General features: G+C 36.5%; 1 protein-coding gene across 1 annotated transcript; it reads right to left on the bottom strand.

The window, feature by feature from the left end:
- Positions 1 to 43,812: 43,812 nt before the first annotated feature.
- Positions 43,813 to 109,282, bottom strand: LOC149551638 (la-related protein 6C-like). Its single transcript, XM_089789718.1, has 11 exons — positions 108,286 to 109,282; positions 107,700 to 108,118; positions 93,083 to 93,164; positions 45,699 to 45,793; positions 45,507 to 45,578; positions 45,329 to 45,408; positions 45,127 to 45,223; positions 44,891 to 44,938; positions 44,721 to 44,789; positions 44,444 to 44,581; positions 43,813 to 44,347 (listed from the first exon to the last, which is right to left on the bottom strand). Exons 1-11 carry the CDS (start codon positions 108,611 to 108,613, stop codon positions 44,105 to 44,107), a joined length of 1,671 nt encoding a protein of 556 aa, XP_089645844.1. The 5' UTR covers positions 108,614 to 109,282; the 3' UTR covers positions 43,813 to 44,104.
- Positions 109,283 to 144,179: the final 34,897 nt, after the last annotated feature.

The raw sequence follows: 144,179 nt of genomic DNA, 5'->3' as shown, positions 1-144,179 counted from the left end.
GCGAAGAAAGTGACGGTAGTCAAGCCTCAACTGAAAGGAAGAGGAAGAAGTAGTGGATGGATCAGAGCGAAGCATGCAATGAAAGGATTTGCAATCCTCATCAAACCACTAGTTCATGGGGCAAGACCTGCGACTAGAGTGAGGGGTGAGCGAGGAGGTGCAATGGGGAATGGAGAGAAGGGTAGACCCTCACAAGGTGGATACAAGTAAGTGGAACATGGCAGTGACATCCCCAGAGTCGGGGAAGGGGTCTTGGAGGAGAAGTCATCTAAGGTGATGGATGAAGAGCTCTGCGTCACCATCGAAGAAGTGAAAAGAAGTGCGAGCATGGGAGGGAAGAGCAGGGAAAGAAGCAGATGGACAAGGGGGAGAAGATGTCAGGGGTCCCCAAAGGGTGATGCTAAGGAGGGCATGGTCAACCAGAGGAAGGCAAGATATGGTAAAGTGGAAAATGAAAGGGATGAAGGAGGCACTAGAGAGAACATAGTCAACAATGCTAGCACCACCACCATGTGACCAACAAGTGAAGAGTTCGGATCCAGTAAAATAAGAGAGCTCATTCAAGATCACTAAGTCAAAAGACTCAAAAAGCTGTAACAAATTACGACCATACTTGGTGAAGGGCCCCTGACAATCTTCGGAGAGTCAAAGTAGACCTACAGAGTTAGGATTAGAAGCAGTCGTACACATGGGAGAAGACCTTCAATCATGGAGAGGAGGCTATAGGTCTCTGGTCCACACGTTCAAGTCTCCCAAAATAATGATGTCCCCCAGGGCAGAGAATCTGGTAATGTGCTCAAGAAGGTCCTCATAGGGGTCCCCAACCTCAGTATTGTGAACTACATAGTATGAAGATGCTGGCAGGAAGTAAGAGACAACAATATAAGTATCTCTATAATCAAGGTTCCTCAATCAATGCGAATCCACAAGAATTTGGCATTGTTGTCGAAGTGAACCAAGGAAATTTTACTGAAAAGGTGGTCCCGAATAAGATAGGTGACCCCAACAGAACCTCTAACCCCACCAGAGCACTTGACTTCGTCTCTAAAAGATGAGAGCCACTAATAGCCAAAAATATCGAGAAGAGAATGCATGGGGCTCTCATGTGTCTTTGTAATAAAAAGGTCAGCAGAACCAATAACATCATTAAGTAAGCCAGACATAGATTAGAGAATGCCATTATCGTTCTAGCAGTTGAGACACAAAGAGCCTATGCTCAACTACCGTTGAGCCAATCATTTTTCCTTAGAGACTGTCCTCGAAAGCCAACTTGTAGGAAAGGTGTCGCGGATTACTGCTTTAAGATTTCTGATGACCACATATTTACCCTCTTGTCTTGTTGCCACAACAAGGACACGAGCTTGCTTGAGTTCTACCACCTATGATCGAGTGAGGTCCTCATCTAGGTAGATCTTAGGAGAAAGAGAGAATAACTTTTTCTTTTCTCTAAGAGGTCGCAACCTATTAGAGAGGGAGAGGAACCGGATGTAGAGAGTACCATTAGGGCCTAACCAACATCTGTCAAGAGTAATGTCTGAAATGTCCAACTGATCCTTGAGGAAAGAGTATCTAGCAGTTGAGGGATCCTCAATGGAGGAGAGACTAGGGACTCGTAAATTTAGTTCACGAGTCCGCCTAACTCGCTCATCATCCATCTTCCCTTGAACTAACTTCTCAATGCCTAAAAGGGGAGCCTCAGTCGCAGAACTACATAAAGAATCCCAAGACTTCACTTTTAATTCAGTCTCTATTAACAATAAAGAATGCCTATCAACGATCTCCGATTGTTTCTCCTTGATAGTGTCGAACTCCCTGAACTAGATGGTAGCATATTCCAAATTAGCCTTGAGGCTTGTATTTTTAGCAACTAGATATTGCACAGTATCTCGTAGAGTGTGGTTATCAGATTCCAACAAAGCCAACCGTTTTGCGATTTTAACATAGAGTCAAATTGATTGAGCAACAACACTTTGTAGGACAACATTAGCAGACTCCGCTGTAGCCAAGCGATCAATGAGTTGCTGGAGTGTAATTAAATCAAATAAGGGTGTCATAGCTTAAAAGAAAGTGCCCCTAGAAGCTCACAGCGTTACCATAGACTGGGCATTTTGTCAAACAGTTTATAGACAGCTATGTGATGCACAATCTGTCAAATAGTTGGAACCTATTTGAAGGCATTGGCACCAAACCAGTTCTTTGACAATTTTCCTATGGTAAAGTCTCTGATAGAAGACGTAAGAGTGATTGAGGAGCGGAGTCAAAACAACAGTGACTACTCTCGATCAAACCATGGCTACAATAGAAACGACTTAGAACTCGGCTCATAGCAGAACTTGGCTCATGGCAGAGGAGACCAACCAAAAATCGGGCACATTAGAATGCTCACATGAGATCATAAATCAATTGAGAATAGGATGGACCAATCACTCATGGTACAAAACTTGGATGGACGATCTGTAGTGGATTGATGACCTACAACGGATGAACATGACCTGCAAATTCAACCAGAAGGGCACACAGGTAGATTCATGGCTCATGGTGGATTCACGGCTCACGACTCATCATAGGTATACGGTTCGTGGAACATCATCTTCAACACCTGCAAGTTCACGGCTCACAGCACAGAACTTGGAGAACCTAGATGTAGAGAAAAGCTAGAGAGAGAGTAAAAAATTAGGAAAGATGAGAAATGGTGGGTTCGCTATGCACTCAACCACATCCTCAACACTACTAGAATTATTCTTACAAGGGATTATCATTAAATTCGGTGTATTCTTCTTGGTTTGTGAATGCAGTGTAACTACCAAACTGATTAGTTTGTGTGCAGGAACTTTGTAGTTGCTAGCAGTTTCCATTGAGCATAGCGTTGATTGTGAATACTATTTGTAGAGCCTTTGACGTTTACCATTGAAATTTGTAGTAAAAGTTGGGTCTGATCAGCATTCATAGACTTGAATGATCTTGCTGGAGATTATATATTGGCAGGGATTCTTCTATACACCATTGACGTGTGGATGTTTTGGTCTATGTATGATCAATGTCCCTAGAGCTATTTCCTCAGCATTTGATAGTTAAAATTGAGAGGTGGTATCTTATTTTCCCTAAGTGAGAACCTCTCAGGAAAAACCCAAATTTTGTGTGGCTTAAGTTGTGGAGTTATCAGTCTGGTCTTCAAGAATGACCCAAGGTAGAAGTATAACTTTGTATTTATACTTATTGCTGCACTATAATGATGTCTTACTGCTACCATTGAAGGAGAATTAATTCCAAATATTCCACAAGCTTGAATGTATCTAATGGTATGAGCTTCCTATAATCTGGTATGTGTATCCCAACTAGACATAGCTCTTAGTCGATATGAGTGCAATTCATTATCTGGGTCCCTATGGAACTACTGTGCAATTTGATAACACTGTGATGACAGACAAAGTTTGGTAATGGAAAGGTCAGATCTGGATGTTCACTTTCTATTGCTCGGTTGCTCAATTTCTAGAGTTCATGTTCATATGTTTATACAAGTCATTCATATTTGTTGTTCAAACATAAACTCTAGTAGAGTAATATTTTGATTACTAACTTTCACACGAGAGAATCTTGAACCATTCAAATCATTTGTGGGCATTTGAATCAGTAACACGGTCAAGATGCAAACAGAATCATACAATCCACATGCATGAGAATTGTTTATTAGTTACTGAAAAGCAGCAGGCTAATATTGAAATATATTTAAATTCAAAAACCTTCATAGACAATGGAGACAAAAATTGCAGTCAAAACTTGATTTGGGATATTTGTTTGGAAAATATTCACTGTTGTCAATGCAATGGTGGAATCATAGGCATCATTATGATTCAAAACATCAATTGCAACACCCTTTTCAATCAATTAGGGGATTTTCAGTGTTAGAATTGTCTGGGATATTACAGATGGGAAAATGACATGGCCTGGGAAAAAATAGGAAAGATTTTGTTAAGTTGTAGCAACAGTTAGCCCAGAATTCGCAACCTGATAAAAAAACAGAAATACTCAACATATATGAAAATCAAAAAAATTTACTTTTCATAGACTTCATGGATTTTCATCCAAAGCTACAACACGAGACTTTGATGGAAAAGAAGCAATACCATGAGATGGCTCAAGATATAGTTGCACAAGATAGGTGTAGAAATTCGTATGAGGAGTTTTTAGCAGTGAAAGATTAGCTTACAGGTGGACAAGATCTCAAACAAGATATGAAAGGTAATGCAAAGAAACGTACTACAAAAGTTACAGATTGTCTTGAAAAAGAACAACCAACGGCCACTTCACATTATCATGGGAAAAATGTTGATGATTGCACAGGTTTATTGATAGGTAGTTTGGATGTAGAGGTATCCTACAAGGCTGCCTACCCTAGTGCTCTTGAAGGGCATGTTGATAGTCCATGTGAGAAGGTTGTCCAACTAGCCAATGATGATGACTCCACATTTTTTGTGAGTGTTGATGCTTATTTTGATCCAAATTTAATGGTCCTACACATGGTGTGAATTCTTCTAGTGATGAATTTGTTTTTTATCAATGTGTTGTCCCTATTTCTTATACACAAATGGGCATGAAAGATGACGTTCATGACATTGGTGTGTGCGATGACATGCACTCCCCTACCTCATATGTATCTGATTTCTCTAATATACCTGCTAATTCACATATTTCGAAGAATCAATTGAAAGTTACTGCAGATAAAATTGTTAAAGCTTTGCCACATTTTGATAACATATATGAAATGATTGGAAAGCATGTTTGGAGGGAACAATTAGAGAGGAGACAAAAGGGACTTAAAGAGGAATTCTCACATTTGCAGGTGACTAAGGAAGGGATGAAAACAATGAAACCAAATTATCTACATCTTTTTTTATATCATGATCACCTCCTCAATCATGTAAATATTTATTCAGAGGCATTCAAGAGGAATGAACAAGTATGTTACATCCCAAAATTTTGACCTAATTTTAAACTTGTTCATAATTGTTGGATTTAACAAATTATTCTTTCATGATCATGTGAAGTAGATAGTTATTTATATGTGTTGTATTAACTGTTAATGAAGATGGTCGTTAACCATTATTAATTGTTATTAGATGATTAGCAGTTGCTTGATTTAAAATAACGATTATTATGTTTTTATGAATTATTATGGAATTATTATTATGGCAGAAGTATTTTTATGGGTGATTTCAGGAGAAGATGAAGAGGAGGGAAGCATTGCTAAACGGGATCATCATAATGGGATGTTCGCTTAGTTCAGTCATCAGGATCGGTAGGTATGACCTTAAACTTCTTTGGAAAGGATGCAACAACTTGATCACAGGATACATTTTGGGACCGCATGAGCTATTAAGAAAAATAATTTATGAAAACATAAAATAATCTAATAAAAATTATAAAAAACATATCTCAAGAGACTTTTAATTGATCTCCATCATATTACTATAATAAATACTTACGTACATATATATATATATATATATATATATGAAATGGCACCAATAGATTATAATAACATAATTTAATAATGTCACCCCATTGATATACTTACATGAACGTATATAAGTATATATTATAACAACAAATGAAAATTATAATCTTCCAACTCCTCTTTTCAACTTTTTTATTTTATTTTTCTTTCCCTCTTTTCATAATAAATTTAATGCTTGGAAATTTGAATCGACTATAATCTTTTGTAACTAGTGGGAGCCAAGGGGTCATGTTCACTCTCCATTTAAGGAAGCCGTGAGGGAGAGATGGGACCACCTTTTCCTTGGTGCCCAAATTTCTTCCTACCTTGCTACATTCTAGAATTCCCTTGTTTCATTTACCAACTCATCCCTACATTGTTACGACTACATTTTCCATTGAAACATCTTACAATCTGCCATTGAAATGTCTGCAATTGCCATTGATACATCTTACCATCTACCGTTGATACATCTGCTATTTACCATTGTTGAAAACCTTGTTCGGATTTTGTGACTTCAACTTCAAGTAATTCGGGCTAGGATACTAAGGTTAAGCGCTGAAGAAATCAAGAGGGAGCCAATCAGATTGCAAGTTCCCCAAAGGATACATATCAGGTCATGAGTTACCCTTCTATATTTTTGCATGCATATTCTCCTACAACCGGCTAAGCTTAGGAGTCTCTTTCTTTAAGACTGATTATATTATGCATTTTGCTGGTTGTTCCCTGAGAATTATAATGAGCTTTTCTTTTTATTTTCATTGTATCTAGAACCATTTTAAAAAGAAGTCAAGTAGTATCTTTTATAAAGGAGTCTCAAAATGTGTAAAAACCCTCACGAAGTTACTGATAACAATAACAAGTCCTATGCTGTCTCAAATTATGATAGAAGATAATTAAGATCAGATTGCTCATAACCTTTCCAAAACACCTAAGATTCACCAGCAATATAGCCATGATATGGTGAAGAGGTGTAAAAGAGCAGAGCGCTCATAATTTTAATGCACCTGGGACTCACTGGCCAGTAGCCATGAAATGGTGAAGAGGTGGAATAAATCTGCAAAAAAGAAAAAGAGAAATCAGACAAGAATACCTTAAATGAAATATATTTAATAGCTCATGCTCATCTCTGTAATGAATCTTGTTGTCAGGTCAAGCGGTGGTGATCGGTTCGTTGAACCCAATCGAAAATCCTTGACCAAGGTAGTTTATAGGCATGTTTGCCATCTAATGATCACTTGATGTCAATATCGCCAGTTATGTAAGCATGTCTGTTTCATAACTGAGTGGACAATCAAAACACCAAGATGCTCAGGTGGTTGGACTAAAGAACATCCCAAGCCCAATCCTGAGGTAGAGAGGGCCATTCTAATTTAATAGAATGTGTGGGGATAAGTATGGTCTGAGGTTGGGAGGTTAAGCCTATGTCAATACTTCTCCTTCACCAAAGTTGAGGCTTGCACAACCAGTTAAAGATCCTCTGATGATGCTTGTATGTTCCCTTCTTTTATTGTTAAGTATTTACCTTGTTATTCAATTGATCATGAATACAATTTTGATAGTTAGTCATTAATCTAGTTATTTTAGTTGAACATGATTATAGTTATGAATAGTTAATCATAGATCTAGTTATTTCAATTGAATATGATTACAGTTATTTTCTGTTAATTGTTAATCAGTTGATCATGAATACAGTTATGATAGTTAGTCGTTAATCTTTGTATTTCAGTTGATCATGAACTACAGTTACGAATAGCTAATCATCGATCTAGTTATTTCAATTGAATGTGATTACAGTTAATTTTGATTTATTGTTAAAAGTAGTTAATGTCATGTGAAAAGGATTCAATTATCTATTTATAAGTATTGGGAGTTTTTAGTTTTAAACTGACTTTGATTTAGATATGAAAATTTGTTTGTTATAAAGTAGACACCCTTACCTTCAAGCTCTTGAATACTAAGGGCATCATAGAGATTACTTTAGTGGCATTTTATGAAGCGAAAAATCAGAGTTTTGAGCTTAATCATAAATTAAATCTGTCACGCTCTACCTTAGCTCAACATTCAAATGTAACAGTTAAGGAAGTTGTTAGTGATGACAACACAAGGATTGATCAAGATGAGTATGATTCATCTACTTTTACTTGGCAAATTGTGCTTAATGATAGCCATCGACTAAGGTTGGTGCTTAGTATCACAACTGTACAGTGAAGAGTTCTCATCATCTCTCTTTTGATCCACACATGGAGGACTTGATGTTGTACAAGTGTGGATTGGCTCAGGGATTGTAGCATCCCTTGTGGGAAGGAGGGTTTCCATCTTCAGAAGATGGGACTAAAGGTTGCAAGCATTCAACTTAGGTAAATATGAGAGATTAGTTTGGTGTAGGAGCACTCGCTTTTTCGACTCATGTATGATCTAGGGTCAATCATTTTATGCTCAAGTTTGTAATAAAGTCTTACATGGCTCCTTTCATGTTATGCATAAGATCTAGAGTCTTAATTGGCTATAAACAAGTTGTAATGATTGCAAACCAATATGTATTGCTATTTCACAAAGTTGGATTTAAGCCACTTGTGAAATAGTGAAGCTTTCCTCTATTTCACAAGTCTACAAGACTACAACTTGTGAAATAGAAAAAAGTTAGAATTAGGTGCTCCCAATAGTTAGCCAATTTGAATTTTTGGTTGATTCGGTTGATGGGAGGCATAATTAGTCTATTATAGTTGATTGGGAATGTAATGAAGTTTGGCAAGAATTGAAGTGATTGGTTTTGCTATTCCATGTGAAATCTTACTATTTCCTGTTATTTCCTATGATTGTACGAACATTAATTGATTGTTCCATTAGATTAATAGACATGGTTGGATAGCCCTAAGAGTCAATTTGTAATAACCCCAACCAGTTATACTTCAACAAATATCAAATTCCTTAATAATTCAGTTGTTTGACATTTCGTCAAACACTTTGGACACAAGGAACATAATGTTGATCTGAATGTTGATTGGTCCTAAATACCAAACTAAAGAGATATGCTTGCAAACTCAAAAAGACTAACAATGGCGATGCAAATATTTTTTTTGTATTTTATTGGAACATGCAAACATTGGTTACAAATGATAAAATATGCATCTTAAGAAATGAGACTTAAGACAATACATGCTATGATTTCAATGATATTCAAATTCCCTTTGACAACTTTTGAAATGAAATTCTAATATAAATCAGTCTACAACAGATTTAAAAAAACCCTACCAATGCCCTAAATATCAACTCTCAAACAATGCAAATTGTAGTAGATAAATGCTTGAAATTGCTCCAAAATTTGAATTTTGCTGTAGCAATGACACTGTAGTAGTGTTACTGTAGCAGCATCACCATAGCAAATCATTGTAGCGAAGATACTGTAGCAGTGTCACTGCAGCAGCGATACCGTAGCAAATCGGTATTGTACCAATATCCAACTTATTCCTTCACTCTTACTCCACAAATCTGACCTTAGGCCACGAATTTGTCACAATGTAAAGACTAATTTGTCTTCTCCAACAGCTGCAACCCTTTGGAAGATATTTCACCAACTTAGTTATGAAAATCAACGGGAGTGTTCATTCCCAATGATCAGTGTAGCAATTGCATAAACCCTTGGCTCCACAAGTTGTCCGATAGAGTAGATGGTAACACATTCAATGATCAACAATGAAGCTACCCTCCCTATTTATTCTTTTCCTCCAATAGATAGACCTCCTCCTAGAAGAAATAAAATAATATTTAATTCCTCCTTCTAGAAGATTCTTTTTATTTATTTAATTAACTTTAGTCACTTTTAATTAAATTAACTAGATATAAAGTCACCTTTTAATTTTAGTTTATTTCATGACTTTATAAGAAATAAATTTAATCAATTTCTCCTTATTCCTTCACTTAGCCTTCGGAGAATGTAAAGGCTAATAACTCCATTAAGAGGCTTAAAAGATGGGGACATTACACAATTTTCCATTGCATTTTGTTTGGAGACATTTAGTGAACATCCAAATTTGTGAAGACCAATCCTAAAAAGCAGTCTACCCAAGGGTTTTGGAAATGCATGGCCTTAACTAGACATTCCATTGAAGAATCTGGCCAATTCTTGGAGGGATGTTAGGCTCATTTGTATACTACATGATGCACTTGATTTTAGAGCAAACTAATTAATCCTTGATTTTTGCAAAAAAAGCCCTAGGCTAGGCATTTGGATGTGACAAGCCTAGCAAAGAGGAAAGTGTGTGTTGCAGAGAAGAGATGAGGGTGTAAGTGCCAACTTATTGTCAATTTGGAGTCCCTATCCATAGATAGGATTGGATCAAGTGCCCTTTTGTCTTGGCCAAACCATTTGGGTGGAAATTGGACAAACCCTCAATTGTCAGGCCTAATAAGCTTGTTTGGGATCAATTTTGGTTGACCTAGTCAAACAAAGAACCTACATCCCATTTTGTGATACTTCATAGTAGAACCAAAAGGATGTTTAACACTCTAATTTTGATTGGGCCTTGTTGAGGTAAATTGGACATAAGAGTCAAATCAATCAATTAGGAGGGCTAATTGCATTAGGTCTCCTTCTAGGCCAATGTGTGCAAACTACTTTGTGGATATATGGGAGTGAGTTCAAATAGTGTCATTTGGTCATGTCAAGTGGAAAAGAGTTAGAAAAAGTACTCATTAGTTGGAAAGATGTTTTGGTGAGATCTTAATTGGCAAGTGGAAGAGGTGTCTAATGTAGGTCTTAAGGGTTCAAGGTTTGAGAAGGAATTTGAAGTTTAACACTTGTAGAGTCAGATTTCCTATTGGGAAATCACACTTAGTGTGTGCTCAAGAAAGGATGAGAAGTGAACGTAACCTAAAAAAAGGTTGGAGAGTACATGACCTTGGAGAATAGGTTCCTAAGAACCTTGTATCATAAGAAAACCCTAAAGATACTTATAGAACCATTGGTCACTCTGCATCACACTTATAGGCACACCAGTCAATTTTCCACTATACTGATAAGTCTCTGAAAGGGTTGGTTACTTTTAGATCAAAAAGGTCTCATGTGAATACATGTAGTGCCAATTGTTGCAAGTCGGATTACTTGCAGAATCAACACATTAGTAGGAGTCTACTAGAGGTTGGATATAGTTGCAGAGGTGGAAATACCTCCAGTAAATTATATCTCCTCATAGCCAAAGGATGTAAGGGTAGTTTACTTTGGGACTCAAGTGTTGACAAAGTTAGTACTGTAGTTTGGATGGGTTCCACTGATTCGCTTCATCACTTCTGGCATGGTGAAGATTAGAACAAAGTTGAGCAGTAGGAGTCAGATGATCATTCTAGCATGCTTCTATTATGAGATTGGGATTTCTTGGTTGCATCTAGATTACAGTCAAAATTTAGGGTTGAGCATTATAGCACGTACAGGGAGTTGAGAGGATATTTCATCCTTGGCCTTCTGGGACATGTTTTGATTTTAATGGATTACTCTTGTGCATGGGAATTGGATGGTATGATATATGTCCTTGCACAGTTGTGGGAAGTTGGCTTCTCGAGTTGCTCTCTTCTAAGATGTTCACTCCTGCGACTCTTATTGTTGGATTACTCCATCATTTCAAGCATGGTGGCATGGTGCTTATGTGAGTTTGGCAGGCATTATCATCTCCAATGGTGCGGTTATTAGAGGAGTTGGTTGGTGATATCAAGGATATTACACAGGTCCTCACTTGGGATCCAGGTGAAGCGTCCTCATGGGCGGTTATGTATCAGGGAGCTAAGTGGAGAGATTTATTTCATTCCTTCCTTGATTAAGGTTGACACTTTGTTGATCTCTCAACACCACTTATTATTAGAGGTGTATGTGGTTATAGCTGGAGTGATATTCTTAGTTGGATAGGGAAAATCTTCTCTTATGATAGCAATGCATGGCAAGTTTTTCTAACTGAGTATGCACATGATATGATTTGGGATCCTGGTATTCAATTGATTGGTACATTGGTTCATGTTGAGTTGCTTCACAACTCTAGGGTTGGAAATGAGTATACCAATGTAACACAACAAATGGTCAGAACTTCAGTCTTGAGGCAAATATGGGATCTAGGCCTTTGGTTTAGCAAACATATGCAAATTGCTTGAGGGCAAGCAATCTTTGGGAAGGGAGGACTGTAATGTCCCCTTTTCTAGACCAGTAAATTTTAATGTGTTGTTAACCCATTTTTCTTTGGTCCCATGGGCTAACCAATTTTTCTCAAGGATCAAATTGAGTTTTGGCCTAGGCAGTTCCAATTTCGAACCTACAAGGGTGGTTTCAGTGGGGTTTCAAATACTTACTATTTATAGTAAGTCAAAAAGCTCAACATCCTTGGTGTTTTATTGTTGGACTGGAAGTGTCTCGCAAAGATAGTAAAAATGAGTTATCACTCGTGTTCATCCGAGTCCATCTGATCAATAAATTTAATGCTAGAAGATTTAAATGGTTTATTAATAAAGTGACTTTAAAACATAAGTTCCTATTATTAATGCCACTTTATTATTATATGAGCACTTATTTTCTGAAGTGGGAAAAAGGATATTTTAAAATGAAATGAATAAACAAAAAAAGGAATGTGAAGAGTCACCATATTGGGCTTAAAAGAGGAAAGAGATCTCATTTACAACTTCCTTCGTTTATGATTTTTGGAATTTTATTTTTCTCTTGGAGAGTTTTGGAAAGCCTCAACTTTTAGCACAGTAGAGGATGGAAACCCTTGAGCTTGGAGGCAATGGATGAAAATTCATTGTCTTTATGATTGTATCTTATTATCTTGCTACTAAGATTGAAATACAATAAAATTTTTGAGACTTTTTTTTTTATAGATAATGTGTCAAAGCCCAAATTTATTATTATCATTTGTTGAAATTAATACTATTATGTGTTTAGCTTGAGTAGACTCAAACCTAAGACATCCCAGATGAGAGGCTCACAAGTTACCATTGTGTTGTAAGCTTTTGCCTATTTTTGAGACTTCATTTTATCCGAATATTCTCTAGGATTTTGCCGGTTATATCTAAAATATATTGCATGAAATTATTTGTTTTTGTTGATGTTTGGTAGGTTTAGTCGGATAAACCTACAAGACAATACTATTGTAGATATAAATACGTACATACATACATACATACATACATACATATATATATAAGCATTATTATGTGACTGAAATTGATATAATAATGATTCACGGAAATTATGTATACACACACACACACACACACACACACACACACACACACACACACATATATAACTATAATTAAATTTGTTATTATATTAATTACCAAATAACGAATAGATCCTCAAGGGACATGTCTCTCCTTGGCTTATTCTCAATATAAATACAAGGGATTGTTGCCTTCAGAAACACATACCTTATAGGTAGTGCTAATACATTTGAAACAATCCTCATAATTCAACATGGTATTAAAGCAAGCTGCAAATGTGAAAGGTGGAAATATTTTCTCTATGTATTGTATCAAAATTGAGTGCCAGATCACAAATGAAAAGCATTGAACTATTATAATCAACAAAAGGTGTTATCAAAGTAACAAAAACTCAACACCTATTTTCTATCGGGTAGGAAAGTATGCATACATGTTTTCTTATAGGTGCACTATCTTTACATTCCTCTTCCATATCCATTCCAAGCTTATCCTCCCCCACATCATTGATAAGAAGCGAAAGCAATCTCATAAACCTTGCACAACCGATGTGAATGTTGATAGCAGAAACATATTAAGGATCGAACAAAATATTTTTAAAAAAACATTTTTGAAAAGGGTGACAAACTATTTCCTCTTGCAATTATGCCCACATGGAAGAAAGTTTTCAAAAAGGGAAGCAAAGAGGACCCACCACTAAGAAGAATAAATAAAGGCGAACCAAGTAACATGACGTGGAGGGAAAGAATATCCAGCACAAATTATATGGTTTGAAGGACATTAGGTGAGCTGCCACATGGAAGAGAGCTTAAAGTAGTGACGAGAATCATATTCACTCATCTTACCAAAGGGAAAACATTAAAACAGAAACCATTTCATAAAGGATACTATTGGTCCCAAGCCACATGGTTGGATGTGGGACATCGCACTAAGGGAATAAGAGACTTTAATGTTCATGAACTATAATAATGTAAATGCAGGATCTCTGATAGAGATATAAACTATAATTGCAAACTATACAAATTCAAATTTACTTACTGATATAGTAGTTTGACTGTCTTGTTCTGATGATGCAGATCTTTGAACTTGAGCAACAGTCTGTGTGAAACAATCTTCAAACTTGAATAGCAATGAAAGATCGACGAACTTGGCTTGAGTAATGTCTTTGTTTTCCTGGAGAGAGCAATAGCTAGGACTGTATATGCCTTGTGATTGATATCAGTCCTCAACGATCGCTTTGTATTATATATATGAAGGGAGTCATGTCCCCATAGAGACATGACTCTATATGGCCAAAGGTCACATAGGGTCATGTCCCTACGTGGGCATAACTAACAATAGTTCGGTGCATAACAAATACAATTAGTTTGCTTACAGTCAGTAGCAGTAACAAATATATTCAAGAGCCCCGATAACACAATAGTCTCTTCAATGATAAGAGCCTGATTTGATAAAGTCATTTGTGAATAATCGACTATATATAATATATATACATATAAACATATATGTGTATATACTATATATATTATTCTTATCAATAATATAATGCCTAAAACAATGTTCATGTAAATCATGAATTCAAATGCTCAATATCACTTCCACTAATGCTATACATCAACACTCCCTCTTAGCAAGAGAGAAGTGACAAACACTTTATGAGATATCAAAATTTAGGATATCTATACACAACACATTATTTGACTTTAACACTCTGAAATAGCAACTTGTCAAATAATTAAACCGTGTTATGAACACTATCATAACATATATTATGATCTCTAATTGTCCAAAACAATATCTAGAGTAATCATAATGCATTCGTTATCAATGACTTCCACTATATCTGAAACAAAACTATCATAATAATAAGCCTATCATTTGCAAGATCGTCACCTTACAAAGATTACCTTCTGAATATATATGTCCATTAAAGATCATCACCTTTCATTACATATTTGATGCAACTAAACAACCATAGAAGCATAAACACATATAAATTTAAATTTAAATTCAATATTCAACATTACAATTTAACCATACCAAGTTTTCCTCTGAAGTATTTCAATTTCACTTTGGCAAGAGGCTAGGTAAAAACATCTATTGTTTGCTCATTTGTACTTATGTACTCTAGTTTGATAACACCTCGATCTACCATATCTCTAATATAATGATAAGGTATTTTAATATGCTTAGATCAATTGTGAAAAATTGGTATGCTAAAAGCTTGATACAACTCTGATTATCACAGTGAATGATAGTTAGCTTTAGAGGCTTCTTAAACAAATTAACTGGTAATTTTCATAACTATACAGCTTCTCTAGCTCCCATGGAGGAGGCTATATATTCTGCTTCAGTAGAGTTTAATGCAATTGAGAATTTTTTTCTGCTGAACCAATAAATCATCCCAGATCCAAGATCAAAGCAACATCCAGTAGTACTTTTATGTTCAGTAGAGCTGCCTGCCCAATCAGAATCTAAATATCCATGAAAATTGATTTTGACTTGATCATATCTAAGTCCCATACCAACAGTACCTCTTAGATATCTTGAGATATATTTGGTTGCCATTAGATATATCTTCTTTGGTGCATATATGAACTGACTTAAGGTATTAGTAGCATAACATATATCAGGATGAGTATTCCCCAAATAGATTAAAGATCCAATGATCTGCCCATAGTAAGTAGGATTGGTAGATTTAGATTCGATCACATCATCCTTCAGCTTATGTAGGTTGACTTTCATAGGAGTGGTAACTGGTTTACAATCCATCATTCCAAATTTTGTCAAAATATCAATAGTATATTTTTCCTAATTCAAGAAAATGTAGTTCCCCTTTTGTCAAACTTCTAGCCCTAGGAAGTAGTGGAGAAGATTTAGATCTTTCATATCAAACTCTATTGTTAGTTCTTGTTTTCACTTGTTTATAAGATGTTCTTCACCTCTTATCAACAAATCATCAACATATAACACAAGAATAATTTTGTCATCACCATCTATTTTGAAGTATAGGTTAGAATCAACTTCGTTCTTAGATTACCCTAACTTTTTTAAATAGTTGTCTATTCTTTCATACCATGCCCTGGGAGCCTGTTTAAGACCATATAGTGCTTTCTTCGACTTACACACATGAGAATTTTTGTCATGAGTAATGAACCCTTCTAGTTGCTCAATATAAACTTCTTCAATTTCACCATTTAAGAATGTTGTTTTAATATCCATTTGATGGACTTTCCATCCTTTGGATGTTGCAATTTCCAAGATAGTTCTAACTGATGTATACCTAGCAACTGGAGCAAAAGTTTCTTCATAATTGATACCTTCCTTCTGTGAAAACCCACGTGCTACAAATTTGGCTTTTTATTATTCAATGTTTTCGTCAGGTGCATGCTTGATTTTGTAAAGCCATTAAGAAGAAACCACTGATTTGTTTTTGGGTCTAGGTAGAATATCTCATACATCATTTTTTAGTATTGAATTATATTCTTCAATCATTGCTTCTTTCCAAGGTTTGCTTGATAAGGCTTCTTCAACATTTGAAGGTTATGTTTTGATAAGTTCAGTTAATAGTGCCACATAACATGACTAATTTTTTTTCTCTCGCTTTCTCTAATTACTTCATTAGATTCAACATGATTCTCTTCTATCATTTTTCTAGCCCAAATTGGCCTCTTTTTATTGTTAGCATTTTCAACATCCTCTGAATTTGAGATAGTAGGTGAAGGAACTTCAATATTATTCTCCCTCTCATTTTCTATAGGTGATCTTCATCTAATTCAGTGGAAGGTTCTATATATGGTTCATCAATATTCTTAGAGAGATTGAAAGCAATATCTTCTTCAAATTTAACATCTCTACTAATCTCAATTGTTCTTTGACCCAGAACATAGATCCTGTAGCCTTTGGTTGTTTCATTATATCCAATGAGTATTCCCTTCTTTCCAGATGGTTTTAGTTTTGTTATTTTCTCTTTAGGAATATGAATATAAAAAGGACACCCAAATATTCTTAGGTGGCTTAGATCTAGTTTGATACCCGAAAATACTTCTTCACGAGTGGTATTTTCTAATATTGAGTGAGGAGATCTATTTTGAATATAAACTACAGTGTTAGACGCTTCAACCCAAAAAGAAGTATGAAGGTTTTGGTCATGCATCATTGCTCTGGCTGATTCAATAATTGATCTATTTTTACATTCTGCAACTCCATTTTGTTGAGGATTATATGGTACAAAAAAAATCCCTCTTAATCCCAACAGTAATGAAAAAATCTTTGAAAATTTCAGAGATGTATTCACCTCCATTGTCTAATCTTAGTGTTTTTATTTTTGATCCAGAATGGTTTTCAACTAGTGCTTTGAATTCTTTGAATTTTGATAATACTTCAATTGATTCCTTTTTTTAAGGAAGTAGATCCAAATTATTCTAGAATAGTCATCAATAAAAATTACATAAAATAGACACCCATTTAGGGAAAGTATAGACATAGGACCACATAGGTCAGTGTGAATAAGTTCAAGTACAGATTTTGATTTGTGAATGCTTTTAGGAAAGGATTGCTTGGTGTGGTTGCCTAGGGCACATCCTTTGCAAATTCCTAGTGATCAAATTTGAGACTAGGTAATCCTTTTACAATTCTCCCTATTGATGACAATGCACGAAAATGAAGGTGATCTAGTCTTCTATGCCAAATTTCGATAGAATTTGAAGTTTCGTGACTTAGGGCTAAATTTTTTTGATTACAAAGTTTATATAAACTTCTATCTCTAAATCCAATAGATATAGCTTTCTTGATGTTGGAGTTCTTTGGCCAAGATAGAACTCTATCCTCTTGAAAGGTGATCTTATAGACCGGAGATAGATACCAAATTTCTTTTTACACCAGGTAGGAATAAAACACTTTTAAGTTGGAGAGTGATACCTGAATTTAGTTGGATTGAACAAGACCCAATATAACTGGATGAGTAAAACTACCTCCAATGGTTGCTTCTTTCGAGGAGTATTCTTTGAAGATTTCAAATTTGTCTCTAAAACTTGTAATATGATGAGATATTCCACTGTCTATGATCTAGGTGTTTTTTGTTTGAGTTTAATTACTTGAGAGAGGTAGATAAAATGCAAGGTTTTCTTCTTTTTCCTCTTTCTCTACTTTGATTTCTACTAGGGCTGTTTGAATTCTCTTTCATTCAAGGCAAAAGTTGTGAGAGTGACCAATTTTGTCACATTTGAAGCATTTTACTTTTGACCAATCTTGTTTCTTATATGGTTTGTTGAATTCCTTCTTATTACGTTTGAATTTTTCTTTCTTGTTTGAATTAGCATGAAGAGCTTGAATGTCTCCCTCTTGATTTGTGCTTGATCCTCTTGAAACTAATCTTGATTCTTCTTGAGTGCAATCATTTTTGAGTAATTAAAACTTAGAAAGCTTAGGTCGTGAGCTTAGAGCACAAATAAAGGTTTCCCAAGATAGTGGAAGTCCTTTTAATACTATGATGCTAAGTTCTTTGTCATCAATTTGACTTCCAATTATTGCAAGTTGATCTTTTAACTCAGAGATTCTTAGAAAATAGGAAGTAATTGACTCCCCATTATTCATTTTTACGTATAGAAGATCTTGCTTTAAAGTTAGCAATCTACTAGTATTAGTGATTTCAAAAGTGTTCTTCACAGTAGAGAACATCTCAAATGCAATTTTAAGACTAGATATAGATGGGAGAATATGATCCTTCACAAAGTCTATATTTATTTTCATTGCCTTGTTGTTGTGTCTTTTCCATGTCATTTTATCTAGATCATTTTTAGGAATAGATTTGTTTGACTCTATGTACTCTTCTAATTCCATTTCTCTTAGTACTGTCCTGACTCGAATTTTCCATGATGAAAAGTTTGATGCTCCCTCAAGTCTATCCTCAAATCTTACATGATTAACCATTTTTAATTTGAGGATAAAATTCTAATATTGATAAATCTGATATTTTAGTTTTAATTCTGAATAATAGAATTTCCTATCAAGATGGCTCTGATACCATGTAAATTCAAGATCTCTGATAGAGATGTAAACTATAATTGCAGACTGTACAAATTCAGATTTACTTACTAATATAATAGTTTGACTGTCTTGTTCTGATGATGCAAATCTTTGAACTTGAGCAACACTCTGTCTGAGACACCTACTTTTTAACAAGGAAGTGCATGCAATCCAATGGCGAGTGCGAGTGGAGGCAGGGGAGGTTTTTAAAATTTGAATTTTGAAAAGGGCAGGATTCCTCTGGATAGTCAGAATCAAATCCCTGGTCTAGAGAATGGGCCACAGAAAGGGGACGGTCAGGGGTCATGTATAGGGGATCAGGCAAAGAATGTTGATGGGGACCCAGATGCTCTCCCTAAGGAAGTGGTCAAGATTCCTTTGGTTCCCAATGGGGGTCAGCCTGCCAAGTGGTCTTCTCTTTTCGGGATTAAGCCCTCAGGTAAGTCTTCTTTCCTGCCTGTTAAAATTCTTCTCGAGTCGAAGAAAGGTTCTTGTGTCATTGCCATTCCAGACAAAATCGTGGATCATAGCATTCAATCCATGGCTTCTACCCTGATTGCAAATTCCTGGGGCCTAGACCAAATATAGATGATGTGAGGTCTTTTATAAAGAAGAAATGGGCTCTTAAAGGTCAAGTTTCGGTCACGGCCATGGCAAAGGGCTTTCTGTCTTTCGAATTCACTTGCATGGAAGACCTTTCCTCCATTCTCAGCAAAGGTCAATGGGTTGTTGGTCGTTCCACTTTGGTCCTCCAGAAGTGGTCTTCCAAGCTGAATTTGAACGACTCTTTTTTTATCAAGCCCCGGTGTGGGTTAGATTGCCCAAATTGCCTTTAGAATTTTGGAACGAAGATGTTTTTGTGGGGCTTGCTAGGTCTTTTGGAGAACTTTTGTCTATGCCTCTAAAAGATGACTCAACTATGCTCGCATCTGCATAGGGGTCAGAGAAGGCACAGACATGCCAGAAACTGTGGCTTTTCACTCAAAACTTGGAGTACATGTTCAAAAACTGATCTACAAAACAATGTCTTTTGCCTATTTCCTTTGTTTGAAGGCTAGGCATAAGGCAAATCAGTGCCCAAGGGCTGTGAAGCAGAAAAATCAGAAAAGTCAGGTTCCTGATAACTCAACCAAAGCAAAGAAGAAATCTAAGCCCATGGGAACCTCTGTCAAGGGAAATAAGAAATTGATCTGGAGATGCAAACTTGCTAAGCAAACTGAGCACCGGGATGGCAAGGAGGCTAAGAGTAATGCCACCAAGAAGGATGGTGTCCAAGGTGATAAAAGTTGCAATGGTCCACCCCACCCTGCACCCATTATACAGGATGGAGCCCACAGCAGTGATCCAAAGGAGTCTACGGTGGACGATCTAATTGTTGTGGCCATAGCTGCGGCAGAAGACAATGTGATGCTTGTAAAAGAGCAGAATGTAGAAAGGCAGGAGACCCCCAAGCGGAAATTTCAAGGGTCTCTGACTCTAACCCCCTGAATAATGGTGTTGATGATTCCTTAAGGGCGGTGGAACACAATCAAAGTGTCGAAGACGTCGCTCTGATGAACTTGCCAGCATCCAAAGGTCTGGGGATTAAGCTCGTAGAGCTTATTAACAACTCCTCTCCAGATCAACTCTCTCAATGGTAAGATTGGATTGACAGTTGCTCTCAAGATAGTATTAATGGTTGGAGTCTGGTTAAAAAGAAGAAGAAGAACTGTGACCACCCCCCTCTGTCACCAGCGACAACCAAAAGCAAGGTTAAGGCTAATGTCGGGGATAAGCCCAAGACTCCAGGAAGGAAAAACACAAACCAGTTATTGGAGGAAGAGACAAGATAGAACTTGGCAGACGGGAGCCAGAGAACCATTAAGGAATACTTTGGAAGTAAGAAATGAAGATCATATCTTGGAATATAAGGGGCCTAAATGGGGCTCACAAATAGGAGTTAGTTAGGAATATAATGAGAGACCAAAGACTAGATTTTTTATTGATTCAAGAAACCAAAATGAGAAAAGATGTGGTAGGCAAGCTCTCTTTCTACAAGAACATGAGTAGCAAGGCCACAGACTTGAAGGGAGTTGTAGGAGGGGTGTTGATTCTCTATAATAACAAGGTTGATCAGATATCCACCATCTATAATGTAGGTAATGCCCTCCTATGCAAGGTGTCCCATATTCATAGTGATGATTCCTGGTTTATTTTAAATCTTTATGCTCCCAACTCCAAAAGGGAGAGAAAGGTATTATGGGCTAAGTTGCTAGAGGTAATTCACCTCAACAACATAAACAAAGGGATTATTATGGGGGATTTCAACTCCCCCCTATCTAATGATGAAAAAAGTGGAGGGCTTGCACCAGATTAGGAGAGTAAGTTAGACCTTTTGAACTTCATTAACAACTTGGCCTTTATGATGTTGATCTCCTGGGGGGCAGATTCACTTAGTCTAACAAGAGAGTTGGGGGGGATTGTATCCAAGTCCATCTTGATAGAGCTCTTATTTCCCCTATTTGGTTGCAATCCCAATCTTGCAGGCTCTCCCTTCTCCCTGGAATGGGATCAGACCACTCCCACATATCTCTCTCTGTTTGTCCTCTTATGTTCAAAAGGTCTTTCCCTTTCCATTTCGACAAAATGTGGATTACCCACTCGGCTTTGGAAACCAAGATTTCTTCATGGTGGAACATTGAGGTGGAAGGTACTGCAATGTTCAGGGTGGCCCAAAAATTGAAGAATGTGAAAAGAAATATTAAAATCTGGAACAAATCGGACTTTGGCCACATTTTTCAGAACAAGGATGAGAAGACTGATCAGCTCCGCAAAATCCAGGAAGAGATTTAGCAAGAAGGATATAATGATCAGAATTGGTTGGAGGAAAATTCTATCCTCTCAAACCTCCATAACATAATTTCCCAGGAAGAACACTTTTGGAAATAGAGATCAAGAGTTAACTAGCTTATGGAAGGGGACTAGAACACCAGGTTCTTCCACATATCTACTTTAAAACATCGGGCCAATAACAAGATTTCCAATATCAAGAAAGGACAGACTCTGTTATCTAAAGATAATGAGATAGCGTATGAAGCAGTGCAGTTTTTCTCTCCTCTTCTCACTAAGGACCATTCTCTCTCGATGTCTGATCAAGAAGATATTTTTTCTGCTATTCCTTCTCTACTGCAAGCCCATCACAACTCTATGTTGAAAGCTATCCCATCCCTAGAGGAAATCTTTCAAGCCCTCAATTCCCTTCTAGGTGACAAGGCCCCTAGCCCGGATGGTTTCCCGACTTTCTTTTTCCATGTCTATTGGGAGGTGGTCAAAGGGGATGTCGTGAAGGTTGTGCAGGAATTCTTCGAGGCCAGAAACCTTTTGAAAGAACTCAATGCCACCTTTCTGGTTCTCATTCTGAAAATCCCAGGGGCAGATTCGATGGATAAGTTTAGGCCCATTAGTCTTTGCAACTCTTTCTACGAAATCATATCCAAATTCCTCACTACCAAGATCCTCACAGTTCTTCACTTGATTATATCCCCTCAACAAATTGGCTTCATCCAAGGGAGACAGATTCTAGACTCTATCATTACGGTGCACGAGGTGATTCACTCTCTTGAAGTTGGTAAAAGGGAAGGGTTCTTGCTTATGCTTGATATTTCTAAAGCTTATAACAGGGTGGATTGGAATTTCCTGATGGCGGTCCACCAAGCTTTTAGCTTTGATTCCCAGGTGTGTAAACTCACCTTTCAGCTTGTCTCTTCCCCTTCTTTGTTTGTTTCGGTGAATGGTTCCCCATCAACTTTCTTCATCATTTTGGTTGATTGCTTGGGAAGGCTAATTTCAAGAAAAAGACAGGACCGGAGCCTGCAAGGTCTCAAGCCTTCGTCTAGTAATTATTCTTTCACCCATCAGCAATTTGTGGACCATACTATTCTGGGGGGAGAGGCTATGGTCCAGGAGGCCAAGGTGTTTAAGGGATTGCTGAATACCTATACTAGGGGTTCTAGCCAGGTTATTAACTAGGATAAGAGTTCGGTCTACTTCATCAATACTCCGCTCGAGAGACAGAGGAAAATTGCTCATATCCTAGGAAGTGGTATTGGAACTCTTCCTGCAAGTTATCTTGGAATGCCTTTGGGTTCCAAACCCCTGGAATCTTTTTGGAACAGCATCATTGATAGATTCAACAAGCAATTAGCCGGCTGGAAAGGTGCGACCCTCAGCCAGGCTAGCAAATGCAGTTTGGTGAAGTCAATTTTCCAAATTCTCCCCACTTATGCCTTAAGCCTCTTTGGGATCCCGTCTAAGCACGCTGACAGAATGGAGAAGATTCAGAGGAACTTTCTCTAGACAGGGGTTGAAGAGCACAAAAGATATCATCTTGTCGCCTGGGACCTTGTTTGCCATCCCAAATGTTATGGGGGCCTTAGTATTAGAAAAATCAAACATCTCAATAATGCCCTTTTAGCCAAACAGATCTGGTGCACTTTTCAAAGTACTAGAGAATGGAAGGAAATTATGATTGAGAAATACCTAAGAAGGTAGTCTCTCAATTTTTTGCTTCATGAGACTGAGATTCCTCAAGGATCTTACATATGGAATGGGATCCTAAAGGAAAAAGTCCTGGCTAGATCCAAGGCTAAATGAAAAATTGGGAAAGGTGAGAATATCTTATTTTGGCAGGACAACTGGACGAGTCAGGGACCCCTTATTAATCACCCAAATTATGGTAGATGGGCAAAACCATGCATAAGAAGATATGGTTTGAATGTCAGTGATTACAGAATAGGTAATGGATGGCATGACTTGTCTATGATATCCCTGGACCTTAATTCTTTGATGATTGGCCTGAATGCTATTTCCACAAATAATAAGAGGGATGAAGTCATCTGGGGAGATAACTCGAATGGGCAATACTCTGTTGCCTCTGGGTATTTTTTAACGTGGGAAAGAATGGAGAAACCCATCTGGGCTAAGGCATGGATTCCTGGCCTTACCCCAAAAATCAACATCTTCTGGCTTTTGCTCCAAGACAAAATCCTTACTCTGGATAATTTGGCCAAGAGAGGTCAGATTATCCCCAACAGGTGCAATCTATGTAAGCATGACATGGAGATGTTCAATCGCTTATTTATTCATAGCACCTTTTCCTCCAAAGTTTGGAACCTCCTGACCAGGGACTTTGGGGTTAGCTGGTGTCCCCCAACCAACATTCAAGAATTCTTCAGCCAATGGAAGAGTTCACACTTAGGTTTGATCACTCAACTTATCTACTCCTGGTCCCTCCCGCACTTCTACTGGGGTATTTGGAAAGAGCAGAATAACCAAATTTTCAGAGACAGGGAATCCTCTGAGTTTGTTATTGTTGAGAAAATTGAAGGATTAACAAAGGAAAATTTTGCCACCACAAAAGAAGGAAATATTGAAGGTGGAAACAACAAACAAAGGAAAAAGGACAGGGACAGGAAAAGACAGGAGACCAAGTGGCTTTTCCCCCTGAAAATTGGTACAAATCCAATTTTGACGAGGCTGCAAAAGGGAACCCCGGCCTTGTGGGCAGTGGAGGCATCATCAGAAATAGCTATGGTGGAGGAGTTTCGGCCTTTTCCAACCCACTTGGACATCAGACAAATCACTTTGTAGAAGCCAGTGCGGCTAGTCACATTGTTAAACTGGCCCTCGCTTTTGGAATTGAGAACCTTTGGCTAGAGGGGGATTCATTAAATATTATAAATTGTCTCAACGGTAACTCTACGCCTTCTTGGACAATTGTGAATGTAATTGAGGAGTTAAATATGACCTGGGTAAGTTCAACAAGACCAATATCAGCCACGTGTACAGAGAGGCCAATTCAGCTACTGACTGGTTCGCCAATGAAACAGTCACAAAAAATTTGAAGATGACATGGTATGTCGGCAACAACTTTCCAGCGGTAGTGAATAATTTAATACTACAAGATCGCATCCAGGGAAGTACAAAAGAAATCCAAAATTAATGATGGGAAGATTTGTAAGATTGCACGTCAAAGTGGGAGTTAATGAAAATCATACGAGACTCTTTTCAAAATATGATAGCATGTACGTATGGCATGCTTCAAGGGTTGTTTTGAATACAACCATTTAAAACTGGTAAATTTAAAAACATTTTCGAGTTTTGCAGCTTGAAGGAGGTCGAGGTTTGCAAGCAATCTGCAAGTAGGTGGGGGCTTATTGAATCAGGGGAACCAATGGCAGGGGAGAGAAGTAGGAGGGAGTTGTCGGGGGAGGCGGAGAAATGGAAGGAGAAATCGAAGGTTTGGCATAAGTTGGAAAAGGGTAGAATCACTAGATTCCTGGAGAAGCTCCATGGATTTGATGTGGGGATTACCAAGATTATGGTGGACTCCTAGAAAAATGAGAGAGTCAAAATCAACGGGGTCACCCACCATGTCAATGTAGATTTGATAGCTTGGGTTGCGGAGATCCCTTTGGAAGGGAGTAACTTCTTAAGAGACAAGAAAATGTCGACAAATGGTGTCAAAGTTTTTGCGAAGGATGATAAGGAGTTGGATAAGCTCGTCAAGGTGGAGACGTATTGCAAGATGGAGTCAATTAAAAAGCTATGGAGGTATGTCCTTAGGATTATCATTGAATATATTTCCCTGGACCCCAGATTTGATAGGATTAGAACGCATCATTTTGTTCTGCTTAACCACTTTAGACATGGAATCAAAATCTCTTTTCCTTTTTATCTTTTCACCTCCATGAGCAAGGGTATTGAGGGTTTTAAGAGAAAACCTACTGCTAACCCAACCCTTCACGAGGGATTACTCCTCCTGGTCTATGAGTATCTGAAGACTCAAACCAGGGGAAAATCTCTTGGTGATACTGGGTGTGCATCTGAGGAAACTGGAAGTTCAGATTCTTAGGATGTGCATAGCATAAAATCGGAAGAAGAGGACAATGTTTCCTCTAAAGGTAAAGCCCCCAAGGAAGAAAAGAAACCCTCTACCCGCATTCCCTGCAAAAAGAGCCCCAGAGGTTTACCCCCATTCCCCCTAAGCCTGAGCCTCACGAGGAGGATAACGATGATGATGAGGACACAGACTCAGAGGAAGAGATGAAGGGGGAGGATGATGAGAAGGAGAACGAGAAGGGGAGGGAAAGCGACAAGGAGGAGGAGGATTCTGCTGACATATCGAGGAATCCCAAGAAAAGGAAAGCTCAAGGGGCCTTTGAAACCAATGCTCAGTCCCCTGAAATTCCAGGCCCTAGCCCCACTACCTCTCTGTTTCAGCGTAAAAAGAGTGGGGAGGTGATAACAAAAAATAGGAGGAGGTCTTGGAGGAATTTTAATTCAAATACAACTAAATTGAGGATTGTCAGGGAGCCATTGAATATCGAAGTGATGGAGGACATTGATGGCAAAGCCCACTATGACGAACTCATTGACCCTACTTAGGTTGTTATCTCTGATAATGCGAGGGAAACTGGGCTTAACCTTTTGAACAATGCTAAGAACAGCATGATAGACAATTTTCGGTCTATCGAATGGTTATTCCATGAAATTGAAGACCTAAAGGGGAAAAGAAGCCAAGAAGGAAGCCAAAAAATTGGCAGCGACCAAGGACACAATGAAGAGGAGAGAAGCCAGGATGGAATCCAACGGCACTTCAATGTCCAAGAACACTAGGCTGACCAGGAGGACAAAATCACCAAGGTTGAACAAAGAGTCCAAAGGATGGAGTTCTATCATCAGAACCTGGCCAATCAGGTGATCACCACTTTGAATGCCCTGAATGAGAGCATTAACAACCTAGGTGAATCACTGATTAGTGTTGAATTTGGCAGGGAAAAGATGTAGAAGGCCAACTTGGACATTGGGCAGGTTGAGGATGATCCGAAAGAAACCAAGGACCAGGTGGATGTTTAGATTCAGGACCAGGAGGACGTGGACGACAGGAAGACCAATGAAGCTGCAGAGACCCTGTAGGTTCTTGATAGAGAGAACTGATAGTTAGTGCTACTTTTTTGTCTTTCTTTGTGTAGCTGGTTCTTTCTTGTTCTAGTGTAGCTGGTTTTTTGTTTCGTGGTCGTGGGCCTATTGTTTATGGTTGGCTTTTGTTATGTAGCTGGACTTTTCTTAATATTTCTATTTCAGATATGTTGTAAAAACTTTCGGATTTCAGGATCTCTGTAAAACCTGTTTTACTTAATAAAAAATAGCCTGTGTGAGATCATCTTCAAACTTGAATAGCAATGAAGGATCGATGAACTTGTCTTGAGTAATGTCATTGTTTTCCTATAGAGAAAGAAATCGCTGGGACTGCATATGGTTTGTGATTGATATCAGTCCACAACGATTGCTTTGTATTATATATATAAAGGAAGTCATGTCCCCATAGAGACATGACTCTACGTGGCCAAAGGTCACGTAGGGTCATGTCCCTATGTGGGCATAACTAACAACAGCTCAGTGCAAAACAAATACAATTAGTTTTCTTACAGTCAGTGGCAGTAACAAATATATTCAAGTGCCCTGATAACACATTAGTCTCTTCAATGATAAGAGCGCGATTTGATAAAGTCATTTATGAATAATCAACTATATATATATAAACATATATCTGTGTGTGTATTATTCTTATCAATAATATAATGCATAAAACAATGTTCATGTAAATCATGAATTGAAATTCTCAATATCACTTCGACTAATGCTATACATCAACAAATAAAGACAACTATTTTTAGCGCTAGAAATGTATTGAGGGTCTGTTAAAGAAAGTTGGTGTTAATTTAATAGGATCACTACAAATGTACTAAGCACTACCTATATTTTTGTGTGTTCCAAGTACAGATCCAAATGAATATATATAGGAGTAGAGGAGCATGAGACATGTCTCTATGTTAATCAATATTTGTTATAGTAAGTCAATAATCATTAGACATAATTAACAATAATATATATATATATATATATATGTATAATATAATATAATATAATATAAAATTAATCAAATGCAATAATGTTTAACCAATAACCATTAGAGATTAACTCTAGATCAATTCAATCCGATGAAGCTACAACTTTAACACTCCCTCTTAGTGAACGGGGATTGAATCATTTATGTTTCATTACCTTAGTGATATTCACTTGATATGTGCACTAACATTGGAGAAGTGATATCTATCAAGATAATAAGTTATCTGATTTCGAACGCTCCAAGACTACAACTTATTAAAGTTGACCAGATAATAAGTAATCAGAATGTCATGAGCTCTATCATGACAAGTATCATGATATCCGACACTCCAAGTCAACAACTTAATGTAGTCTAATCATGATATATTCGTTGTCATGACTTCTGGCACTTTGAGACAGTAACTTAATGTAGTCTGTCGTGATAACAGGTCCAACTATTGATAAGATCGTCACCTTTCATGACATAATCCACATATGCAAAATAGTAACCACCATGAACTAAGTCAGAGGGTGGAACAAGGGATTTCACCTCAGACTTCTCTCTCACAAAGGAGAGTACACTACAAAGAATTTCACTTTGAACTCCTCCCTTATAGAGAAGAGATCATTAACAAGGGATCACACCTCAAAATTTCTCCTTCTACACAATGACTCAGGTCCTCTAGTTACCCCATTAGAAGCTCTCTTCACCCAAGGATGTATGTCAAACTCCCTCTGAATCTGATATCAATATTCTAACTTTCTAGTGATAAGACATTATTTCCTCATGATGTACACAGTGGTAGGCCCATCAAAATCATGATGTCACACCCATGTATTTTTCAAACTCCCTCTAAGTATTAATCTTCTGAGCTCGTACATTGTTTTATCCAGCTTGATCATCAGATGACTAATGAGTTCTAGATCAAAACTTCTATGGAGCTACTATCATGATATTGAGTCTACGCACAATGCCTAATGTACCATTCTTCTTTTCCTGCAAGATCATCTTTAGATAGAAAGGAAAAGATCAAGGGAAATAGCTCATATAGTACACATAGAAATACAAATAGGAGAGACTATAATATAATACTTAAGAATAATAAATACTTATCAACATCCTTGATTCTAATTTGTCCAATGAAGATCTATATGCCTCCAATGGGAATGAAACATTGGGTTAAGGTAATTATTCACCCCCCCACAATGTAAAATTCCCACATACTTCATTTTCATAGAGTTTTCAATCAATATCAAGTCTAATGAGATACAATCATCCATGAATTATATCAACCTCTATCTCTTTTAGTTACTTCTTTCTTCTTTCTAGTTTGGTCCAAAAGAATGAATTTATTACTCTTGCTCATCAAGGGAATAACTATAGGTGGTTCAAATGCTTTGCCAACCATAACCATAAGATTTGGATAGTTTGCCCATTCTAACAAATTCATGATACTGGAACTTTGGTTGATGTTGACGTGGGCTTCTTGTCCTCGCTCCTTACATCCTTGATGTTCATTCTATGCATGTGAACGTTGTGTTTGTCCACATTCTCCTCATATCCCCCTTCATATTTCTACCTCATTCAATGTTATAAACGACAATCGAAATAGATGATTAATCACCTTTAACACTTACATTCAAATGTTAATTTTGAAATTTTGCTCAGTTTAATATGTTTTCCATTTTATAATTCTTTTCCAACTTCCCTCTTTATAAACTTCCCTATGTTGTTTTATGATGCGTGATTTACTACTATGAATGATGTGAATCGCTATTGGTGGTAGATGATTTCCATAGACTCGGGTTAGAACTTATGCAGAACCATAATAGATAATCAATTTGTAATTATATTTATGATGACAATGGCTTTTCAAGAATACCTAATGGTTGCGTATGATTCTTCTTAAGATTTGACATGCCTTGATGCATGCAACATTGTTGCACCTCTATCTTGGCACTTGTATTTCAATTTGAATTGTATTTCCTCTCAAATGACATAGCATCTTTTCTAATGCCACAATTCCCTTCAGTCAGAGGATTTCATCGTCAATACAATATACACACTATTGTTTTAGTGTTGGAATCAAACAACATGCTTATCACCGCTATTTTTTCTTTTGATGCCCCTGATGTTACCATTTCCATCTCCCGTTCTAATGTTTGTCAATTATTGATATCGGGCCTGTCTAAATAATTCACAACATTTATGTCACAATACCTCTTGTTCATATTGCTGAGTGTATCCCACTCCTTTCCTAATGCCTATTCAATTATTGTCGAGAGAACTTCATTTTCTCATTGCTGGAACCATGCGTCTTTGTCTTCCCATTTCATCACTGACTTATTCAATATGTCATGGTTTGCTTGATTTATTTCTATACACTGACCGGATATTGTTATGGTTACCGTCAATTCTTTTCAAGGAATTATTTGTGTTTATACATCAAAATTTCCAAGGTGATAGTTCCAACTTTATGATGATGTGGCAAGACTGCTTACTACTCTGTAATTAATCGCTGCTCTTCATTGGGACTTTACTACAGATTATCGCTGGCTTTTTAATATTTCTGGCTTCTCAAACATATCATTTCTTAATATCTTGACATCACCGCACATATCTCTCATCTCTATAATGCAATATAAGTATTGCAGACCCTCCAACCTTGCAGACCCTCCAACCTTGGTAACATTATTTGTCTGTAAATATGCTTCAAGATATACACATCTTCCTTACAATTGTTATCTTCCTTATTCTGATCAAAATGTTATAAACTTTGAATTTTATGAAAGTGACTTGGACTTCTCACAATCATAATTTCTCATTTGTCATTATTACTTCGAAGGTATTGTTTGGGTCTAAGGTATAACTTGCAATTAATAATACTGGGCACATAGTTGGCATCTAACTTATACACAAGTTCCTTATTTAGCAAGCCATAGAGAAATCTGCTACATGGATAGAGGTGCCCATGGTTAATATGCTTTCAGTCTCACTCCTTATCACTCCATTTGTTTTCGAGTTGCCAAGTTGTTCAATGCATTCGATAACGGGTCAAGGTTTATGACATGGTATGACATTCATACAATTCGCATTGGGAGGTACCTGCGTGGATATATTATTTCTCGAGGTAGGTACTTATATTATTATGCCCACGTATATGTAGTGCTCATGTAAAAATGTATTATTGAATGGAGCTTGTTCCCAGTAGAAATTTGTGACCTTGTGCCTTGATTATTGGGTATCGTGTGCATCTTACTACATGTCAACACCAAATCGATCCAATCTACGCAACTTCTCCCTAGATTCGAAGGCACGAAAGAAGACATCTTCAACAACATAATTTTGATGCATTCTCTTCCACACACATGCCCACCCTACCAATAAATGATCTCCTTTGATCATGAGCGACGTTCATTAAGGACACGTAGATATGACTCCGGCAGTTGTTCCAAGTAATGTAATATGAATCAACCCAAGTATTCCAAAGTTGATAATATGTGGACTAGCCCATTCTTCCCTAACCCAGTATGAAATGAGCGGCTAACACTAAACAAGCCAGGCAAATATCTATCATTCTCAAACACAGGTGAATATTGAAGTTCACCAACTATAGTCTTGAAGCTTCCATAGTGAATGACGCAATGATCTTCGGCAATAATATTCATAAATAATATGTACAGGAATAATATTAAATTCTCAAAATTTAGTAAGTTTTGATCCGTAGATGAAGCCAAAATATTTTACAGAATTGTTATCTGCTTGTAATCGCCATTTCTTTCAGCCTACTTAATTTCCAGCCTGCAATCTATTTTGTATGGTCTGCAATCTCCAAACTCCCCTTATTCAGGCTTCCTTTGATGTTGACTTTCTAATTTATTGTCTTCATTCAATAGTTAAGAAACTCCTGATATATTAGGCAGGGATTTCCTACATTTGTAGTTGGCTCTGATTCCATGTTAATTTAATAGGATCATGCAAATGTACTGAACTGCCTATATTTCTGTGTGTTCCTAGCAAGGTAATGAGAATCGGAATCATATCAGAATCGGCAAGGCCGAATCGAATCGTGAATTGGCATGAATCGGAATCGAATTGGCCACAAATCGACGAATTTGAAAATACTTTGAAATTCAATAACTTATTTCATAAACCCTTTATCACTGATTCGATTCACCGATTCACAAAAAATCGTTTGGCTTGAATCGAATCACATGAATCGCTGTGATTCTTGGAACTATGGTTCCAAGTGCAATCCAAACACATATATAGGAGTAGAAAAGACATCTCTATGTTTTTCAATACTAGTTATAGTAAGTTAATAATCACTAGACATAATTAACAGTAATATATATATATACATATATGTATGTATACATAGATATATATAGATATACATACATACATATATATAGATATACATACATACATATATACATACATACATACATACATATATATATACATATATATATACATATATATATATATATATATATATATATATAATCAAATGCAATAATGTTTAACCAATAACCATTAGAGATTAGCTCTAGATCAATCAATCCAACTGAAGCTACAACTTTAACAGTTGGATGCCTGATCTTGTCAAGGTATTTGACAATTTAAAAGAAAAGAGGTATGAGGTTATGAGCGATAAAGAATTTATCAGAAGTCATTTTTGTTACCTTCAGTGTTATGCAATAATGTTTAACCAATAACCATTAGAGATTAGCTCTAGATCAATCAATCCAACTGAAGCTACAACTTTAACAGTTGGATGCCTGATCTTGTCAAGGTATTTGACAATTTAAAAGAAAAGAGGTATGAGGTTATGAGCGATAAAGAATTTATCAGAAGTCATTTTTGTTACCTTCAGTGTTACTTTTATTTATTTTTGTGGTCGCCTTAGATTATTATATGTGGCATTAATAGGGAAATAATATGTTGAAAATATAGATTAAAATATATATATATATATATATATAGAGAGAGAGAGAGAGAGAGATAGAGAGAGAGAGAGAGGATTGAATATGTGCATATATGTTCAAAGTATATATTTAAATTAGGTATTTATCTATTTTTTATTGGAATGATCTTATATTATTATGCAGAATTATTTATTATTCTTGAGTATTATATTACTCTCTATCTTATTTTTTAAAATATTTGTCTTGATCTTTTCTTTTCTCTCAGGGGATGTTCTTGCAAGAAAAAGAAGATTGATATCAGATTCAGAGGGAGTATGACACTTCATCAAAGGCAACATTGGATGAGGAGCTCAAAAGATTGATATTCAAAGGGAGTCTAAAAATCCATGTGTATGACTGAATGATTTTGATGGACCTGCCCCCTATGTACATCATGAGGAAGTGACAACTTCCAGATGATTATCACTTGTATTTGCAGAAGTTATTGAAAGTGACGATCTTAAAATAATTGAATCTTCTATTATGATGGACATCTTATGATGTCTAGAAGATCATGATAGATGGTAACTTGCATGTTGGGTTAAGTTCCCTAAACAAAACATGACCTATTGTGATGGACATCTTATGATGTCTAAGAAGATCATGATAGATAATAACTTGCATGGTAGATTAAGTTCCTTAAACAAACCATGGTCTTCTATTTTGATGGACATCTTATGATGTCTAAGATAGATCATGATACATTATATCTTGCATAGTGGATTAGGTTCCTTCAATAGACCATGAATGAACCTATGGTAAGTATCATTGAGGATACGTGTGCGCATACCTTATGAACATTTTAAGTACTTGGTGAATGTCATGTGACTTGACATTTAGGAGGCCATTACTCTTGATATCATGAGATGATATCTAAATGGTGGATATCTTTTGATCAAAGATATCCATAAAACTTGTCATTCCTGATTTTACATATATTATATCTTGTGTTGATCCTCCCTAGCTAAGAGGGTGTGTTGATGTTTGGTAGCTTCAATTAAATAAACCTATGAGACAATACTCTTGTGTGTGTGTGTGTGTGTGTGTGTGTGTGTGTGTGTGTGTGTGTGTGTGTGAGAGAGAGAGAGAGAGAGAGAGAGCAATTAATATAATAACAATTCACAGAAATTATATATATATAACTCTAATTAAAATTTGTTATTTTATTAATTACCAAATAATGAATAGACATGTCTCACAAAGGAACATGTTTCTTCTTGGCTTATTCTCAATATAAATACAAGGGATTGTTGTCTTTGAAAATTACATACCTTATAGGCAGTGCTAATACATTTGCAACGATCCTCATAATTCAACAGCTTTTATTTCTGAGATAATTTTTGAGAAATTTTGGGCAAATATTTGGTTGGGGATATTACACCACTTGATTAAGCATTATTTCTTTAATTCCAACTATCGTTTTTTAAAACATTTGGCATCTTCTTTTATTAATTTAGTTTCTAAGTTTATTCAAAGTACTAACAATGTCTTGGCTTTGCCAATGTACCTATATGCCTTTAATCCCTCTTGTAAAATTCCTTCTATTATAGATGATATTTTATTGTAAGAGAATGAGATTATTGATACTTTTCTCAATGTTACTTTACCATTTCTTCATTCCAATGTACTCTCCTCCCGAGGTGGTGAATCAATGAATGATGAATCCTCTATCACATTTTGTCTCCCAAAGGTTGATGTTCAACAAATTCCTTCAACTACTTACTATACATGTTTTAATGATTCCATGAATGTGATTATAGTCTATGATAACCCTAGCAAGCCAAACAGACCACTCATTTATGTGTTCACAACTAGTCCTCCAAAGAGGGTTATTTCTATTCACGGTGTTCCCTTTGAAAACAACTCACCATATTGTTTTACAAGATAAACAAAACCTAAGGATCATTTTCAAATGGTAGTATAAATAAGAAAAATATTTATAATTCCGTATCTTTACCACCTTCTCAATCAAAGCTTCCTTAAGCACTTAAACCTCCAGTTAAGAAACCAGGTGAACATAATCTTATTGAGCAACTTTGAGTTACTCCTGCTAAGATCTTACTTTGGGATTTGCTTAAAACTTCTTTGGTTTACCAAGGTATGTTTTAGTAATCTCTTCAAAAGATCTTGCTACCTTCTTCTACTAGGACTTTGTTAATAGATTATATTCAAGAGGATTCATTGAATATCACACTCTATCCACATAAACTCCCACCTCTAGATGTTAGGAATGCAACGTACCCACTCATGATCTTGTGTATGTGTATGATGTAGGCACTAGGTAAAAGACCATTGACATTGGTTCATCTCTCAATGTTTTTAGTATGAATTATCTTGTTGCATCTTCTTTGTTTATTTGTGAGTTTGATAACTCTAATAAGACAACTTTAGGCACTATTATTTTACCTTTAAAAGTTGTTCCAATTAATATTTTAAAACACTTAAATATGTTATGCTATGTCCTTTACCATACAACCTTCTCTTAGGAAAACCTTCGATTAAATATAGTAGGTTTTCCCAATATCAATGATCATGCTAGTGTACTTCTATGACTGATTGTGTATCATTTTTTCAACATAACATTTGAGATCATACTTCATCCTAATGATGGATCATGAAGTATGATCCAAAATGTTATGTTGAAAAAATGATAAATCCTTCAAACACTAATCTTGATGATGGATCATGAAGTGTGATCTCAAATGTCATGTTGAAAAAATGATACGCAATCAGTCCCAGAAGAACATTAGCATAACCTTGGATTCATGTTTTGGAAGAATACTAGTTCTACTCTTCATGAATCTCTTAAGTTTATTTCCAACAATCAAGTATTTGCAACCAAAGTCCGACCTTGAAGCCATGTATTTATGCCAAATAGTACTCTGTCAATCATCCTCCAATTACAACTACCTTTCATAACTACATCCCATCATTATCTTCTAATATGCCAATAGTTTTTTCATGATGTGTCCTTTGAAAAAGAGAGAGAAAACATTCCTAAGGAACAAGATCCTTATAAAAAAGAGAGACCTAAGTCTAGCCCTTCTCCTTCTAAATCAAATGTATTTTTTGGTGATGATTGGGGTTCCTTAGACTTTATAGACTTCTTCATTAGATAATATAAAATCAATCCTATCCACCTTCACATTCCAAAAACATCATTCACATAGATTCTCTTGAAGATTATTTTTCTTCTATATCGTCGGATAATGTGAACACTATTGATTATGCCATTCATTATTCTCCTCTATTGTGGAGTTTCAATCATGTTATGGTCTAGGATTCAATATGTTTTCTAAGTGAGGATACAAAAGAAAGTCTTGGGTGCATAGAAAAAGGTGTGTTAAGATACCTTTGGAACCAAAATCACATTATTTTACAATGGGTTTAGGTAAAATAGCTCCTTTATTACACCATCCTCCATTAGCTAATATCTCTACGTCCTATTCTTATGAGCACTCAAAATTTTCTCCAAAAGAGAAAGGGTTAGTTCCTGCTCCTGATAGGGTATGTGTGGGATCACGAGTAGCCAAAAAGTGGCAATATGAAAAAAATAAGTTCTCCATCTCCCAAAAATCCAAAAATTCATCTTGACTTTTAGTAGGCTTGAGTGTTAGTACACATGGCCCTAAAAAAATGCCTATCCATATTGGATATCGGATTTTTAATACCTATCCAATATGTGATATTTTTCTATTAATATTATAAAATATTAAATTCAATATTTATATATTATAATATTCAGTATAATAGCATATCAATATATTATAATATTTGATATAATTATATTAATGTTATTCTATATTTTGTCCTAATATTATAATATGAATAGTATAATATTAGGATCAGATATCAAACTCATATTGAATATCGAATATCCAATACGGATAGGATATCGAATATTCAATATCCAATACAGATAGGATATCCACTACTTGTGGATATCTAACATACATTAGCACAGAACAGTTGTGGGTAGTTTTTACCCACAAATTTTGCAATTACCCACAAATTCTTCAAAACACATATTTTTGCTCAAATTGATTACTAGGTATGATTCTTGTTGCATTTTTCTTCATTTTAAATCATTTATTTGCATTTTTGAGTTATTTTTTATATTTTTATTTAAATTAGGTTTTTTAATTTGAAATTATTTGTATTGTTTAAACTACTTAATTATATAATTTTTCAAGTTAATCATGTATGGCAGAGAACATTGATAATCCAAAAGCCTGCTGCCACAAACCCTCAAAAATTGAATTAGTTGAGGGGCATTAAAAATGTTTATGTTTATTTTACAATCCCTCAAATAACCCTAATATTTAACACATTGTAGTTAATAATATTGAATGTTTAAACCCTCACCACCCAACTTAGTTTTTCACTTTTGTGGCAAGAAACCATGAGGGCTTACCATGCAAATGGGTTGTCTTATGACAAGGTGAAGAACTTTGGAATATCAAAAGATGACATAGTTATCATCTTTATTGATCCTTGTACCAGACAAGAGTGGATCCTAAAATAACAAAGGTGTCCACGAAATGGTATATACATTATGAGATACAAGACAACTTATGGGATTGATGGTGGATGGTTTTTTATAGACCACCCAACAACATGGATGTGCTCTTTTATTTCATCAAAAAGCAATGTCAAGTTTGTCTTGTATAAGCAAGTGAGCTACTTTAGCATGAGACCATTAAGCAAAGGTATGCCACAAGATTGACCTAGGGAAATTCAAGAAGTATATGCCCTATATGTTCCCCCTCCTTGCATTGCTTGCCCACCTCCAGTACAATCTCCAAATACTATCATAGGGGCTGCCTTGCATACTATTATGGCTATTTACTCTTTGAGTGGAATTTTGGTCACTCAGTTGCAGTATTGGCATAGCCATATGGTCATGCTACTAGTGGTGGATTTGGTAGTGCTAGCACATCCTCTTCGAGTCCACATGATTGTGTGCTTCTTACTTACACTATGTGCAAGAACATTTGCTTGGGTCCCCTCAAACAACCTATTGAGCATCCTATTGACACATCTGATTCAAAGGTGCATGATATGGGCAATTCACCAAATGAGATGATAGGGACTAGAGAACATGTTGGGGAGTCCTCTCATGCAAGAGATGAGGAGGTGCATGCATCATTCACTAAGAGAATAGTGGTAAGACTTAACTTGTAATTCCATAGTGCATGTTATTTTAAATCAATATTTACAAGAGATAACATATTAAGGCTGAAATAATGTTTATTTACATGGTCTATTCATGTTAAATTTGATGTTTGAGGAGGATGTGACATAGGTACAAGACGCCACACTCTCGGCTATTTTGTTTGGCCTTCATAGCTACACAATATAGTTCAATGTACATATTAATTTTAGTGTTAATTTTCTAGTTGTAAATCATATAATTTAACTAATCTCAATTGTGGTTTGATGTGTTCTCTGCAATATCCTTTAGAGTCAAAGAATGCTTCAAAAAACAATTATTTGGAGGATTCGTCAATCGTTTAGGATGTCATAGAGACATACAATTATCACTTGTGGACATTTTGGGTTTCATACATGGCTATTTGACATGTATATTTTGAAGAGATTTTGAGATGGCATATTTTGTAAAACTTTGTTTGAGTTGGCATTTATGCCATATTTGTATATGGATATGTACTAATTAGAAAATATGATAATAGAAGTTCAGTTTTGATATAATTTCTTCCTCATGTGCCCTAGATGTATAAATCATGTTTATTGAATCATATTGTATATTTACTTATGTAAGTGTCTTTGTTATTATGTTTAAATATTATTTGATGTGTTTCTATCCTATATTTTTTCTATATGACATTTTCTAATAATATTGCTTAACTTGGAATGATTATTCAACATTTGCTTGTTATTACAAATATGCATTATGAACTTTATATGTATTCACCTAATTACACTTTACTTAAGATTACTTAGGTTAATACATGCATAGTAGTTTGCATTTGAGACACTTAACAATTTACACATTTAGTTGAACATGATGTAGGAGAAATTTCACTTTAGCTATTAATGATTATTATCACATTCCACTTTATGTGTTGTCTCCACCTTTAGTGCACTTATCACATTATCATCCTCCACTCGTTGCACATACTTCATTGCACAATGGAGAATGGTCCACCTTTGGTGGACATGTGATTCCACCTTGTTTGGATGATAACTTATATCTTCCTTATCATTGTCTCTTATTGCCTTGTCTATATGAGTAGACACATCTACATGTACTTGTCTATTGAGTCCAATTACTTATTAATCATCCTCAATAGTTCAATATTTGCATATTAATGAGAATTCAATTTAATTTTGTCCATCTTGTCTCTCTTGCTTTGTGTTACTTATTGGTCTCTAGATTCTAGGTTGTTGCTATTGGAGAATTCTTACATGGTACAAAGTCATTTAAGCATCCTTAAGTAGTCATTTTGGAGAGACCTTGGTGTGCTTAAAGGATACATATTTGCAAATCTAAGGATCAGAGAGCTTTAGGTGCATCTATGCCACATCTAATCTCATCATAGTGTCTGAGAAAATTTTTCTAGAAAATGTTGACTATAAATTTGTCATATTCGGGCAACATTGTCTTTGGAGCACAAAAATTAGCAGATCATGTCATACGACCCAATTTTCCTAGTTGCAATACAATTTGTAAATAAATAAATGAAGTATTCAGTATTTTTTCAATTTTCAGCTTTTATTCCACAATCTGAGATCCAACCTCTACCTGTATTGAATTCAGTACTATCGAAAAAAATTGGCCACTAGCATCATAACACTCATTGAATCAAATTCACATACCAAGGAACCATGGAATATACTAACTACTAGCTTTTCTAGCATTTATTGCCTTTGCATGTATATAAAACAAACACATAGGGAATGTGGGATAAGTAGTGCCAAATCAATCCCACACAAACTTTCCATGCATCAGTTATGGATCTTGCTGCATCGAAATCTTGTCAAAAAAATCAACATTAGACATGCAACATCTTCATATATTTTCACATGCCCAAATCATGTAATGCCACATAGATACAATGACACATCAATGACCTAGTTGGCTGTGCAATCAGAAAACAATGTACAAATCAATAGCTTTCATCTGTCAACACAATCAACATAGTCAACATGCTTTGTCAGCAAGCCACATCATCTTAAGAGCTTTTTATATGTTGGTGTCAATATCTTATGTTGTTTATTTGGCGGTCATTTGACCCTCACAATAGTGTTGTTGTCTTCATTAACCTTATAATAATCAAATTTAACACCTTGTTTTGTTGATATTAGTAGGGTTTGCATACTTTCCCCTTAACCATTAAAGTTTTTATTTTTGCACTCCTAACTTTGAAGGCTTGAATTTGCTCCTTTTAAGTCTTTTTCTCAAATAATTGTTTATTATTGGGGTAGAAAATAGTGAAATTTCTAGTTGTGGTGTTATTTTTTATTTCAATACATAGATTTCTTAGAAATTATAGTCTTTCATGATTGTACCTATCCAATCCTGATTTATGTGACTTTCAAGGCTCCATTTAGGTTCATATGAACACATTTTCAAGTGTCTTTTTTGCATTGCATAATTTGATGTATACTTTGAAATCAACACAAGTTTATCTCATAAAGAGAGCCTTTCTCAAATGATGACTTACTAAAGAGGTTGCAACAACCCTCTGAGAAACTCTCTTATCATTTCTCTTTCTATTCTTTCTAATAGAATTAAGTGCATTAAAATAATTTCTGACAATAATAGCATTTTCCTTTGTCTTGTTGTACACATGAATCTTCAATTTTACTACTATAGGTCTCATCTTTTGCATCTTTCGCAATTGTACAAAAAGTTGGCATTACTCAATCAATGTCTTATTGGTAAAATATCCATTAAATAGTCTCTTAGCCTACAATAGAATAGTTCTTGTTGATCTCTTGCCTTCAAAATTGCTTATAATGTCCTCATCGATTTAAGTAAACATTTTTGGGTTTTGAACGTCTTGAATTTAGATTTCATTTCTTTGACACAAGGAACCTTATTTCTTATGTTATTTGGCATTGTAGAAGGTTCATTTGGCTCATCAACTTCATTTTCTATGCTAAGTCTAACATTTCACCTTCTAATTTGATTCCCACATTTTCACTTAAAAATTCAATGTCATGTTAAACATTACTCGTAACAATTTCAACATTTTCATTTCCAACATGAATATCTTGTTCAATATTTTCAATACCAATCTCTACATTTTCATTCTCATTTCCAAATTCATTCTCCTCTTCACTTAAAAAACATTTATGAGTGGACCAAAGGCCTTGTCTTAACTAATATTTGGCATACCTTGTCTCCTCTTCCTATAACTTTCTCTATATGTTTGACTATATGCTTCAATTTGGTCTTGTGTGACCTTTCTCTTAAATTTTTTCTTTCAGTGATTGTTGCTCCCCATATATAGCTCGAAAAAGATGATCAAAATTGATTGCCAATGATTAACTTGTGAAAAAGATGCCCAAAGGAGTTTGATTCTCTTGCTATCTGAACCCCATGCTTGTCACCTACAAAAAGAATGTAAGGACCATTGGAATGCACAAAATGACCTATCACCTATTTTGAGTGGCTAAGGTATCGGATATCATATTAATATTTATATCTGATATTAACCTTATATAGCTGCCAAAAATTCACAATGGCACCAACAATTTACCATTGACTTTCTTGTGAAAAAGGTATTGCATATCATATTAGTATCTGATATCCAATACCTAAAATATTTATATGCACATTTTAATTAATTTAATACACATTAATAAGGGAACGGAAAGGTAGAGAGATATGAGAGAAGGAGATAGGGATAGGGAGAGGATGGGATGGGGTATAGAGCGAGGGAGGGAAGAATAGAGAGAGAGAGAGAGAGAGAGAGAGAGAGAGAGAGAGAAAGAGAGAGAAAGAGAGAGAGAGAGAGAGTACGGTGAGAAGGGTAGAGGGAAAGGATAAGATAGTGAGAGGTAGATGAAGAGAATGGGATACGCAAAGGGGGATAGGAAGAGGAAGAGAAGGAAAGATGTGTATGAGAGAGAAGGGGATAGGGATATATATAGAGAGAGAGAGGGAGGGAGAGAGGGAGAGAGGGGGACCAGGATATAGAGAGATGGGTATAGGGATAGGGATGGAAGGGAAGAGGGAGAGAAGTGGATAAGGAGAGGAATAGAATCATATGTATATGTATATGTGTGTGTGTGTGCATATATATATATATATATATATATATATATATATATATATAGAGAGAGAGAGAGAGAGAGAGAGAGAGAGAAGGAAACCCTGGAGAAAGTGAAGAAAGTAAAGGAGAAGGTGTCGAAGGGAACAAAACATGTGCGGTTCAACTTGAAAGACTATTGGGTAAGTGAACTGAAACACACGTCATTTCTAGGAGGGACTCCATCTTGTACACCAGCTACTCTTCAACACATTCTTGCACCCACTCCACTCATGTCTTCTTTTGCAATTTCAGGCCCCATGCCATCCAGAAGGCCACATCAATGTTTGACTGGTACTCATATTGAGAATTCAAGTACTCTCACAAAATAATCTCCACTATTTACACAGGAACAAGGTCATCAATCTTTAAAATGTTTTGCATCCTCTTTTCCATTATCTAACCAAGGCAGGCTAGTTGTTGCGTGCAGATAAAAAGGGCGTAGTAGACCTCCATGGTTAAGCTAGTGCCACCTTCCAACGAGAGTCAACCCGATGTTAACGAGGCCACACAAAACAAAGTATCAAACAATAATTAATTCCACACCCCTTATAGCATGCAGGCCTCCCTCATGGTCTAATGAGATGTCACAAAAATCATCTCAAATATCCCTTGTATCTTCCATATTAAATGACACTCCCACATTTGACAGAGTGTCCTCCATCCTATTGCCTTCCCTTCTCACATGGGAGACTTTAAAATCTGCAAATTCAAAATGGAAATTTTCTGTTTTTTTTAAACTTTATTTATTTTCCATGCTTAGTCTCCCCTTTAATAGTTTCATTTTTATGATCAATGACTTGCCTTCAAGATAGTTTAGACCTCATTATTTGTTCTTGTCCCCAACCCCTTGGCACCAATTGCAACAATACCATCTCTTGAGTCATGGGCTACACACCTCACCTTGAAGTGTCTGGGTTGCCCTTAGAAGCACCGTCAAAATTGACTTTGATACATCCATTAGTTGGTACATTCCACTCCATTAACTCCAAACTCAGATCAATTGGATTACCCCAATGAGGCCCATTAACAAGCCACAAGTACTTAGAGTTATTATACTTATAAATATATAATATATTTAGAAATATATCATATTAAGACCACAACACAATCCAAAGTTCAAACTTGAGGGTGAAATGTTTTCCTCCTCCTTGAACTTTGATGCCACTTGTTGATAGAGGTTTAAGGAATTATCTTTTGAGTTTATATCAATAGTTGAGCCTATGGTGTGGTCAGTCTTCCGCGTGTGTGGCTATTCTTAGTGCATTGGAGTGTTAGTTGTCAAGTTTAACATTGATCTACACCATGACACCATGGCCACGTAAAGGCACAATGAGGCATGCTTGGTATTATATTGGTAATGCAAAAAAAATTGTTCATCCATTCTGTCTGTTAGTGCCACAAGCAAAGCTAGGGGAATTACAAGGTAGAACATGGAAATAAACATATCAACTCTTTGAAACGAGAAAATATCTTTCCTTAGCTATTAGAGGCTCACGAGAATATAGAGCTTTGTATTCTTAAAAAAACTTACATTCAAGTACCAACATAAAATATGACCTCCAAAGTCACATATCATAAATGAAAATATGAGAACTAACCATGCAGTTGGAACTCAAAAATCTCCCAAAACTTATAACTGGAAAAAATAGAAGACAAGATGGCAGTCTTGAGAAAAATGAAAACATTTAAAGAATTTGAGTGCTAACTACAACAGACATGCAATATAATGCTGGAAAACTCTTATACTTAAAAGGATGTACATTATGTAATACAAATCTGTGATATTGTTGAAAAATGCATTATGTATTGCATCGAAAAGTTGAAAACTGAATACCATTCATAATAAATAGTCACCAAAATTAGAGCAATATTTATGAGACTGAAATGAATGTCAACTAACTAGCAAAATACAGAAATAATATTATATTCCTTATTATTGGCATTTTGCATTTTTCCATAGAGTTTTTCCAACAAATAGAAATACCAAAATCAATTTTATTTTGAACAAAATATTCATATTATTAGATCTGTACAAATTATTTAAAGGTCTTGTAATTAAAAGACCTTTAAATTTTTATTACTGCTTAAGAAATGGATATCAATAAGGTGTATCCTGAAATAAATAGCATGAATATAAAAAAGTGCAGATAGTCCCCAAAATATGAAACTGGAAGTTCAAAGAGCCAATTATCCAAACATACTAAACTGTAGTAACATGAAGTGGCTTGCCCCTACCCATGGTGAAGCCTCGTGTTCCATCTGGCATTCTTGGTCCAGGAGGTTGCTTGCCTTGTATTTCACTGACAGTGGAATTTGGGGACTGTGGTAGTCCAACTGTATAACTACGTCCATTATGATAAGGACTACGCCCATGACCTCTTCCTCGTCCTCGTCCTCTGCCCTTTTTTCCTCCCTCCTTGTCAGCGGAGTACTGCTCCTCACCCTGAAAGAAAATTCCTATATAAACACCACTAATTTTCCATGCAACAAGAAGATCAACTGCTAAAGCAACAGAGGACGATTAAGAGACATAGCACACCACAAAATCAGCATTCTGTGGGCAGTCTTCCAAATGTTTGTCATTGACTGTTTCTGATGTAGATTCCTCATCTTCACCAGTACTATCAGTGTTATCAGTACCCATTTTTCGCCCTTTGGGCTGATTTGCAGGCTTTGCCTGGAAGGCATTCATTTGCTCATAAGACAGTGCACTAGATCATATATCTTTAATAGGTGAATGTAGCTTAATTGCAAAGCATTGAATATGCATGAATGAAAAAATGATGTTACAAGCATTATAAAAGAAAAAAATATACCATTCGCCGGAGTAGCAATCGCACTCGAAGACCACTTCTCCAGTTCCTTTCATCATTGAGTTCTGCAACCTGGTACGATCACTAAAATTATACTAAAAAGAGAAAGTCGACTGCAGGGAGATAAATTTTGTACACCGTCTAAATTTTGTATAACACTTATGATAACTTACAGCTTTCTCAGCTTGTTCAACTGATTCATATTCCACTAGGGCATGCAGCTAGTGATCAAAAAATATGAGTCAGAAAAAACATGCATTCAAATAATAGAGCTCGTATAATTATTGTTACTCCTAAATCCTAAAATGTAACTCAAGCAGTTCAAATAAGTATCGACCAAATGAAATTTTATTTTAAATCTCTAACCTTTTAAGTTTTAAACCCAAAATGTAGTTCATAACAACAATACCTTGTTGCTGACAAGCGTATCAGTCTTGGTAAATCTTGTGCCCAGTGGACTTGAAGGCTCGACTGCCTGAGGGTGGCAGATATGTACCCTCTTTACACTGTCAAATACACCAGACCACAAAATTGATTACAACATGTATTCCTCTCTAGATCATGAAGCTTTCAAATTTATTTTAGAGACAAAGAAAACATTCAATACATACATGCCAACTGTAGAAAACACTTTCTCGATATTTTCATTACTATAATTTTCTGGCAAATTTTCTGCAACAACTGTGCGCAACTGCGGATTGGAAAAGTATAAAGTTATCTAGATCATGTAAAATGAAACAACTAAATATAGTTCCCTCTTCATCTTCATCTTCAGAAAATGAAAATTACCTGCAATTCTTCAATTTCTGTGTCAGACATTGGGGATGCCCGCTTAACTTTCTTCCCATCTTCACTTACCACCTTCCAAAATTACCAGGCATAACAGATAAATGCAGCAAAGAAAAATCTTGAAATGGACGTGTCTTCTAAATCTCTTTGGATAATGAATACTATCACTAAATGCTCAGTACAAGAACTTACCAGTAGTGAAGAGGTTCTCAATGCAGCCGTGACCAATGCATAGTTGGTAACAAGACTTCTGACCTTCTTGAAAGATGCAATAACTGGAATAGGGACTGAGACACAAACAAACATTGCAAACATTTAAATAATATCATTAAAATAGCACAGCAGAAGTAAAGTTCAACTGTTTTCTTAGTTTCCAATTCCCGTCCAGTATTTGCACAATCTACAAGCCCAATGGAAAATCTGTCTATTCTGTCCACTTTCTTTAGAGTGTTGTGCACAACAAGACTCTACTCCTGGATGCTACCTTACCTTATGTTGGTCTTATGCATAGGGCATCCACAATCCAAGAAATCAAAGAAAGCTTACTAGTCAATAAGTCTACAACCTAGTTGGGCATATCCCTAGACAGAAAACAAAAACAAGGAAAGCATGTAATTTGCATGGAAATCTTCTTTGATGTTCTATCTTGAAATTCTGTTCTTTCACATATAATTAAATGTCAGATTTGACACACCCAAGAAGAAAATTCATTTTTTGATAAGATGCCACAAAACAACCCACTTTATATTGCCAACCCTTAAATGTTGACACAAACAACCAGTATACATGTCACAGGATGGATGGCTGCCAACTAGGGAAGCCATTCAATGACAATCATACAGACCAGGTCATAAAATTTCTAATATTTAACTTAGCCCTCGTCTATAAGAAAAAGAACAACCATCATATCCTCATCAAGAGTATGCACAACAATACAGTCTTCAAAAATAAATTTAAATCATCATCCACGTGTTGTGAAAAGCCTAGTAATATTTTATGTAATAGATAAACACTTGCAATGGATTGGGCAATGCAAGATTTAGTTTGATGCCTCAAATAGATAGAGTAAAAGCTCCCCTGTTTGCTATATGTTATGGCGCCAGTATTCATTTTGTCACCTAGTCATGAAATCATAAAAATATCACTCATTTTGGAATCCGAATTAATGGAGGTACTAATGTCTTTCTGCATGTCTCTCAAGACAAAGTCAGGGATCATCATCATTGATTCAGCAGAAAATCTGTCAGCATTGATATTGCTAAATGCATAGATCAACTTACTGCCGATATATAGGTGATAAGTTATCTTATCGCAATAAGTTGAACCAGGTGACAATTTACTACAAGATATTGCCCCTAAAGATCGCCTATAAACTGGCAACTTATCAGCAATATTTTATATACCTCTTGAGATTTTCTGAACTTTGACAGGCCAGCAAACATATATATTTGATTTTTTTTTCATTTCAAGAGAAAATTCGGAGAGGGCAGAAAGCTTTTGGAGGAGAAAGATCATCATTTGCAGTCATCTAGATCAATTTGTTGTGGATTTGGAGCAGCTTCGAAGAGCTTTTTCAAGCAAATTTGGATTCAGAAGTAAGCATTCAAGATTCTCTCTTTTGTTTTAAAACCATTTTGTCTTGTATTAAATCCATCCATGTTTACACAAACTCTCTCATACCATTTCCAATCTACTCCAACTCCATTTAGAAGGTAACAAATATGATCAAACACCAATTTTTAGCAGTTTTTGTAAATTTTTCATAGATTTCTAAAAAACATCTTTTTCGTAACATTTTTTTCTTTTTTCTTTCAAGTTTCAGCTATGTTTAAATTTATCTATTGGTTTAAACTAACTTAGTATGTTTCTAAATTTCTTTATTGAATTTCTAAATTTGTGCCCTCATTTTATATGTGACATGTGTAGGTTGATTCTTCTTCAAAATGGTAAATATGGATGCCTCTACAACAAAGTCTGCCAATGCCCTAGTAGATGCATGTCCATTAGGATATGTAGGAACACGCCCTAAAGGGGCTAGAGACAAGGCATGGAAATATGCTTTTGAAGGACCTGACTTTAACAATGTGATATGCATAAAATGCAAAAACATCGAAAACGTTGTTAGTGGAGGCATATCTCCTTTGAAATGCCACCTTGAAGGGATCACAAAGTGTGACACAAGGATTCCTGACAACACAACGGCTGAAATAGAGAGAGAGAGAGAGAGATGAATGCCTTGCTATGTGTCCAAGAAGAGAAAAAGTTAAAAAGGGAAAGAGCAAAATTGGCTACAAGGGCAGACGTTTCTGAATCGCAAGGACAATTTGCTACTTTTAGCTTGCTTTAGAGTTCAAATAATCAGACTATGGCTATGAGCCATCAACATTCCACTTGAGGATGCGATTTTGTATTGTATTTGCATTTATATATACCTAGATCAGCTTGTTTGAATTGTTTACTCATTTAGTGACTGATTAGATGCATCTCCATATTGAATTTTGCTAAAAAATGCATTTCCAATTAACATTAAGCAATTTTTTTAGTTCCTCGTATTTTCCCAATAAATTCCCAAATTATCTCTGATATTTGCCAATATTGTTTTTGCCCTCGTTGATAAGTTGTCAATAATGATAAGTTGAACTATGGCTAAATGTATTCAAGTTAGAACCCAATCCTTTTGACTATGAGGAAACCAATTTGAATCAATGTGGTTGACTAATGTTTTAGTTTTTTTGCATGGTGCTCGAGACAAAGTTGGGGATCACCATCATTGATTCAGAATTATTCAAGTTAGAACCCAATCCTTTTGACTATGAGGAAACCAATTTGAATCAATGTGGTCAACTAATGTTTTAGTTTTTTTGCATGGTGCTCGAGACAAAGTTGGGGATCACCATCATTCATTCAGGAGAAATTTTGTTAGCATTAATATTGGTAAATGTATTCAAGCTACAACCCAATGAGGTAACGCTTAATCTAACTTATTACTATGGTATCATTTCTAATTTTCTTTGATCCAAAATAGATTAAATATTAAAAATAAATCACGTAGATCAAAGACAGGCATAACCATGAACCGAAGTTGTTAGTACTTGAGAAGTATAGTGTAGTTTCTAAGGCCAATGTCATGAAAGTAGTGGAGAAATTTCAGCTAAGAACACACAAAAGTTTTTACATGAAGATAAAGTGTAACTTAATAAATTTTTGAACCAAAAGAAGATATAAAAATATAAGTGCAATATGAACACATAATACAAACCAGATGTCCTGTGTAATATCCCCATCATAGAATAGTTTATTAATCAAATCTTTGTTATTGGGTTGTTGATTTAAAATATCTCGGACCCATTTTTATTTTGTTTCCATTGTGTTGACGTTGGCTATCTCTGTACACCCTCAGAAAGTTTTCCCCGACGGGTGTTTAAGCATAGCTTGTAGGTAGTCATTAGGTTTGCGATTTGATTATACTTCTTTGTACTGTGAGTTCCCATTGGGATTCTTTGTTGTTCGCCATTTCGGAAGTGAAAGATCTTCCCTACCTAGCTTGTACAGTTTAGGTGGGGATTCAACCTCACCTTATTTCGTTGTTGCATGTAATACTTCGCTCGGATCTAGAAAATTGGAGCACCATCTTCTGGCAAATATTAATCGATTATCTTTCTGTTCACTTCTCCATTTTTGCCTGTTCATGGTTGTATTGTTTGCATTTTCCCATGACATTATTCTGTCTATACATCTACACCATCAAATGATCTCAAGATTGGCACCAAACATCATATTCCAACACTGTACGGCTCACATATTGTACGGCCTGTTGGGCATCCTAGACACCGTATGGACACCACAACGCATACCATACGGCCTCCACACTAACACCATACGAACTAGCAAGAGATACCATACGGCCTAATATCATCACCATACAAACTGGAAAAGACACTGTACGGTCTGTTTCCACAGTACGGACTCCCACTTGTGGCCACTGTACAACATCCTGGCTCCCCACTGTATGGCTGTGGAATTGTCTCTTCCGTACGGCCATATTACTCTGCTCACCATACGACCCTGTTTTGCCACTATACGATTCCAAAAGGCCTACAATTTGCCCCTCCCTCTCACACGTATTCCTATTCAAGTACGGGATTGGAATATTATATCGTAGGAAAAACCTTCCTCAACGAGGGAAACAACCCACTCCACCAAAATCAATCCTTTAATTGAGATTCTCAAAAGAACTAGATACAATTTCTCATGTTCTCAAGAACTTAGAGTTCTTAAAATAATTCTTGCTTCAACTTACTTATTACAAAGAGAATAACTTTGTGATACTTGTGCAAAATACCAATAATCAGACGTACTATAGTAGAAACTCTCATTACAAAATAAACGTAAAGAATGCTGCAATCTACTGCTCCGCTTGCCTATTATCCAAAGCTGCGTGAATCCTCTGCTGAAAAACTTGTTGCTACTGCAGCAAAGATGGACGCCGTGACTGGTTGAAGTTAGGGCACTGCTTCTTAAAATGATTTCCTCCGCAGATAAAACATCCTCCCGGTGGTCCTTTCTTCTCATTATTTCTATCATTTTTGCTCACATGAAAATTTCCTTTGATATCTCTTGTTCCATCGCTTTTATTTTCAGGTTTGTTATTCTTATAATCCTTAAATTGTTTTTTTGGCGGTCCAAAATCAGCGCCTTCCGAATTCCAGGTAGTCTTTCTTTTGTTGTCCCGGATGGAATCATCCTTTCTAATCTTATGCTCTTGTCGGATAGCTTTTTCCAAAGCCTCTTGCATGGTTCGAAATGCAAGAACGTCTACAGCTCCTCCTATCCTGTTATTCAGTCCCATGATAAACTTTCTCACCTTCAGGTTGGTGTCTTGTTGATAAGGTGGTACGTATTTAAGTAACCGAGTAAACTTCTCCCAATACTTATGCACTGACAAATCTCCTTGTTTCAAGTTCTGGAAATCCAAGAGCTTCTGATCATAAAAAATCTGAGGTAGCCAACGTCTCTTAAATATGTCTACAAATTTTTCCCAAGTGATGTCAGTAGTTCTAATGTTTTGCTCAACCTTAGTGTTTCCCCACCAAGTTGCAGGTTCTCCAGTCAAATGATATATTCCCCACACAGCCTTCGAGGTCTCAGAGAAGTTCTTGATCTCGAAATATTGCTCCATTTCAATCAGCCATGCTTCTGCTTCTTCTCCAGACTCAAAACCAAAGAACTTAGGTGGTTTAATTTTCTTTATATTTGCTGATAAATCAGCCACTATTTCCTTCTTTTTCTTTTCTGATCATTTGGGAGAGGGGGTTTCGTTACGTTCAGAGATTTCCGTCTCTGCTCTAAAAGTGAGTGTGGTTTGCACTTCTTCACAATTTTGCCCCATCTGGGCTGCCATTTCACTCATCCTCCTTTCCATGTTTTCTAGTTTTAATTGCGTCTCTTGCAAAATTTGGAGTAACAGTTCATTGGAGGATTGGGGGTTCTCACGGACTATATCTTGGTTTTCTGCATTTCCGTTGTTATTCATTTTTATGTTTCAAGTCTCTCACTTGTTAGTTTACAATTGTGTTACTGTGCAAAAAGAAAAATTTACAAGCACATAATTTTCAAATAACTCAACTAAGTAATCTGTTTTACATAATTTTTATTTCATTGCTCAACTAAGCAAAATTTCATTTCCATTGCTCGACTAAGCAATCTTTATTTACAAAATTCATTTCCATTGCTTGACCAAGCAATCTTATTTACAAAATTTTCCTCTATTGAGGAAGTCTACATCTATACAGCATCATTATTATTGCTTTGCAGCATTACATCCATCTAACTCTCTCCTTCTTTATCTGTTGAATTGCCTAGCTCAAGGTTTCATTATCTTGAGGTTCGGAACAGCAGGAGTAATCATACTTAGTCATGTTCTTAATAAGATAGTGGAAAATAGGATGCCAAGTTTTCTTGCGAGGTGTTTTATGTACTAACATCTTGTAGTCATTTCAGATCTTCATTAAGTTTTTAAGAAGGTGATGTGCCCTAGGTTCAGTGTCAAACCCAGTTCTCTAATACCATATGTAACGTACGGTTTTCCTTTAACAAGTTTTAGTCTTAACTAACTGATTACTAACTCTATTCACACAACTAAGAATTCCAACAACTGTTTAAACTGAAGATGAAATCTATTTACATTACTGAATTTCCAAGAATACAAAACAAGATGTTAACAATTAACTTCTTAATAAGCTGAAAGTAAATATCAGATGTAACCATTAAACTACTTCTAATTTTTCAACCGAAATTAAATAACATATATTCTTGAAAAGAAATAAGAGATGTCTATCAATACAAATTGAGATATTTGTGATCATTTAACTAATTCAATGTAATAGCTATTTGAAAAGTAAATGACTTTCATCTTGAAATGAAATAACTAAACATTCAGAGGATTATAGAACATACAAGTATTTTGCGAATCTTCTTTTATTTGTTGTCCAAGCCCTGGCATTGGTGAGAGAAGAAGCATTGACATAGGCTTAACCTCCCAACCACAGACCATTACTTATCCCCACTTATTCTAATTTAATAGAATAGCCCTCCCTACCCCAAGGTCGAGCTTGGGATGTTCATTAATCCAGCCATCAAAGTATTCAAGTGGGTTGAAGTCCCAACAGTTATTCGACAAAATAACTGAAGCATCTGGACAATCAACAAGATCACTTGTTCGGCAAATCAGCCTAATTCCACCCTGGCCAAGGATTTCAAAATGTGGGTCGACAAACCTGATCTCCACCACTCGGCTTGACAACTTTCTTTCATTAGTGGAACATGCATGAGCTAATGTTATTGTTTATCATGTTATTATCTTATTCTGATGACATCCTTGTTTTTACAGATTCTCTACACCTCCTCACCATTCCAGGCCATCGAGCCGGTGATTCCTAGGTGCTATCAAAATGAATTCACAGTGATACTTCACACCTTCACCATATTCTGGCATTATCGCCTATTGAATTTCTTGGTGTTCTGTACATCATACTCTCTATTATAATTATTTCAGGATGCATTTGAACCCAATCTAGGTTGATATACTTTCTTGACATGATTCAAAATGATTCAGAATAGTTCTACCTATTCAGATATTTATGTACATCAGAAAGAAAAGGAAAACCGACTTTATTAGCACATGCTAACACTATGGAAATAGAAGTTCAAAACTGACGGCTTAAGGAAATAATACCGTGTTCAAACTTAATAGGAAATGAATATGAAAAAAGGGTGCATGGGTTGTAGCAGGGCCTTACGTGACACTGCCTGAAAGTTTGAATAAAAGCTTTGGCGTTTAGAACGATTCCGCCTACCAGCTCAGAGATCTGCGGCTTGATAGAATTCAATCAATGGGCACAACATGAACTCGGATCCACTCTGCAAATTATGAGAATATCTAACAAGGGTTCAATTGCCAAAAGAATTGAATATTGAAAGAGAAAGAATGGATGCCGACAGTCAAGGAATTCCATAATATAGAGTAAGCCTGTCTCTACGGCTACCTACAATTACAAGATTCAATTCAAATGCCCTCAAATCAACTTAAGAGAAAAGAAGAAAGAAGGGAGGGAAAAATAAGAAAGAAAGGAGGGAAAAATAAGAAAGAAAGAAGATGAAAGATTTTTTAAAATTCATATTATTTTATTATTGTTTTATTTTCTCAACTATGCTTATGTGTACGTAATAATAGGGTGGCATCATTGGATTATTAATTTATAATGTAATGGTGTCATCTTATTATTATTTATATATTACCATATTTAAGAATGTAAAATAATAATTAAATAATATTAATATTTGATAATTCTTAAAGGTAAGAATTTATGTTTATTTTACATTATTTTATTATAATGATTCACTTTATAGCTCATGCAGTTCCACCATGAAATTTCTTGTCAAGTCCTAGTATTGCCAAGATAGTTTTAGATCAAACTTGTCAATTCTGATGATTGAACCATTCGACCATCCCCTTCCGATGACCCCGTTTCACAATGCTTCCCCTCTCTCTTTAGTCTTCATCTTGTAATCATTCAAAACTACATTCTCGCCAAAACATCAATTCAAGATTTATAAATTGCTAATTCAAAATCATCAAGTGACTGTTAGGGATTTCATCAATATCAGAATAACTAACTTTACATGCTCATCATATATGTACAACGGCTATAATTAATTGTCTTACTTTCACATGATCATGAATAGATTGATACAACGGCTATAATTAACTGACTTTCATATGATAATCAAATCGTTACAATGGCTAAAATTAACTAACTTAATTTCACATGATCATGAAGGTATAAACAACGGCTATAATTAACTAACTCGGTTTCTCATTGTTATGAAGAAATAAACAACGGCTATAATTAACTTAATTAACTAACTCAATTTCACACGATCATGAAGAAATAATTTGATTCAGCGGCTATACTCAATTTAAAATTTTCGTGCAAAATTTGAGATGTAACACCGATCTTGCATTAATGAATTTCGATGCTTGCAATATCGAGCGACATACAATATCTATACAAAGGTGGTCGGGTATATGGGTGAAAGGGCATGTCTCCAAATGGAGACATGACCATTCATCGATACACCCGATCGGTGGTATGGTCACACTCGTTGATTAGTTATAACAAAACTAATGATTACAAGACTTAACAAAGTCCAATGCAATCGATAATGATCAGAATGAATACAATCATTACTGAGATCAATCTCAGATATAAACACAATACTTACATGCACAATTGGTTCTGAATACTACGATCACCATAAATAATGCAGATAATATTCATGCATATATACATATCGATATTCAAATCATATTAAAATATATATATATATACATGAGTATATTCTTATACGACCAAAGATATTGTCTGAACCAAAGCTACATGTTTCAACACTCCCTCTTAGCTAGGAAAGACAAAGTGCATATGAATTCTTCTCATTATAAGAAGTAATAACCTCTAGATATTTTAAGAAAATCAAGTCTCATAATATTCTTTCAATTTTATGTGTACACAGATATCAAGTCTCATGATATCCTCCATAAAGGATCAAAGCATATCCATAAATACTAAGTCACATAATATCCACCATGAATTTAAACATATTGATCTTCAATAGGTATCAAGTCACATGATATCCATCAACATGCTCTTTTAACTATTATGATTTTCCAAAATATCAAATCACATGATATTCATTATAATAGTAATCTAAAAATTTAAAGTTGTCACCTTATATTATTAGAGTCAACATTTCAATATAAAAGATTGTCTCCTTTTGATACTGAACATAGGGTAGGCCCATGAGTCAGAGTCACAGATATGACAAAAGAGTTTACACTTTAAACATCTTTATTAAATTTTAAAAAAAAATACAAGGTTTCAGACTCAATCTCGTTAACTTACATTTCAACCAAGCCAAGTTTCTTTCTCAAATGATCAACCTTTACTTTAGGAAGTGCCTTGGTAAGAATATCAGTTGTTTGATCACCTGTATTGATATATTCCAACTGAATAGCTCTTCTTTCCACCATGTCCCTTACATAGTGGTAAGGAATTTCTATATGTTTGGATCTATCATGACATACCAGATTCGTGGATAACTTGATACAACTTTGCTTATCATAGTGAATAGTGGTAGGTTTCATAGGCTCGCCTAGAAAGTAACTTCTAAAGCCACACTGCTTCTCTAGCTCCCATTGCTGCTACAATATACTCTGCCTCAATAGAACTTTGAGCAACTGAAGCTTGCTTTCTGTAGATCCAAGAAATCATAGCTGATCCTAAACTCAAACAACATCCTGATGTGTTTTTTTGGTCTTTCACACTTTCGGCCCAATCAGAATCAATATATCCATGTAACTCCAAGCTGGTATTCTCATATTTAAGTTCATACCCAATAGTACCTTTAAGATACCTTAATAAATGCTTCAAAGCAACAAAATGAATCTCGCAAGGTTCACACATGAACTAACTCAGTGCATTCACAGCATAGCAAATGTCAGGTTGAGTATTTACAAGATACATCAAGGACCCAATTATCTGTCTATATAAAGTAGGATCAACTAGTTTGGATTCAGCACTTGCTTCTTTTAGCTTGTGTAAGTTGGTTTCCATAGGTGTAGACATAGGTCAACAATCTCACATTCCAAATCTTTTCAAAATATCAACAGTATACTTCTTTTTGTGTAGAAAGATATTCTCATACTTATGACGTACTTCCAATCAAAGAATTTCAAATTCAGAAGCTAAATCTTTCTTACATTGAGTAATGAGACGTTCTTCCTTTGTAATCAGAAGGTCATCAACATAAAGAATTAGAATTAGCATATCACCTTTAGTTACCTTGAAGTAAAGATTTGGATCAGCCACATTCTTAGTGAATCCAAGACTTAGAAGGTATTTGTCAATCCTTTCATACCAAGCTCAGGGAACCTGTTTGAGTCCATATAGAGCCTTCTTCAATTTACATATATAAGAGGCAGCATCATGTGTCACAAACCCTTCTGGTTATTCCAGGTATACTTCTTCCTCAATTTTTCCATTAGGAAAAGCCGTTTTTACATCTATTTGATGGATTTTCCAACCTTTGGCTGCTACGATGGCTATTACAGCTCTAACAGAGGTGTACCTGGTAACTAGTGCAAAAGTTTCTTCAAAGTCGATTCCTTCCTTTTGAGAAAAACCTCTAGCCACAAAACGAGCTTTATGTTTTTCAATGCTGCCATCTGCAGCATACTTAACTTTGAAGAGTCATTTCTAAGACACAACAGATTTTCCCTTCGGTCTAGGAACTGTCCCAAACATCATTTTTTAGTATAGACTGATGTACTTCCACCATAGCATCTTTCCAAGCATGATGTTTAAGTGCTTCAGAAGTACTTCAAGGTTCAGGGTTTGGACTCTCACACGTGAAAGCATTGTATGTCAATTTTCTAGGTCTCTTGCTTTCTCGAAAAGTCCCTGAAGGTGCTGCAAATTCATCTCCTTCCTATATAATTTTCCTTGCCCAAAGTGGCCTTTTAGAATGATCAAAACTCTCTTCTTGAGTCTCAGGATGGATTTCAGTTTCATTTGAAGTCTCTTTAGGATACTCCCTCTGAATCTCAGGAGCAAAAGCCTCTTCTTGAGATACATCAAATGTATCTAGTTCATTAGAAGTTTTGGCTCTTCTAAAAGCAATGTCTTCCTCAAAAATGACATCTCTGCTTAGTTCTATTTGTTTCTATCCAGGTATGTAGACTCTATATCGAACCAATAAGGATACCTTTTCTTCCAAAAGGTTCTAACTTTGTCCTCTTCTCCTTAGGTACATGAACATACACAGGACATCCAAATATCCTTAAGTGACTAATGTCAGGTTTCTTTCCAGAAAATGCTTCTTCAGGGGTCTTATTGTCAAAATATGAGTGAGGACATCTATTTTGAATATAGACTGTTGTGTTAAATGCTTCATCCCAGAAAAACACACTCAGGTTTTGATCAAAAATCATAGCCCTAGCAGCTTCTACAATAGTTATGTTCTTCCTTTCAGCAACTGCATTTTGTTGAGGATTGTAGGGGACTTTGAACTCCCTCTTAATCCCAGCGAGTTTGCAGAACTCTTTAAATATTTCAGAAGTATACTCTTTCCCATTATCTGTTGTCAAAACTTTAATGTTATTCCCGGAGGAGTTCTCAGTGATTGTTTTGAAGTCTTTCAACTTAGAGAGAATCTCTTTAGATTCTTTGAACTTAAGGAAGTATATCCATGTCCTAAAAAAATCATCAACAAATATCACATAGTACAAGAACCCTCCTATAGATGGTAAAGACATGGGTCCACATAGATCAAAGTGTACTAGTTCCAACACATCTTTAGTTTTGCTCAAACTATGAGGAAATGATTTTCTAGTGTTTTTCCTTAAGGCACAACCTTTGCATGATTCATTGTGAATATGGCTTAATTTGGGCATTCCGGTTACTAATTTCTCCTTTGATGTTAGGGCACGAAAGTTGATATGACCTAATCTTCTATGTCATATTTCATTTGAATCTAAGGTCTCATGTACAAGTGCAAGGTTTGTCTTAGTGCATAGCTCATATAAAAGTCCTTGTCATACTCCTATTGTTAGAGCCTTCTTTATGGTTGAATGAATGAAAGATTTTTAATGATGTCCACGAGGCCATGCCTAAGAGACCCACATAAAACTCCTAGTCAGTTTGATGTGATTTCTCCAACCTATATCTTTTGTTGTGAATCTGCATACGTAAAATGGTCCCCTTGAAGAGTCTTGGTCCTTCGAAAAGGTCTTTTATGTTGTTCACATTTAACGTTTCTTTGTGTTGGTTGTGAATGGCTTTGTATGTTGTACAATCCTTTAGATAGCACTACTCTATTTCCACCACACCCTCGTTGCAAAATCTATAAATTTTGTCCTCCCACTCTTCCTTAGGGACCTTCCATCTACCAATTTCACATCTCAAATGGTGGGAACCAGATCTTAATTGAGCGATTAGGATTTTTGCCTTTCCTTTGATCTCGGCTCCTAAATATTCTTTGTCGTCATGTTCGCATGTGGGATTAAATTCTTTGACATAATAAGCTTTTTTTCTGCACATGACAGATCTGACTTTTCCTGCCACCCATTTTTTTTATTTTAGAGTTGTTTTCCAGACATTCTAGGTAGTTAATGTCCCACTTATTGAACCATTTATCGTTTTGTTTCTTCCATGTCTTCTTCTGACGAGCCAGTTCTCCGTCAACCACCCTACTAGGCCAACGATGTGGATCCATTTTACTCACCTTTTTAAGATAGCTCAGCAATCTAACAATTGCCGAGGCTTCCATTGAGAACATGCCCGCCTCCGCTAAAATAATCTCGTATGGGACTGTAGATTTGATTTTGAGATTAGTTGTGATGAAGTGTTTCTGAATTCTTTCAATTTTTCGCCTTTTATGGTTTGATACACTGCTCCCCCATACCTCGCTGCCATATAAAATAACTAGTATCACCAGCAACCCAAAGAGGGTTTTCTTAGTCTTCCAATCCCATAACTCTGATGTCTTGCACCTATTGAATTCTTAGGCCAAGCTAGTACTTTACCTTCCATGAATGCAATTCTATAACCATCATCTTCAAGTGCAAATATAGATATTAAATTCCTCTTAATACCTGGTACATAAAGAACTCCAGAGAGTTGAATAGAACTTCCAGATTTCAATTTTATGGTGCAAGTCCCAATTCCATTTACGGAATGTGCAGAATCATCACCAATCGTGACTTCTCTTCTGTTTCTATTTGCACGCTTTCTAGGTTATTCTGATATCTAGTGATGTGGCTTGAAGATTCACTATCAACTATCCATGTATTAGATTTGATTGAAATCTGGTTGGACAATGCTAAATAGAAGGCATATTTCTCAATAGAAGGCATATTTCTTGGATTCATGTCCTTCATTTGATTTATCAGATTTTGCAAAAGATGCTTGAGGTTTAGATCGATCAGGGAAATTTATTGCATAATCTCCAAATAGATCACATCTAAAACACTGAATTTTGGACAAGTCTTTCTTCTGTTTAGATTGTCCTTTTCCATGAAAGTTTATTTTTCTTTTGTTGTTCTTATTTCCCTTCTTATGAGAGTTTGTGTTAAGAACTTGAACATCTTCATCTAAGGTTTTGTGTTTTCCTTTAATCATTAATCTCAATTATTCTTGAAGACAATCCGATCTTAAACGATCTAGTTTTGGGATTTTAGACCTAGCATTTATACCTTGTACAAAAGATTCCCAAGAGTTTGGAAGTCCTCCTAATGCTATTAAGGATAATTCTTAATTATCAATCTCATAATCAATTGCAGATAATTGATCTCTCAAATCTGTGATTCTCATGAAGAAAGTATTTATAGTTTCTCCTTTATTCATGCTAACATTATTCATTTGGGTTTTAAGAGCAAGTTTTCTGCCTGTATTATTGATTATGAATGCATTTTCAAAAGCTCAAAACATATAATATGTTGTATGTTTTGCCACAATAGTACTATGTTGTCTCGAACAGCATCCACAATTATCTTCATGGCCTTTTTGTAGTGCCTCTCCCATTTGATTTTTGTAAGTCATCCTACTGTATGCAACCTTGTTGATCTTTCTTTGTGAAGAGATCGTGTTTGGGACCATAAGTGGTCTACACCCTTGTGGTGATTAGATTTCTATTACTGTATTTGTTGCTTTGATTATGCTTATGGCTGATTTATGAGTTTATGATATGTTAGATGGTTTCACTAAGGTTTGTGTCAGTGGTTACCATGATTGATGTGGTATCATGATGTTGTTCCATGATCACCCTGAGATGTGTGCAAAGATTGCACTGTGTATTATTATCTTGCTACACTGGACTAGGTTCCTGTAGCAGTGGTTAGTAATGTGTTTGACCATGTTATCTGTTTTAAAGTGCCTTTAGTAGTGCCTTTCATGTTGTCATTCTGCTACAGTATTCCATTTTGTTCTTGGGGATACTTGAGATACTCTAGTGATGATCATTATGTTATTATTTCATATGTGGATGACATTACTTTATAGTTCAGTATTTGGATATTGTTATATGATGGTTTATGCATTATGTACCTTACTTCATGTTATATAGCTGGTGAATTATGTTGTTTAGATATCTAGATTCATCTTGGAAATATGTTGTGGTACATTAGATTCATTTTGATATACTAGTTTACTATTTTACCTACCTGATGTGAGTGTTGTGGCATATGAGATGTAGTGTTATGGAGTTTATGCATAGGTGGTTTAGTAGATATGTTTTAAATGGATATCTATGCTGATTATACATGTTGCTTCAGCTTTGATATTTGTACCATTGCACTTGATGGGTTGTGTAAAGTGTGCAGAATTTCTAGCATCGACAACAACATGGGGATAGTGATTTGACCATTACCTTAAGCCAATGTTGCCTCCGGTATGGGCAACATATCTTTCTTTTTATAGATTAGATTATCTTTTGGTTCTCAGAGATAACTCACTTTTCCTTGTGTTTGTTTAGACCAGCCGTCTAGATTATGTTCGTGTTTCTAGATTTGCTTAGGACCTCTACGTTTATGCCTCTTTGGGTTTTTTTGCTTGATTTAACCTTTTTCGTTTTCGGCCAGTTAGCTGTGGATGGATCTTCCAAGTCTTTTGGATCATTCAGATTTTTGGAATTTTCGGGTCTTAATTAAATAAATATTATTTTAAATTAATTTATTTATTTTATTTTAAATTAATTTATTTATTTATTATTTTATTTTAGTGAGTAGATGGTTTATTCATTTATGCAGTTCTGACGGCGGGATCCAACACATCCGTCTTCAATCACTTAAGTCTGTTTTGGCGAACTTAAGTGATGGGTTTTAATAAAGTTTCTAATTTTTTAAAATTATATTAAATTTCCCCAAATTCTATCCTTTTGGGCAAATTTTCTCTATAAAGCACAATTTTGCCTTTGTAAATTTCATTATGCATACTTGGGTGAATTCTATTTCTAGAGAGCAAGTTTGGAGGTTTTTGAAACCCTCTTCCTGAGGATTACTGTTTTGCTAGATCTGGGAGTTTTGTTCGGCAGAATTCAGCAAGATCTGTTGCAAAGTGTTGGCAAGGGATAGGTCGTTGTTTGCCGAGCTTCTTGGCAGATTCAACAGTGTGTTTGTTTTTCTTCCTCTCTTCTTCAATTTCTTGGAGTTGCTCGTTCGTTTGTGAGGTAGGGTTTGCAATTAAAATTCTATTTTGAAGGTTTTGGTTTCAATTCTTGCTTGTTTAGGCTTAGAGCATGTTTTTGTTCAGTGGGTTATTTTGGTTGGGATTCCACATGCATTTTCCTGTTTTTTGAGGGTTTTTAATGCAAGTTTATGAACAGAAATGCTGGTCATTTTTCTGGGTTTTCTCGAAAGTTATTTTTTATTAGATTTCTGATTGTTTGAGCCTATTTGCTCAATGGGTTTTCAATCTTATAATTTTTGGTTAAACTTTGGTTTTGGGCGGAAATTTACTTCGCTAAAATTTTGTAGTGTTGTCCAAATTTTGGACGTTTTAAGCATTGAATAGAGTTGGAGTTGGTTAATTGTTTGATTACCCAATCCAATCTCTTTTGTCTTTCTATTTCACCCTTGAGTCTTTGCTTTCTCATCCAACCCTAGTTCTATATTCGTGATCATAGCGTGCCCTGTCATGTGCACGGTTCGTTAATACGTGCCTACCGAATCTTGAGAGATTCTTACCACCGAGACGTGCTCTGGTGAGTGTTGGTTTATCATGAGGGTTGGGGTACAAAATTGCATGTCTTTGGACACTCATCAATTGGTGAGATAGTTGGGTATGTATGGGTAGAGATGTGGAGTGGCCTTTGCTGCAAGAACCAGCACAAAGCGGTTAGGACAACTGCATACATGAGGTTGTTACGTAATAAGATCACACTAATTAAAATATGGTTACTTAATTGAGATACAATATATTTGGGATGTTCGGATCGTCGTTTGGTGTGTTACCGTGCCCAGGGATGTTCGAATCGTCATTTGGCGTGATACCGTGCCCACACTCCACTGATACCGTGCCCACACTCCACTACAGCCCCATCATAGTATCTTAGAGGTTTTTGACCAAGACATGATCTATGCATTGTCTCAGATTGTTTTCAGTCCTTGATATTGTTTGGCATGTGTGTAAGCCATATGTGACTGTTCTCTTCTTGGTCAAATCTCTATCCCTTCAGCACACAGTTATCTTCATCACTGCATTGGACCAACATACAGGTTTTCGTTGGTCTTGTTTGATTATTTGACACCTTGTATTTCGATACTGTGAGTTCTCTCATGATTATTGCTTATCTACTTGGTTGCATGTGGTTTCTTGCTTAGTAGATGTTGCTTGTTCTACGTGATGCACCACTTGAGAGGTGTGTCGTAGGAGTATGTTCCGTTATGATGTATGTTACACCGTAGTGATATTGTACACACACTTTCATAGATGCTTCTGTATTATTGTAGTATATTAGACCTTTAGGGTTCTTTTGATCACTACATTAGTACAATGAGAATTCTAGCTTAGGGCCACAGATTGGATGGTATGGAAAATCTTGTGCACAGGGGTCGGCTATCTTGTGCATGGGGGTCGGCTGAGGACCTGATGTCTTATGAAGCTGTGACTGTGTTGGGTGGAAACGTGCACTTAGATAGCTTGTGTGGATTGCCTGTTAGTTCATGTATATATCATTGCAATGTTAATTCAGTATTGTTGCATATACTTTTATTGGTTTATAAATGCACATATGTAGATGCTAAGATTAGATGTTTTACTTCAATGATTTGGTCCTGTTAGTTATATCTTGGATGCATTTATGCTTACAAGTGTATTAGCCTCATTATTATTCTTTCGGTACTCCCCAGTGTGGAGGTTAATGTTTCAGTATTCCTTTATGCTCATAATGAAGTTTAGTCTTTCGTCATTTCAGCATGTGTAGGAATTAATCTTGTGCTTTTAAATGTAACTCGTAAACTTATGTTAGAGATGAAATGAACAATGCAAGTTAAGCACAATTAGATGATTTATGTTTCGGTGATTGAGTGTGTTTGTAAGTAATGATGCTTGGGATTCTTGGAATGATTATATGTTGTTAGTCTTTCGTTGCTTATGTTGTCGCATAGTGATGTTATTGTACTTTAACAAAAAAAAAAATGTTGGACTTGTTTAATCCTTGTTTCCAAGGATCGCCGGCGGGGCATTACACTTTTCATTTTTCTCAATCCATTCTGATTTCTCAGGATCATCTTTAGGTTCCTCTTTATCCTCTCTTACAAAAGATTCCAATTTGTTTTCTTTTAATAACATCATTATACGAAGATTCCAAGATTCGAAGTTATCAGCACTTGCAAGGTGATGTTTGAATCTTAATACGTTTCTCATCTTTGCAGAGAGAATGGATTGTAAATTTAAAGTGAAATCTGATCCTTATAAACTTAATGTGATCTCTCCTTAGCCTCGCTCTGATACCATGTAAAGTTTATTACAGATTTCTATGACAATGTTGATGAATGTATGGTTTTTATTTTAGGTACAATCTCTGCTAATGAAGGATCTAATGTGCTCCACAATATGTATAATAACAATGCAAAGATAAGATAAAAGTTTCTTCAAACTTGATATCTGTACTACCTCCAATTTGCTCGCATTAATGAATTTCAATGCTTGCAATATTAGGCGGCATACAATATCTGTACAAAGGTGGTTGGATATATGGGTGAATGGGCATGTCTCCAAATGGAGACATGACCATTCACCGATACACCGAATCAGTGGTATGGTCACACCCGTTGGTTAGTTATAACAAAACTAATAATTACAAGACTTAACAAAGTCCAATACAATCGATAATGATCAAAATGAATGCGATCATTACTAAGATCAATCTCAGATATAAACACAATAATTATATGCACAGTCGGTTCTAAATACTGCGATCACCATAAATAATGCAGATTATACTCATGCATATATACATATTGATATTCAAATCATATTGACATATATATATATATACATGAGTATATTCTCATACAATCAAAGATATTGTCTAAACCGAAGCCACATGTTTTAATAGATCTTTTCATGGTTTGGCTAGCTTTTAAAGAAAGTTTATCAAGAGTTTCAGTAGTGTCTAGGACCGTTGACTAAAACAATGAGAGCAAATAGAAAGGAGTTTAAGTGGACTACAAGAGTAGATAAGAATTTTGAATTGTTGAAACTAAAAGTGACAGAACAAACTCTTTTAGCACTTCCAGATTTTAATAAGATGTTTTATGATTGCGATGCTAATGGTAATGAAATAGAAAATTCTTTTGGGCCAAAAGGGTAGACTTGTTGCTTACTTCAATGAGAAGTTAAATGATGCCAAGAGAAAATATTATGTTCATGATGAGGAATTTTATGCTATAGTTCACATGTTGAAGAAATGGAGACATTATCTTCTTCCTAAAGAGTTTGTTTTATATGCTAATTATCATCCAGGATGATATGCTATTTAGAAGAAATCAACTGTGTATTCCAAGGAGGGAGAATATCATCAAGGAGAAGCATAATGGAGGTTGGCTGGACATTTTGGTTGTGATAAAACCATTACTCAAGTTAGTGAGATTATTACTAACCACAATTGCAGCAAGATGTCAAGAAGTTTGTGTAGAGTTGTAGAGTATGTCAATTAGCAAAAGGAGAAAAGCAGAATACAAGGTTATATAAGCCATTACCTGTACCAAAGAAGCCGTGGGAGGATATCAATATGGACATTATTCTTGGCTTACCAAGGACTCAACAATGGCATGATGCAATTTTTGTAGTGGTTGACAGGTTTTCAAAGATGACACATTTCATTCCCGACAAGAAGACTAATGATGTTCATGTGGAAAAAATGTTTTCCAGAGAAGTGGTGAGACTACATGGTCTACCAATGGGCATAATTTCATATTGAGACACCAAGTTTGTTGAGCACTTTTGGCGCACATTGTGGAAAAAATTAAAGATAGACTTGAAGTTCAACTCATCGCATCATCCACAGACTGATGGACAAACAAAAGTGCTAAATAGGAGCTTGGGAAATTTGCTAAGAAGTTTGGTTGGAGATAAACCAGAGGGATGGGACTTGATTTTACCACAGGCAAAATTTGCATATAATAATTATGTATATGAAAGTAGTCCCAAAAAGCCTTTGAATTAAGGAGGTTGGACAAAGAGGAGACAAGTAGTTTTGAAGCTAAAGATTTTGCAGAGAACTTGATGAACATTCATGAGGATGTGAGAAAGTATATCACTAAAATGAATACACTGTACAAGGCTAAGGCAAATGAGAAAAGTAGGCATAAGGCATTTCAGCTTGGAGATGAAGTTATGGTTCACTTAAGAAAGGAGGGATTTCCAGTAGGATCATATATTAAGTTGAAGATGAAGAAGTTTGGACCATATCGAATACTAAAGAAGCGTGATTCAAGAAATGCCTATGAAGTAGATTTGCCCAATGAACTGAAATTTCACCAGTATTTAACATTTTAGATCTGACAAAGTATCATGAAGGGGGTGTTGAAGATGAGGACACGAAAGCATAGTGGAGTATTCTAGCAACCACTTTAGCTACAAAGGAGATCGAAGATATAATAGACAGTCAGGTTGGAAAAAGCACAAGAAACATGATATATGTAGAATATCTGGTCAAATGGAAAGGAAAACTTGTAGATAAGATAAGATAAGATAATAAGGGAGGAGGTTAAACATCTTGGTTTTCCTCTGAACACCTGGGACGTGACAGTCACCTCTAAAATTATCTCGGGTGTCTAATGCAAGAGGATCCTACATGTAAGGCAATCTTGCGTTACCCAAAATATTGGTTTCAGTGTTGAGTTGTTATTTGCAGAAACAAACTATTTTTAGTAAGTTGGTCATTCGAGCTATGGATGTTCTGAATGGGTGGAGGTTCATCTTCCATATATCAGCCAGCTAGTTCAGTGTCATTGCAATACCATCTATATTGGTGAAGTTACTAAGAATTTTTCGTACAAAATCTTTGAACTCAATTTTAAAGGCCTTAGAGGCTATGAAACAAGGTGAAATGTTGGTTGATATGCGTGGTTACAACTTTGTAGTTAAGGAGATATTGTTTCCAAAAAGTGGTTATAATAGCCAATCGGAGCTATGGTCAAAAAGCGATGGTCTCCATAAGTTGGGCTACCTAAATATATAAAAATGAAATTATTTGAGCCAACTCTAATGCAATAAAACATGAAAAATAAAATAATGTACGGGCGGACGGCCTCAAGGGTTAGGGCTAAATTTCTAGAACCTTCTTGGTCAATGAAAACTTGCCTATATAAAGAAGGCTCATAGGGTTGTCTAGGGCAGTTTTGGATGCTTATTGGTGGCTCTAGGTTACAGAATATTGTAAGGAAAACACCCATGATGCTTCGGATGTGATATTTCTGAAATTTATAATCTTTTGGAGATAATAAGAATCCTATTTTCTGTTCTTGCAAATTGTTCTTTTGCTATTTCTAAAATGTGCTTACGGTATTAAGGGGAGCACCCTTCATCAAATTATTTTATTCTAGCGGAAGTTACAGATCTATTCTTCTTAGTCCAGCTCAAATGATTATTAGAACCATTGACGTAAAAATCGCCTGAGGAGATTAATCGCCTAGGCCTAAAAAAATTTAATCGGGAAAAATCAGGAAAAATCAGGAACTAAAAAACCACTAAATTTTAATTAAAAATGCGATTTTTTTATAGAATTCAATGTTTTTTTGCATTTAATGACTTAATTACTAACAATACATGAGAAACAATCATGTTTAGATATATATCAATGCAAAAAGAGTTATTAATCGGTAAATTACTAACAAGTAAGTAGTGACAAGTTGTAAATTACTAACAACTAACAAGTTCACAACACATGAGAAGTATTCTCATAAATAAAGTGTCAAATGTAAAGAGTTCAAATAAGCACATCGACATGACTACAAATAAGTACAAATGTCAAATATAGGACTACATCTTCCTCTTCCCAGTCGCTTTACTAGTGAGTGCGGGAGAGGGTAAAGCTCTAGAATTAGAACCCCGTAGGGTTTGTGCCCGTGTCTGTGTCTATGCCAATGCAGGAGATGGTGTAGCTATAGAACTAGATATCGGTAGCTCCACATTCGCTGCGCGCAAGATGTCAAGGTCCTCTGCAGCAAGCTCAATGTCATCATCCTCATCATCGCCCTCCTCGATGTCATCCAAATCAATGTCATATCCAGTTCCACCCCCTTCCTCCTCCACAACCTCCTCCGCGGCCTCCCTCTCCAAATTGGAGATGTCCTCCTGTGTAAATAAGGGAGCCTGCTCCTGCGCTGTCCAATCATAATAAGGAACTATCTCATCCAAATCGATTGGCCCAGGAGGATCTTGTTGTGCCTTTTTCATGCGCAATTTAAGATTATATTGCACATAGACCATGTCATTCATCCTCTTTTGGGACAACCTGTTTCTCTTTTTTGTGTGGATGGCCTCAAACAAACTGCAGTTGCGCTCACAATGTGATGCGCTGCAAGGCTGTGATAGGATTCTGAGAGCAAATTTTGCAAGATTTGGAGTGCTTGCACCCCAAGTGGTCCACCAAGCCACTGCATCACAAAAATTGTACAAGTTAGAAAATACTAATAGACAACAAAAAGTGAAACATAAATGTTAATTTAGCATTTGAGATTCAAAAGTTTGCAAATGTATTACCTGGGGTTTGTGTAAGCCTTGCTCTCTTGCAAAGAGAAGTGGAGAACGCCTTGCCCCCTGCTGAAGTGAAGATCTCCTACTCAGCGATGATTTTATCTCTTGTTTCCTCGTTGGTTACCATCTTTTCGACGCACTCACTTAGGCCTCTAATGACCTCTCCATCAGGATCTGCATATGTACCATCAGCCCTAAAACCAAAAACCAAAAACAAATAAGTCTTGCAATTTTAGTACACACCCAACACCCTACGAAAGCAAAATGAACTCAAGTCTTCGTTAACTTAAATTTAAGTAAGAATGAGCTTACGGTATACCTAAAACGTGGGTTGAGGAAATATCCTACTGCATGAATGGGTTGGTGGAGCTGATTATTCCACCTTCTATCAATGATCTGCCAAATGGGTTCATATTTGATGCTTTACCCCTTGTAATTTTTGACAGATTCTTTGGCCTTGTCCATGGCCTCATATAGTTCACCCATTGGCATTTGGTCTCCATCAACCAAATGCAGAACTCTAACTAAAGGCTCAAACACCTGCAATATAAATTTGAAATTAGTTGACAAGTTACAAAATTATTATTTACTTGAGTTACAAACTTAGTATGTTATAAAGTTGTAAGTGTAAACTAAAACTTAAAGTTTTGTAGTTACCTTTACTATTTCATCAGCCTTATCTTCAAAATATTTATCAAACACAATCCGCACAACATTCTCTCCTTCACTCTTCTTTGAAAATGTGGAAGCAAGCCATTTTTTGGAAACAAACATTTGCTTCAAAGAAGCCAAATTATCGAGAATGCTTTGCAATGTCAAAAAAATCGTTGCAAACCTTGTGGCGGCAGGCTTGACAATTTCTTTGCCATCAGTGTGCTCTCTCATCAGGCTAAGGACCCATGGGTGATTGTATATGTATTTTGTCACCCGCCTTGCATCCTCCACAATTGGAGTGACCCACTCAAGTTTGCCCATGTCCTCCAAAAGAAGGTCAAAGACATGTGCTACACACGGGGTCCAAGAGAGAGTGGGGTGCCTCTGCTGTAGGAGTTTTCCTGCCAATTGTAAAAGAAAATACTAATTAGTTTCCAACTTTTCAAAAATATCAAACTATTAAAAATTCTTCTTGTGAAATTCACAATGCACATGCAACATAAAATTACGGTTTACCTGCTGATACATATGCAGCAGCATTGTCTGTGATGATTTGCACCACATTTTCAATGCCAATCTCTAAGACCATGTTCTCCAACATCAATGCCAATGTCTGAGCATTTTTTACCTTGTTGGAGGCATCAATTGATTTTAGGAACACCACATTATCATTACAACAAGCCAAAAAATTAATTATGGTCCTGCTCTTCCCATCCGTCCACCCATCAGAAAGAATGGTGCAACCAAATTTTGTCCATTCTTGTTTCTGTTCCTCAACAAATGCTTTGGCCCTCTCAACAGCATTTCCAATAAGCCTACAAAAACAAAATTTAGTTATGTCTTAGATTCTTAGTAATTTAAAATTAATTTAGACTTTAGTAATCAACATTCTAATTTCTAGATAAATTAATTAAAATTTAGAACTAAGTAAAAAGTTAAAAATTAAAAGGAAATCGAGTGTAATAAAATTATTCTCTTACCTGCCACCCAACACAAAACGAGAAGGGGACTTGTACCCCTTCCTGCAACTGTCAACCCTGTGGCCAAAGCCTCCCAATAGGGACTGTCAACAACACTAATAGGAAGGTTGTTGAAAACCCAAAAATCTGCTAGTGCATTGTCCAGTTGGTCATGGACCTCCTTATTCCATCTAGTGGCCTCTAATGAAGGTTGTGCACCAGGTGTGCGCCTTGGCACAAAATAGCTCCCTATCCCAGAAGCACCTGCTGATCCTGATGGTGCGGAAGTGCTAGGAGGTGTAGGAGTGGGAGTGGGAGCGGAACTCGTGAAAGAAAAACCACCCTGTTTGCGGACACGCGGCCCACAATAAGAGCCGTCCATGCTCTCAATGGCTACCTCCTCCTCCTGAACATCAACGAAACTGCCCTAGGTCTCTGCTATGGCTGCTCTGACATGCAATTTATCCCGATCTCTTTGCAATTTTTTTTGCTCTCTAGCTGCAAGCAAGGCATTTGCAAACCTTTTTATTTCTTCTGTTGTACTCTCACAAGGATTCGTATCATGTTTTGAGATCCCTGCGATGTGATATTTGAACCGGTAAATGCCCCCGGATATTACTTTTTCACATCGAATGCAAATCACTTTGGTTGGTTCATCGGGTGCTTCATAGGCATATTTCCATGCCTGATCTCTCGCATTCTTTGGCCTAGTGCCAATGTAGCCTGAGGGGCATGGAGTCAATGGTCATTTGTTTGCCATTTAAAACTGCTGCGGGCTGCCTACACATACAAATTTTTTTTTAAAAACTATAAATAAATTATAACAAGATCAAAGTTAACAGTTAAACAAAGAATTCAAGCAACATTCCAATAACAACGCCAATAAATTGAAATCCAAATAACATTCAAACAAACTAGCTGCTAGGGTTTTAAATTTTTCAAAAAAGTGCAAATTTCTAACATAAATTCGATCTAGAATGGAAAAAAATGCAAATGAATGCATTTAATCTTGCTTACATTCATCAAATGCATTCCTAACCAATTAGGAATGTATTTTTATCCATTTACATGCAAGAAAAAAAAATACAATCTCTTGCAAAAATAAAAAACAAAGATTCAAATCACTTACCTAGTAACGAAGAAATTGAATCAAAAGGCCTCCAAATGCACTCGATTCCGCTTGTTTTTTGCCAAGAACTCCTCCTCTATCCTCTCCTCTCCAAAACGCCCTAAGCAATGTAAAAACAGAATGAAAAAAATGTGTTTTTTCGCCACTTTATGTGACTGCTAGGCGCGGGCGATTTTTTTGCAACAAATCGTGATTTTTAGGCGATTAATCTGCGATTTTTTGGAAAAAATCTGCAAAAAAAAATTGGTTTTTGGGGCGACTAAATCACCGGCCCCAAAAAATCGCGATTTTATCTCGTATCGCCGATTAATCGGCGATACTCACATCTATGATTAGAACTATTCAAATGAGAAAATGACCAATACTATAATAAGCTTATAGCAGCCTATGGATGGAAGCAATTAGTATAGAGTTTGATTTTAAATTTTTGTCATGAATGGAGAAGTCACTCAACAAATGTTGTGGTGAACTTGACTCATTGGGCGGCAAATTGGTAGTCGGTAGGGCAAATTTTTATGGGATCAGTTTTCTAAGAAATCCAGTATTGAAAGTTAATTGTGTGCACAATAATGTGATCCATCATAGTTGAGAACTAGCCTCCAGTGTATGTGGAGAAAGTGTGTTGCCAAGGAAGATAGTTGTTGCAGACAATCTGAATATTAATTTCTTCATTGCAAATCATACTATTCAACTTGTAGATATATATCAAACTAATTATTTGACGTTGGAAATCATCCCTGCTTATTTAGAAGGTGAGAGAAATTACCTAGTACTGGAGTTATGTCCAGCTATAGGCAGTTCCAGTATTGAAAGTTTATTGCATGCACAATAACCTGATCCATCATGATTGAGAACTAGACCCTAGTCTATGTGGAGAAAGTGTGATGCCAAGGAAGATAGTTGCTACAGACAATCTGATTATTAATTTCTTAATTGCAGATCATACTATTAGCATGTAGATATATATCAAACTAATTATTTGATGTTGGAAGTTGTCCCTACTTATTTAGACATCATTTTAGACATTGTGGTTAGAACCAATGAAGGAGAATTTTGCAAGTCATAATTTAGTAATTTATAGAACACTTACAAGCAGATCGGGTGTTCTAGACAAGATTGCAGACAAAAACTTGAGAAGGTGAGAGTAATTACATAGTATTGGAGTTATGTCCGGTTATAGGCAGTTCCAGGTTGACCTACTGTTTTGGCATAGGTGTTCGTATCCTATGCAACTAAAGGACTAAGACTTTAGCAAACGTAAACATCAGACTAGGAGTAAGTGGCTAGCATTTATCAGTTCTGGCTAACTAAATTATTGTTGTAATCACCCAGAGTTTGGCAAGGATGAAATTTGTCATTGGAAGTTTTGAAAATGAATCTTTAGTCACACCTTATGTTTCTAATTGACATACTAAGGGGATAAAGCAGCTTGGATATTGTTAGTGGCTTGTGAAAATCGTCTCATGAATCAGCTGTAATGTCCCAGATATCAGAGTTAGTTTGGGACAAGTAAAACTTGCAAAATAAATGTCAAAATAAAACAATAAGATGTCTAACTATCTATTCTACACTCCATCCTAACCCAAAACCTTAAAGATGTTTCCAGATCGGGTTTCTTAACCCTTAGTTATTCTACTGTCTTCTCTTGAATGTGCCCCTTAAGGTTCACATATGCATATGTTGACACCCTCAAAATATCCTGACCATTATATCAATCTCAGGCATGTTGGTCAGATGGAGATTATATCAATCTCACATACCTACATTATAGAGATTATATCCATTTAAATGGTGTCAGCCAAATGGGAATTATGACCATTTCTGATACTGACACTAAATACCCATCTTTGTCATGTTAGCCAAATGGGTAATTATACCAATCTCTGATACTAACACTAGGAGTTTGTATTCCACCTCCATCATGTCATCCAAATGGAAATTTCACCCATCTCTGATCTAACACTAAGATTCATCCCTATCGTGTCTGGCAAATGGGAATTTCACCCATCTCTGATACTGATATGAAGAGCTTCAGATCAGAGTATTTTCACCACAAGAACTATTACTAATCTATCATAAAATATCAAATATATTTTTATAAATATAATATCTTCTATATATACTATCAAAAGATTTACATTTGTATATATATAGCCACATATATTATAATCTCTATTCAATAATTATTTTAACGAAATAAAGAAAGAAAAAAATATAAAAGGAAATTATAACATACCTTTAATTACATATCTTTGATCAATGGCTTGAACCGATGCAAGGTTCAACGTCCTTTGGTCTCCATCCCTTAATATTAGGTTATATCTATTCATTTTTTTGTCCATTTACAAATTCCTTAAACATCCCAAGATGTCAATGACCTTCTCCCCTAAAGTTTCGGCTTTTCTATATTTACTTGGTCTTTACCATTTATTTTGACCGATAGCCTTTATTTGCTTATCCCTCTCAATAATAATATACTTTTCTATTCTTTTTGTTTCTCCATGAATGTTTTTACCTTTATTTATTCATGTGTTATTTTATGCTTTCCTACCACGTCGGACGGTGTATAAATATGTTCACTTGCCCCATTTGAAGTGATGTGACCCATGGCCATGTTTTTTGGCATGGGTGGTTTGACCATTTAGTTTTATGTAGATTAGATTGGTTCTATTATTAATGTTGAATATATTATTATTTAGTTAATATATTTACTATTTACTAGGATGTAGCTAACTGTTTTTAAATTATTTTTTATTCATTAACAATTAGTTATCTAATTATTCCACATTGGTTATTTAATTTAATTGATGTCTAATATAAATATTGATTTATTGATACGAAATTTGGTGAAGTGTAATTTGTCTTAGGCAGTTAATTATCTTATTTCATTTATCTAGCTAGCTGTTACATTAATATTCTTTTAATTGATTTATAATTCAGTATTAGATTTCATTATTAAGGGGGGAGGGGGGCCATATTGCATCAGCCCTCTCGTATTTGGACACCTAGTTGGTGCTGATAAAAGTTCTGAGCAATCTGTTACAATGTATGGTGATCATATCAAGACGCATCAAGCAATAACATGATGAGAGATTATTGAACATGAAATGTTGGTTGCAATCTTGGACTGAACTAATGTTGCATATCTTCATAAAGAGGAAGTATTTTTAGCTTCAAAGCGAGCTTATGTAACAGAGAGTGATATATAATTATTTGCAAGCTAATGTGGTAGTGTAACTACTAAAACTCATGATTTGGTCAAATTAGAACAGCTACCGTATTGTGGTAATCTATTGAGGAGTCTTTGTTGACAGAAAATCTCGGTCATTTTAATTCATGTTGGTAATGAGTTCTTCTTTGTAAGAAAAGTTCGAGGTGCAATCCCTTTTTATTGATTTATTCTCTTTGAGAGAAGTTCGAGGTGCAATTCCTTGTTAATGAGTTCTCTCTGAGAAATTTGAGGTGCAATCCCTTGTTAACGAGTTCTTCTCTATGAGAGAAGTTCAAGGTGAAATCCCTCGTTCCACCCTCTGTGAACAGGTATGGATCCACCCTTTGCAATGAGGCATGGTGGAAATCATGTGTGTGACTCCATGACTTTAATTTTATGCTACTATGGTGAATCATGTTATGCTAAGATAACATGATTTTATGAGAATTATGTGATGAGAATTTATCATTGACATCGTTTGGTTGCACCTATGTGTACCTTCCATACTAATGATCTCTCTCTTGCTGAGAGGGAGTGTTGAAGATCGTAGTCGTGACAGAGATCTTTATCTCTGATGTTGCTATATGTTAAAATTGAGATAATACCTTTGTATTGTGTTTACAGCTGAAGAAGATATTTATGATAATATTCGAGATAATATTATATGAAGAGACATGTGCCATGCGAAGAGTCATGCGTTTGGAATATGAAGTCATGTATTTGGAAATTGAAGGGACCTTCAGTTGTAGTATGAAGAGTCTCTCATTTCAATTTATAGCATTTTCCCAAAATAATCTCTTGTGTCTTTTGTATCTATTTTGTTCTTCTTTATTGTTGTTTATCATTATTTTTAGGGAAAAACTTCAACAAGCGCCACCCTAGTCTGTTGTTGGAAATATCACTCTGATATTTCACTTGTGTACCAAATTTGTTGATCATCTTCATTTGGAGATTGATCTATATTTACTCTAATTTGTATTTTCTTGGATTTTGTCTAATGCCAATATATATTGAAGTACTGTCATTATTTGATCTTAAAATTATATATTTAGAATCACTGGCTTTGGCAACAACCAACTTTGGTGTTCATGCATCTAGAGTTCTATTGTTTGTCTATGCGGATTCAATGAAAGCGCATATAATATATTTAGTGTTCCTTTATTTATCCTGGAGATTGTTGCTAGGAAACGTTTATTGCAGTATCTAAAGAATTTCATTCTTCTGCCATTAATTAATTGTGACATCCAAGATTGTGACATTCGAAGGTGACATTTCTACATAATTGATTATCCAATGAAGGCGAATTATTACCGTTGAATGGCTTGCATCTCGATACTATAGGCCATGCACTTGCATCCTACGACAATCATTCACTAGACACCATACAATGTCTCACCCACAACCTTTTACAACCCCAACAGGATCTCACCATACAGCCACCCCTACTACACAAACAACAGGAGTACCATATGGCCCTCTATCATACAATCTCACAACATACTCCCAAATTTAGTCTTCGACACTTGTTGCCATCTGTTGTATGGTCATCATGTAATGTTCTAATCCTACAGAAGACAAATTTTTATTGCATCTGTTCCTGTCAAGTGGTCGAGTGGTGTGGTACAGAGAGGGTTTTGGCGACTTGGATGGTCGTACACAACAATTGGTATGGGTCGTACGGTGCAGACTGGTCATACGGTGCAGTTGAACTGGCCCTAGGATGTTTGGGTTGGGGCCATACGAGAGGAATAGAGATGGTCGTACGGTATCTAGGCAAAGGTCGTACGGTAGATAGGATGATGTTCGTACAATACCCAAAACAAGTCGTATGGTGGGATGAGGTGGTGAGGTATGGTTTGAAGGAACAATCGTCCGTGCAGTAGGGAGGAGGGGAAAAATGGGTCGTACAGTAGGGTAATTTAGCAGTACGGAAAAGATGTGCTTTGTGTTGTGAGAAGTAGATGGTGTACGAATGGAGAGGAAATGTCCAGGCATGCAATGAACAAACTTAGAGACCAAAATTCATCAGATAAAAACCAAACAAGAATAGAGATTGAACACATATAACCTTCAATTAATATTTGCCACAAGATGGTGATTTGATTTGCCAGATCCAAACGAAGTATTACACGCAACGGAATAGGGTGAGGGTTGAATCCCACTGAAACCAAAATAGCCAAGTAGGGAAGAACTTTCACTTCCGAAATGGCGAACAACAGAGAATCCCAACTGGAATTCACAGTACAAAAAAAAAACCAAATTGCATACCAACGACTACCTACAAGCCGTGCTTATATACCCATCAGGGAAACCTTTCTGAGGGTGTACAAAGATAGCCAACGGCTACACTTACCTACGGAAACTAAAACAAAAATGCGTTCGAGATCTACTAAATCAATCAGCCCATTAACAAAAGTTTTAATTAATAATTTGTTTTATAATGGGAACATCACAGTCCCTCCATCCCAAATTTTGCTTGTCCTCAAGCAAATGCAATGCCCGATGCTGTAGAATGTGCTCGCCTTCCCACATCACATCATCCAACGGCAAGTGTCTTCAATGTACTAAATATTCTATCACCGTGCGGTTCCACAAGGTCTTCTCACGAACTTCAATGATCTCAGTCGGCTCCAATATGAGCTTCCCTTCTTCATTGAGCAGCAGAAGGTCTACAGCTACCTTGATGTTTTGTCCCACATCTTTCTTAAGGCAAGAGAGATGAAAAACTTTATGAATGCGCCTCCCCTCTGGAAGTTCCAACTCATAGGCAACTTCACCAATGTGGTGAACTACACAATAAGGGCCATAAAATCGTGGTTTCAGTTTTTCTTTCCTTGTTACCTACAATGAGGATTGCCTGTATGGCTAAAGCCTAAGATAGACCAAATCTCCCACCTTGAAAGTGTCTATTGGCGTACATCTTTTGTTGATTCTACACCCTTTGTAAGTTTTCCTTCGAGCATCTTAGGATGTCTTGCCCCTCCTACAGCCAATCCCTCGCCCGTAGTGCACGAATGTCGCCTAGTACGGTGTTGATGAATGAAAGTTCATATCCGTGTAGTGCTTTGAAGGGTGTCATTCCGATGGACATGTGGTAGGAGGTATTGTAACAGTATTCCTCGAGGTGCATCCATTTGACCCACACCCGTTGTTGTGTTGAAACGTAGTTCCGAAGGTAGCCTTCTAACCACTTGTTCACTACCTCCATATGTATGTCTATCTAAGGGTGGTAACTAGTACTTGGGGACAATTCTGTTTCCGCAAACTGAAACGGTTATGTCCAAAAGATACTGATAAATCGTCCATTCCGATAACTAACAATGTTTCAGGGTAACCCATGTAGACGAAAGACTTCTCTAAAAAATAGATCAGTTACCTGTGTGGCCTGAAAGTCTAAGGGAATGGTGAAGAAATGTGCATACTTCGTTAGTCTGTCAACTACCACGAAGATACAATCCTTCCCGTTCACCTTAGGGAGTCCAATAATGAAGTCCATCGAGATACTTTCCCACTTATGTTCTAGTATAGGCAAAGGTTGCAATAACCTGGCAAGTAGAGTATGTTCGGATTTGTTTTGTTGGTAGACTGCACACTCTCTTACATACTGCAATACGTCTCCTTTAAGACCTTTCCATGAAAACTTCTCCTTGAGTTGTCTGTAAGTTTTGAGGAAGCCTAAGTGCCCAACCAAGGGTGAGTCGTGTACCTCCTTCAAGATTTTCAGCTTCAGTTTGGATTCAGGCAGTAAGTATATTCGATTCTTATAGTAAATGATGTCATTCACCACTATGTACCAATCATCCTGAGTATTGCCATCCATTAGCTCACAAGCAAATGTGTTTTTGGAATATTCCACCAACACCTGTGCTTTCTAGTTGGCTAAAATCTGAGTTAGTAAGCAGATAGCAGGTTTCCTAGACAAAGCATCAGCAACCACATTGTTCTTTCCCTTCACATATTCAATGTCAAAATTAAAACCCTGGACCTTGCTTACTCATTTTTATTGCTTTCGTTCAAGTCCTATTGCTCCAGAAAATATATCAAGCTATTATGATCAGTACAGACGTCAAACTTTGCATCCACTAGATACTGTTGGAACTTTGTTAGTGCACGAACAATGGCCAACATCTCTTTGTCATAAATGGAATATAGATGCTCTGCTTGTGTAAATTTTCGACTTTCGTAGGTTATGGGGTGTCGATCTTGCATTAGTACCGCGCCAATGCCTCTCCAGATGCGTCACACTCTAGAATGAATGGTCAAGTCAAGTTAGGTAAGATGAGTATTGGACAAGTGCTCATTACTTCTTTCAACTTATCAAAAGTGTGTTGTGCCTTTTCATTCCACTAGGACCCTTTTTTTGTCAAATCTGTTAATGGTGCGCTGAGCTGAGAGAATCCTTTTACAAACCTCTTATAATAACTACATAGTCCAAAAAAACCTTGCAACTCAGAAAGTGATTTTGGGGGGGCCAATCGAGGATAGCCTAAATCTTCTCCTGATGAACCTATACTCCATATTTACTGATAATGTGCCCCAGGTACAATATTTTTGTCATACCAAATTCACACTTGGATCACTTAGCGAACAAAAAGTAATTCTTCATGATCCTTAGGACTTCATCCAAATGCTTCAGGTGCTCTTCCCATGTCTTGCTATAAATAAGGATATCATCAAAGAATACCAGTAAGTACTTATGCAATTGTTTGTTGAAGATGCGATTCATGCATGACTAGAATGTAGTGGATGCATTTGTTAATCCGAACAGCATGAACAGGAACTCATAATGCCCGTAGTGACAACGAAAGGTCGTCTTCTCCATGTCTTCTTCCCTCATGCAAATTTGATACTATTCGGAACGGTGATCTATTTTTGAAAAATATATCGTGCCATGTAATTCATCCAGTAACTCGTCGATCCTCGAAATAGGATATCTATTTTTTATCGTCTTTTTGTTCAACGCACGATAGTCCACACACATGTGCATCGTCCCGTCCTTTTTAACCAATACCACTAATGATGCAAAGGGGCTAGAACTGGGACGGATCCATCCTTTCTCAATCAGTTCTTGAATCATCTTTTCGATCTTATCTTTGAATTTCTTGGGATGGTGGTAGGGTGTGGTTGTGATTGGCTTGGCGCCTGTTTCCAACTAGATAGTATGTTCAAACCCATGATGGGGAGGTATGCCTGGAGGAATGTCCATTAAAACTTCATCATGAGCACTCAAGATATTTTGAAGATCGTCATCCTGGGGAGTGTCCGTTGTCCTTTTACGGGTTCTGCCGAAACAAAACAGTGTGCAACCCAAGCAATGTCATTATGCCAAAAGATCGCCTCCATTCGATGTGTTGAAACTTCCTTTGGTCCCTCATTGACAATTTCGCGGAGAACAACCTTCTTCCCATTGACAACAAAAGTAAAGTCCATTCGTTTGAAGCTCTAAGTGTATTCATCAAGTGTCTCCATCCACTATATACCCAAAATAACCTCCATATCATCTAGGTCTACTATGAAGAAATCCTCTGTCATCGTGTGATTAGCTATAGTGATACTTAGTTGGGGAACAAGGTGTTGTATAGGGCAAAAGGGTCCTCCAGCGACCTCGACCTAGAATCCTGCATTTGTCTTAGTAGGTAGACCTCTTTGTTTCACCAAAGATGAGTTTATGAAGTTTAGAGTGGCTCCGCTATCGAACATCACCATTACCCTTCATCCTTGAAGGGTTCCCCGTACACGAAATACCATGTGCCTCGGGCTCCCGGCAAGGGCAATAGTTTCTCTGCACCGTACTAATGATGTAATTCTTTCCGTACAATTCAAACTAACCATTTTGGTGTCCTCGTGGAGTTGGTTGTCTTCGGAGGGTAGATCTTCCTATTCGTCCTCATCATCGGACATGACTTCAATGTAGTGAATTTTTCCTTTCTTGAGGCATCTATGCCCAGGTTCCCACGATCCTTTGCAATTGAAACATAGTTTCTTCCTTTGGAGCTCTTGTCTAGTAGCTTTGTCCAGCGACGACTTCTTCAGCAGAGGTTTATTATCTTTGTCCCTCAGAAACACCAGCGGTTTGGAATGTGAGTACCTTCAAGAGGATGATGTCAATGATGATGCCATACTCCAAGCCTTCTTGATGGCCTCCGACAGGGTGGCAGGATTGAACCCTTTAACCAAACCCTTCAATAGTTCTGTCAGCCCATCCATGAAAAGCACTTTCCATCTTTCGGAAATGTCCGTGACCAAAACAGAGTCTCTAAAATTTCATAATGTATTGGTCAACTGATCCAGTTTGCTTCAGTTGTGCCAATTCTTTGAAATTGAGTTCTGGATCTTTAGCATCAAATCAATCTATCAATCTCTCAATGAATTCCTCATAGGTATTTATTTGGTCATGCCCCAGTGTGATGGTGTTGTGATACCACCATTCATGCGCTACTCCCTCCAAGTGTAATGCCGCAAATTTAATTGCTTCTTCTGGCATAGGATTCAGTTGGAAGTAAATATCGGCCTTCATTACCCACACTTGCATAGATATGGATCCGAATCTGTCAAATGGAGACAAATTTACTTTACTCAACTTTCTTCTAAGATCATCGTTAAAATATCCACAGTTTTCGCCTTCCAAATATCTCATTCTCAAATCTGCTTTATCTTTGTAAGATATATCTTCCTCAAAATTCACATTCTTCTAGTCTTCTCTCAGTTGTTCTTGAACTTCTTCAAAGGTTGGTTGCTTCCATCTATGTGATGCCTTCGTTCGTGGGGGAAAAGATGGCATGGAAGGTTGTGAGCGTTTTGGATGAGGGTTTGCTTTACCCGACGCCGAGTTCGCGTTGTGACCATTCTGATCACCAGATACTTTATTGTCTACCAATTTCTTGAGAGCTTCTTCCATAAGTCACTGAGTATCATTGCTCTGTGCCTGATTTGTCGCAAATTCTCTTAGTAGCACTACGAGTTCAGTATTCGTGGGTTCTAGTTCTGCCGCCATTCTATCAACCGAATGGGATCTTCTCCTCTTCCAGCTATAAACTCTCATTCACTGTCCACAGGCTGGTAGGATTGAAGCTCTGATACCACTGTAATGTTCCAATCCCACATAAGACAATTTTTTATTGCATCCGTTCCAATCAAGTGGCCAAGTGGTGTGGTACGGAGAGGGTTTTGGCGACTTGGATGGCCGTACACTACAATTGGTATGGATTGTATGGTGTAGACTGGTCGTACAGTGCAGCTGAACTAGCCATAGGATGTCTAGGTTGGGGTCGTACGGGAGGAATAAAGATGGTCGTACGGTATCTAGGCAAAGGTCATACAATAGATAGGATGATGTTCGTACAGTATCCAGAAGAAGTCGTACGGTGAGATGAGGTGGTGAGATACGGTGTGAAGGAACAGTCGTTCGTACAGTAGGGAGGAGGGGTAAATGGGTTTTACAGTAAGGTAATGTAGCAGTACGAAAAAGATGTGCTTCGTGTTGTGGGAAGTAGACGATATACGAATGGAGAGGAAATGTCCAGGCATGCAATGAATAAACTTAGAGACCAGAATTCGTCAAATAAAAACCAAACAAGAATAGAGATTGAACACATATAACCTTGAATTAATATTTGCCGCAAGATGGTGCTCCAATTTGTCAGATCCGAGCGAAGTATTACAGGCAACGAAATAGGGTGAGGGTCGAATCCCACCGAAACCAGAACAGCCAATTAGAGAAGATCTTTCAGTTCCAAAATGGCAAACAACAGAGAATTCACAATACAAAGAAATAATCCAAATTGCATACCAACGACTGCCTACAAGTCATGCTTAAATACCCATTAGGGAAACCTTTCCGAGGATGTACAAAAAAAAGGATCCGAGATATACTAAATCAATCAGCCCATTAACAAAAGTTTTAATTAATAATTTATTTTATGAGGGAACAACGTACATCAATCCCTCAGGTCATTACAATGGTGTTCTTCCTCAAGTGTTCTCCCTTGGGTGTTTTCTCTCATGTAACTTCCCTCGGTTGCAATGTCATATGACATGTGGTGAAAAACTCAAGCGGGTCATTGGGTACATTACAGTGGTATCAGAGTTGGTGATATTTCCAGTCCATTGGTATGATTGAGAAATTTTGGGATTTGAAACACACTATGGCACCCAATAGTAATGGATATTGGTGGTCGAATGCACTACAAAAGATTAGCAAAGAGCTCAGCAATGTTGTTGATCTTTCATTAGATATGTTAGAAGCCTATTTGTATAGTGGACTAGTTACCTTCAAGATACAAAAGATTCTTGCTTCGATTAAGGTCGCCTTAAGTCATCCCAGGTTGTTGAGACACCAAGACAAGGAAATCAAGTTGGTAGTTGCAGCATGTCTACATGATATCTTGAGAATCTTGGCTCCTAGAGTACCATATGGTGACAATACCCTAACAAAGGTATTGCACTTGATTGTTGACAACTTTTAGAGCCTTGATGACATTAGTGGTGATCCATTTGGCAAGAGATTTACAATGTTGGAGAATTGTGCAAATGTCAAAGTAACTAAACTCCTCTTAGATCTAGAGTTGCAAGACTTGATCCATGATATATTTCATCATTTCTTGGTCACTATCAAGGAATATCATGATACTAACGTTTTGGTTGCTATAGAGAGCCTTATGATTTGTGCATTGAAGAGATGGAGGAAATATCCCAACCTATCATATCTATGTTATGGATTGTTCGTAATCTAGAATGTTTTCCTTCTATTGCAACATGTAAATTGGCCAGTAGTGTATTCAAGCATTATAAATAAAAAATAATGTCTTATTTGCAAAAGTGAGAGAATGTAGGCGACAACAATAAGAATTATACACTACATGAGGAGGATGAAGGCATAATCACAAGATCATTCCAGTCACATGAGGATCTGCTAGATTTTGCTACCAACAAAATGGGTGGAGAACACCTAAGCCTATATGACAAAAAAAAGGTGAAGATGTTGTTTGCATGAAACCCAGTAAGTCAACATTGACCGATCAAGAAGACTTGAGCTCTACCACTAATGCTTTTCATGGACCATGCCTACAATTGGTTGAGTATGGAGTCCTTCCTTTTGTACAACATGCAATTGAAATGGTCATCGTTTTTCAAAAAGAATGGCAGCCACATGGGACGAACAAGATGCACATAAGCTTGGAGGTTTCACACCATTATTAGGGAGTGATTGAGTGGCATGATGAAAGGATTGAAGGGAGTCTAAAGAATATTTGACAATTGGCAACAATGGGACATTAACGATAGGCGTCATGATCCAAGAGATATTCAGAGAAATTATCTTCACTTAGATCCTTCTTTGTTTATGTTTGTGGTTGTGGTTGTGTCATTGTCTGTGATTGTGTCTATGTATGTTCATGTCTGTATCTAGTGTTTGCATATGCTCTACATCTACATTCATGTCTATTTTTGTGCCCATGGTCATGGTTGTGTCCGTTTCTGTGCCCATGGTTGTGGTCATGTCCATGTCCATAGCCATGTTTGTGTCCGTGTTCATGGCTATGACTGTGTCCGTATCTGTGTTTGCATTTGCTCCGTGTCCACACTCATGGTTGTGTTTGTGTCTGTTTTTGTGCCTGTGGTCGTGGTCCTGTCCATGTCCATAGCCATGTTTGGGTCTGTATTCATGGCTATGACTATATCTGTGTCTGTGTCTACATTTTCTCTGTGTCCAAACTCGTGCTCGTGTCCATGGTCATGCCCATGGTTGTGTCTATGTTTATGTTCATGTTTGTTTGTGTTTGTTATTGTGTATACATATGCTCCACATCTACATTCATGCTTTTTTTTGTCTATGTCTGCATTCGTGCCTGTGTTTGTATCTACATCAATATCTACCTCGATAATCATGTCTGTGCTCGTGTCATGCCCACATCTGTGCTCGTGTCAACATCTACATTCACAATTGCATTCACAAGCGGGTTTGGATAATGATCTAGAATGACATAAATTAAGTCATCATCCTAAAACATGTGTTCCACGTGGTGGCGAAGGTGCAAACTCTACGTGCCCGTGTCGTGGCCACGTCCGTGCTCGTGTCAACATTTGCATTCACAAGGGGGTCTAGATAATGATCTAGAGTGACATAAATTAAGTCATCATCCTAAAACATGTGTTCCACGAGGTGGCGAAGGTGCAAACTCTACCGATGGTCATTTGTAGGAACTTCTATAAGCGTTCAATTTTGTTGTTTACCCTCTAGTTGGGCATGGAACCTGCCTGAATACATTTACTCTATGTGAGATATTTCATGGAAGTAACGAGATCCACTTTAGTTGTGACGGTAAGTATGACAACATGAAGACAGTGGATTTGAGCATTGAAGCAATGTATGAGTGGTTTCAATGGGAAACAAGTAATATAGCACAACAAAAGCTTGATGGGAGTGTTTATATAAAAATGGCGTAACAGAAAGTTTGATGACAATATTGATATGATGCAGAAGAAGTTTGATGGTGATCCGCTCACTTGACTGCACGTTTGTTTGAGATCTAGGCATTAAAGGTGTTTGGTCTGATGCATACATAAATTGAAGTATTGTCATTATTTGATTTTAAAATAATATATATTTTGTATTGCTGGCTTTATTGGCAACCAACTTTGATGTTCATACAATCTAGAGTTCTATTGTTTGTCTATGCAGATTCGATGAAAGCGTGTATAATATATTTGGTGTTCCTTTATTTTTCAAGAGATTGTTGCCAAGAAACTTTAATTGCAACATCTAAAGTATTTCATTATTTCGGCATTAATTGATTGCGACATCCAAAGGCAACAATTTTGCATTCATTGATCCTCCAATGAAGGCGACTTATCATTACTGAATGGATTGCATCTTGGCACCATAGACCATGCCCTCGCATGGTACAATATATTCAATAAATGTACAACAAATCATTCATTAGATACTATAAGGTGTCTCACCCACAACCTCCCATGGCCCCAATAAGATCTCATCGTACAACAAGGAATACTGCATAGACAGTAGGAATACCATACAACCTTATATCGTACATCCTAAACGTACTCCCAAATTTGGTCTTTGACACTTGTTGCCATCTTCTTTACGACCGTCGGACTCTCAAGTCATTACTGTGGTGCTTTCACTCAAGTACTTCCCTCAGGTACATTCCCTCGAGCGCTTCCCTCAAGTATTTCTAGGTGATTTCCCTCGGGTACAATGGCACATGAAGTGTGGTGGAAAACTCGAATGTGTTGTTGGGTACATTACACAATTAATTAATTTAATTAGTCAATTTATTAAAGTTTGGGGACATTACAGTCCTTCCAGCCAAAAGATTGCTTGTACTCAAGCAATCCGCAAAGTCCAAGATCCCAAACCATGCATAGACATTAGTATCCATGTCCATTGAAATCTCCATGTTGCATCATGATCACATACGCACACTTGGATGTGGCTAAGAAGAGTAGATCTTCATCAAGCTTCCATTGCTCCACTCTGATATAACCGTTGCCATGTCCAAAGTCATTACCATTTGACTGGAGCCAATCATCAAACATATCAATGCTCAAATCTGAAGCTTTCCTCCTATCATTCTCTTTCAAAAAATGGTCTAGAATCTCAAAGCTTAGGTGCAACTTATTCTTCCTATGAGGAAGCCACTCATATGAAGAGATGGAAATCATGCACAGCTCATGCCTAACCAAAGGGTAAACTACATATTCAACCAACTACAGAGATTTTTCCTACAAGGGATCATTACTAGAGTTTGTGTCCTTTAGATCCTTGCAGTTGTCTTGAAAGTTTAGGTGTTCTCCACTTGAAGAGACAATTGTTGTCTCTTGCTTGTCCATCTCATCCTATAGCTCTGATGAACATGGGAACTTGTCTTTATCTTTCTTTGATTTAGATTGGGTTCCTAATTCAAGATCCAACTCCTCTTTTCTTTTCCTAGCATAGTACCTATCAAAAGGATTCAGTAGCCTTTGATCTCTGTAGGTTCACTAGAGTATTTATTAAAGATTTCGATAACCTCCTCATGCACAGGTATACTTTTTCCTATCACAAGTATATATTCTTGAAATGTCAAAAGATTCTTCCTCTTCTAATATTGCTTAACCGTTATACCGCTGTAATATCCCACTGTCCATATGGACACCCAACACAAGTAGCACCCACTCATGCCTTGTATGGAGACAGTTTGTACTCACACTAATATTCCCAAATGGTCTTGACTACTTTCGTACGACAACCTAACTTCCAATCACCTGTAGGACAGGGTTCTTCACCAATGTGTGCCTGCTCCACAAGAATATTTCCATATGGTTTGAATGGCCAATCTAGCCCTACATATGGCACACAATAAATCCCATCCAAAAATGGTCAGGTATACATCACAATTAATTCAAATCTCCTTTGTGCAGCATAGTTATACGAATTGGTATGTGGCCATGGAAGTCAAAAAGCCATTGTATGATAGAACTATGTCTTGTAGATGTGAGAGTGATCATAGTCACCTCCTTGCCTTACGTACGGTCTAACAATTGTATGTCCTCAATGGCCCTCCTTTCACCCGGATTATACAGTATTAACATGGATAGACTAAACAATCATCAACTCGATGCACCAATCACAGGTTTGGAACTCTATAAGAACAAGAAGACCAAAACTCTCAAAATATGTAGAAATGAATGAAGATTTGCACATGCAAGAGATATTCAGATTATAATGGTAGCACTTTAGATTGCACAAACTCATAACAAGAGCAAAATAGGGTGAGAAGTTACTCCCACCGAAACTACATACCAACTAGGGAGGGTCTTTCACCTCCAAAATGGAAGACAACTAAACTCCAACAAGAATTTGCATATACAGAGAAAATACCAAATTTGCATGCCCACAACAATGACTAGCTCAGTCTTATATATGATTGAGAAAATTCCCAAAGGATTACAAATGTGGCGAGACAACCAAGACCAGCTAATAAATTAAAAATGGGCTCAAGAGATATTATTATCAAGTTTGTGGATATACACAAATAATCTTAATTTAACTATTTAGTATTATATTATTATTTTGGCCCTCTTTTATTTTATAATAAATTAATTAATAAAGAAATTCCTTTTTAAAATATTTGGGACCACATGATTAATTTAATTAAGTCACTTTATTAAAATCAGGGACATTACATGGAAGAATCCCTCCTTTATAATTTACAAGTGAAATGATCAGCACCTTTCATAAGATTTGACTCACCACTTTTCATTGTTGCCTTTGAGAATAATATATTACTCTCCCAACTGATCTCCCATTATGATGTCCTCTTCAAATGGCACCTTCTCCTCTTTAATACCTCCTTTAAGTGTAGGGAGTCATTACACTTTCATTTGTTAATTCCCTAAGGAAAGGATTGTGCCCTTTAGTTATAACAAACTACATATTATCTAATATTGACCTATGTTTTTATAATAAATTAATTTATATATATCTGCACATATCCCATTTAAGATCTGCATATCCTCTTCTTCTAGATCTACATACTGTATTTTCTTCTTTCCTTCTCAATTCTTATTTCAGATCCCTCATTCTTCTCTAAGTTTTCTTTAGATCTCCTCTACTCCCTTTCCTCCATTCCATTTGATTCTTCTTCTTCTTGATATCTTTTGTGAGTAAGGGTCACACCTTTTCACCAGGTCTACCCTTTTAATGGTCACACCTTTCACATTTTCTGCCTTTTGAATAAGTTGCAACCCTTTTAAAAGAGTCGATATTTTTCCTTCCCTTTCCATCCTAAATTACTATGCCCCCTCTCTCATTTGCAGATCTGCAAATGAAGTCTCATATAAACTCTTCCTCCCCTCATATGCACTCTACAATTTCAAAATACTTTTTCCCAAGAGTGGTGTTTCATCTTCTTTCTAATTGCTCCTTAACTAATCTTAATTGCAGCTCTTTTATTTTTTATTCAGGTTTATTTCTAAATTCTTGTCCAATTTCAAAAAGGGGACATTACGCAAAAGATATCACAGTTCTATGTCATATAATATTGCTGTCCTTAACTTTAAGAACTAGGCAATTGCCTTCGGAAGACCGCTATCTTTGTGTTTATAAGAACTAAATTGGTTTTCAATCTGATTTAATATCTGATCTGAATTTGATGGGCCAATTCTTCTATGATATAAATAGATTATACCAAAGGTTTGATCGTTCAACCAATAAGATTGACAAACATATTCAGAATAACAACATCAAATAATTTTTGACTTCTTAGAGATTTGATATTGTATCTATCTGATAAGGAAGATGATAATATTGCTATATAAGCATTATATTATGAATGGTTCAGATAATGGATACAAATATATATAAAAAACAATATCTTCGATATCAACAAAGTTGTTAATATTATTAGAATGAAAAAATCAAAATTACGATGCTAAGGGATCCAATATGATATCAATATATAGGTTCTGATATATTTCTGAACCAAACCTTAATGGATTGAATGGATTACAAATGCAATCGTTAGTGTAGCAATCATTTTCAAGACTAATACAATTATCGATGTCTTGAATTCTTGTCCATCTTAATTGTACAATTCTTGTCTATTTTAATTGTACAATGATCTTTTTATGAAGTTGTTTCTAATTGATTCTAAATGCACAGATGTTTCTCTATCTTGCCAATGGCGGATCGATACCACCCTTTTTCAAGCGTTAAGACTCTTTGAGAACTTTGATTCTGCAATGCTAATAAAAACCGACCTGATTCATACCTTTTGAAGAGTGATTGACCTCCTTTAATATGTATTAAGGGAGGCATGATGTGAGAACAAAATCACAACTCTTTCATACATGCCAATAGTAATTTAATTAATTAATTCTTCCTTGGGTGGCGTTAATGCAAGACAGCAACAATATTAATCCTTCACTAATTATTGCATTGATTGCCAACTCGTGCTAATGTGAGCATTAAAATTGTATTTGTTATGTAAAATGATGGATCGCTGCATTCAGCAAGTGTATGTCTCAATGAGAGCAAAATTCTTTGTAATGAATTTGTTGTCTTCCTATTGCTACTCCAATGGACATGTTCTACAGAAAATCATAATGTCTTACAAATAAGACGATTTTCTAAGAAATAGTATCTCCTTCAACACTTCTTTCGTGGCGTTAATTTTGTATCAATCAATTAGTTCGAACCCTACTGCCCAGATTCGGCCCTTGGTTCACGCGGGTTTGGATTCGCACTCAAGTTCGTTGCATGTCCAGGCAGAAACCTTATTTTGAGTTGTGGGTCCACGCCAACGCAGTGCGACAGTCCAAATAAATGCCCTGCCTGGACCCGCAAAGAACCCAAACAAATCCTGGCGATCCCATGGTGAACCCAGAAGGACCTACACCGAACCCGGAAGGACTCGCAGCAAACCCAGGAGGACCCACAAGTTTCTCTTATTTTTGTGTATATGTAATGGATATATGTGTGTGTGTGTGTGTGTATAACACAAACCCACCCACGAACACAAATGGGAAAAATAAATTTGCCCGAACACACAAACCCAAACCCAAACTCGAACCCGTCCTAGAACCCAAACTCGTAACTTAGATTACTTCATACTCTTGTCGATTAATACAAACAATCATTGTCTTATTATTCTACTATACTTACTAAGTTCACCTCTTGTTTCTACTATTGAGTTAGTGGTATCCAAGGCCTACCACACCTGGACCATAAGAAGTAGTAACATGCTGCCCTGTTTTTCCTTTGTTTTTTTGTGTGTTTTACAATGGTTTTTAGATGATAAACAAAGGGCGGATAATAATAATAAAGTAACTTGCAGCAACTTAACAGCTTAGAAAACTGATAAAATGAAGCTAGACAAGTCCATGTTTTATTTCTAATCTAATACCACACTCTTCATCAAAAGTAAGAGCAACCTATATTACAAAACAACATTACATATCTAATTCAAACATACCCAAAGAATGTAACAATGAAATAGCTTGAGCTATTCATGAAATTTGCAAACTATCACTTCCAAAATGGATTTCAAACTCCCAAAAACTCCAGCAATGATAGACAAGATTATAACAATGTAGTTTCCCTCTTTAGGCACCCCCAAACTGCTGAAGAAGACACCAAAACCCTCACTGACCAGCTCTAAAAAGATTGCACCCCTCCTTTGCAATGCACATCCACCAAAAGAAATGATTGAACAGCATATCCTCCTTTATTTTTTTCTTCAATCAGCCTCTAAGAAACTAATAAGCAATAAGCCTTTGTCAAAACAAAAACAAACTCCTCAAGTACACCCTATTGTGACGTCTAAGATGAAATCACCGAGATATTCTCAAGATTGTGTCTTTCAACAATGTAGAGAATGTTGCCTATAAAGGGTTTTGTCCTCACAAACCTCAAGCTGAACATGTCCAAATCCAAAACCACATAGAGTTTCCTCAAAGAACATATCAGAAATAATAAACTCAACATGCCCAAATGATAGCCCCCAATCCTCGTTTTATATCTCCTTAGCCGCTTTTCAAAAAAAAAAGTACTCCTCTTTTTTTGGGGAATGTTTTTTCTCTTTTGTTCATTGTTTTTAGAAAGCGCTTCTTTTTATTTTTCACTATTTTTTCAGGAATGCTCTTTTTGATTTTATCTAATAAGGATCACCTCCCTTTTTAATCTTCCAATGTAGCATTAGATTATAAAGGAACAACCATTAAAATAGATCACCTTTGATTTAGCATTTGACATCTATAATCCTTTCATTAAATAAATTTAAAAAATGATAAATTTCAAACATTAACTTAACTTTTATAACTTATAAGTCACTTTTAAGAATCCTTAGTAAAGTTAATTAAATTAGGTCAATAATACACACAATTAGCAAGAATGGTCAAAATGCATCGGAATTGTGATGAAAGATGTAAACAAAATGTTTGGGTGACAAAAATCGACGCTACCCCCAAAATCTTGGAGCCCAAACTAGAAGCCGAAAATAACATCTAAAGGCATCATATGACTCCTCTAAACCCTCTAAGTTCATTGGCAACATCATATTACCCTTTTGAACAACCTAACACAAAACTAGAAAATGACAACTGCACTACTAGAGAATCTAAAGGATATTACAGATGTTCTCATTCTTGTTTTATAAACCAAAAGTTGGAGAAAGATATTACAATGAGAAAAACGAATTCCAAAGCTCCCTTCTATAGCCTCCCAAAAGGGTTCGACCCTTCCCTCCTTTTCCTTCATTAAAAATTTAATTAAAATTACTTATCTTTCAACATGGGTGTCAATGTTTGCATAAGGGACCCTTTTTAAATTTGAATGTTTAACTTTAACACCCATACAGTCATTTTTTAAAATATTTTAAAGTATAAAAGTTAAATCTTTAACTTTATAATGATAGCTTATTGTTAATTTAAAATCACTCGACTATAATTAAATATCAAGATATTGATATCCACTACTCCCACCATCTTATAGATGCTTTTAATCTCCTTTAAATTGTCGTGACTGCATCGTTGCATCCTTTTTTATTACCTCAATAAATTATTAATGATTATGAATATTTTGATCTGAGTTTGATTCTTCAGCAGGAACTTTACATGAGGTCAAAGGGAAAGATATGCTGGGAAAGGAAAGTCCAACAAGACAATGAGATCAAATGAAAAAGGAAAGAATAAGTAGACTGACATACTTATAAGGACACTCAAATGTTTAAAAATCAAATTAAATTTATAAATGACTAGAAATGCACCAAATTTAGAATTCTTCAGATCTTTTGGAAATATAGCGAATTGGGGATGGCATAGGTCAACATTTAGGAATTTTTCACTTATAGATGATCTGTAGACTATCTAGGATTGGTTATAAATGGTAGGTTTAAAAGGGTTAAGACACACAAAAGGGATGTGCTCAAGCCAAAAAAAGGAAACCAATTTGCATATTTCAATGTCTTAAGGATATATTGAAGTTTAGCTATGTATTTTCTTTTGCCTTCCTAGTGAGCTATAATATTATGGTTTCTCTCCATTTGCATGTATATATTTTATAACAATAATATTAAAATAATCATAGGAGTGAGGAAAAAAATCTCTATAATTAGAGATTTTCTGGATATGATTAATTTGTATGCATTTAGTTTAAGACATTGGTCATGATATGTTGAAGGCATATATCATTTGTTTTACAAATAAAAAGTGCATAGCTTTGTGCCTAGGTTGGAAAGGAAAAGTTGTTTGTTGCAAAAATCGTGACCATTAGCAAAGGCGCTTGTTTGGAACACAAGCACAAGCCTAGCAATGATGATCAGCATTTCAGAAATACAAAATATATCTCACACAAAGGTGCATACTTGTAACTCTCAAGAATCAAAACTCCTCAAACTCTCAAACCACGGTACTTGGGTGCTCCAAAAAGAGTAGCAAAAGTGCCTCCTAGAATTTCCTATTCTTTACTTCTTTTGCACTCTATCTCATTGATTATAACCTTAGGATCAGTTTCTTTGGTCTTTGAGTTCGCCTTGGGATGAAATTTTATAGTGCATTTGTCCCTTTCTAAGCAACTATGGCCTTGCTCAAATGACTCTCTACAAGAAAAGCACTTCTTCCTTTTGTGCTCATTCTTAATCTCTTCATCCTTGTTTGGTTTTGAAGGAAATTTATTGATTGAGGGGTATCTTTTTGCAAGGATTTCTCAAGTTGCTCTGTCAATGCACTCTTACAGTGCAATTGCTTCTTGTTAAATTGAATCTTTCAATTTCAAATCCCTTTAGAGAGCATCTTCTAATCTCCCCAATTTGAGCCTTAATGATTTGCCCACTTTTAGTTCAATTCTAGGGTCCCGTAGGCTGATTGATAAGAGAAATGGAGATTACAAAGTTCTTGAATAAGAAGTGCAATATTTAATGATTATCTTTTGCAATGAACCTAATCAGCAGCACTAATCACATTCCAAAAGTGCTTTCAAAGTTCTGATTTAATGTTATGTATTAGAACTCTATAATGTATACATTGAATCTTATAAATGTTATAATATGAACGTTTAAAATTTCCTGTATTTTTTAAATTCTCATATTTCTTGAATAGTCATCCCCTATGACTGAGCCAAAAAATAGCCATCCCCTATTGCCTCCATAAAAATGGCCTCCAAACAAAGTGTTCTTAAAAATGTATCCTGCCACCCTTCCTATCCCCGTCCCAAAAACATGGAGTAATGTAGTTTAAAACACAAGAACATTATAAGATTCACAATAGGACTGGTAATGCATTTTAGTTCGAAGAAATAAGAACATACTTACCATATCCCTCAAGATCTTTGTTCACAAACTTCATCAAATAATCATTAGTGCTAAGATTTGCATCACTGAAGTAGTATTCCACCTGCAACACTAACAAACTGTCATTAGAGTGAACATTAACCAATCAAGATGATGATCGACATGTCTACTACCTTACAAATGTCTAAATTGTAAAAGTTCTATTCTACAAGATAACAATATAACTAATGAATAAGTTGAAAGAAAATTATTAACTCAAGCAATCATTTCAGTAATTGACATCAATAAAACATATAAATTTCAGTAAATTCATGATATAACTATATTACAAAAAATTATAGAATTTTGAAGCTTCAAGTGATATGCTACTAAAGTTGTACTTTGTTTCAATATCATGGTTGCTTTTTTAATAATTAATTCTCCTATCTAGATTACCCAGATTCACTACTCCAAATGAAAATTTTTATTTTAAATCTGTAAATTCCCTTTCTATTTGGGTTAACCACTTAACCCTTTGACTAGATGCCACAAGTAAGGAGATTCTCTTCCATTAAACTTACCCAAATTTATCTTGTTTGTGGAGTATTTTGAATCTAGAGTTGGAAGGAGTGAGTTACCCAATTTCAAGACAATATTTCTTCTAGATAGAATGTGCTACCTAGTTCAAGACAATATTTCTCCTAGAAATTTGATCTTAAGGATCCCAATAAAATAAAGAAATAAGAGAATTTTATTACAACAATTTATCTCTCTATAATAATAATTCCATTATCTCTTCCAAAATGACCTCCAATTATGACTCTTTTCTTTAGAAGTCTCATATAAATTGATAATTTATCACCATGCTTATCAAACGTTCCTTGAATTACACAACTAAATAACTTTTTCCACTCTATAAGGATAAAAAAACACAAATCGTACAATAATATAAGAATGCATCTTTTCACTCAAAGTGAACAAACATATTAGTGTTGATAAATACTCACATCAGCTTGGTTTATAAATTTGTAAATGTTCTACATATATGTTTCATCTCTCAGATGTTTCTTCACTTGGACCTTCCCTTTCTTTTTATATAGAATTTTCCATCCTCTAGAAAAAAAATCTTTCTTTTTCTTCTCTTGGAATCTTCATTTCATCTAAATTCTTTTTTGGACATCATTGTACAGTATTACCTAATACCTAAGTTATTGGTACAAATACCTACAAAACTCAATAAGGTAATTTGCCTTTTGTTGATACAAGCTATATGTGGTTTCCATAGTTTGAAGAATCATTTTATCATAGTCCATGGTTGAACTAACAATTTTGCAAGAAATAATAAGTAAAAAAAATAGCATACGAGCAGTATAAAAGTTTAGGATTCCTAAGTTGGCCTATGCCCTATCAAAGTTCCATGTTGGAAAGGTCCTATCAAAGTCCCCCAATAGAAACAAGGCTCAGACAACACAATCTTCCACCAAAGATCTAAAGAAAAGTGGCAATATTTGTTCAAAGTGTTGGACACAATTTCATACTGGCTTAGTAATAAGGTGATTCTACTCAAAACTCTAAAAATGACTTAAGCCCTGACAACTTTTGTTTTTGGCATTGGTGTAGATACAACCTACCTAAAACCCTACTTGGAATAAGAGAAAAAGTGGTAAAGTTTGATGAATATTCCACCTACCATGTAAAGGTTGGATTAACTGGCTTAATGTTCTGCATTGCATGTTGGCCACAAGAAACACTTTTTTTATGACTAAATCATTGAATAATTCCACAAAATTTGTAAAAAAGGATATAGTGGTCCAAACTTCCACTTGAGAAAAGGATAAGCAAGTCTAAATGAGAGGTGCACTTTTTAATTAGCCTCAACCACTAAACGATTTTCCTCAAATAAGTGAGAAAATGACTTGCTTGGATAGGATTTTTTCCCAAGTGAATTGACGTGCATTTTATGTGTAGTTTACCCATTGGAAATATCTACCTAGCTAGGTCTTGTCAAAGTAGGCCTTGTCATTTTTTTAAAGGACGTAGTGGCAACAATGAAGAGAATCTCCATGCAAGGGGAAAAGTAATACAGCTAACAAAAAATTCCATGCAAGGTAGCTTGGTGCACTTAGTGAGTGGTTCAACCACTTAGTGAATGAGATTGAATGAATTTGGAATTCATAGATTGAGAGATGATTGATTGAGTGTTAAAGTAATTTATTGGTCAATGATGATGGTTAAATGATCCTTGAATGCATGTAATGATTTCTCCTTCATACATTATTGGTGAAAGGGTCAACACCTTTCATAAGAATTGAGTCGCAATATTCCATTGTGTCCTTTGAGAATAATATATTATTCCCAAAACTTTATCACCCTAAGATACCCTCCTCAAATGAAAACTTGTCCTCTTTATATCTTTCAATGTGAGGAAGAGTCGCATCTCTTAATAAAAAGTAACACTCGCAGTGGTCACAATCTTTCACAACTAACCTTATAAAGGGTCACAACCCTTCATCATTGCTTCCCCTTTGGAAGGTTCTTCCTTATTTTCCTTTCGTTCTTCTTCTTACATTAATCCTTCCTTAATTCCCATGCTCCTTTTATGCAGATCAAAACTATCTTATATCTCATAAGAGAACTTACTATGGTTACCTTCTTGATGATGACCCTTCTTCCATGCCTACAATAAAAGACTTTCCCTCCTATTTATAGCTCCATTATGTAAGAATCACAACCTTTCATTATTACAACTCTTCATCCTTTATGCCCTATGAAAGAGTCAAAACCTTTCATAACTACAACCTTTGAAAGAGTCACAACCCCCTCATCGGTCATGTCTTTTGAAAGAGTCACAAACTTTCTTGATTACCACCTTGTGGGAGAATCCTTCACAATCTTCACCTTTTAAAGGAGTCAATTTGTCGTTCTTTTATCTCCATTAGTTATCTCTTGATTCACCTTCAAACCATGCCATCTCTTTATACTTTCCTTCAAGTTTGGATAGATTTTTCTTCATTTGCATCAACATATTATTTTATATATGCATAAAGTTCGTACAATTGTGCTATAAACTCTTCTTACAATTATGCCTTCAACCTTTCTTTGATGTTCTTCCCTATTTTCTTCTCATTTCCAAATCTGCAAATGTAAGTCTAATATAAACTCTTGCTCCTCTCTAATACACTCTAAAACTTCTTAACATATAAAAGACTTTCCCTCCTATTTATAGCTCCATTATGTAAGAATCACAACCTTTCATTATTACAATTCTTCATCCTTTATGCCCTATGAAAGAGTCAAAACCTTTCATAACTACAACCTTTGAAAGAGTCACAACCCCCTCATCGGTCATGTCTTTTGAAAGAGTTACAACCTTTCTTGATTACCACCTTGTGAGAGAATCCTTCACAACCTTCACCTTTTAAAGGAGTCACTTTGTTGTTCTTTTATCTCCATTAGTTATCTCTTGATTCACCTTCAAACCATGTCATCTCTTTATACTTTCCTTCAAGTTTGGATAGATTTTTCTTCATTTGCATCAACATATTATTTTATATATGCATAAAGTCCGTACAATTGTGCTATAAACTCCTCTTACAATTATGCCTTCAACCTTTCTTTGATGTTCTCCCCTTTTTTCTTCTCATTTCCAGATCTGCAAATGTAAGTCTAATATAAACTCTTGCTCCTCTCTAATACACTCTAAAACTTCTTAACATATCTTCCCAAGAGTGGTGTCTCTTACACTTTTTGATCGTCCCTCAACTAATTTTAGTTGGTTCTCTTTATTTCTAATCCAAGTCTGTTTCTGAATTCTTCTCCAAATCCAACCTAATTATTCCATATTTGGTTTTTCAGTTTTCCTTGTTCCATCCATGTCCCCTTTCAAATGAAATCCTCTCCCTTTTAATCTTATTTGAGAAAGTCACAACTATTCACCATATGCCCATTGACCTTTTATTAAACTTAACTAACTTTTGATTATATTTTATAATTATTTATTCATGTATTTTAATATTTATTTTTTTCTTTATTATTATTTATCATTAAATCTTATTTGAGAAAGGGGACATTACAAATGCATAAATACTTCTTCCCAATTCCAAATAGAAGATTCAAATCCTTAGAGAAGACTTACAAAGTGAAGAATTGTTTGATGGTGAATGGCATGATTAGAAATGCTCAGAAAAGCAAACGATGAGTTACGTGGTGCAAGACAATTTTTGCGCTTCAAAAGTTCTTTTTGTTGAAGTTTGTAGCTGCAATAGAGATCTTTATCTCTGCTCTTATAAAATGGAAATATGTTTGTTATGACCATTATGGTCACCTTCGGCAGAAATAGACATTTGTGAGAATATTTAAGTTAATATTATATAAAAAGACGTGTCATGTGTCATGTGAAAGGCATGCATATGGAAATGTGAAGTGTTAATGTGTGGAAATATGAAGGATCTTATTTTTGGGACTTAGAGATCTTCATGTGAAAGATGAAGAGTCTTATGCGTTCTATTTTTGTTAGTGTTGGGTATATTGTAAATCAATCAAGTGAAAGCCTTGTACTATGAACATTTCTTGATCAATAAAAGAGATATTTTGCTGGTGTGGCTGGGTTTTTCCCTTCAAGTGGAAGGGTTTTCCTAGGATAAATGTTTTGTGTCTTCTATGTATTGTCGATGCTCTTTGATTGTTGTTTATCTATATTTCTGGGTCAAAACATTAAAACCTTTTCTCTAGGCCTCCGGCTATAAAGCATGTCTCGAGAGTAATGGTGAAAATATCTTCCTCCTTTCGAAGACGAGAAAACAAACCGATCAAAAGCTTGTTCAACCTCATCAATATCATGTACCCCCAACTTGATGTAGATGCAATCAAAATGATTAATAACTATTGGACCAATTGCCTAGATATCCAAAGGAGATGGAATAAACATGCCAAAATCCTCTAGGTAAATTGCTCAGATAGTCTCCATGACTACCCAAGTAGAAATGGATGGTTGTTTTGTTTATAGCATAGAACTACTAGAAAATAGGCTAATTCTGTGAGAGTTCTTGATAGTTCAACAATAATAGTGTGGTGTATCTCTATAGGGATTATAGAAACTACTTGCATTTGAGTGCTTGATAATTCATATAGACTTCAACAATAATAGTGCACTGTATCTTGATAGGGATTGCATTGGTGTAAACAAGGCATTTTACCTTGGTGAATTCACATATGGGTACTGATTACACTTAAGCTTACTTAGGGACCACATAGGAGCTTTTAGGAGCATTTCCACTTTAGAAGGTGTTATCATGTGATCACATTCCAAGTTATGTGTTAGACTCCACCTTTAGTGCGCTTATCATTTTATCACTCTTTTGTTGCACATACTACACATACTTTATTACACATTATAGGGTAATCCACTTCTGGTAGACATGTGATTCCACCTTGGGTGGGCGATAAGTTGTCTCTTCATTATCATGTAGTGAGACAATAACAATTGTCATTGTCTCTTTCACTTCTTGTACTCACTTTGGTTATATAACAAAGGGGACTCTTTTACAATATTCATTCAAGTTGATTATAGTTGAGCTAATCAATCCAGTTGGTTCATTGCATTGCATTATTGGTAAGAATACAGTTTATTCTTGTCATAACCATTCTTTCTTGTTATTGTGCTTTCCATTGCCTCTAGATCTTGAGTGGCTACCATCGTAGCCATATCTCACAAATTGGCAACATCTTGAAATATGATTCCAAAAGACAAATCAAATAATCCAACTTATTCCTATCAATTGCACCATAAAAAATAAATAATAGATATCCAGATGACACTCTAAAAATAACACAAAATGTCAATTGTTGACCAAGTTGCTAGAATGTATTGATCCTCCTGTGCATACATTTGTGAGGAAACTCATTTGGTGGTTGTTATTGATTGTGTGGCTTTAATAAGTGCAATTACATTGTGTTATTATTCTAGGTCATGAATAACAAAAATATGGGACTTCTAAAAGCATCTGTGACAAAATAAAACTAAAGAATGAAACATTGCAAAAGCTTAAAACAAGGTTTCTGGCAAAAAACAAGAAACACAAGTAAGAAAAAATATTGATACAATATAACTATTTTGTACTTCTTTTTCCTTTTCTTTTTCAATTCATACTGAAAATACTGAAACCCCCATGCTAGAGAGAAGTGGGGATATACAATGAGGACTCCTTTAAATAGTGTGAAAAATGAATAGTAACAATTTTGGTACAAGGGTATTTATTAAGAAAAAAGTATAGTGGAATTCAAATATTGGCACACTCACAAGTTGCAATGCCTAGTTACAGTTTCCTCAGAAAGACAATGATAAGGCAAGTACACTCTAGTAGAGTGGAAGTTCATGTTAATGTTTTGGTAACTTTAGTAGGATAAACCTATGAGATCAAAGAGAAATTAATATAATTATATATATACAACTATAACTAAGTTTGCCATTATATTAATTATATTGATGAATAGACATGTCTCATGAAAGGACATGTCTCTTCTCTAGGTTTATTCCTCATACAAATACAAGAGGACAGTGCCATTTGGAAAACACATACCAAGAATATAGCAGTGCTTAGTACATTTGCAGCGATCCTCAGAAACTTAATATGGTATCAGAGCCAAACTTCAAATGTAAAGAATAAAAAAGGGGGAGAAGATATTCAAGGAATAATCGCAAAAGAAACATAACAAATAAAGTGATATAAGCAAATAAAATTAATAAGGGCGAACAAATGGGATTTGAACCATCAAATGGGAAGGAGGAATCAGTATGAAATGAAGGTCAACCATTAAGAGTTTGCAGCGGACGGGAAAGGGAGGTTAAAACCGCTCACTACAAGTATAGGTAAGAGAAAACAAGTATTCTACAGACTCTCCAGCCTATTGAAGATGGTAGAAATTATATAAAACGATGGAATGGAGAATCACGTCAGGTCTTCAACCATCCCTTTAAGGGTAACATTTCCAAAAAAATTATGAGCGGTTACGCAAGAAATTTCGCTAAAGAAGATTACAAGTGTAAAGCTAACTATGTGTCGAACTGGCTTAAATAACAAACTAATAACAATGCCAAGTCACGGATTTAGGGATAAACGGATATACTCAAGCAACGCAGGTAAATTGATCTTCAACATCTAGATATGTTTGCAGATGATCTCAAACGTAGGTCCAAGTTAAGAAGAATCTCAAACCAGCTAAATACCTAGTCAGTTACCATTCGGTGGAGAGCCGCAGAACTTATACAATCAACAATAATTCATATTGGACGATACATATAGGAAGACCAAGGCATCAAACACAGAGAGATAGAGGGAAATATGAAGGAATAGGATAATCTTTCAACCCAGCAGTATATTCCATGGTATTCAAAGATTATTGAATAGTTGATACTCATATCTGTAAATTGCCTTTTCACCACGTTGGAAGCCCAAACATTAGAAAGCTTTAGATAAATTTATTCCTAGCGTAGACCATTTACTCTCTCCACAAACACTTAAGAATGACAACCAAAAGCTACATCAAATAGGGAGAGAATGTTCAACTTGCAGTTTATGGAATTCCGAGAATCTTACAACAAGCACTAAAAATAAAGGAAGGTCTTCACATAATACAAAGAGAAACACCTAATGAGTACTGCCAGCAAAGGTAACATGGATGCCATTGGAATAGGAGGAGAGTTCTAAAGATTTTACGCATTGGAAAACTCCCCATACCAACACCAACACATTATTGGTACAAATGTCCACATCACCGGTTGAGTAAGAGGACCATGTGCCCGATAATCCCATAGAAAATCTGTCAGATGTTGAGGTAGGAAGAGGGAGATTGAGATTCAGAAGAAGCCCGACATTTCATTAGAGGCAACCTTGAAAGAGAGGGAGCAAATAGAGGTTATGATTCAATCAACCTTTGATGATCTCAATCATATTGATTCAGAGGGAGTAAACCATGTTGAGAGGGATTCTCCAGTGATCAATAAATTGTAGCAATCAAGAGGACTGTGATTCATGAATATACCCCGTGATTATGTGATTTTAATGGGCCTACCCCCTGTGTACATCATGAACAACTTCCAAATGATTATCACTTGTATTTGTAGAAGTTATTGAAAGGTGACGATCTTACAATAACTTTTTTTCTATTGTGATGGATATCTTACAATGTTTATGCAGATCATAATAGATTATACTTTGCATGGTGGATGTTTATATGCTAAGCGTTGTTAGCCGACTGGATGGTCCCGGCAGTGTTTCTGTAGCCGATGGATTGGCTGTCGTGATGTTCTGTATTTTGTAGCCGACGGGTAAATAGTTTGTAGTGGATGCAATATTGTGGCCGACGGACTCCTTCGGGAAGGTTCGGCGGTAGTATTTATATCTCGTCTGGGATCATTGTAAAGCATCAATCATCTACTATTGTGAATATTATGAAGCCTAATGTATGTCTGGCATATGCGAATATAATTCTGCTATTCGTGTTCGTGTCCATTGTCTGTATGTGTTGATTTCTTTACCAGTACGGTAAACATTTGGTGTCGTTGCCTTATGAATCTGGAAGGTGGGAGGAATGAAGATTAATGCCAAATCAGCTTAACAAAGATCGGAATAAGGTCAAGGAAAAAGATGGAACCCGTACTGAGCAAGAGAATTTAATTCTGGCACAGCAAGCCAAACACCGACGGAGATTTCAGAAGATTGCCGATGGAAATCGGAGCGCGAAAGAATTGTTGGAGGAGACTCAGCAGCGGGTGGAATTGGTGGAAAAAGCACGAGAGGAGTTCTTGAATTTTTGTTCGCCGAGGGAGGAAAACTCAGACAGAAGAGCATCAACTCGCACGGCTCGCAGTGCCGAGGGAGCACGAGCGTGGAGTGACCTCTTTGTCCGGGATAGACTTCCGCGGGAAACAACTTCAGAGGATCCTTCTTCTTCACCAAGGTTCGCAGCTGTCGACACCTCCGGTGCGGGAGTGCAGACTGTCGGTGTGGGAGTGCCGACCGCCGGTGCGAGAGTGTCGACCGCTGGTGTAGGAGTGCAGACCTCCGGTGTGGGAGTGCAGACCTCCAGTGTTATGGCAGGACCCAAAGAAAAGCTGCCGAAGTTTGAGGGCGATGGTACAACGGACCCCATCGACATTGTAAGACATGTGAGACGATTGGACGGGCAAATGGAATCACAGATGCCAACGAATGGGTCAGGCAATTTTCGGCAACCCTACAGGGTGTGGCAATTGATTGGTTTTCGGATACGGATCCACAAAAGCTAGATACCTGGAATAACATTAAAAAAGAGTTCCTGGCGGAATTTAAACTCTTGCGGGATGATAATGAAATCGTAGCAGAGATTTTCAATACCAAACAGGGGAAGCACGAAACTGTCTGCATCTACGCCAGGAGATTAAAAGACTTAATAAACAAAATGGAAAGCAAGCCAGCGGACGGATTGTAGAAAAGATGGTTTATGGACGGCCTACGCTCGAAGTTGCAGAGGAAAATGAAAATTGTGCCACCGTCGTCACATGTGGACGCGTATAACAGAGCATTGGACCTTGAAAGCAAGCAGAAGACAAAGAAGAAGAAAACTAGCTCCTCTGATTCTGATGACGACGAGTCTACCGGAGATGATAGCAGCGACGATGAAGGTAGCAGCAAGAAGGTTCGTGCCCTACAGAAGGATATGGTTCGCATGATGAAGGAGTTTAAAAATATGCAGAAGGAGCCAAAAGGCAGTGAACTGTGGTGCACGGAATGTAAGACCAACGGTCATACTAAAGGATCGTGCCCGAAGAACCAATTTTGTGACATTTGTCAAATCATGGGCCATTCGACAAAAGACTGCCCCTTTAACATGAAGACAAGAGGATCTTCGCAAGTGCTTCTCACACAGGAGGCTTCCCCGTCGGGTAGTAGCGGAAACACGAATACTACCGGTGCTACATCCGGAGGATACAGGAATAATAGCAGAGGGCAAAATAACAATACAAATAATAACAATAATAATGGGAGCCGAAGTCAAACTCAGTATGATGCAAACAGACGGCCGATTGTTCAATGCCGAGCATGTAATTTGTGGGGTCATTTTGTGCGGGATTGTACAGCGGCAAACACACCAAAAGTATTATGTAGATGGTGCGGACCCGACGATCACAAAGATTCCAAGTGTCCAAAGTCTGGAGTAAACTTGATCACTGTCGGCACGGATGTAGAGGAGGTTCTGGCAATTACACGGAGGCAAGCGAAGGGAAAGAGAAAATTGAGGGAAGAGCAAGCAAAAATTGCAAAAGCATCGTCGGCGGGGACATCTCAATTGAAGGACATCACCGGCACCTTGGCAAGGAACTTCGCAGAACAAAACATTGTACGACAGATCTTACAAACAGAGATACCTGTTAAGATAAGTGACCTCCTTCTCACAATGCCCCAGTTACGGACGACCATTCTGAATCATGCACCATTTTCGAAAGCAACGGAGGACACAGGAAGGGACAGTAGGGAAGTGATGACAACAGACCCAATCCTGCTGGCACTCACATCCGGACGGCATCCGGCGGTCGTCGAGATGGGGATTTTGGGAAATGTTTTGACAGAGACAATTGTTGACGGAGGGTCCGGCGTGAATGTCTTACCGGAGGATACCTGGAAGAAGCTGGGGAAGCCGACGCTGTGGCCACCTACATTCCAGTTGCTTACGGCGAACCAGCACGGGATCAAACCGTTCGGAACCTTGAGGGCGCAACCGGTAACTATTGGTACGCAACCATTTTTATTGGATTTCGCAGTCATTCCATTGAAAAGAAAAGGATATGATGCTATTCTGGGACGGGATTGGTTGGTGCAAGAAAAAGTAAAACATGATTGGAAACGAAATACCCTATCAATGGAGGGCGGAGGCAAAAGATTCACAATTGACCTGCACACACAAATGGTCGGCGAGGAGGTAGCATCATTAGATTCAGAAAGTGACTACGAAAGTGATGATGAAGGAAAGAAGAGAATGGAACCAGACGAAGAAGGAATATTGAGACTAGACGGAGGGTCGAATGACGACGACCTAGACTTGGTGAATGGCCTTTACCATTGGCAAATAGAAGACTACGAACTCTTTCCGAGTTGTAATATGCTAAGGGTCGACGAAGGTGAGAAAAAGGAGGAAAATGAGTGTCCGGAGGAATATAGAGAAGCAGATGACGCAAAGGAGGTTACGGCTGAAGAAGGGAAGGACATACAATACAGACACAAAAAAAAAAAAGATCCCACCATTCAGTACATGGTGAACAGAGCGCACAAGAGGAAAAGAACGCATCACACCATAAAATTACTTGAAGGGTACCGACAGCAAGAAAATAAGCTAGATGCGCAACGACCGCAGGCACAGTGGGCGACGGAGGTAACACAGAACAGACATAAGGCGTGGCATGAAAAACTCAGTAGGTTTCAGCCGGGGCAATTGGTACTCAAGTACGATCGAGGTGTTCCGCGGACCTCTTCCGCGGGAGATGCCCGGCCTTGCTGCAACCCTGTGGGTTTCTCATTTCCGCGAGCTTCTTTTTTTTGCCGCCTGTAAAACAATCTCCCGCCAGTGTTAAGCAATCTCCCGCAGTGTTATGGTTTATGTTTTTTTGTGGCGCTGGATGGCAGTTTGCAGGGGAGGGTTGAGATAGAAGCAGTCAGAAGTGAGGAGCTATTAATTTTTTTTTAAAAAAAAAAAAAAAACGACGACAGAATCAAATTGTTCAGAATGAGTTACAGATGATGCCAAAGGAAAAGGGACGCATCTGTGGTTGCCAAAAAGAGTGTAGAATCGGCAGAAAATGGCAGAAATGGTGTGTTCCGTGCAGTTTTGTGTTGATTTCGAAATGCTAATTTGGTCTTGGCGACGCACCCGGGGCACTGCCCCAGGACCCCGCGGGGGCGCTGCCGAGGACCCCATCGGGAGCGTTGCCCCGTGGACCCCCAATCGCTGCAAATATCAGTCGTGGGAGTCTGACCAGTTGATGAAGACCTGGGGCTGCTGCAAGCATAGAGTGTTGTGTACCAGAGGCACTTGGAGTAGGTGTTGGTTGTGAGGCTGTCTTGATGGATGCGTAGAGAGCTCGAGAGTTGGAAACAAAGAAAGTAGCGTGGGTGGCTATCAAGGTCAGCTTGAGAAGATAGTATTGTGTTAGCAGAGGCTACAGATGCAACGGGATGAAGTTGAAAGTGATGTGACAAGAGCAGATTTTTCTTGTTACAGTTAGTCCGTTAATGTATTTTGTTTGTTAATCTATCTCAGATATTTTGTAATTGTCGTCCGGAGACGACTTTTCTTTTTGGGGGGGGATGGTGTTAGCCGACTGGATGGTCCCGGGGGTGTTTCTGTAGCTGACGGATTGGCTGTCATGATGTTTTGTATTTTGTAGCCGACGGGTAAATAGTTTGTAGCGGATGTAATATTGTGGCCGACGGACTCCTTCGGGAAAGTTCGGCGGTAGTATTTATATCCGTCTGGGATCATTGTAAAGCATCAATCATCTACTATTGTGAATATTATGAAGCCTAATGTATGTCTCGCATATGTGAATATAATTCTGCTATTCGTGTTCGTGTTCATTGTCTGTATGTGTTGATTTCTTTACCAGTACGGTAAACAAGCGTTATGAGAATGCATGTGCACATACCTTATAAACATTTTTTAGTACATGGTGAATGTAATGCAAATTGATGTTTTGGAGGTCATTACACAGAGTATTTGGTGAATATCATGCAACTTGATGTTCAGGAGACCATCTCTCATAGTACTTTGTGAATATTTTTCATCTCAACATTTGGAAGGCCGTTACTCAAAGAGTATTTGGTGAATACCGAATATTGTTATTCTAGAGAACAATACTCAAATGTGATATCAAAATCGTGAATATCATATGTTAATATTCTAGAGACCATTGCCTTATTGAGTACATGGTGAATATCAAGTGTTGATATTTTGAAGACCACTACTCAAAATTTTGGTGATATCATATGTTGATATTCTGAAAGCCAAAACTCTCGATATCATATGTGATATCAAAATGATGGATATCTTCTGATCAAAGATATCTTTAAAATTCACCATACCTAATATTACCAATGGTGTAATACGTGTCCTGTGTTTATCCTCCCTAGCTAAGAGGGAGTGTTGATATTTTGGTAGCTTTAGTAGGCTAAACCTATGAGATCAAAGAGAAATTAATATAATTACACACACACAGATACATATACATATACAACTATAATTAAGTTTGTCATTATATTAATTAAATTGATGAATAGACATGTCTCATGAAGGCACGTGTCTCTTCTCTTGGTGTATTCTTCATACAAATACAAAAGGACGTTGCCATTTGGAAAACACATACCAAGAATATAGCAGTGCTTAGTACATTTGCAGCGATCTTCGGAAGCTTAACAGTTCAAGCAACTGTAATGAAAATATATCCTGGCAAGCCCAATTAATGTTGCCTAATGAGGGAATAATAAGAACAATTCATCACATGAATATTCCAAACAAAAATATTGGCTAGGGAAAAAAAACCATCATCGGTGCAGTATCTAAGCTAAGATTCTTCTGCAGCCATGGCAGTGGAGAAGCATTGGTGATTTATGTAATATGTATGCTTCTCAACAAAAATTGAGGCAGTAAAAGAATACAAGTGGCACAACTGTAATAGCTACTTCAGATGTTATTCTAAAGATATAATAAGGTCTACACAAGGTGTTGAAGGAGGAATACATGTTGTTGTACAAAAAATTTCCTCAAGAAAACCAGAGCAGCCAAATGCAAAAGTAACACAATGGCAATCTAGTCTGCAACTTTATAATTTGAATCATATATTCTGCCCCAAAGTTCGTAATCCTGAAAATGGGAACCTGAATTACCCACATTCCATTGTCTGTCTTTTGCCCCAGTAATGGTATGTGAAAAAGGCCAAGAGAGGCTTAAGAGTAGAGGGTATGTATCTTTCGCACAGCAGGACAATGGAAACAGCAGAAATGTAGTCTACATTGCAACATGTATAATGACATTAGATCAAGTTAAATAAGTAATTTTGCAACAACATCTTTGTTATTTGCTGAAGTGAAGGCTGAGAGAATGGAAGAGTTCTTCATCAAGTTGAATAGTAGAAGATCAGCACTTCACAAAGTAAAATTAGGAGAATCTGCTGTCTCATGGATCATCATGGTCCCATGGACATTAAAAGTCTTCTATTCTCTGGTATTCTTTGCTGGGTGCCTATAATTTAGCTTAGATTGCAATAAGTTCAATCCATTCTAAATTTTATAGATGTACTAAAGTAAATAGCCTACAAAGTTTCTCCCAACTTCCAACCAAAAAGAAAAAGCATGCCCAAATCTTTTTATAGAGCTTTCAGAGAGTGAAACCAATAAAAAACCCTACCAACCCTTCCAAAGACACAACAAAAACGTCTACAAAGTGCAAACTCATTTCAACCAAAATAGAAGGGGTCAACAAAATCATTATGTAGAGTTTCTAAAATTGTTCCCATTTGACACTCTAAGAGGAGCCATAAATTTTTGCCTGAAATCCAATTACCCCCACAAGGACAAGATATAATACATGGAAAAGATTTTTTCCAATTTATGAAATTAAGAGATAAATATACCTGTTTAACAATTTTCTGCCTGAGTTCTTCGGTGAGGAAACCACCCTTGGATAAAGAATTGGAACTACCATTCCCTGTATTGTCCGCATTGGAGGCTTCATGATCACCATAACTCTCAGCAGTACAAACAGCAGCAAAAAGATGAGAAGGGGTCCTGGGGGAAGAAGAAAAGGAAAAGGAAGGCTGACCCAGTTGAGAAGAAATGCGAGAGAAGTGACTTGATAATCTAGGCGTTGAGTACAATTGAGGGTTGGGTTTCTGGGGAATCGTAAGGCGTGGCAGGGATGATTTGCGGTTCTGCTGAAGAGAGGAAATTGTTGGACCCTGAAGAGGGGAGAGGGAAGAAGAACCTCCTCTTGGAACAAATTCAGGAGCTTGTGCATTCAGTTTTCTTAGTGACACTGGCTTCCCCATTGCTACTGCAGGACAACAAATTTAATCTAATTTAAATATAAATGTTGCCCGGTGGCACATTGAAGAAGGTGCATAGTTTAACAAGAGCTATCGATGGGATTGAACTATGCATAAAACCAAAATAGTAAAAACAATAAAAATCAACAAAATATTCCATGAAACGAAAGCGTACCTGTGGACCCATCGTTCTGTGGAGAAGACCCAATTTGTGATCCACTCTGTTTATGAACTTCTTCGGGCTCGGGGTCTCCTGATCTATCCCTATCACCATTCTCCAAAGATTGCGAAGTAGAAAGTTGACTCTGGTGTTGTTTTGGTTGCCATTGGTAGCTCTCATGTTTTTGCTGCGGTGTGTGTAAGCTCTCTTGTTTTGTTGCATGTGGTAGCTCTCTTGTTTTTGTTTTTGATGAAATGGATTGTAAGTCTGAATTTAATTGCAGCTGATGCTGATGCTGATGTTGTACATATTCATGGTCCCTAAATAAAGAATGGTGCGCCATGATTGCAATCGGTATAGTAGAAGATTGCACATATATGTATATTAATATACGTTGAATCTGTATTCTATAATTCTTCCTTGTTGAATATTAATGATTTATATTTATTAGTGTGATTTTAATGCTTCTCTGTACAGGACACTTCTGTGCCAGATGAAAGACATTATAAGATAGGTTGAACAATCTAAACACAGAGAGTAGACAATAGTTAATTAGTACAGGCTAATTCTGGAACATCAACTTCTTCTTCTATGCAGTTATTCGTCTCTTGGTCTTCTGAGATTTAGTTCGAAGAACAAGAAACTCTGTAAATTATTAAACGGCCCATGTTGTGCAAATCTTTGTAACGGTCTGAATTTTGGAGGATGTTGAATTTAGAGAAAACATAATTTCCACATTTTTAATCACGGAGTTAGTTTTGGTAGCGGCCCTACTTTTAGTTAATGCGAGTAGGCTATTTCATAGTACTATTCGCATTTGCCTAATTTCCCTGAATGTTGGGGATCTCATGGGGTTAATTAGGATGAACAACTACTGTGCCAAGAATCGTGGAGAGAAGCGCGGGAGCAAAAGATCGTGGAATTTGAGAATTTTTTTTGAAATTGAGATCACCTGCAAGTAAAATAAAAATTTCACCGTGCAAAGAAGGGTATGAAGTTTTAAATTTGGTTAGCCGAGATTTGTATCGAGCATGTGACATTATATTCAGGAATAAAAAGATTAGATTTTGGGCAAACTATATTTATTAAATTATTGAATTAAAGAGGTATGTAGGAGTTCATATGTAGAGGTTTACGAAGAGGGAAAGGGAGAGATGGAGACGTGTAGAGAAAGCGGAGTTGATTTCAAGATTGAGTTGAGATGAAGATGAGAGGAGATTGAAAGCATGAGGGAAAAATAGAGAGAGGTACAAAGGGAGATTAAGATAGGGAGATAGAGTAAGAGAAATACATATGAAAAGAAAGAGAGGGGGTGAGGAAGAAAGAGGGAGAGATAGGGGAAATCGATATAAATATATTAGGAAATATAAGGATAGTCAATTAGGAGGAGCAAAGAGAGAGATGATAACTTGAAGAAATAGAAAGATGGGGAGATAGAGATAGAGTGTGTCTACGTGAATGAGTGAGATACACGAAGTGACATATAAGTAGTAGTAGATAGAAGGAAGGAGGCAAGGAGGGGGGAGGTATGGGAGAGAGGGTTAATAAATATGTTCAATAATTTTTTATATGATAATAATATGTGTAGTAATTTATAATATTTACAAATTGTAATTATCAAATATGGTACATATATTGATTAATCAACTAATAATAATATTATATTTACATTATAATGTATAATATTGTAATCAATTATGCATGTAGAAACATAGAACATATATATCTATCCATGTGTGTCAAATTTTATATATTAAATATACTTTTAATTTATTAATTAATAAATGAATGTATCTTGTACTATTATAAATTTAAAATGTATAATTCATTGTTTAAAATATATTATATTGTTATTTTTTATAATGTATTATATTCTAATATATTGTGATGTCCATGATAACATTAAATAAACTAATATAATAATATTTTGTATGTTTGGCCTCAACAATTATTTTAATTATCTCTCAAACCATTTTTATTTTTACTATCTACAAGAGTGAGTCGTGTTGGCACCTTTGGGCCTTTATCCAAAGGGGTACTCATATCGGCTTGTAGGTTGTTTTAGGTATGCTTATTGGATTTTTTTTTGTATTTTAAATTCTTGTTAGAGTTCTTGTCTACCATTTTGAAGGTGAAAGATCCTCCCTATTTGGTATTGTTGTTTTCGTGGAAGTAACTTCTCGCCCTATTCTACTCTTCTCTCTTGGTTTCAGAACAAGCAAATATAAACCACTTTCATGCTTTGAATCTAAAGTTATATTTGTATCACTAATATTCTGGCAATAATTAGTTCAATTCCTATTTACCTTTATGAATGTTGAACTTGTATTTTTGTGCATCATCATTTATGCATGTTTGTTACTCATTGCAATTGTTCTCGCACTTATCCACACAATTGAAAGCACTAAGTTGAAGTACGAGTTCCTAGTATACAATACAACACTATCACCCCTTATCTCCATCATACCAACAACCATAACAACCCATCCTTCCACCATACAACCTCTTCTCCTAAACATATGACATATCCTAACATCAACCATATATTATGTATGGTCAACTAGCATTCCCCATTGTATGCAATGTTATCTTTGTTGTATACACCACCCTCTTCACCATATCATGTGGTCTCTCAGCTAATTCCAATGTACTATCATCATTTATCTCTCACGTCATATGATCCTCTCCTTTCTCTCTCGTCATATGGCTTATGCTCTTGCACGCATAGGGTCTTAGTATTTGCACATGGTATTAGTTATATTGGGATGTGACAGTGATATCAGAGATGGTGATCTTGCCAATTTATCCTAGATTGAATGCAAGTATATACCAGAAGGAGAAGGAAAATTTATTCTTTGAATACACTGGGGGAATCACAAGACCCTGACAAGGCACTAATGGCACTATTTAGAAAGCTAATCAAAATTCAAGTCCACCTCAACAACACCCTAATAAGAGGAAAATAGTGTTAATGGCTCATGGTGGAGATGTTGTGAAAATGAATTGAAGGAAAAACAAAAGGAGATCAAAATGGGAATAATGATAAGACGGTAACAAGGAAAGAAAATCCTCATTCACACTCTTGACCATCAATGTGGATATTTCTACTAAGAGTTAAAGCGCCTTGAAGGGAGTGAGAGCCCACTCTCTAAGAAATGTAGGAGCAATTAATGCAAGAATGGAGGAATGTGAATCTTGAAGGATACATATCCTTTAGAGATTATGTTGATTTATGTATGAGGTATTCAAGAAATAATGGTCGTGACTATTATAATGATGACCTTAAATGAAGATAGGCAAGGTGGACATGTCATCCTTTGATGGATTAGGATCAATGTTTGCATGGGCCTAGATACTAAAGGTAGACATATATTTCCATCTCAATCTAATGTTTTAGGATGAAAATAAATTATATTTTTTGTACTTCAATTGGAAGGAGTCATGCATGGATTCATTACTCTTGTTCGTGATCAAATAGCCTCTTGTATCAAGTTCAGTAAGAAGCTCCTAGATCATTTTGACAAAAAAGATCCAAAGTAGAGTTAATCAATTATTATAGTACAGAATTTCAAAGACTCTATGTACTAGTAATGGACATTTGAAAGAAGTGTCATATTGTGTCAATCATGGATGGACTAGTAGAACCTCTAAAAGATTAGGTGAAAGGATTCAATCCCATTACCTTCATTGAAGTAATTAAGAAGGCATGAGAAATGACGATATCCTCCTCTTCTTCCTCTAGGAATTATTCACATCCAAAGCGTCCCCTCACTCTAAAGGAAAAAGATAACAAACCCCAATCAAAGAAGCCATCACTAGATGTGGCCACCTAATAGGCAGAGCTCAGGAGGAGAAAACTTTGTTTTAACTATAAGAAGCCATGTGAACTAGGGAATCAATGTTTGGGCAAAGGAAAATCTATTACGTTGAGGTTGTTAGTTTTAACATTAATTATTATTTACACTCTACTTAAGTTTACTTGGGTTAATACATTATTTTATTATTTATTAGTTAGACACCTAGGAATATGCGTACTCATATGAGTTGTCATGTTGACAACACAAGAGTTAGCAACTCTATTTTAGCACATGGTGTCTACAACACAAGAGTTTTCATAATCAACTGAGTTGTCATGTAGACAACACAGTTATTCGCATTCTAAGTAAGCACATGGTGTCTACAACATAATTTTACGTGACACACCTATGTAGACTTATCCTCTCATCATCGCACTAACTCTTGTGCTTAATGGAGGATAATCCACTCCGGTGGACATGTGCTTAGTTGTGAGGCTTATCGTATTGCTAACTCCTAGTCATTCTAGAAGCATTCTAGAGGCCTTTTATACAGACACTCCTAGTGTACTTGTATATCAATTACATCAATTGAATTTCATATTGTTATTCTGATCATACTCTAGTGGTCTATTTTGTGCTAGTTGTTGAGCTATTTGGTCTTGGGTGATATTGCCCCAAGGAAAATTCTTACATGGTATCAAAGCTATACCAAATTCTTACATGGTATCAGAGCCATTGGAGACCATTTTTGCTTCACCTCTCGGAGGACCTCAATTTAGATACAGAAAATCTACAGCTATTGGGAGCATCTAGAGACAAAGCAGACCTCACCATTATGTCTGAAGCGTCGATTCAATGAAGTTTGACAATAAATTTGCCTACTCGAGGCCATAGTCAAAATTGAGCCAAAAAAAAATTTGCAAACCGGAACCCAAAGGCCCAATTTGCAAAAAAATTACCCCAAATCAACTTTTGTTTCATCAAAATTGGATATCTGAGGTGAAATCTAGAGTCAAGTGATTTTTGGAGGCACAACGATGGTGATTTAAGAAAAATGACTAGAGAGGTGATTTTCAAATAGTGATATCTCCCTCATACGTACTCCTTTTTTCAAGCAATTTTTTTTGTTTTGAGGTAGAATTTCATGATCTTCAATTGGTGAAGGTTGTTTGAGATCTTTGTTCTTGAATTTTTCTACAACTCACAAATCCCAATTTTGCAACTTCAAAGCCTTAGTTCAGGCTCATCTGGACACATATTTAGGTGCTATTTTTTTGAGAGTGCATGATTTTTTGTCTACTTTCCAGATCTCGTATCAATTTGGAGTAATTCTGAGTAGACATAGTACTTTCAAAATTTGGTCTCATTTTGGCCTATTAGCACTTTTAATTAATTAGATCCTTGAGAGGTCTTGTGTCTTATCTTTTTGAGTCTAATATAGCTTCATATTTATTGTTGTAACTATCAAAATCAGAAGTCCACTTACGCCTTAAATTGGAAAGTGGCCCATTGTAATTGCACAAAGTATAAAGTGCCAAATCATACATCAAGGGGGGTTGATTGATTTTTTTGCATTTTGCGGGGTGCATACATACATTGATCTCATGGAGTTTTGTTTCACATGTCAGTTTGGTGTTAGACCGACGTTGACAAGAGGAAACATCACAAAAGTAGAGCTTTAATCATTTATCATCTAAGAAGAGAGCATAAGGAAGTATTTCCTTATCTATGTTCCAATGAGCTACCCTCTGATGATTGTACACTTGTTAAAATAATTTTAGATGTCATTTTTTCAGTATCAATGCTTATTTCTTTAATGTCATTGGAAAGCTTATTGAACCCTATAACATTTGGACGGCTCTTTGGAAAGCATATGGAGATCCAATAGTTCCTCCATTTCCAGAAGACATTCTATCTTCGGTCACTCCAGTTATGGTACCTTCAACTCCAGATGAGATCCTACCTCCTGATGCTCCTGTTGCTTCTACAGATCCAATTTCAACCAAGATGCTCCTGATTTAGTGCAGTAGGAAATACCATGTCTTCCTATTTTAGCTTCATGGGATGACTTCCTTCTAGACATTACAGGGTTGTTTGTGGAGTCTTACATTGAAGATGTAGGAGATACCATTGATGACATCCATCTTCTCTTTGTTGAGGAGACTTCTTCACTTGTTGCAAGGGCACACTTTGACCCTCAACCACCTGAGCTTTCTTTCAAGACTGACTTTATTGTGGACATTTCTTTACAATAGCTGGAGGAGGACTCTTTTACTTCAAAGGAGACACATCAGTCTTTGGATATTGTATTCCAATTTCCTCAAACATCATATCTTCTGAAGATTCTTCCTACCAATTGAGGAGCATTCTCTACTACACCTATGGCACCATTTCTTCCTATACGGAGGAACATCATTCAGCTTTCATGGTGCAGCTTCTTTCATGGGTGTGCACTCATCATTGAGGGGAGGCTACACTGCTTCTCTTCCCATATCTTCCTATCAAGATGCTTCATTGTCTTTGGAGCTTGATTCAATTTCATCCATGGACATGTTACCTTGTTTGCCATCTTCTTTTGGGCATCCACTAGATTGGCTTGTGGCATCTACATTCATCAAGGACTTGTCAACATATGAGTAGACTTCAAAGGCAACATCCACAACATATTAGGTATGGATCCCTCTTCCATCTTCCTATCCACAATGGGAAGCATACTTGCACCTATACTTGGTGTATCTTCTTCCTAAAGGGAGAAATATTGTTTATAGGCATTGGATTCTCTTTTGTCTTCAAATACTCATCATCTAGAGATCCTTCACTAAGGGGGGTGAGGGATTTCATCGAGGGATTCTCTATTGTATATGCATGATGTATGTCATAATCGGGGAGTCTTGATTACTCCATCCATACATGCATCTTTCTTTATTGTACTTATCTCTCTTTTTTGGGAGAGGGTTTTTTCCATGGAGTTTTTCCTCTTTCCCTGTTTTTAGAGAGGTTGCATTTCATTGTGTTGCATCACATTGTATTTACAACATTACATTTATACTTGGGTACCTAACATGGCCTAGTATTCAGGACCCATTATGCATTTTCATCATAGCTTTTGTGAGCTTAAGTGCATTCCCCTAAGTTACACTTAAGGGGGGTGTTAGTGTAAATAATTAATTATTATTTACACTTTACTTTACTTTACTTAGGTTAATACATTATTTTATTATTTATTATTTATACACCTAGGAGTATGCATACTCATATGAGTTTTCATGTTGACAACACAAGAGTTAGCAACTCTATTTTAGCATATGATGTCTACAACACAGGAGTTTGCATTATCAACTTAGTTGTCATGTAGAAAACACAAGTATTCGCACTCTAATTAAGCACATGGTGTCTACAACATAATTTTACGAGACACACTTATGTGGGCTTATTCTCTCATCGTCACACTAACTCCTGTGCTTGATGGAGGATAGTCCACTATCTTAGCTGTGAGGCTTATCATATTGCTAACACCTAGTCATTCCGGAATCATTCTAGAGGCCTTTATATACAGCACTCCTAGTGTACTTGTACATCAATTACATCAATTGAATTTCATATTGTTATTCTAATCATACTCTATTGGTCTATTTTGTGCTATTTGTTGAGCTTCTTGGTCTTGGGTGATTTTTCCCTAAGAAAGATTATTACAGAGGTGATGTCTAATGGAAAGGAGGAGCATGAGGATCCTATAGTTAAAGGTGAGGGTCAGCAAGAATCCAAGGAACTAAACACAAATTGTGTACACAAGATCTGTATGCTAGTAGAATAAGGAGGCATAATTTCTATACTTGTCAATATGCTAAGATGTATGATATTTTGGGTATAGGGTACTTGTTATCACCAAAGTTTTCACCTTTTCCTGAAGCGTGACCTGAAGGCAACTTCGTGTAACATGGAAATGACCTCCAAGTGTGGGACTTTCTCTTTGAGGTCGAATCTCCGGAGAAGGTCAACTTCCTTACAATTAGGATGCGCCTAACTACTACTTTGAAGGAAAAGGGAGAAGGACACGCAGAAAAGTAAATTTCTGAAAGGGAAAGGGGTGATGCACCTAATTGAAATGCTTACAACTCTACCCCTATATGCTCGACACATTGATGAAAATCCAAATACTCAACTCTCAGCTCTATTATACCTTCTAAGAAATCACATGAGGGTCTGGGGGTTCATCGAATGCTAAAGGAAAATACCTTTTACAATACAACAACCACCAACAAATCCAAACTCAACATATAACTCTAAGGAAATAGAATAGAAACATTCAAAAGAGGCAAGATACTTGCACGGAGTAATGAATGGCAAGAGAGGGTAAGAAACCAACTATTTCATTTATGGAAGGAAAGAAATACAATTATAGAGCACATGGCTACTCTAAGTAGACATTATCAGAACAGAGAAGAACTCAGAAAAAGTATTTACAACTTGCCTTTATAGAGTTCAGGCATAACTCAAATCTAACTTTAAGTTCAAACCCCACAAGATGGAGTCAAGTTGTACAGAATAGAAATAAATGAATATCAGAACAAAATTTGACCTTGAAATCAATTGATGTAAAAGTGACAAGAAGAAACCAAAATCAACGTATCCATCCATAAAGAGATCAAATCCAAAAGATCTTATTGTTACATGTAATAAAGAGGCATGGAGATGCATTAACACCATGGAACAAGGCCCAAAATATCAATTTGCATTGAAGAAATGATCCTTCTAACATGTCATGGCCGCAACAAATAAATCTGCACCACTGTCAAAAGAAAACATGAGATGGGATAACACGCAAGTTAACCTGCTGCAAAAATTACAGAGTTGACATGTGTGGAAAAGATCTAATTTGGCCCAATGAGGTGAGTTGTCAATGTAGATCTTCTTTTAAATATGAATGGCTCAAGCGCTACAAAAATCTCCCCAATCGATGAATAAAAATAAACTGTAGATTAAAATCTTCTTCAAAAGAATGGATAGCCCAGATGCATCTGAAAAATATCCAAAAAAATTGTAGCCAGACACAAGAAAGATTTACCACATGGCATGAAACTACTGGTTTGCACATTTTTTGAATGTTTGGTCAAAGAGGCAGTAGCGATTTCGTGATTTCAGAAAGAGCAACAAAGTCATTCTCTGAAATGGTAAAAATGGTTCATGCAGAATGTTAACCCGGTGCAAAAATGCACATTAAGCCGCAACTCGGCATATGAAGGAAAAAAAGCCAACTTGGCACATGAACAAGTTGAACTAGCTCAGCCCATGAAAAGACTATGGTAACATGAGATGTTAACCCAATCGAAAAGCGTGTTAACCCACATCAAAGAATCTAGCCCATTGAAGATCTCTTAGATCGGTTATCAGTGATGGGATGAATGGGGGGGGGGGAATGGCCTACATTCTCAGCAACTCAGAGGGGATGCTTACCTGCTAAGCATAGACCAGTGGCCTTAAGAAATCCATTGGGCATAGAGTCACTAGTAAGAATTGACATGTTATCCCACCTGCAACTTCACAAAGTTCTACAACCAACAAAAAACAAAACTCCAGGGAGCTCCGGAAAGCTCAAAATGACTCTAGAAAAAGGAGAAAATGTGCTCGTGCACTTCTTGGAAAGCTGAAAATACCTACTCTAATCTGTACAAGTATTTACAATGTAAAAAATTAAACAAAGCCATTGACTAGCTTGTTGAAATAGCTTCCTTTCCTTACAAGCTAATTTTTCCTTTCATGCATGTGGGAAGCTGAAAATAGCAACAAGCACAACAAACCTGCTACTAGATGGAATACCTCCTTCCCAATGTTGAAAACAATGAAGCTTTCCAGCACTGGGGCATTACCTTCTAAAGCAAAACATGCTTGCTCTTCCTTGTAGAATTCTCCCTCATGCTCTGGAATGAGCATGATTGGGGGCAACTTGCATTGTTGTAGAGCTAGATGCTTGATGGGGCATCCTCTTGATGGCTTTAGGTCCAAGTAATCAACCTTGACCTCACTGTTGTGCTCTGCAACAATCATATCATCATAGTTTTGAATTGGCTTCTCCTCTTATGAAGAAATAATCTCCACATTTCCCTCATGATGCTCATGAACCACCTCCTTGGGAGCTACTGGTACGGTGTGGCTCTTCACTTGTTGTTGCTACAACTCGTGATCATCTAATAAAGGAGCAGATTGTTTCATGTCCAAGGATGAACAAAATATCTCCAGCTCATCCCAAAAATTCTCCTCATCAGAATCCTCTTGCCCAGCTTGCAGCACATCCTCATTCACTTGTGAAGGCTCAAACGCCATGATTTGTTCCTCAAGAGAAGGAACAGCCTTGTTGTCTTTGTCTTCCTCAACAAAGGAGGGAAGCTCTTCAAAAAGGAGGATTTGATTATCCTCCTTCCTCTCAACAGCTACCTCATCATTCTCCTCAGCAAGTTGCAACCCATATTCCTCATATGGGGAAGATGACCCATTATACAAGCACAAAGCCTCGAGTTCATAGAAATTGATCTCTTCCATCCACCGTGATGTCCCCATGTCACAATAGTTTCTATGATGGCTTGAAAAAGAGAGAAACTCTTCTTCCTAGATAGTTTTTTCTATTGTGACATCGTGTGCACGCTATGGAGAAAACTTATGCACATGATGATCCTCCTTGATGGTAAGGACTTCCTCCTAATTCTCTTCTTCTTTAATCCCTTGCTGTAGCACAAGTTCTTCAATTGGTGGCTGCTCATTTGTTATCTCTGATATGGGCAACGATATATCAACTTCTTCATGAAAAATAAAGAAGGGACAATAATTATGTTGGGGCTCACCATCATTGACATGTGGAGGCATCTGAACTAAAGGTTGAGGTTTGGGGCAGCTTGGGGTCAAAATCTAGGGAGGACTACTTTGTTTGAAGCCAGCAAACCTCCTTTTGCGGGGTTCTCGCGCTTCAACCTCCTACATTTGGGCAAGCTTGAGCTCTACCTCCTCCACAAACTTCTTTATTTGTTTCTCCCTCTCCAACAACTGGAGAAAAGCCTCCTGAGCCTCATTGAAAATATTCAATGCCTCTAACAGCATGGTGCAAACCTGAGGATCAATCTCCCACATCACCCTCTCATTTTGCAACTCCTTGATCCATGAAGTTGTGATGAGCATAACATAAGAAAAAATTCTACCATCCATATTTGGGTATGGATTTTCAACATGGATTAAATCCTTTCCAAGGTCACCAAACCTATGCCCCAATCTATTTAAGCAATCAAAAAGCCCTCCTACCTTTGATTTGGGATCCCTACAGGGTTATGAGGAAGAGTGGGTAGGTTGATCATTTGGTGTGGCAAGGGAGACCAAACTTAAAGAGGAATCAATATATGGGCTTGATTTCTTCATCCTCTCCTGCTGCTCATGAAACTCTTGGACTGGAGTATACTTGGTGGGGGATATTTTAACATATGCATGGCCAAAGATGACATGATGGGTTGGAGTAAAAATGGCCTCTTCATGATACGGGGGAAAGTGGGAGACATCTCAATGAAGGGGGTCCATGATAAAGCATTTAAACAAGCACTTTCATAGGAATCCTGAGGAAATATAAAAACTATAAATCATACCAGCACTTGGTCTATTGAAATCGATAGATGCATAGAGTTGCCATGGTGTTAGATGAATGCCTCCAAAGGCTGATTTCACTAAGAAAAACACCCAATTTCTTAGTGAATGGATCTTCGAACTAGTTTGCCAACAGACTTATGAATCTAAATCTGTGTCCCACTAGGTATGCCACAACTGTTATAGCCAAAGTTTGCACCCTCACCTAAAGGTAACTTTGCATAACATGGAAAGGAAATCCAAGAGTGGGACTTGCGCTTTGAGGTTGAATCTGCGGAGAAGGCCACCTTCCTTACAATCAGGATGCATCTAACTACTACTTTGAAGGAAAAGGGAGAAGGAGATACAAAGAAGTAAATTGCTGAAAGGGAAAGGGGGTGATGCACCTAATTGAAACAGTTATGACTCTGCCCCTATATGTTCGACACATCGATGAAAAGCCAAACACTCAACTCTCAGCTCTATTCTCCCTTCTAAGAAATCACATGAGGGTCTGCAGGTTGATTGAATGTTGTAGGAAAATACCTTTTACAATATAGCAACCACCAACAAATCCAAACTCAACATATAAATCTAAGGAAATAGAATAGAAACATTCAAAGGAGGCAAGATACTTGCACAGAGTAATGAATGGCAAGAGAGGGTAAGAAACCAACTATTTCATTGATGGAAGGCAAGAAATACAATTACAGAGCACATGGCTACTGTAAGTAGACATTATCAGAATAGAGAAGAACCCTAAAAGTATTTACAACTTGCCTTTATAGAGTTCAGTCATAACTCAGATTTGACTTGAAGTTCAAACCCCACAAGATTTAGTCAAGTTGCAGAGAATAAAACTAAATGAATATTAGAACAAAATTTGGTCTTGAAATCAATCTATTGTAGAAGTGACAAGAAGAAACCAAAATCAATGCATCCATTCATAGGAGATCAAATCCAAAAGATCTTATCATTACATGTAATAAAGAGGCATGGAGATGCATTAATGCCATGGAACAAGGCCCAAAATGTCAATTTGTATTGAAGAAATGATCGTTGTAACGTGTTATGTCCACAACAAATAAATCTACACTGTTGTCAAAAGAAAATGCAGGATGGGATAACACGCAAGTTAACCCGCTATGAAAATTAAAGAGTTGGCATGTGTGGAAAAAATTTGTAGACCTTCATTTAAATATGAATGGCTCAAGTGCTGCAAAAATCTCTCCAACCGATGAATTAGAACAAACCATAGACTAAGATCTTCTTCAAAAGAATAAACTGCCTAGATGCATCCAGAAAATATTCAAAAAATTGTATCCCAGCACAAGAAAGATCTGCCATGTAGCATGAAACTACTAGTTGGCACATTTATTGAATGTTTGGTCGAAGAGGCAGTAGTGATTTTGTAATTTTGGAAAGAGCAACAAAGTCATTCTCCAAAATGGCAAAAATGGTTCACGCAAAATGTTAACTTAGCACAAAAACTCGCATTAACCTGCAACTCGACATATGAAGGAAAAAAAGGCCAACTCAACACATGAACAAGTTGAACTAGCTTGGCACATGAAGAGATCGCGTTAACACAAGATGTTAATCCAACTGAAAAGCTTGTTAACCCACATCAAAGAATCCAACCCATTGAAGATCTCTTATATTGGTTACAGTGATGGGATGAATGGGGGGGAAATGGCCAACAATACTCTTGAGGGAAACCAGTCATGGTCATGCTAAAAAATGGGGCCATATTCAACTTCATCAATTCATCGCTCGTGAACTCAAGGGGTTTGTGTATGAAGGCACACCAAGGGTTTGAAGTCAAGGTGACATGAGGAAACCTTTTGTCATGTACCCATCTAGTTTCACAACTGAGCATTGCCACAGGGAAATACATGGTAATGAATGACTTATTTTTAGTAGATTTGGATGACATAGAGATCATATGAAGCATTCAATAGATAGAGACTCTAGGCAAATGCACAAAGTTACAAAAGGATGGAGTTCTCCTTCAAGGTGGATGGAAGAAAGGTAGTTCTAAGGGGAATAACAAATATAGACCTAAAGCAAATATCAACATGATAACTAGACGTGATCTTTAGACATGATGATGTAGTTTGGATGTCACATTCTTTGGTCTTCACAAAACCTATATAAGGGCACCAAAATTTCTATTACGATGATGACTAGTTGACAATGTTGGATAAACATGACATGGAATTCACCAACATCCCACCTAGCATACCTCTACACTATGGCTTTGAGCACACCATAGAGTTGGAAGAAGGAGAAAAACCTATCAACCATCTTAAGGAGTTCACATATGAGATAGAGAAGATGATCTAGGAGCTGCATGACAAAGGTTAGACCAAACCCAGTTGTAGCTCCTTTATGTCATCAATGATGCTAGTAAAGAATAAGGATGGATCTCTCTAATGGGTGTGGACTATCATGCATTGAACAATAAAATTATGAAAATAATCTACCCCATTCCTAGGATCAACAAGTTGTTGGATGAGTTACATGTCACAATTTAGTTTTCCAAAATAGATCTTCCCTCTAGCTACCATTAGATTTGCATGAGAGAACATGACATGGAGAATATATTTGAATTTATAATGAATGAGATATTATACATGTGACATGCCAACAATGGATGAGGGGTTCAAGTACATTAGGAGAAAATTCAAGCCACCTTGGACTAGTCACCTCCCAATACTCTCTCAGATTTTTGTGGATTTTTTGGGTCGTGCAGTTATTATAGAAGATTAGTGAAGGGATTCTCACATCTCAATGCACCTCTGATAGACCTAACAAAGAATTGGTCCTTCCATTGGAATGAGAGGGCGGAACACACCTTTTACAAGTTGAAGGAAGTCATAAGTTCATGTCTAATTCTGACACTACCCGACTTCACTTGGCCCTTCATCTTAGAGTGTGAAACATTCAAATAAGGCATTAGTGTAGTTTTGATGTAAGATCATCATTCCATTATGTTTGAGAGTCAAGAGTTCTTGAGTGTGGATAAAATATACTTTGTCTATGATAAAGAGATTTTTTTAGTATGCATACACTGATGACATTTTGACAGTACCTCGTAAGGGAAAAGTTTGTCATGTAGATCGATCATAATAGCCGAATATATTGCTTGGAGAAGAGGAATTTGAAAAAATGACAATAGAAGTGAGTGATAAACATCCAAGAATTTGATTTTTTTATTGAGTACATGTAAAGTGGAAAAATAATGCAGTGGTTGAGGCTCTATCAAGAAAGCATGTGATTTGTTTGCCTTAGATTTAATGAATTGGAAGGCACGCCTATTGGTTGAGTACTCAAGAATACATTTGTGTGTCAACTAATGGATGACCAAGTTCAAGATGATAGGTAGAGGGTGGTTAATGACATGATTAATATAAGGGAAATATCTATTTGGTACTAGAGTTCAAGATAAAGGAAATAATTTTAAAGGAGATGCACAACTTACCTTCAATCAAAAACTCAGTATACCTCAAGACTTATAGCTAGATTTAGGAATGATTTTCATGGAAGGGCCTCAAGAATGAAGTCCTATAGTATGTGCGAGAATGTTCCACTTGCCAGTAGACAAATTCCAAGCACACCTTATCTATGGGACTTCTTCAACCATTACTAGTCCTTGACCATAAGTGGGATAACATTTCAACAGATTTCATCACTAGGCTTCCCAAAGTGCAAGGGAAGGATTGCATCTTTATCATACTTTATTTCTTGACTAATTATGTTAATTTCTTCACCGTCTCTACTAATCACTAGGAGGCTCAAGTGACTTGGTTACTTCTTCATGAGTTTTCCACTTCCACAAAATTTTGTGAAACATAACAAGTGATAGTTGTTTAGTCAGTACCTTCTAGGTGGAGTTATTTTTTTTGGTCAGGATAGATTTGTCACTAAACAGGAGTTACCATTAGTGAAAATATGGGTAGAAAAATACTATAAACAAATGGTTAGAATGATATCTTAGGAACAATGCTTCAACATATCAAAAGACATCGGTTCATTGGCTACAATTGGATGAGCATTGTTTCAACACCACTTATGTCAATAGGAATGGAACCCTTTAAAGAATTGTACAATTATGAAACTTCATCATTTATGGATCTGGCATTAGGTAGCAATCTCACACCGAGGGACAAAGATTAGCTTTAGGATAGTTTGGATATCCTAAGATCTCTTAAGGATAACTTATAGAGGGATCAAAACCAATAAAATGTGTACATTGATTAACACCTGACTCAACAATGTTTTGAGATTGGTAATCTGGTGTACCTCTAACTTCAACAATACAGACAATCTTCCCTAAAGATGTGTGACAATGAAAATTTGAGGTCGTGTTTCTACGAATCCCAAAGAAGGGTTTAAAGGGTATGCAAAGTTGCCTACAAATTGGAGCTTCATAAAGGAAGTTAGATTCACAATGTCTTTCACGTGTCATGTTGGAAGAAGGTCATACGCCAACATGTCCTGATGTCAAAAGAATTACCTCGTATTGATGAAGAGGGGAAACTAATTTTGGAGTTGACTGAGATCATCTATGTTCGAGAGAAGAGGATTAGGTCATGCATTGTCAAGGAGTTTCTTGTGTGATAGAAGGATCTTTTGGTTGAGGATGCCACCATTGAAGGTGAGTAGATTACGGAGCATCCAAGTCTACAATTGATTGAAGATTAAAAAAATGGGCATGAAGGGTTTTAGTGTCCCCTATATCATTAAATAAATTAATATAATAATATTTTGTATGCTTGACCCCGATATTTAATTTACTTACCTCTTGACCCATTTTTCATTTTTATTGTTACTTTCATTTTTATTTTATTTTTTTAATTTGTAGGAGTTAATTGTGTTAGCACCTTTTTGTTAACCCTCAAGAATTTATTTGAAGGGGTATCTATATCAGCTTGTAGTTTTTAGTAGGTATATGTATTGGATTTGATTTGTCTTGTGCATTCTAGTTGGAGTTCTTGTCCCCCAATTAAGAGGTGAAAGATCCTCCCTATTTGGTATTTTTAGTTTCAGGGGGAGTAACTCATCACCCTATTCTTCTTTGCTTTGTTTGTTTCGAATATGGAAGATCTGAAGTACTATCATTCTTTGATTCTAAGTTCTATTTGTATCATTAATATTATGGTGATAATTTCCATTTGCCTTGGAAAATATCAAACTTATACTTTGTGTGACAACATTTTTTCATGTTTGTTACTAGTTATAATTGTTCTCATACTTATTCACATAATCAAATGCACTTATTTGAAGTACAATTTCCCAATATATCGTACAACACTTTCTATATATATAAATAAATATACATATGTGTAGGGTAAATTTGAGGTCTATTTCAATGGAATATTTTTGTGATATAATCAAGGCTTGAATACTCTAAAAATGTCAACTTGGGGCCGGTAAGTTGATGAGGGATATAGTGGCTATTTGCTCACGGGAAGAAAACAATAAGTTAAGGATTGATGAATGCAATCTAGTTCACACTTGTTTTACTAAGGATTCAAATGGAAAAAATTAACTACTAAATCAAATCATGTATTAAAAGAATCAAATTACCCTTAACACTCCCAAGAACTTATACTAGAAAAGAATATTAAAAGAGCTCGTATAATCACACTTAAACCTTTTCTTAAAAGAGTTTCATTCTCTTATTCGACCATACACATCAGCGAGCTAAACTCTATAATAAAATTATGTTCAAATTTCATAAATTTATTTCCTTCGATTGATCTACCACTTATAGCTTTAAAAAGAATTGATTCTGCTTCCTGACAATGTAGTGTTAGGAAGTGGAATGACACTTAGAGATTCAAAATTACAATTTGTTATAATTAGTTTTAATGATCATTGATTCACAAAAATCCTAAACTGAAGATTACTGCATGCACAATAACACACATTTATTCTAATTGAAATAATCTTCTTTATTTGCAACACCTAGTTCAATGATCACCAAACTAATTGAAATTTGTTTGTATACATTGTTGAGAGTTTAGAGATTGTAACTACTCATGCATTATTGATTGTAACAAATAATGACTACAAAATGGGAATTACAGAGATAATAGATTTAGCATCTTTCAATGACTATACAATGGGAATTATAGAGATAATACATTTATCATCTTTCAATAGAGATCACATAAAGTGTGAACAACAATTAAATGTTGTAGTAATTAAATGCACGAAATTAACTCACACCATACTGCACAGAAAAGTACTTCTATACACATTTATATACTAAAATTTATAAATTGTGTCTTTAACAAATTGTAGAATATAAACCATATGTCTATTGTTATACAAAATAGAACAATAGTCTTTTGGCTATAGCATAAAACCACGATCACCGAAATATAATAAAAACATAATAGTTTGATCAATTAAAGATTAAAAAATTGTTAACCAAAAATGGATGATTAACTTGTCACGTTCTCATCCACATGGTTGATGCACCAATTGGTCATGTTCTCCATTCATTTGTTCATCTTCAAATCCCTTGTTATTGACAAATATGCAATCCAAACAACATTTAATCTAAAGTTTGGTTTCTATTCTAAGTTTTAGCTTTCCTCTTATATTTATCTAATTTCCTATTCCTTCTTACCAAATGATTACTAGGTTAATATGAAAGATGGAAATCAATGAAAAAATTATGTATCATATTCTAGTTTCGTCATACAACATAGGGAAGAATATAGGTAATATGAAATGTTGACAAAGTTCTCCCTTCGTAAATGCATCAGCAATAGGAAAGCATCTACATGCACATACCTTCCTTTGCACATTATATACTAAATCATGAACCAAGTTACACACTTTCAATGGTGAGGAAGAGAATCGAACTTAGTGCTCTGACCTTTGACAATGGTAGTAGCCTCATTCATTTCATAAAGCTTTTCACGAACTGGTTATACAGCCATTACCTTTGTAGAGCTTTCAGGAAAATACTTTTTGTCAATGATAGGTAAACCAAAAACTTCGGCGATGGCCTCCATTATGAAAGAAATAATTATCCCTCAAACCATGTTCTAGTGTTTAGAAAGAGACATATTTTCTGCAATTATTGAGCCACCTGTGTATCATAACCTTGAGGTCTTTTGAAATACTCATCCCAATGATGTTGCTTAAACATTTTGTATGCTTCTGCATACATAAGTTTCCTTATTTCATCCATGGTTGTGGGCTCATAGCAAGGTCATCTCTCATCTGCCATAACTACAATAGAGCTTTTCACCAAGCTTTACTTCTAGAAAAATCACCCTTGTTTCGCACTGTAAAATGCTCTTTTGACTACTATAAAAACTACTCTGATTTATCTCAAAACCATTGTTTTTAATGAAGGAAACAACTTGAGTTTTAATGCCAAGTGTAAATGATAGGATAATTATTATGTGGATTTATGAGAATATGGGTGTGGTGACGAGATAATAAAGACCAAACGTAGGTTTTGAAAAGGGTGTAAGATAATTATTGAAAGTAACGCATACATGGACACCTCCCCCTAACTAAACAATGGACCCATCCATAGGGAAAGTCACCATAGGTTATAGAAGAAGAATATAAAATAGAATAAATAATAAAAATGAAAGAAAAAAAAAAACTAGCTATTGAATACCAAAGAATTGATGACATTAGAGTGCAAAAATCATCAAATATGGAGGATGTGATTGCAAGATAGAAATAGGGTCTGCCAAGTAGATTACACAGAAGCAGGGAGATAGTCAAGATCGCCAAAATAAGAATGATGTGATTGCAAAAGTACAATGAAAAATGATAGGAACAAGAACGATATCATCATCATGGCACTAGGAACAACAAGTGAAAGCAACGAAGAGTATTGATCATCAACCAGTCCATGTGGCAACATGTCAAGAATAGAATGGGTATCATGGAAAACCCACGTTATAAACAAGTACCCTTCCTATCACCAGAGTGACAAGAAGAATTCCAACAAAGCATAAAGATGGCCCATTTGTATCCTACAAACATAGAACATATACATTGCTTCTTATTATTTTCTTGTGTGCTTTGTTTTTCTTTTGCTTGGTCTACCTTCTTTGTCTTTGGTCTTTGACCTTATTTTTCTTTTCTCTTTATTTTATTTTCTTGTTATTTCTTTTTTCTTTTGTTTCTTTTGTTTTTTAATTTTTGTTTTGTTTTTTCGTCTTTTCTTTAACAATGTTGATCATGACACAAGATCGCCAAAAAGTCAAATTTTGATCATATGCCACTAGATTGTGTTGGGAACCATTTTTCACAATCATGATTTATTACAACTAAGAGCCGCTAGAGAACTAGTTTTTAACTCATAGTTGACAAACAACACTAGAAATCTAGTTTTTTTTATTGGGTTTTTTTTTAAAGTGTATACACACACATATATATTAACAATGTTTTATTAGGTTCAAAGGAGGCCAAAGGGAACCACTGTCAGTTCTTGGGAAACTTTAAGAAAGGAAGCTTCCTTTGAAAGAGGTTTCTGGTACAACTTTAAATGATGTCCATTAACAAGGAGCTTGTGATGTTCTGGATCTATAGTGCAGAGTTGTACAACACCATTATCAAAGCTCAACTTCATAAGGGCCTAGCCATTGAGTATGGAATTTACCTTTGAAACCCTAAAACTAGGACTCATATAAAAGTGCCCAATCCCTAAACTAAAGAGAGCGATGCCAAATATGTTTTTCATGCTAGAGCACTCATTGTTTCTGAACAAGTTTAGTATGGAGAAGTGCATCTTGGTGAATTTCATCCAGAGAATGCAACTAAGCAATGCATTCCTAATGAGCATCAGAGAAACTCATACCAAGTTGAATTGTGATTCTAAGAGTTGTAATCTCGAACTCAATGGGAAGAATAACTTTCTTACCATGGACCATCTCATAATGGGTCAGACCAGTGGTGGTCTTCCACGTGGTGTGATAGGCCCACATGACTTCAAGAAGTTATGTAGCCCAATCATGCTTATGAAGTGCAATGGTCTCGATAAGAATGTTCTCAAGTTCTCTATTAGTCATGTTGACTTGTCCATTTTCCTAAGGGTGGTAGGGAGACGACTTTTTGTGCTAAATTTCATACTCTTTGACTAATGCAAAAATGAATTTTGAAGTGAACTGAGGTCCTTGATCTGTAGTAATCTCTCAAGGAACACCAAACTGGGTGAAGATTTCAAAATATAAGAAGTCAGATACCTTGGTATCCCATGCATGTTGAGTGCAACAACTTCAACCCATTTGGTGACGTAATTAGTGCAAACAAGGATGCACTCTTTATTATTAGAAGGTGGGTTGATGGGTCCCAAAAAATCAATACCCCACTTCTCAAAAGGTTCAATGGAGAGCTAAGGGTAGAGAGGCATCTCATCAAACCTAGTAGGATGATCCATGTGTTGGCACTAATCACAATGATGAAAATATCACTTACAATCCTTATGAATTATAGGCCAATAATATCTAGCATTAAGGATCTTATGAGCAATTCTCTGTGCAACAAAGTGTCCTCCACAAGGTTAAGTATAATAGCCTCAAAGAATTTTGAATACATCATCCTCAAGAACACAACAATGCATAATGTTGTCGATGTTGGCATGGAAGAAGAGACTGTCTATCTAACTATATTGACCACTAAGGCCCACTAACTTTTGACATTCTCAAGAAGAGAAGTTGGATGAAACTTTCATGTAACAAGGTAGTTGGCAATATCAACATATCATGGGCTCTTTGCAGAGAAGACAAATAGGTACTCATCAAGGAATGTATCATGAATAGGAATGAGTTCATTGTCGGGCTGCTGCAACCTAGAGAGGAAATCTACAACCACATTTTCTTGACCAGGCTTGCAAATTATAGTAATGTCAAATTCTTGCATAATAAAAGTAACCATCTAATAAACCTAACAAATACTACAAGTTTTTTCATTAGAAAATGAATTGTTGAATGATCAATATGAACAAACACTTCATAACTTGTAATGTAATGCCAAAAAAAATTAATAACATAAACAATAGCCAAAAATTATTTTTTAGTTATCGTGTAGTTTATCTCTGCACCAGTGAAGTTCTTGTTGATATAGTAGATAGAATAGAAGAGGTTATCTTATTTTTTTCCAAGCACTGCACCCATAGAGAAGCCAAAGCCATTGGTATGGATGTGAAAGGGAAACTCCCAATTTAGACCTCGAAGAACTAGAGTAGTTATAAACCTTTTTTTATTGTCTCTAAGGTGTCTTGGAACTTCATTGTCCATGAGAAGACAACATCTTTAGCCAAGAGGTCAAACATGGGAGAGGAAATTTTGCTGTAGCTTTGAATGAATCTCAGGTAGTACCGAACATGACCAAGGAAAATCGTAATGTATTTCTGAGTAGAGGGCGTATGGAGGTCTTTGATTATTTAAATCTTTTTAGGATCAACTTGGACACCTTTTGAGGAGATTAAATGACCTAACACAATCCCTTTGGTCATTAACATGTGACACTTTTCGTTACTCAAAGATAAATTAGTGTCAATACACCTTTAAACACTTTCTCTTTAAATTAGTCTTAGCCTCTTCAAAAGAGTTACCATGAATAGTAAAATTGTCCATATAAACCTTGACACAAGCATTAAATGAATAAACAAAAATACTTAATTTTGCCCTCTAAAATATGGTTTGGGCATTACATAGTCCAAAATTAAGGGATTTGTAGGCAAAAGCACCCCATGGATATGTGAATGTGTTCTTATCTTGATCCTTTTGGAGGAATATGGATTTGGTTATATCCACTAAATCCATCCAAGAAAGAGAAGAATTGTTTCCCTCAAGAGAATCCAAAACTTTATCAATAAGTGGTAAGGGAAAGTGATCCATTTTAATCACCTTATTTAATGCTCTATAATCTACACAAATATGCCACTCACCATTTTTCTTTGGTACTACTACCAAAAGAGATACCCACTTACTATCTAAGATAGGATGAATGAATCCAAAATTCAACAATATTTGGAGTTCCTCTTTGATTATATCTTGCAATGTAGGATTAAGTCTTCATTGTGGTTGTCAAATGGGATGCCTCCCTTCTTCTGTATATATGTGGTGGGTACAGGTATTGGGATGGATACCACACATATCCTAATATTCCCAAGCAAATATATCTTTATGTTCTTTAAGCATGGCTATGAGATCCTTTATTTGAGCTGATGTTAACCATCGGTTAATGTTAAGGGTATGCTCTTAGAGGATCTCCATCAATTCTGATGATGCATGGATTCTTGGGGCAGATTCGAGTTGTCTAGAGAAAATAGTGGACTATACAAATATTGGTGGGGAAATAATTGTTGTACTATGAGGAAATGTTGGACAGGTCGAAAACCTCCTAGCATGGGAAAATTACCAAAAGGGCAATTGAAGGTTACTTGAGAAGGAAAAAATTTCTAGGACAACATTCGACTCATACCTATTTTGAAGAAAATTGGAAATGGGATTATCCTCTATAGCTTCCTCAAGATGTTGTACTTTTTCAATGGTAAATATTGGAAAAGAGTGTTCCAAATCACTATCAACCTAAATAGGATCCTATATATATAGCAAGGGTTGAGCAGGGGTATAGTGTTAACTGCTTAGTTTACCCTCCATTGGAGATAACCATGTTTCCTAACCCACAATGTATATAGGTGTTTTCTACTACTAACCAAGATCTCCCTAAGATTAAAGGATATCCCCCCTCCCCAACTTAACTTTGGGTTGTAAAATCATAAAGTTAGTTTGGTAATCCCAAGAATCAATAGAGAGATCAAAATCTTCTATTGCCCCTTCAGGTTCCACTAAAGACTGGTCAACCATTTGAAGCACTATAGGTGCAGGTCTAATCCCATCAAGAGATAACTTAGTTTTTTCCTCATTAGTCATTACATCAATCACAACACCTAAATCTACAAGTGTGTTATGAATAACAACCTTATCTATGTTTACTTGTATGATCAAGCTTTTAGGATATGCGTATTTTGGAATAGTTATGTTCCCCAACATTAAGTCCGCCAATTGTCCAATAACTTGAACAATTTTTGGATCCTCCTTTTTTTTATGTCGGATGTATAGTTCTCAGACTATTTTATTGTAAACCTGGATGTCCTTGATATCATAGAAAAGACGAATCTTAATATTAACATGATGTAATTCATTGAAAATATTAGACTCTACATGTGTATCCTTAGGCTCAATTTAGGGATAAAACGATCAAGAAAGAGGGGTTCTTTTTCAGACTCTTCCTCAGGTTCATCATTAACTTATGTAATAGTAGGTCCTTGGAGAGATTTTCCTAATCTTAGTTGTACCCCATCCAATTCCACTGTGTTTATGGAATAAGAAGACTAATTTTCCACCTCATTATTGTAATGGGTTGGGAAGGTTTATTATTAGGGTTTAGATTTGGTTGAGTGGGCATAGTTGTAGGTTTTGGTGGCTGAGGTGGATTTTATGGTGGGTTAGAGGGAGATGGTGGCATATGAGGAACAAATTGTTGTGGTGGTTGATAATAACTTACCATGGGTGGTAACTAGGTTCAATCCTAACAAGTTATGGGGAAAAAGGGGAGCAGGCAAGGGAGCGATCGGGAAGTGCATGTTCAAAATTCAAACCTAGCTCCGGGCGAGAAATCTTAGGGATCTAGATCTCAAAATCTAGGTACATAGGATGGAATCCAAGCTGACTGTGGAGAAGTGGAGTCTAGGGATGGGGACCCACATGCATCTGATGGTAAGGGGAGCAGACTGGGGAGTGGGAAGGGGAGAGATCGGGAAGTGCTTGTTTAATTTTCAAACCTGGCGCCGGGTGAGAAATCTTAGGGAGGTGGATCTCGGAATCTAGGCACGCAGGATGGTACCCAGGCAGACTATGGAGAGAAGGACTCTGGGAATGGGGTCCCACGTGATGTCGGTGGTACCCAGCTTGTGCCAAAATAGCTATCCAAGGTGGACATACCAAGGAATCTGCTAGTGAAATGGGCCTCACTCTTTGGTGTTAAGCCTTCAGGTAAGTCATCTTTCCCTCCGGTTAAGGTTGTGCCAGGTCTAGAAAAGGGATCGTGCACAATTTCCATTCCAGATGAAATTGTTGACCACAGCATAGCTATGATGGCTGCCACTCTTGTGGGAAAGTTTATGGGTTAGAGACTAAACATCGATGTTGTCTGGTCCTTTACATCGAAGAAATGGAGTCTAAAAGGGTAGGTCAGTGTAACTACTATGGCTAAGGGGTTTCTTTCTTTTGATTTCACCTGTAAAGAGGATATGACATCTTGTGTAAAGGACCTTGGACCATTGGAAGAGCTACCTTGGTGCTACAAAAATGGTCCTCCAAACTGGATTTAAATGAATCATTCTTTCAGCAAGCTCCAGTATGGGTTAGACTCCCTGAGCTGCCCTTGGAATTCTGGAGTGAGGATGTGTTTATGGGTGTGGCCAGTTCTTTTGGAGAACTTCTCTCCATAGACCCAACTACTACTTCTAAGAGCAGGTTGACCTATGCAAGGATCTATATAGGTGTTAGGGAAGGGGATGATTTGCCTAAAGTGGTGTGCTTTTAGTCCAAACTTGGCACTCATATTCAGAAGTTGGATTATGAGAGTCTCCCATTTGGATGTTATCATTGTTTTAAGATAGGCCATAAAGCTTTTCAATGCTCGAAAGAAAATTCTGTTAAGAAGAAGAATCCCTCTGCGGCTTCTCTTGTTAAGGTTAAGAAAGTCTAGAGAAAAAAGACCATCATCCAGGGCCAGAAGGGTCCGCTTTCGGCGAATATTAAGGAGGTAGAAGTCTCAACACAAGTAAATCAAATGCTACTGCCTGATTCAACTTTGCCTCAGGGCACAGAAGATGAGACGAGTCCTCAGGCTGAGCTGTTGAAGCCGGCCTCGATCTCCTCTCTTGTCTTTAGGGAGAAGCAAACTATTGTTCAATCCCAACTGATTGAGGGTGCTCTGGCAGAGGGAAGTTTGGATTCTGGTGTAGAGGAAGGAAAGAAATCCCCACAGCAGGCTGCTTAGGTGGCGATGTTGTTAAGGTCTCCACTTTCTAAGAGTAGGCTAGCCCCAGCTCCCTTAGAGGTGGAAATTGATAGAATTAATAGGGATATTATTGTCTATCAAGACCCAGAGGAAAATCTTGTCTACTTTAGCTAGAGGGACCAGCATAAGAAAGTTGGATTTTTTGGTTAAGGAACTAGACCAGTTGGAGGTTTTTCCAACCAACCCTAAGACTGTCCTCAAGGCTTCCAAGTCGTTGAATTTTGGCATGAAGGGCAAAGTTCTTCTTAGGCCTCTCTGGTGGAGACTAAAAGCAGTTGCAAACCGAATGTGGGTTCAGTGGCCAAATGAGGCAGAAAATCTAAGAAGGAAGCCAAAGATGAAGAGACCAGAAGAAGCTTGGCAAATGGATGCCAAAGAACTCTTCAGGAGTGTTCCAAGAATTAATCATGAAGATCATATCATGGAATATTGGGGCCTTAATGGAGCCCATAAACAAGAAATTATCAGGAACCTGATCAAAGATCAAAGACCAGACATCTTGATGATCCAGGAAACTAAGATGAAAAAAGATTTTTTTTGGAAGATTAAGTTTAGCAACTTGATGAGTGGGGAGGCTTCAGACTCCGATGGTGCCTCTGGGGGTCTACTGACCCTTTTTAATACCAATAATTTTAGAATGGAAGCGGTCTACAATGATAGTAATATTCTTTTGTGCAAATTTTTTCATTTCCTTTCCAATGATTGTTGGTTCCTGATGAACTTGTATGCTTCTAACAATAAGACAAAAAGAAAGAATTACTGGACCAAAGCTCAAAGTCTAGTGTAGAGTAGCAATTTAAAGAAAGGAATTATTATGGGTGACTTTAACACTCCACTGTTGGATAAGGAGAAGAAGGGAGGTCTACCTTCGGACTGGGAAAGAAAAACTAACCTTGCAAACTTCATTAATGGTTTGGCTTTTTTGGATATGGACCTCATGGGAGGTGCCTTTACTTGGTCAAACAAATGCATTTTTGAGGACTGTATTTAGGTCAAACTAGATAGAGCTCTTATCAATCTCGAGTGGTTGAAGACCTCCGCTTGCAAATTAGCTATTTTTCCCAAAGTGGGTTAAGACCACTCCCCTATTTCCCTTTCAGTTGTTCCTATAGGCCCCAAAAGGCCTCCCCCTTTTCATTTTGAAAAAATGTGGACCTCCCACCCTGACCTTTTAGACAAGATTAAGCTCTAGTGGAGTATTGATGTGGAAGGCATAGCTATGTACAGGGTAGCAAGAAAACTTAGCAATGTTAAAAGGATGGTAAAAGCTTGGAACAAGTCTGATTTTGGCCATATTTTCTTTGAGAAGGAATTCCTAACCGAAAATCTTTCTGCTATCCAAACCTCAATTCAGGAGGAAGGGTATGACGAGTTAAACAGGGAGGTTGAGTTGTCTATCCTATCAGATTTACACAATATTATCAGTAAAGAGGAGAAGTTCTAGAAACAAAGATCTAGGGTAAACTGGCTCAAAGAGGGAGATTAGAATACAAATTTTTTTCATCTAACCACTCTAAAACATCGTGCAAACAACAGAATTACAAGTTTAAAGAAAGGACAGGGTTTGTTGACCAAGGATGAGGAAATATCTTTTGAGGTTGTTTCTTTTTTCTCATCCCTGTTGTTTTGGGATCCTTTGATTTCCATTGTGGATTAGGATGGCATTGTCTCTTGTATCCCTAAGGTCATCCTTCCTCACCATAATAAACTACTTCGAACCATTCCCTCTAAGATGGAAGTTAAAGAAGCTCTCTTTTCTCTACCGGCTGATAAATCCCCTGGCCCTAATGGCTTCACATCTTTCTTTTTCCAAATGTTTTGGCCTGTTTTGAGGAAGGATGTGGTTCAGGCAGTTCAAGAATTCTTTGGGGATAGAAGCATTCTTAAGGAGATTAACTCGACTTTTCTAGTTCTCATTCCTAAAATTCTTAGAGCCAATTCCTTGGACAATTTTAGACCTATTAGTCTTTGCAATTCTTTCTATAAGATTATTTCGAAGGTTCTTACTTCCAGGTTGCTCAAACTTCTCCCACTGATTATTTCTCATCAGCAAACTAGTTTTGTCTCAGGCGGACAAATTTTAGACTCCATTATGATGGTGCATGAAGTGATTCACTCTATGGAAGCGGGAAAAAGAGAAGGGATGCTTCTTAATCTGGACCTTTCTAAAGCCTATGATAGGGTCGACTAGTCTTTCCTGGACAGAGTGCTCAAGGCTTTTGGGTTTGATGACAAAACTTGTAAGCTAATATCTCAGTTGGTGTCTACTTCTTCTCTTGCAGTTTTAGTGAATGGATCCCCCTCCAATTTTTTCAAACCCTCTCATGGCCTTCGTCAGGGGGATCCTCTTTCGCCCATTCTCTTCATTATCTTTGTGGAATGTTTAGGCAAACTTATTGAGAAGTATAAGAAGGAGGGGAGAATCAAAGGTTTTAAACCTTCTTCTTTAAATGCCCCTTTTTCACATCAGTAATTTGTTGATGATACCATTATGGGAGGGGAGGCTTCTGTTAAGGAGGCTAAGGCTATGAAGGACATCTTGAATATCTACTCCAGAGGGTCAGGGCAGCTCATCAACTGGGATAAGAGCCCTATTTTTTTTATCAACACCCCTGAGGACAAACAGAAAAAATCTCCAAAATCCTAGGATGTAGTGTGGGGACGCTTCCCTCTACCTATCTTGGGCTTCCATTGGGCAAGAATCCTCCTGATTCTTTCTAGATCGGCATTATGGATAGATTTAGTAAGAAGTTGGTTGGTTGGAAAGGGGTCTCTCTTAGCCAAGCTGAAAAAATGCCAACTGGTTAAATCCACCCTTTAGAACTTGCATGTCTATGCCTTGAGCCTCTTTGTGATCCTTGTGAAATTTGCTGAGAGAATGGAAAAAAAATCAGAGAGACTTCTTATGGATGAGGGCAGAAAAGAATAAAAGGTATCCTCTTGTTGCTTGGGAAAAAGTTTGCCTCCCAAAGAAATATGGGGGTCTAGGCATCAAAAAGATAACTCACCTCAACAAGGCTCTTTTGGCTAAGCAAATATGACATATCTTCAGTAGCACAGGGGAATGGAGAGACATTATGGAAAACAAGTATATTAAGAGACCCTCTAAACAGTTTACCCTCTTTAGCGAAGATATCCCAAGAGGATCTGCTGTTTGGAATGGTTTTTTAAAAGCCAGGGACCTGGCTAATTCTAGAGTATCTTGGAAACTTTGAAATGGGTAGGATATCTAGTTCTGGTCTGATAGTTGGCTCATTCAGGGCCCCTTAATGAATAACCCCATCTATGAGGTCTAGATGAATGACTACATTAACCATTTTGGGCAGAAAGTTAGTAACTATAGGAATGACCAGGGATGGATAGACCTTTCCACCATCTCTGAAGATCTTAACCCTATTATGATTATGCTTAACTCTATGGCCCTAAATAACAACAGGGATGAGTTGGTTTGGGGAGATAATGCCAATGGGCATTAAACTGCCGCCTCTGGGTACTCGGCCCTTTGGAGATTAAAAGATATTCCTCCTTGGTCGAGGGCTTGGATTCCTGGCCTCATTCCAAAAATCAATATGTTCTATTGGTTGGCTCTACAGGACAAAATCTTAACCTAGGATAACCTCATTAAAAGAGGTCATGTTAAGCCTAGCAGATGTGAGTTATGTAAAGATCAGACGGAGGTTGGCAATCATTTGTTCAGTCATTGCTCTTTCTCCAGGGAGGTTTAGGTTTCCCTCACCTAGGACTTGGGCTTCAGCTGGTGTGTGCCTTTTAACCTCCTAGATCTCTTCTATCAATCAAAGTGTATGTTCAATGGGTCTCATCTTTAGGAATGAAGGTATTGGATCCTGACTCATTTTTGTTGGAGCATCTGGAAGGAGAGAAATAACAAAATCTTCAGAGATAAAGAGGAGCCGACTATAGTGATAGGAAAGAAATTTTTTGCAAACATAAAGGAAAACTATTAAGTAAGGAAAGGGGGAGATATTGAATTAGGTGGTAGAAAAAAAGAGAAGGCAAAAGACAGAAAGATGAAAAGGCAGGAAGCCATATGGCTTCTCCCCCCGGAAGGATGGCATAAAGCCAACTTTGACGGAGCATCCAAGGGAAATCCTGGCTCCTCGAGAAGTGGAGGCATAATAAGGAATGATAATGGAGATGGGATAGCAGCTTTTTCCATCCTGTTGGGTTATCAAACCAACCACTTTGCGAAAGTGAATGCTGCGTGTAATGCTGTCAAACTGGCTTTTGAAATTGGAGTTACTAATCTTTGGCTTGAAGGGAATTTGAACAACATAATAAAATGTATTAATGGCAACTCTCAGCCATCATGGTCGATTGCGAATCTTATTGATGAGACCTGTGAGACTCTTGCCAAATTCAGTAGAGTCCATGTCACTCATATTTTCTGGGAAGCTAACCCAGTCGCTAACATGTTTGCAAATATTGGGGTTGGCGCAAGCCAAATTATGACATGGCACCCTGGAAATACTTTGTCGGCAGATGTAAAAAGCTTGATCGATCTGGACAAGATCCAAGGAGGTATGGAGAGGATCAACTTGCAATTATGAGTATGAATGGATTAAGGGGAAGGGGTACTTCCCAAAAAGTTAGCTTGGGAAATTGTAACTGTTGCAATTTATTATAGTCTAGTCGACACACTTTTTGGATCATTTATTACATTTACAATAGGAGCAATAGAAGGGTTAATTCTTTCTGCATTCTGCTTAATCACAGGGTTCCAATCTGTTGCAGTGTGAGGTGCATATGAGAATTAATAGTGCGCAGAGTGCAGATATGGTTGGTGAAAGGTGTAGAAAGGAGCCAGTGGGAAAAATTGAGAAATGGAAGAGCAAGGACAAAGTTTGGGAGCAGCTGGATCTGGGCGAGATTACCAGATACATAATGAAATTGCATGGCTTGGATTAGGAGGTGACCAATAGTATGATTGGTTCTTGGAAGGATGGCAGAGTGAAGGTGAATGGGGTTTCTTTCATGATCATTGAGGAGGTGATTTCGACTGTTGTTGAAATCCTGATTGAGGGTTTTAAGTTTTTCAAGGATAAGAAGCTCTCGGCAAATGCTATGCAAGATTTTGTTAAGGATGAAAAGGAACTAAAAGCCCTGAAGAAGATTGACACGTACTATGTTCCTAATACCATGAAGAAACTATGAAGGTATGTTCTGAGAGCTGTTATAGAGTATATTAATTTGGACCCTAGGTTTGATAGGGCTTGTACCCACCACTTTGTTCTTTTGAATCATTTTTGGTGCAGCTGTAAAATTTCTTTTCCTTTTTACTTGTTAACTTCTTTGAGCAAGGCAGTGGTTAGCTTCAAAAAGAAGCTCTCTAATAACCCCGCGTTGCATGAGGGGCTCATGTTGCTTATTTATGAGCATTTTAAGGCTTAGACTATAAGCAAGGATCCCCTTAGACTAAGAATGTGACCTCTGGTAGTTCTAGCTACTCTTCAGACTCGGATGACATTCAGAGCTTTAGCTCTGAGGATGACATGATTTCATCCACTGATAAAAAAGCCACCCATCAAGTCAAGAATGTGCCTTCCTCCATCACCCCTAGCAGAAAAAGCCCTAGGGATCATGGGCAGAAGCATCTTGTGAAAGATGTGAAGGATGACAGTGAAGAGGAGGAGGATGTGGAGATGAAAGAGGAGGAAATGGAGTTGCAGGAGGAAATTAAGGAGGATCGAGGAGGGAAGAAACGCAAGCGAGAGGGCCTAGAGGAAGAGATTATGCAGCAATAACGGGACATGTCTTCGCTGCCTCTTTCACCTATCCATATTCATGCACAACCAGAGGAACAAAATCTGGATTTTGAGACCCAAGGTGGGGAAGTGCAGGTAAATAACTGGAGTAAAGCTTGGAAAAACTTTAAAGTTAAGACCTCAAAAATGGGCATTTTTAGAGAGGTCATGATCTCGTAGGTCCTTGTGGATAACCAAGAAGAGATGAGGCTTGAAGAACTCATTGACCCGGCTATTGTGGCTATTTTGAACAAAGCTAGGGAAACTGGGCTGAATCTCTTGAACAATGCTCGTAATAGCATGATTGATAACTTCAAATCAATCAAGTGGCTTTACCATGAGCTGGAGGAGGTTAAAGAGTAGGTGGATCATAATGAGAATAACAGGGATGGAGTGGACTCTGATAAAAGAGATGACAATGGTGAGAGGCTTAGTCTAGCGGAAAGAAGGATCAACACCCTCAAAATCTACAATCATAATCTCTCGAATTAGATGATTTTGATGCTTAGCTTCATTAACAGCAACATCATATCCTTAATGGGCTAGATCAAATACAAAGTTATGAAGGATGATGAGGATGGAAAAGACAAGGAAGAAGCGAGGATGGGGGTCAACATCGCAAAGGACAACATCAACAATGATTAGGACCAGGAGGATCAAAGGGCGCACTAGCAAGAGGCTGAGGAGAACAAGATGGCCTATGAGGCAGCTCAGGTCATGCAAGACCTAGAGAGAAAGAACGAGGACTAATCCTCTGCCTATTCTTTTGTTTCTTTTTGTGCCTTTTTTTGGCTTTTTGTTAGGGCTTTTGCCCTGGTTGTTTCATGTTGTTTCTGTTCCTGGCCTTTTCTTTGGCTTTGTCTATCGGCTGGGCCTTGTGCTTATTTTCAGCCTTTGAACTGGAACTTTTTTTGGCTGGGCTTTTCATGCTTATTATTAGCCTTGTAATATTTTAACTCTTGGGTTTCAGGGTCCTTGTAAAACCTATTTATCTAATAAAAAACTTACCATGGGTGGTGGTGGAAATGAATGTTGTAGAGGGTAAGGTTGTGGGTATTGTTGTGGAAATGGTTTTTGAGGTGGATAAAGAAAAAGGTTGTGGCATTGAGGTCTCAATGTCTGATGCCAAGAATTTATTGTACTAGTGACTTTGGGGCCATTGAGAATAAGGTAACTATTGTTGCCAACTCCTATACCATGAGCCTTGATGAGGTAAATTTTGAGTTGGTCTAGTAAAATTCTCATTTGGAAAGCCTCATGGTTGGAATAGGCTTCCAGAGGCCATAAAGTAAATTAGTTCCTCTATATACTCCATAGGAATCATCCCTTTGCAAAAATGTCTCAATATAGTAGTTTTGCTAGTCTCTTCTAAAGGTGTCACATTAGTCCTATTGTAAGGACAATCCTCTAGTCCATGTTTCTTATGATAGGTTGGACAATATACTTCTAGAGCTTTTTCAACTTCTTCTTATTTCTTATGGGTATATTAGGTGTCATTTCCTTTCCTGTATAATTTAGAAAAGAAGTTTTAAGATCTTTAAGCAAGTTACTTATTTCTCTTTTTGAAATGTTTGATGTATTACCAATGGTAGAAAACTTACTTAAATATCCACGAACAAATCTATGAGACCAAGAATAATTCCTATAAATGTCACAAATATCTTGAAAGTGTAACTTAGACCTATCACCCTTACCAATCAAGTTTAAGGAATCCATGGTTTCATCTTTGATAACTCTAAGGAAGTGCATTTTGATAGTATCAATGGCTAAATCAGGATGTCTCAAGCATTGTAAGATAAATGGAAAATATTCTAGGAAATCTTCTATAGACTACTCTTCTTGTTGAGTCATGTGAAATATTTTATCCCATACTTCCATGATTTTTCAATATTCTTGGTATTTTTATAGAAAGGCTTCTTTCATTTGATCCCATGTCCTAATGTCTCTTAGACTCATAAATCATCTCAATACTACATCTTTCAATATAGCTATAAATAGTTTCAATTTTTATGCATCACTTTGATAATCATAGCTATTGTAGAGAACATCAAATTCAAATAGGAACATGTCAGGATATTCAATAGTTGACCCTCTAAATATAGGAAGTGTTGATTAAGGTATATTTTCCATAGGGGAATTATCATTGGGAGGCTAGATAGGAAACTCAAAGCTCATTATATTATTGTTGTGTTGGACTAATCCATCACCATTGTTTCCACCATTATTACCTCCTACTATATTTCTTGTGTTATTAGCAATGATTTTCTCCAAAACTTTTTATTTCCTAAGGTGTGTAGTAAGTTTTAAAAGGTTTCTTAGGTGGTTCTAGAGTTTTACCACACCTAGTGTCAAAAGAATCTTTAAATTGTTGGGATATCTTAGGGGATATGTTAGTCAAAGTTGGCTAAGTGGGGTTTGGGTTTCCCTTCTCTATCTTGGTTTTTGCTTCTATATGCAATGGCCCTATTTATAATTGTGTTTTCTAAGTTTTTGAACTACCTCCTAATTCTTTCTTAACAAACCATCCTCAACTATCTCTAGGTCTATTCATGCACCTAAATGATTTACTAAAGCCTAAACCTAAGGTACTAGACTGGGAAAGGTCAACACGTGAGAAGACACTCCCAAAGACGTATTGTTCCTAACTTGACTTGCTATGATTTCACGCCTTTAATATCTCTCCACGACAATTACACTAAAAGTGTAGGCTAAAGTTGAGGTATATTTTAACGGACTACTTTTGTGATATAATTTAGGCTTTTGAATACCCTAAGAATATTTACCTAGGGATCATAAGCTAATGAGGGATATCGTGGCTATTTTCTTAACGAGTGAAACCAATAATTCAAGGATTGATGAATGCAATCTAGTTCACATTTTTTATACTAAGGATTCAAATGGAAACACTTAACTATTGAATCAAATCATGTATTAAAAGAATAAAATTACCCTTAACACTCCCAAGAACTTATAGTGGAAAATATGATTTAAAGAGCTCACATAATCATACTTAAACCTTTTCTTAAAAGAGTCTCGTTATCCTATCTGACCACACACATTGAGGAGCTAAACTATGCAGTAAAATTACATTCAAATTTCATAAAGTTGTTTCCTTCGATTGATCTACCGCTTATAGCTTTAAAAAGAATTGATTATGCTTCATGTCACTATAGTGATAGGAAGTAGAATGATACTTAGAGATTCAAAATTATAGTTTCTTATCAATTGGTTTTAATGATCGCTAATTCACAAAAATCCTAAATTGTAGATTATTGCATGCACAATAACACGTGTATTATAATTGAAATGTTGTTCTTTATTTGCAATACTTGATTCAATGATCACTATACTAATTAAATATATCTATATGAATTACTGAAAGTTCAAAGATTGTAACTACTCATGCATAATTGATTGTAACAAATAATGACTACACAATGAGATTGGAGAGATAATACACTTAATAGCTTTTAATAAAGATCACATAAAGTGTGAACAACAATGAAATATTACAGTTTTTAAAAGCACAAAGTCAACTCACATCATGCACACAAAAGTACATCTGATAACATGAGCAAAGGGGGCCCTTCCTCTTTTGGTTACCAGGTGTTTAAAATCTTCTAATTATTTCTTCAAAATATGCACTCGAACCAATAAAATGGCAATATGAATAGTACCAACTTATGTATATATTACTAGCTTAAATGTCTTGATATTGCCATAGATATTTATATACTAAACTTTACTAATTTAGTCTTTAACATATTGCAAAATATAAACCATACGTATGTTGTTATAGAAAACAAAATAATAGTCTTTTGGTTGGCCTAAAGCCATGGACACCAAAATACAACAAAAAACATAATAATTTGATCAATCAAAGATTACAAAACTATTAACCAAAAATGGACGATTAACTTGTCATGTTCTCATCCACATGGTCGATGCACCAATTGGTCATGTTCTCCATCCATTTGTCTGTCTTTGAATCCCTTGTTATTAACAATTGTGCAATCTAGTCAACATTTAATCCAAAGTTTGGTTCCTAGTCTAAGTTTTAGCTTTCCTCTTATATTTATCAAATTTCCTATTCATTCTTACCAAATGGTGACAAGGCTAATATGAAAGATGGAAAATAATGACAAAGTAATGACGGAATTAAGTATCCTATTCTAGTCTCATCAATATGTATATGCATATACAAACACCCACACCCACACATATATATGTCTGCATAAATACATATATACATGTATACATGTGTGTGTGTGTGTGTGGGTGGGTGGGTGTGTGTGTGTTCAACATATGTACATATGTACACATTGAGAGAGACACATACACACACATATAAACATATTATACACACACATAGCTATATATATGTGTGTGTGTATAAAAATACAAAAAATATATACATGTATGTGTAAAAAGATATATAAATATATATTATGTATATTGAAAGGTGTACAGACATATATGTGTGAAAATTAACACTATTGCAACCACTGATTATTAATCTCCTATCGTAACTGATTATTAAACTGTCATAAATAAATTCACAACTAATATCAAAAAATAACACAAGTGCAACTTCACCAATAAAATACGGAAAGAAATTCACAACACAAAGAACATAATATTTTTGGACAAATCAACCCTGGAAAAACCCCTA

The sequence above is a fragment of the Cupressus sempervirens genome, chromosome 6 (assembly GCF_028749045.1).
Source record: "Cupressus sempervirens isolate cs-2001-9-10 chromosome 6, ASM2874904v1, whole genome shotgun sequence".
NCBI classification, from domain to species: Eukaryota; Viridiplantae; Streptophyta; class Pinopsida; order Cupressales; family Cupressaceae; genus Cupressus; species Cupressus sempervirens.
Note: the sequence above shows the minus strand (reverse complement) of the source record. Positions and strands in the feature narration are given on the sequence as shown.

Bases quoted from the DNA above. Each gene is read 5' to 3' on its own strand.
- LOC149551638 (XM_089789718.1), bottom strand. From the start codon at position 108,613: ATGGCGCACCATTCTTTATTTAGGGACCATGAATATGTACAACATCAG. The intron at 93,165-107,699 runs GTATATTTATCT...TTAGTGTTGCAG, and splicing joins GGCAGAAAATTGTTAAACAG to GTGGAATACTACTTCAGTGA. The intron at 44,939-45,126 runs GTATTGTTGTTA...TTTGATCACTAG, and splicing joins ATACGCTTGTCAGCAACAAG to CTGCATGCCCTAGTGGAATA.